Genomic DNA, 106,842 nt, shown 5'->3' on the forward strand with positions numbered 1-106,842 from the left:
TGGCCTTCCAGATGCTCCCGAGCTTCGACGAAAGCACAGATAAGTGGAAGCCGTACTTGATCAAAGTGGAGGCGTATTTCGAAGCAAATGGCATCGCTGAGTCAAGTAAGAAGAGAGCACTTCTTGTGGCTGCACTGAGCACGCAGACTATTCAGATCCTTGCCGGAAGGGTGGCTCCTCAGGCGCCGAACTCTTTGAGTTATGATGAAGTTATCAAAGCCCTGAATGAATACTATGACCCAAAACGGAATGAAATTTCGGAGAGCTACAAATTCTTCAGTCGTTGCCAACTGGAGGGAGAATCTATTCAGGCTTTCCTCGTCGAGATCCGCCGCATCGGAGACAACTGCAACTTCGGCAGTTGCCTTGACAGGATGATCCGAGATAGAATTGTCTGCGGTGTACGCTCAGATGCAGTACGGAAACAACTCCTGGCAAAGAAAGAGTTAAAACTAGACGAAGCCGAAGCGATAGCGATAGCTGCTGAAGCCGCGGAAAACGATGCGAAAAAAATTTCTCCAGAAGCAACACCACTACTGAAAATGCAAGCGCGACGCCGGCCAACACCGAGACAAAGCGCCGAAAATGCAGCGTGTCGGCAATGCGGCAGATGTGGAAGCTTGAAGCATGACGCTAACAGCTGCAGCTGGGCCAAATCGCGCTGTTATCACTGTGGTCAATGTGGACATCTCGCAACAATGTGTCCCAATCGCCGTGACAAGCTACTCGGGGCTGCTGCACTTGCGCCTCGTGGCCAAACATTAACAGTGCAAGAAACCACTTCGGAAGATTGCTATGAAAATGCTCATATCTGGACTTTGCTGTCGGCGCGAACGAAGTGTCTCGAGCCGCCACTTCGCCGCACATTCAATTGGGGCGGTGTAGAACTGGCAATGGAAGTAGACACAGGATCACCAGTATGCGTCATAGCGCGACAGGTTTTCGATAAGCATTGCAAACACTGGCCAAAATTGAAGCCTTCACATCTGAAACTTTCGTGCTACGCTGGAAGGCTGCCTGTGTTAGGCGAGCTTCAGCTAGTTGTTGCGCACCAAGGTGTGTCAGTTGAATGCACACTCATAGTGCTAGACTGCAACGGACCAAGCCTGTGCGGGCGAGACCTATTAACCCTGCTGGATAGAGCCGGAGTTCCGGTACTGCAAGTCAGTAGAGGTGAAGTGCCAGTGGTGGGAGAAGCCATCAGCCGCATCAATGCCTTACGGAGCAACTACGAGGATGTATTCTCGGAGGAATTGGGCCTGATTAAGGGACCCCCAGCCAGCTTGGTGCTGAGGGACGGTGCAGTTAGCAAGTTTTGCAAGGCAGGACCGCTTCCGTACGCGCTCCGCGACAAAGTGGCAAAAGAGTTGGATCGGCTAGTGTCGCTAGGCATAATATCTCCCATAAAACATTCGGACTGGGCGACCCCCATAGTACCAGTGCTTAAAAAAGATGGCACAGTGCGGATTTGCGGGGATTTTAAAGCCACCTTGAATCAGGTTTGTGCACTTGAGCAGTATCCCCTTCCGGTGATTGAAGACATGTTCGCGTCGTTAAGCGGTGGTGAAGTTTTTAGTACACTCGACCTGAAAGACGCCTACAACCAGGTGCCACTAGACGAAGCTTCACGCAAGCTGTGCGTGATTAATACGCACCAAGGGCTCTTCTGTTACAACAGGCTGCCGTTCGGCATTTCCTCTGCTCCTGCTATATTTCAAAGGAAGATGGACACCATTCTAGCGGGCCTTCCTGGAGTTCAGGCATACTTAGATGACGTGCTTGTGTCTGAAAAGGCGGGAGACAACGGAGCTCGGCTGAAAACTGTGTTGCAGCGATTTAGAGAGCACGGCGTAAAGCTGCGATACGACAAATGCAATTTCAGCCAGCCATCGGTTACTTATCTGGGACACCGTATCGATCGTCTCGGTCTTCACCCGACGAAAAAGAACGTGGAAGCTATCATGAAAGCACCGAGCCCTCGTAACGTGAGCGAGCTGCGTTCGTTCGTCGGAATGATAACATTTTATTCAAGGTTTCTGCCGAACATGTCAACCGTGTTGTCCCCGTTATACCAGTTACTGGAAAAGAATACGCGATGGCAGTGGAACCACCCCCAGGAAACAGCGTTCGTCAAGGCCAAACAGTGCCTCAAGGATGCCGAAGTGCTTGCCCATTTTGACCCGTTAAAGGAGCTGAAGCTAGAGTGCGACGCTTCGCCACACGGCATTGGCGCAGTTCTGTTTCACACAGTAGGCAGCGTCCACAGACCGATCGGATTCCGTTCAAGGACTCTAACTAAAGCCGAGCGGAATTACTCGCAACTGGAGCGTGAGGCGCTGGCACTAGTTTTTGGGGTCACCAGATTCCGAGACTATCTGTTGGGCCGTGAATTCACCTTGGTTACAGATCACCAGCCTCTCCTTGGATTGCTAAGACCCGACCGCCCGACACCCTCTATGGCTGCAGCCCGCATTCAGCGTTGGGCACTCTATCTCGGAGGATATCGGTACAAACTTCAGTACACTCCCGGAAGACAACTGCTGAACTCGGACGCTCTCAGCAGGCTTCCTCTGCAGTCGCCCGGTCCTAGTATGGAGCCCCAAGAGCCGCAAGAGTACGTTTTTTCTTTGGAAAGCCTGGACGAAGGCACCGTTACGACACGAGAACTGAAGGAACTCACAGCTGTCGACTCGACACTAGATCGCGTCAAATATTACGTGCTACACGGTTGGCCGAAAAGCTTTAAAGGCCTTGAGCCGTGCCTGGCGGTATTTTTTGACCGTCGACTTGAGTTGTCCCTGGCACATGGGTTAATTTATTGGGGACATCGAGTGGTTATACCTGCCGGTGCACGAAAACGATTGCTGCAGCTGCTGCATGAAACCCACCAAGGGTCTTCGCCGATGAAATCCATTGCGCGATCGTTGTTTTGGTGGCCAGGCCTTGACCGAGAGATTGAGGAAATGTCGGCGCAGTGCAAGAATTGCATCGACAATTTGCCCATGCCGCCAGCCGCTCCACCAGCAAGCTGGCCACAAACGTTTGAGAAGTGGTCGCGCATCCATGTGGATTTTGCCGGACCGATAGAAGGCAAGATGGTGCTTGTGCTAATCGATTCGCACACCAAGTGGATAGAAGCAATCCCTCTGAAGCACGCTACCACGACAGCTACAATCCACTGTTTGCGGGACATATTCAGCCGATTTGGCGTGCCAAGAACGATCGTTTCCGATAACGGAACACAATTCACTAGTCGTGAATTTGCAACATTTGTCGAGAACAACAACATATCCCACGTTAGGACCGCCCCCTTCCACCCGCAATCTAACGGGGCTGCCGAAAGAGCAGTCCGAACGGTGAAAGATGGTCTCCGGAAGTTGAGGCCTGGCAAATTGGAGCACAAACTTATGCGTCTACTGCTCAATTACAGAAGGACGCCCCAGAAGAGCGGCAAGTCGCCATCAGAGATGCTTCTAGGATACCAGATTAGATCGCGCCTGGATACGTGTTTCCCGAAGGATAGTGGAGACGCACCGTTGGACAGCCAGGAGTGGCTGCCCCAACTAAAGAGCCGTGTGCACGTTCGCAACTATGGGACAGGAGACAAATGGATACCAGGGCATGTGAAATCTACTTCTGGGACCAGAATGGTTACAGTAGAAACACCTGGAGCAATTGTCCGGCGGCACGTGGACCAGGTACAGGGGTAGTCAAAAAATCCCAGGCCGCTCCGAACAGCCGCGGAGCGGCTGCTCTCCGCTATCGGGGCGCTGTTATCGCACGCGTGTCTCGCCGCGCTCGGGTTGCGAGGGTATCCGTTGAGAGGAGGTGACGCTCCCTCTCTCTCTCGCTCTCCATGATAACAAAGCAGTGAAAAAGACAGTGAGGCGCGCGCCTTCACGCCTTCGCTGTTCGAGATTTCCGCACTCGGCTGCGGTGCAGCGCGTCGCGGAGCAGGCGACCATTTGCGCAAAGTGACGCGCGCTGGCGGCCGTATTTAAATGGACTTCGCCTGCTTCTCCCAACTTCTCGGCTTCCTGGCATACGATATAATGCATTTACCTTCACCTAAGCTCTGTTGCGATTGAAGATTTTATTCACATATATTTGACGCCAGCGAACATAATTGAATTTTCAGCACCAACTGCCATTTCCATCACAAGACAATTCCATCAGCACGCGGGTAGCACATCCTGGTTCATCATATTTCGTTCCCATCTTGGTTCTATTCTATAATTATAAGTGGTCACGGACGTTATACGTGTAAATACTGTTCAACAACATTTTTTTACCTCTGAAATGAATTGACGCTATGAACAGCTCGCCGGACGATGGCTGTGGATGGAGCATAGCTACACAGATTTCATGAGCAATTTAGTTCCACTACAGCTGAGCACGCAAGGCCAGATAGTGACGTCAACGGCGGAGACAGTCGGCTTATAGTACGAGCTCCACGACAGATACAGCGGGAGTCCGCCGTTGAAGAATAAAAAACTGGAAGTTTGTCAAAGAAACAGCTTATTTTCGTATATGATATTCGGCTAAACATATTAAATTCCTACCATTTCTGCGCTCCTGAATGAAACAGTGAGGACGCAGAAGCAAAAAAAGTTCCCTGACAGGGACACCGCGCGTATATAGTAGAGATGCGTACAAGTGCCCAGACGCGAAATGATTCGCTCTTTTTCCGAAGCCGAACGCAACATCTTTGAACGCAAAGTGGACAGCAGTCCGGCAAGCCAACCACAAACACATCCGAGTACAAGCACATAATCACAGATGCCGACTTTACGCCTATCCAGAGTTGACGAGTATATTGGCGCGTCTAAGAGCAGCGCGGTGCCTGAAATCGAAGGAACGGTGCAAGAATATCTGGCTGAATCTCTACAATTTTGATTGCCCATATATGACGGCATGTCGAGAAACCCACGCGTTGGGCGCTTATATTCTGACATTGTGACAAAATACTCATTCTCGCTACGAATTCGCGAGCGCCGAGGCAGGAGTGCAAGTGCCGGAAACGTAAACCTTTTAACTGGAGCATACTGCATAGCATTGCATGAAATACTCGCCAAAGCTTCAGCAACACGTGCTAACTCCCCAACACACGACCGACTCTACCTGCTTTACCTGCGCGAAAGCATTAAACCTACTCATTAATACAAGACTCGACATGGCGACATGGCAATAACGGAGCAATAAAAACCCTTGAGAATTTCAGGCAGAGAATGCGTCCTGAAATCGTATTCGAGTGTACTAAATTTCCAGAAGGTTGAACAAGAATGCTATAAATATAGCACGTCACAACTCAAAGTGAGTGCTCAGAGAGCCGCAACAGAGCTTAGGTGAAGGTAAATGCATTATATCGTATGCCAGGAAGCCGAGAAGTTGGGAGAAGCAGGCGAAGTCCATTTAAATACGGCCGCCAGCGCGTGTCACTTTGCGCAAATGGTCGCCTGCTCCGCGACGCGCTGCACCGCAGCCGAGTGCGGAAATCTCGAACAGCGAAGGCGTGAAGGCGCGCGCCTCACTGTCTTTTTCACTGCTTTGTTATCATGGAGAGCGAGAGAGAGAGGGAGCGTCACCTCCTCTCAGCGGATACCCTCGCAACCCGAGCGCGGCGAGACACGCGTGCGATAACAGCGCCCCGATAGCGGAGAGCAGCCGCTCCGCGGCTGTTCGGAGCGGCCTGGGATTTTTTGACTACCCCCTGTACGTCTTCGGCATGCAGGAAAGCAGCCACCCGACACTGCGGAAGAGGCACACCCCGACGGCGCTACAGAAACACAGTCACCCGACACTGCGGAAGACGCGCGCCCGGACGGCGATACATTCAGGCCAGAGGAATCTGCATCACAGCTCGATATGAGACTGGAAGGATCTACTTTGCCGCCTGCAGTTGGGGATCATCATGCTGACGGCGCATTCCCGGCACTTCCGTCATCCGGAGCAGTAGTGCCAAGCGAACCCGCTCAAGCCTTACGACGCTCGACGAGGACGAGGAAACCAGTTGACCGATTTTAGGAGGAAGAAGTGTTGTATCGGCCGCTGTGTCATTGTGCGGGCTACACACTGCGCAAGCGTGAAGTTTTCTTTGTAGAAGAATTTGTTGTTGGGCTAGTTGGTAGTTATTCATAATTAAATTCAAAGGCGCCAAACCATACGCACACACACACACAGGAGAAGAAAGACGAGACAGAGCGCCACTCACAACTGATTTAATGTGCAGAAAGACACGTACATATATGTCACTGTTGGCGCATGCGCAAGGAAGACATTCAGCTTCGTGAAGATAAGCAGCGATCAAAAAACGCTTTTTCAGCCTTATACAGGTTTATCGACGTTTCACTGACGCACAAGTTGCCCCTCTTTTCGATATGGAATGCTTCTATCAGTTCCCTGGCTTTTGTCACACTACTCTTTGCCAAAATCCGCACATCAGAAAAGCATGGTTCACAAGTGCGCGACGGGCAGGTTCTGATGTGCATGGGTAAATGTGTTCACAAGATGCGACAGAGTTTTGATAATCAATTGGTTAGGCTGGCTTCAGCTGGGTTCCCTGGTTCGGTCGTGACACAGGTTGCCGAGAGCCTCCTACGGAAGTTGAAGAAGGTAGTAGGAGTAGGGGAGGAGGTCCCTCGAGAAGAGGTGAGACCGGTGGCTGTGCCGTATGTGCACAAGTTGGCCCACAACCTGAAGAAGGTTGCGAGTAGGCATGGGGTGCCACTCGTTTTTACCGCCCCCCAAAAGCTCGGAAGCCTTTGCTCTCGAATAGCCAAAAGAAAAGAAAAAGTAAAAGAAAGTGGCTGCGGTACCAGGCATGGGCGACCGTTCACGAAATGTGCGGTAGGGGTTGTGTACGAAGTTCCCCTCTCCTGCGGCAGTTCCTACATCGGACAAACCGGGCGATGTGTCAATGAGCGGATCAGAGAACACCAAAGAAATGTAGAACAGAATAAAGATGGCCCCCATTTACCCATGCACATCAGAACCTGCCCGTCGCGTACTTGTGAACCATGCTTTTCTGATGTGCGGATTTTGGCAAAGAGTAGTGTGACAAAAGCCAGGGAACTGATAGAAGCATTCCATATCGAAAAGAGGGGCAACTTGTGCGTCAGTGAAACGTCGATAAACCTGTATAAGGCTGAAAAAGCGTTTTTTGATCGCTGCTTATCTTCACGAAGCTGAATGTCTTCCTTGCGCATGCGCCGACAGTGACATATATGTACGTGTCTTTCTGCACATTAAATCAGTTGTGAGTGGCGCTCTGTCTCGTCTTTCTTCTCCTGTGTGTGTGTGTGCGTATGGTTTGGCGCCTTTGAATTTAATTTTCTTTGTACCTCGCCATGTCCCCCCTTTCCATTTCCCCTCTCCCCTGCTATACTATATAATCACTCTCTGTTGCAATAAACGTTGGTTTTTCGCTTGTCTCGTTCCCAGGCGTGTACGCTCGTTCCGTTCCTGCTGTGGCCTATCGGCCGCGGCTATGTTACAGGTACATTATCTAGTCAGAGCCGCTGGTGGAAAAACTGAACTCCGAGCCATGGCAGACATAGTCGCGTTCTTGTCATCGTCGTCAATTGTGTCCCAAGTAGCATCATATCTAGGTTCCGTAGACAGCATTTGATAGTCCAGTTTTCTTAAAACTGTATTCCGCAATGCTGGGAGAGGCCATATATCGCCCTTATTCCCCCATATTCCCCCTTTGCATTGCTCCTAAGGCTTTCTTTACTTCCTCTTTCGTTACTGGCGGGATGTCCCATTGCTGTGCTCTACCGCCTCTCTCAGTAACATTCTGATTGCAATCGCTACTGCATAGATTTGTGTAGAACTCTTCGGCTACTTTAACTATCTTATCCATATTGCCTATGACATTGCCCTCTTTGTCTCTTAGCGCATGCATTCGGTTTTTACCTATGCTTAGTTTCCTCTTCACCGCTTTTAGGCCGCCTCCGTTCTTTACAGCATGCTCGATTCTTTCCATATTACGCTTCCTGATGTCGGCTACCTTGCGCTTGTTGATTACCATTGAAGCTCTGCCAGTTTTATTCTCTCTGTAGGGTTAGACGCTTTCATTCTTTTCGCGTTTGTTAGATTTTTCGTCTCCTGAGATAGCTTCACGGTATCCTGTCGAACCATCCTACTGCCTACTTCTACTGCGTATTCCATAATGGTAGCAGTCAGATAATCGTTCATTGTTTGAACATTAAGATCGTCTTCCTCAGTTAAAGCCGAATATCTGTTCTGCAGCGATATCCTGAATTCCTCTACTTTCTCTCTTACCGTTAATTCGTTAATGGGCTTCCGCTTCACTAGTTTCTTCCGTTCCCTTCTCAGGTCTAAGCTAATTTGAGACCGCACTAGTCTGTGGTCACTACAACGCACCTTTCCGAGGATTACATTCTGAACGACACCAGGGTGAGCGCATAGTATGAAGTTTATTTCATTTTAATCTCACCATTGGGGCTCTTCCACGTCCACTTCCTGTTCTCTCTTTTCTGGAAGAAGGTATTCGTGGCCCGTAAATTATTTCTATCTGCGAACTCTACTAATAACTCCCCTCTGCTATTCCTGGAGCCTAAGCCATAATTGCCTACCGCATGGTCTCCGGCCTGCTCCTTGCCTACCTTCGCTTTGAAGGCCCCCGTCAGTACAGTGTACTGTGATTTTACTTTGTTCATTGCCGATTCCACGTATTCATAGAAGCTTTCAACGAACTGGTCTTCACGGCTTGATGTAGGTGCGTAGGCCTGAACCACGTTCAGCTTGTATCTCTTATTAAACCTGGTTACGGTAGCTGCCACCCCCTCGTTAATACTATACAGGGTGTTTCACCTAAGACTTTCTACAATTTTTAAAAATAAGCTATTTGAATTAGATGCGCGCTTTTTCTGGCATAGCATTGTCAGTGGTGTAGTACATCATAATTCAACTAAGACGTGCTAACTAGCAGGCTTGTTAACCAATATTTAATAGTTAACTTTTAAACTATTACCGTTGGGCTCCTTAATTATTGAGAGGCATGTAGCCCACCGTAAGTAATGTCCATATCCGTTTTTAGAATTTCGAGAACGCGATTATCCTCGGCGCTGTGGCCCAACAAATTTTGGCTATTTCGACGAGTTAGGTTCACTGGAGAAGTTGCTTTGCCTGCAAGCTTCTCAAACCGCATGTATTTTGGCGCGATGTAGGCGAAATTTGTCCAGTCCATACCTGTCAGGTATGGACTGCGTCATAGAGAGCGCCGTACGTGCCGCTGCTCATTGTGAAGCCGCTGTAGGCGCTGGTTTTAAAGGGAGCCACAGAGAGTGCGGTGCAACGAGCCACCTACGATCACATCCTGTGGGACTGCAAAACAGAGCCACCTCCGGGTGATCTTACCGCTCCTTCTCTCGAGAGGTGCGAGACCGTGCTGGCTAGCTCACGCAAATTTTGGCGGTGGAGTGGGCTGACAAGGTCGTCGCGACCTCTTTCCAAGCTCTTTCCGGCGAATAAAGTGTTTTACAATCAATCAATGCAACGACGTTGGCATTGCAACGAAAGGCTGTGGCGGGTTGTACGAATCATGCTTGCCGTTTAGCTACAGTGCTGAAACATTCTGGGAGAGGCACTAAAATTGCTTGGCGGAAATATGAAATCAGAGGGTAAAGGTAGTTAGTAATAAGTTTTGCTACATTTCTTTGCGCTTCAGTCATGTTCAGTAATGAAAATGGGAGAATGAAATAATGAAGGCATGGTGAATGTTCCCGAGAAGGCATTTTTCGAAACTATCAGGTAGCAATAGCTTTCAAGTTGTAGCTCTGCTTTTACCAGGATAAGCTTGGCATCGTTACGACAACTAGACAAAGATTTTCTTCGTTCGTAACAGCCTACAGATACGATTGTTTTAAGAAGTGAAATCTCAACTCCATTCGCAAATGCTCGGCGCAGTAGCTGATGTCAAGCATTCCGGGCGTTCTGCCTGGTCCTGACTACAATTAGGAGCTTATAAAACGATGCAAAAGTAAAAAAAAAGGCGCTTGAAGAAAAGAAGGCAGATAAAACTGAAATCAAGTCCGCTTCAGCACGTGTTCAAGCGCAGTCACCGAAAAGGCCGAAGCACAAGGCAGCGTTTCTTCTACCGCTGTTGTCGCAGGAGAGGGTGAACAAACAGATGAGGGCGTACGAACTGGCACCTCAAGACGGGTGTTAGGTGTGTTTCATATCGTTCGCTGTTGTGTTCCGCTCGAGCGCGAGATGCTTTGTCCTCCTCGGGCGTACAAAGGTGGTAAAGTAAGGCCGTTAACTGTTTTGGATTGGTGGACGACTGCGGCCGTGTACCAACCCCCATGTTCGGAGGCATGCATCCACATAGAATACCCGGGTTTCGATCCATAGTGGCGGGCCAGGTCTTCCGCCCGCGCCAGGCGCCGGCCAGTATGGTCCTCACCGTTCATGTTTGCGGGAAGAGGGCGCACGTGGAGGGCGCATCTCCACTGGGATAGAATACGTACGCGCTCTTCCATGAGAGTGGTGTGTTGGATGTGTAGTCGGGCAAGGAGGCGGCGACCCGACGATGTCTTTGAGAGAAGTGTGTATTGGTTGGTCAAGTGGGCTTCCCGGAGCTCCCGAAAGGTGTTCACCATGCCCAGCCCCAGGAGGCGCTTGTTGGAGGTGTTCGCGTTGAGGTCCAGAGCCCGTTGTTGTGACTGGAGCATCTCAGCCTGCTGCCTCTGTTGCGCAGAGCTGAGCGAAGAACGTTAGTGGCGATGGCGAGTGAACGGACGTTCATATAGCGTACTTACAAGGCTATTTACATAATAGGAACAAGGGCAGAAAGCACAATGGGCTAGGGCTATGCCCTGCGGAGAGCGTCCCTGTGGCGTGATGGCACGTCTGCTACCCGTCTGCTGCTGCGTTGTTGCTGTTGTTGTTGCGACTGAGAGAAGGATGAAAAGGAAAGTGCACGGGCCTGCCGACTGGCTCAAGCCGAGCCACCACCGCTGCCACGTGCAGATAGAAGCGAGTTGAAAGATAAGAGGAAAGAGAAAAGCAAGACGTTTGTCGCAACCGCGTCTGCCGAAGCGGACGCTGCAGGCTGAAAAAGATAACCGGCCCTGCCCAGCCAATACCACCTAGAAAGACTTCGAAGTCTTTCTAGGAGGTATTGGCCCAGCCCGCTGCTGTGCCTGTTGTGCTGTTGTTGTTGCGACTGAAAGAAGAATGAAAAGGAAAGTGCACGGGCCTGCCAACTGGCTCCAGCCGAGCCACCACCTCTGCCACGTGCAGATAGAGGAGAGAGAAAAGATCAGAGAACAAAGAAAAAGGAAAGACGCGCGTCGCAGCAACAACCGCGTCGGACGCTGGTTGAAAAAACAGATAAGCGGCCGTACCGCGCTTCGTCAACACCCCCCCCTGCTGCGTCTCAGCGCGGCTCTGTTCTTATAGCCGCCGGTGACCGTTGCGGCAGCCAGCCGTACGAACGCTCCAATCAGGACACGCCACAGGACACCGTTCGGATTGGCTCGAGCCGACGCTAGTGTGAAGGAGGGGGAAGGGTGTGCGCCGGCGAGCCAGGACAGTGTCTAGGTGGCTTTGGCCAGGACCAACGTTGGCCAGGACAGCGGCTTTGGACAGGGTGACTCGTTGCGAGCCGTGTCATGGCGGCGAGTCTGGGCTTGCTTTGCGCGACGGTGGGCGCACGTACGGCTCTGGTTTCCAGAGAGGCCAGCGGAATGCGGACTCAGGCTAATAATTTTGCGGAGGATGACATCGAGCGCATCCTCGTCTTGCTTCCGCAGGTGAAGGTACGAAGTCGAATATAGAATTCCACTGGTTACAAATGCATGCGCCAGCCGCAAGGCGTCCTTATATCGTAATCCCCCGCGCTTGTAAGAAACCCGGCGGACCAAACGGCCCACCTGGTCCCCCACCTGAAGAAGTTTGGCCAATGCTGTTTCTGACCGTCAGTCTTGATGTATAAAAAGCCCCAGTGCCCGGACATCGATGTTTTCAGAGATTGGACCTGTCTCAAGAGACAGTGAAATTTTGGCTGTGCACTTTGGTGAGGGGCCAAAACTTCAATGTCTCTTAAGAGAGGTTCAATAGATAATGGCCTGTATATTCTGCATTGTTAGTGCACGTTAAAGAACCCCAGGTGGTCGAAACTTCCGGAGCCCTCCACTACGGCGTCCCTCATAGCCGGGGTCGCTTTGGCACGTTGAACCCCAATAAATTAATGAATAGATCTCCGTACAACAGCCAAAAATACTAAGGCCGCTAAATGTGACGTTTATTTCTTATAAAACTGCGTTATGTATGCCTACTCGTGTAACGCAGAGCCTGCTGTGGCTCTTTCCAGGATATCTAGAGCGGTCATTTAATCCTCGTCGAGACCCTTGCCGCCAACTATAAAATTTAGGGATGGAGGGGTATAACTAATCGTGGATGAAGTGTACACGGCAATTGGTGGCAGGTCGGCCACATAAATAAGATTCCTGGCAGTAGGGGAGAACTTTACTTGGTGTTCAACGTCTTCGTCAGAGCACGCGCTTCTGCAATTTTGTGGTCCGCAGGAACGTAGTTGTCCTAAGAAACATCTGGCAGTGGTTGCACTCTCTGCCATGCAAAGCCAAGTTGTACGACTCCGCTCCTTTTTTCACCCATCTGCGATGTTCCAACAAATGCTCATTGCTTCCCCCATAAGATAAGACAAGGGCCCTGTTTAATCACCCTGAACGAATTTGCAGGGAGTTGGTGGAGGCCTTTATGATCAGGAAGGAAGCAGACGAGTGTGTTGCTTCACCATCTATAAGTTTGGCAGATAAGGAGTTAGGCTTTCTTGGCAACTGTGTGCGGTCCAGGAGATAGGGGAGTGCCGTCTACTATGGAAGATAGTCTTCGAATTTCGTTAAAAAAGACGTCATGACTATAATGTGCATGAGCAGTATAGTTTTTTAGGTTTTAATCTTTGTTCTTCTGTTTTTTTTTTTGTGTTGTTCACTGTGTCTTGCGCCTTTATACAGGGTGTCCCAGCTAACTTGGACCAAGATTTATAAAAAGCTAAGCGTACTCTTCAGAACTGAAATCGCGTGGATGTTATTGAGGTTTATCTAAAGTTACAGTACCATTTTTTCCCTCCTCCTATTTGAATAATTAGTCGAGATAAATAAATTAACCTTTTAAATATAGCTTGAAACGTTCAGGCGTCAATAGGAAGGTTGTGGAGCTCCGCAAATATCGTCCAACTCAGGCACTTCCATCGAGATAGACCTAGCGTGGCCATTTTTATTCGGGAAAAACGAAAGCCCGCGGATTTTAAAATATACCACGTGACAGCGCGCTCTGTGCGCCCGGATGCGCCTAAAGTCACTGGAACTAGTGGCCGCATTTGTTTTTCCAGTCCCGGACTACTTGCTGGCAGGTCTCGGCTTCCGCTCGGACAGGAAAAGCGTCATGGTCACATGACCTACTTGCCATAGGCTGCTTTCGAACACGGCGCCAGAGTCGGGCTCCCCCTCGGTTACCGTACAAGGACGCTGTCATCTGCTAGCAGACGATGCAAGCCACGGCCACTACGACGCCGAAGCAACGCCTTGCGCTCGATCATGATACTGAGTCGATTTAAAGACTGTACTGTCAGCTTAGCGTAGGTGCATTACAGAACTCAGCTTCGGAGGTATGCTCGCCGCTACTGCTTGCGGCGAAGTTCGCACAAAGTAGCCCAACTCGTTGCGGAAAGGCGGATAGACGAAAGCCTCCGCAAAAATGTTGACAACAAGCTCTATAGCTGCTCCAGTATACGAGTGGTTCACCTGCGATGCTTTCAGGTAAGCGAACAGACAGCATGTGGCAAAACAAGCGAACAAGAACCTCTTGACGACACGAGCAAACAATACGCGCTCGCAGCTCCGAACGCGCGTCCGTGTGCGGTGGATTTCAAGAAAATAAACGAAGATGCAAGAACAAAAAGTCTTGCGATGGCTCAGAGAGGAGCTACGGAGCTCATGTGAAGGTTTAACGCATGATATCGACCTCCAGGGACACGAAAAGCACTCAAAATGCACACGGAGTCTAACTTAATATGGCTGCCAGCGCGGCGCGCAGCTATCGTCTGCTGCCTTCTCAGCAGCCCCAAGCAGCCCGCGGACTGCCATAGGCTAAAAACGAACGCGTTGCTATGGCGATGCAAGCAGGTGGGCGGAGCTTTCGGGCTGCCCGAGAAAAACAAATACCGGACTCGAGTCCGCAAGTAGTCCAGTGATTTTAGATGCGCCGCGATTACAGCGCTCTCATCGGTGCTTCGTTAGAAACATCACCCGCTTCGGGCATTTCGTGCTGCCCAAGACAGGGCTTCGCGATGTGCTTGGTTCCAAGATAAGCGCCAGTGGGTACGGGCGGCGGAAGAAAGCGCGGCTCCTGTTTTTCAGCGTAATTCCCACGACGTTATCAGGCTTGTTATATGCGTCTTTGCTTGTTGGGATCTTGCTCCCAAATTCAAACTGTCATCGTTCTTGTCATCGTTCTTCCGCAAGCATTCTGCTAACGTGAGTGTGCAGTTATTGCCCCCAAAAACGGGAGCCGCGCTTTCTTTCAACTCCCGCCCGAACCCTCTGGCGCTTATCTTGGAACCAAGCACATCGCGAAGCCCTGTCCCGGGCAGCACGAAAGGCCCGAAGCGGGTGATGTTTCTTATGGTGTCTTCGACTGGTCGCTCCCACGATCCGGTTCGGATTTGGCAACGTGAGAGCCGCTCTAGCTCCCAGCGCACAGCGAGACCGGTCAAGCCGAATGGTCAGCAAGTTTTCAGAGCGAAAGCGCAAGAAGGAGGGAAAGGACCTAACTTCCGGAATCGCCACACCGCAGTGACGCTGCCGCTGCGGCTGGTGTCAACGACAGCAATCACACAGTCTGCACCGCCCACGCCGCCGTCGCCGCTGAACCTGTATCGCTGCCCCAGCAGTTCGTCGTCTCCGGCTCGCGTCGAAAAAAAAAAATAAAAAATTAGTGTCCCGTTGTACCACTCTGGATATGCCGCGGCAGCCCCCAGATGTGACAGCAACACAGACGGCGTACCTAGCTTAATGATTCGTCTGCTTTTCGACATATCCCCTCACAGAGCCACACAGCAGGGACGTTTTAACTGCGTCTAATACCTAAAGCACCAAAACTCGCTTCTACGGATGCGTAAGAATGCCTCGCCAGACCGGTCGTGATGTGCCCTGGCTTCGCATCCGTCTCCGCGAAACGGCGGAAGTGGCTCTGTCACGTGAGCACATCTCGGGGCCGCTCCGACTTTTTTCTCGGAGCGCCTCAGAGCGCTCTGAGCTGGAGGCGGGCGCTCTGAAAGAACCAGCCGAATGTAGGCAGAGCGCTTGATTTCGACCAGCCGAACGTGCGGCTGCATCTCAGAGCGCTCTAGAGCGATCTGAAACGACCAGTCGAAGACACCATTACAAAGCACGGATGAAAGCGCTGTAATCGCGGCGCATCCGGGCGCACGGAGCGCTCTATCACGTGGTATTTTTTAAACTCCGCGGGCTTTAGTTTTTCCTGAATAAAAACGGCCACGCTAAGTCTATCTCGTTGGAAGTGCCTGGGTTGGTCGATATTTGTGGAGCTCCACAACCTTCCTATTGACGCCTGAACGTTTCAAGCTATATTTAAAAATTTAATTTATTTATCTCGACTAATTATTCAAATAGGAGAACCGAAAAAATGGTACTGTAACTTTAGATAAGTATCAACAACATCCACGCGATTTCAGTTCTGAAGAACGCTTAGTTTTTTTATAAACCTTGGTCCAAGTTAGCTGGGACACCCTGTATACTTGCCCGAGAATAAAATAACCAGTTGTTAGTCAGTGCTCGAGTCGTCTCTCGTCTTCCTTTTGTCCTGTTTACTGCGCTGCTTAAGCATGAACCCTTACCAACTAAGCTTTCCGTTCTCGTAAACAAATTTTTGCATTTTTTATTTTCTATATCGATGTGCCAGAAAAAAGTAACCAGCATAGCAAGGTTGATTGAAACCCATCTACGTTCTATTTTTTTTTGTCCTGAACCTGTTTGAACCGGTTCGATACGGTCCGAACTGGTTCGAATCGGAACAGAGCGTCCCTCTGGAGCCGAAACCCGAAACTGAACCCGAAAGGCGTGAACCCGAACCGAACCCGAAAAAATTGCGGTTCGACACCCTGGAATGAACACATAACACACATCACAACAAAAGGCCATGCAGAAACTGGCTTATCTGAGGAGATGTTTGCGAAAGTCAACACAAGAAATAAAACTTCTAGCGGATAAAACATATATCAGACCAATCCTTGAATGTTGCTCTATTGTATGGGATCCATATGAACCCAGCAAAAACATCAGAAAGTTGAAGAGCATCCAAAGAAAATCGGTATGATTTATATTCAGTTCCTATAGCTGGCGCACTTCCCCAAGCATACTTGCTAAACAGGCTGGTTTAGACCCATTACGAATCTGACGCCCTCGAGGTTGAAGTTCATTTATTTACTGTACCATGACAAACTAGGAGCAGACAAGAATAGGTACATTGAATCAGTCACTAGACGTGCAACGCCATCGCACCACTCAGAGAAATTAAAGGAATATTCTAGTAAAACTGATGGTTTTGAAAATTTGTATTTCCCACGAACGGTCCGAGATTGGAAATTTCTATCTCCAGACAGAGTGGAAAGTTGGTCGGCCGAGTCATTCCGCGGCGCGCTAAATAAAAACCATAGATATGTAAATCTTTTATTGGAAATAGATAAAGTGTTACCTGTTTAGTTTGTTTTTTGTTGTCATTTTCCCTGTCACAGCGATGGTCTACAAGTAGCACTCATGTGCCTCCATTTCTCCATTTTTGTATACGCAAACTACGAGGGGGTACCCAAAAGAAACCGGACTAAATTTTTTGGTCGACAAAACTTCCGTGGTACCGAGTTTTGCCACTAGGAACGCATAGAACGAGCATTCCAGAGTCAGTAAGCCGAGTGCTGTCGTTGAAGGAGGTCAGACTAGTTTAGGCAGAGTTTTAGAGTGACGACTGTTTTTTGTGAATGTCGTTTTTGCAATGGCTGATTTTCGTGAACAGCGTGCGTCGGTGAAATTCTGAGTTTTGCTGGGAAAAAGTTGAATGGAAACTCTTGAAATATTAAGAAAGACGTACAAGGACGATGCTATGGGGACAACTCAAAAGTTCCTGAATCGAATCCTGAATCAAAGCAACAATCATGCCAATGGAAAACTTGAAATTCACCTCGCCTCAAGAAAGCTCGTCAGGTGAAACCAAACCTCAAAACAATGCTGATTTGTTTTTTCGACGTGAGAGGAGTCGTCCGTTGAGAATTTGTTGCGCAGGGCCAGACACTTAGCCAGGCTTTCTACTTGGATGTTTTGAAAAGATTGGGCAACAGTGTGCGGTGGAAGCGGCCAGGTTTGTGGCGGTCGGGTGACTGGTTTTTCCATCATGGCAATGCCCCTGCTCACACAGCCCTGTCACTACGACAATTTTGGACCAAAAATGGCATGACCCCTATTCCTCAGCCCTCATACTCTCCCGACCTTGCCCCGTGCTACTTTCTTTGTTTCCTAGAATGAAAAAATAGGTGAATGAAAAGTGTTTCGCTGATGTTGCTGAGGTGAAGACAAAACGACGGAGGCACTGTCAAGCATCACAAAAGATGAATTTAAACAATGTTTTGAAAAATGGAATGAAAGATTCGACAAGCGTATCATTGCAAGTGGGGAATACTTTGAAGGAGATTGAAGGTCTGTGCTTAAAATGTGAACAATTAAGCTCAGACTAAAATAAGTCCGGTTTCTTTTGGGTACCCCCTCGTATGCTGAAAAATGTCTTTCAATGATTTTATGCTGTGTTATGTTTGATTGTATCTGTATTTCCCACTCCTACGTAAGGCCTCAAATGAAGGCTGGCAGTATATTCGAAATAAATAAATAAATAAATAAACAAGTGAGGGGGGTTACGATGTAAGCGGAGCGAACGGCCTCAGCCCACCTCTGCAAACGGCGAACAAAGCTGCCGTTTCAGCCGATTGCCGTTGGAAAAAGCGCCGCGCCACGGATGAAATGAAAGCTATAGACACAAGAAGGGCTAGAAAGGAAGAATCTGACAGACGCGTGGTGTAGGAGTAGGACAGAGCTATCACCCCAACGCCAGCACCGTACGACCATGCGCAAGCATGCATCGCAAGCAGTCCTATCATCTCACTGTATTGACGGACTCCAAACAAGCATGCAGAAACTACACAAGAGGCAGGATAGACAGCATTGCCAATCATATTCTACATACGACGAGAAGACACATAAACACTAAACATAGTATCGTGTGGGTTCCCGGACATGAGGGGATGAGGGGAAACGTGGCAGCAGACGAGTTAGCTCGAGGGTACGTCAACCGAGCAGACTCAACACTTTGCACCACGGGCACCTTGACCTTGTTACCCCCTGTACTCAGACGTACTAGATCATTACAGGGGTCAGCGGAAACGCTACCCAGCCCCAAACAAAAGGCTCACCAAAGAAGAGGCGTTAGACCGTCCCCTGCATAAACTACACGAACCGAATCGGTTAGGATCTGTGAACCGAATCTGCCCAACATTTTACGATTAGCCCCGCCCTTTCACAGAGGCCAAGATCCTCGGTCCGTGGCCACAACAAACGACTACCATCAAGGCTCACAAGGCACTGTTTTGTCTTTTCCGAGAGACTGCCTTGCTTGCTAGATTGTGACTTTGTCTCTCGTTCCTTTTCTCTTTAATCCCCTCATTCCCTTCCCCAGTGCAGGGTAGCCAACCGGAAACCTTTCTGGTTAACATCCCTGCCTTTCCCCTCTCTTAATCTCTCTCTCTCTCCCTACACAATGTGTAGAGAATGTCAGTGGTGTCAGGGTAAGCCTACGCTAGAGCATGTCACATGGACCTGCCCTAAGTCAGACTTAGAGCCTAGTATATAGACCACCCAGGCCAACCAGGACGAGGAAGCGCAACGATTTCTCGTACGCCGAGCCACGATGGCAGCAGGCGAGTGCGGCACCCTGGACCAAGGATCGACCACGGCGCCCAGTGACCCGTAAGGCTCAAGGAACTTAAATTTGTCATAAATAGTTTTTTCCATCCAACCATCTGGGTAGCGCGGCAGCGCGGCAGCTGATTGAAAGGAGGCGTACCGACGGCTCCCATTGCGAAGCGGCGTTGCAGCTGGCATTTTAAAAATAGAGGAGGCGCTGCCACTGCGATGGCGCCGTCTTTTCCTCGACCTTTGACGATCAACCAAAAAGGCTTGGAACCGTGCTATAGGCAATCAAGTCATCAGGGCTCACCCTGAAGCCAGAAATAGACAATTTCGCTTACCAGTAGCTGCTCTTTCTAGGCCACAACGTAACCGACAACGGACTACAACCGGACCCGCAGAAAACCGCTGCTACCGCCCAGTTTTCACAGCCGACCGACAAGAGAGCTGCGCGCCGATTTACTTTTCGCTCATCGCCGGACCCTTGACGCAGCTAACGAAGTCGGATATACTATATGTCATTCAAATGGGAAGGCTGCTGCTAGGAAGGCGCGCACTGCGCCTCTGCCTAGGTCTCCCTCAAACAGTTTCCACCACAGTTCTGTATACTGGAGGCTCATACTCCCGACCTTAACTCCCGTTTCCACCGTTTAGCTGTCAGCATTTCCTACTCTCTTTGCGCATCAGAAAAGGACGTATCTAGAAATTCCCATAAAAAAGTTGGGACTCACTTTGTCGGTCCCGCTTCTTCTCTCCTTCGTTGCTAGCGCCAGGTGTTTTGCATTGCATCAGGTTCGCGAACACCTCCACATTTACATTATAGCTACCAGCAGATTACTTTGCTAAATTTATCCAAAATTTCCGCATTTAAAAGATCTTTCAGTAATTTTCATGTATTCGGTTTGCTTTGGTTTGTTGGGGTTTAACGTCCCAAAGCGACTGAGGCTATGAGAGACGCCATAGTGAAGGGCTCCGGAAATTTCGACCACCTGGGGTTCGCCTTGTTGTGACCGTACTTCTAACCACGTGGGCCCGATCAAGCAGCAATCGTGAACAATCGACGAGGCCGACAACCTCGCGACGGCGGTGGTGAAGTGGGGTGCTTGGAATGTCAGCAGCAGGAATGTCAAGGGCCATTGTCAGCAGTAACCCCAGCGAAATTCCTTGAGCGGAAGCGGAGTGCAGGTGACTGGCAGCGGCGACGAAGGCAGGCGATGCCCAGGAGCTATTGTCCGAGCAACCACCGTGGATGCGGAGGCGACGTGGCGGCGCCGGTCACGCTGGCGGTTAATTGAAGACTTCTGTGTTCCCGACTCGACTCGTGTTCTGGACATTCCGCGGGGAAGCAAGTTCATTCACCTGCTGGAAGACTGCGGGAAATTCCTTTCCAGCCGGGCTGGATGAGTCAGCATCTCCCCTTTCCCATCGACCCAGCTGCGAGAGAGGGGAACATCCCGCACCTGCCGTGCCGTGGGAACATCCCCTTCGGTCCATCCGATTGGACAGTGCTCGTCGAACATTATTCCCCAGCCAGGGATCTGGGGAATCCGAACGATATTTAACTCGGCCGTGAGTGTGGCCGAGAGAAGCCTGCTAGCTCCAGTCGACTATGGTTGACGAAGACGTTCCCCTTCCACTGAGAGCCATTCTCAGTCCCGCTCTATGTAAATAATGTAAATAAGTGTATAAAGTTTTTTTCGTTACCTTTCCTCCGAACCCAGTCTCCCATACTCCTCGTCCCATCACCGGTCCCCGGCCATGCTACCCGGGTCGCAACAACTGGTTGGCAGCGGTGGAATCGTCTGCGTGGTGTCCGTGCTCCGGTTTTGGTGAGTGTACTGCCTTCTCTCCTTGATTATTGCCAGGCTTAGCATTTGTGCTGCTCTTCCTGGTAGTGTAAGTTGGTTGCAGTAGCCTGTTCGGATTGGAACCTTGCGCTGCACCATCCTTGAGAGACTTGCGATCACATTGTTACCGAGCATTTAAGGGCAGTCATGGACTGGCGAAAGCTGCGTAAGATGGACCTGATCTCCTTATGTGGGGAATTAGGGATTGATTGTGGGAATAATATGAAGAAATTGCAGGTTGTCAGTGCGATAGAGGCCCTCGGTTTTGAGGATGAGGAGATAGTGGAGCACTGGGAGGAACTGGAATTGGAGGAACAAAAGCGAAAAGAAGAGAAAAGAAAAGAAAAGAGGAATTGGAATTGCAGAAACGAAGAAGAAAAGAGGAAATGGAACTAGCGGAACGAAGAAGAAAAGAGGAGTTGGAATTAGCGGAACAAAAGAGGAAAAAAGAGGTGGAGCGAGAAATGAAGCAACTCGAGGTGAAGCTAGCTGAAGTTCGGGCAGAAGCAGCAAAAGCGGAGCGAGAAACGCGAAGGCTTCACAAATGGCGAAGGGCTCGAGATCGTTTGAGGACTTTTCAAAGAGGCGAGAGCTTCAGAACTTTCCTCGAGAATTTTGAGCGAGTCTGTACGGAAGAGGAGCTAGATCAGGGCGAATGGTCATTGATGTTGCTGGCTATCCTCCCTTGCGAGGTCAGTGCCGTATTAGCGCGACTGTCCGATGAGGATGCCCGCAACTACGACAAGGCGAAAAGTGCCCTCTTCCGATACTTCAGAATTCGTGTAGAGACCGAGTCAAAAGGCCGAAGTGATGGCAGCGGGCAGCGCTCCCATCAGTGCGTCAGCGACCAGCCAACGAGCCCCGCTTTGTCAGCTAAGCACAAAATAGTTGCTCAGAAGAGCAGTGACAGGGCAGGTTCAAGCCCAGGAAGAACTGCCAGTTCAGCACAAACTGCGACAGATGATTTAAGGGCAGAGGTTCCGCGCCAGATAGGCTGCAGGGAGGTTTTATGTCAACGAAATGACAAAACCAGAGAAGGTCCTCCGCCGGTGCACTTAGCAAACAGTGGCAGTCAGGAAGTGGAGGCGATAATCTGCGGCACAGAGCGTGGCTGCCTTGGGTCACCTGACAGCGGCGCTGAAGCGCCAGGCCACAGCACAGCGTTAGCGGAAAAGTGCGTTGCCACACATATCGCTATTGCAACCCAGATAGGTGTAGGCGCGGCGCCGAAATGTATCCCCCCAGAAAGCAGTCGCGCACTGAAAGCGACAGGTGAAAGATCGATTGTAAGCGAGGAATGCGCATCGGCGCTGCACCATAACAAAGGCACTGGCGATGATTTGTTTGAACACGCTGGCAACCAAGAATTGTGTCACAGGGCAATATCGAACCCTCAGAGCCATGCCGATTTGAAAGGGAAGGACGAGGCAGAGGCAGCTCAGGGTCAGATAGAATGCGAAAAATCTCATCTGAATACACCTGGTGAGACACCCGAGAAAGGTTCTTTGAAGGTAGATGACGACAGAGTCGCAGCGGCCCGCGACAGAACGCCAGACAGTAAAGCACCGAGCTCAGACAAAATCGCTGAGGCGTGCGAATTTTCAGAGAGGTCGTTACCTAGCACTGACAGTAGGGCTCAGGTGGTTTCCCTACGCGAGGAAAATTCCGCACGCGACGAGCCTCCGGGAATTGCTGTGTTGGCTTTTGACGCGCTGCGGCGAGGGCCGGCACCTTAACAAGTGACGGCACCGCAATACCAGAAAGCAGTCATGCGGTGAAAGCGACAGCTGAAAGATCGATTGTTAGCGAGGAATGCGCATCAGCGCTGCATCAAAAGAAAGGTCATCTCAAGGATGAGGGAACGACAGCCGCTCGCGACCGAACACCCGACAAAGAGCAGCTCAGTGTAAGTAATGTCGCAGCGGCTAGGTGCATACCGCAGGAGAGCGAACCATCGTGTTCAGCGGATATCACGGGAGCGAGCGGTTGTTCAGATGAGCCGTCGCTGACACTCTGAGCAAAGATCAAGTGGCTTTGCTGCGCAAGAAAAATGGCGGAAACGATGAGCCTTTGAGAATTGATGGCTCAACTAAGGCGAGAGCCGGCAGCTTAGCACTTGTTTGCAACACGAGAAATTTTGACCGAAAAAGAAAGTCAATCGGCGAAATTTCCGGAAAACGGCTACGCGTGAAGGCATGTAACGCGGGTGGCGTGCTGGGGAGAAGGGTGCAAGGCCGCCGCACAAAACAGCGCCACAGAAGACCCGCAAGTCGGAGGGGGCCGCAGCATGCAGGGCGTAAGCCACTTGCTCCATTGTTGGACCGCACCAAGGTTTGTCAGGAGACATGTGACACCTGCTCCTGGCTGAAGAAAGAAGCGCGCGGCCGCCAGACAAAAGGACGCCGTAGAGCGCGCGCGGGTCAGACAGAGACGAGACATGCAGGGAACCGGGAGACGGGGAAGCGCCTCTCTCGTGTAAAGCTTTTTCAGCGCTGCCCGGGCTTTGCATACCAGTCGCAAAGAGACGGAACTAATCAGCCCCGCAGCTTTTTGAAAACAGTAGCTGGTAGAACGGCAGCCCGACCACGCCGGGCGCGACTGAAGTAGGTGTATTCCAAGAATACATGCGTCTTGTATTTGATGTTTGTTTTTTTATTCATGTACGGCAGAAAAACGGACACGAAGTGTTGAGCTTTTATGCCTGTGCGGGATTTTGTACTTCGTGTTTTCTAGCCGTAATGATGTAGCTTAAAGACGCTTGTTGATTCTCTGCGTAAAAGAGTTTCTTTTTTTTTTTTGGTGTGACACCATTGGAGGTTTTGGAATGGATAGTTGCAGTGTGTGGATTTTGTGTGTTATGTATAGATTAGCGCTTGAGATTACGTGAGCAGTAGTGGAGCTCTACTATCTCTTCGTCTGATCTATCGGAGCCGTTGGTCTGTGAATCGCAACGGCAGCTGTAATTTCTCCAGAACAAAACCTGATTCAAAATTGAAACATGCGGTGCCAGTGAATCGCCCGCATAGGTCCCGTCCGCAGCTCACCCAACCAGACCGCCTGAGGGGGGGGAGCCAAAAAGGGGAGTAAATTGAGCAGCACAGCTTGAGGCCTTGTTCTTTGTTTTGCCTGGCACGGCTCGGGAGAAGGGTGGTGCTCTTGCCTTGCCGGGGTGGGGGCATTGTGCAGATTTGACCACTAATGCTCTACCTGAGACCCTTGGCCTGCAGACACCGACCCTTGGATCACCCAGGAAACAGAGGACCTGCCTGGCTGATGCGGCCTCTTCAGAGGACAGCGAGGAGCTGTAGCCCCTTTCGAGGCCTCTACCTGGCGGCGGACGAGCTGTTGTGACCGTACTTCTAACCACGTGGGCCCGATCAAGCAGCAATCGTGAACAATCGACGAGGCCGACAACCTCGCGACGGCGGTGGTGAAGTGGGGTGCTTGGAATGTCAGCAGCAGGAATGTCAAGGGCCATTGTCAGCAGTAACCCCAGCGAAATTCCTTGAGCGGAAGCGGAGTGCAGGTGACTGGCAGCGGCGACGAAGGCAGGCGATGCCCAGGAGCTATTGTCCGAGCAACCACCGTGGATGCGGAGGCGACGTGGCGGCGCCGGTCACGCTGGCGGAAGACTTCTGTGTTCCCGACTCGACTCGTGTTCTGGACATTCCGCGGGGAAGCAAGTTCATTCACCTGCTGGAAGACTGCAGGAAATTCCTTTCCAGCCGGGCTGGATGAGTCAGCATCTCCCCTTTCCCATCGACCCAGCTGCGAGAGAGGGGAACATCCCGCACCTGCCGTGCCGTGGGAACATCCCCTTCGGTCCATCCAATTGGACAGTGCTCGTCGAACATTATTCCCCAGCCAGGGATCTGGGGAATCCGAACGATATTTAACTCGGCCGTGAGTGTGGCCGAGAGAAGCCTGCTAGCTCGAGTCGACTACGGTTGACGAAGACTTTCCCCTTCCACTGAGAGCCATTCTCAGTCCCGCTCTATGTAAATAATGTAAATAAGTGTATAAAGCTTTTCGTTACCTTCCTCTAAACCCAGTCTCCCATACTCCTCGTCCAATCACCGGTCCCCGGCCATGCTACCCGGGTCGCAACAGCCTCTAGAATTTCGCCTTCAAGAAATTAAGCCGCCGCGGCCGGGATCGAACCCGCGTCTTTCGGGTCAGCAGCCGAGCGCCGTAACCACTGTGCCACCGCGGCGGGTTCATGTATTCAATTCTGTGATCTTCTCTCCCGTTTGTATTTTTTGTTTTCTAATTTCCACTTTAATTACTCTGATTTATTACCCAAAGCCAAACCATTACATTGGCACCATCTTCTTTTGGTTCTCAGATTTCTTTACGTGCGCATAAAAGAAATCTGAGTATGAACCAACTAGCCCCACAACGCATATTACTGGATTACCTTTCTTCTACAGTGGGCCCTTTTTTGAGTGTTTCGCCACATCCTTCCCAAGTTGCGCTCCGTCCTGTCTACCTTGTCTTCTTGTGTCGTCTTTCTGTGCGCATAAAATAAATCTGAGTATGAACCAACTAGCCCCACAACGCATATTACTGGATTCTTTTGGTTCTTCTCCCTGAACCCTGGCCTGTCTCCCGTCGGGGGTATGTGCCATGTCACTAAGGCAACAACAACAACACGAGTTCGTGCCAATCCCACATCGTAACCCTTCTTGGTGGCAGCGGTGGGATCATGCTGCTCACCCGCTATAAGAGCCAAGCACCCGATGCGGCGGACGACCGGAGTCCACCACCAGCCGATGGCGCCGACAACGCAGCGGCCGGTGCCGCTAGGCCTAGGCGCTCGGTCCTCCCCAGCAGCTGGACGTCGGTGCTGAGCGCCTCCTCTCTCAGCGGCCGGACGCATGCGAGGCCCGACTGCCTGCCCAGGTTGGGGAGGTGGAAGCTCTAGCTCCGGCACGACGTCCGTCGCCTAGTGGCAGCCGACCTGAACACAGTAGGCCAGGTGCCTTTGGGCATCACCACTGCCGCTGTCTCCGACTATTCTATCATTGGGCCCGTGGTAGCAACCGCCATTGGTGTGCTCGGCGCGGGTACGTCCTCGCAGCAATGCTCGTTGCAAGCCCATCTGACGGTATGGACAGTGGCGCAGTACGTGTCCGGCTTCGCCGCAGTGGAAGCACAGAGGTAGATTGTTCGGCGTACGCCACACGTGTGCTTTGCGAACGGGCGGTCGAGTGTCGGGCGCATCAGCCGGAGCTGGATGTCGGGGTGCAGGACGTGTTACAAGACGCTCTTGTAGATGGCGCCAGCAGCTGTACCGGCAACGCACCCTCCGCTTCCTCCGCTGTCGGAGAAGCAGCCAGCCACCCCCGCAGGCGATGCGCCGAGCCGCCGAGCGCACGGGCCCGACGGCCAGCGTCCTCCTCACCCTCTTATATACAAGTGGCAGACGACTCGGATTCCACGGCGTCCCCACTTGAACAGCTACGCAGCAGACCCAGCCATGTATTCCTCCTAATCAGACCTATGTAGCCCAGACTGTAATAAACTTTCAATAATCCCCATCTAAAAGAAGTCCTCAGTTAATTGAGTCATCCTAGAATAGACAGGCACGAAACATGGTGTCATAGGTGTAAAATTAACGCCAACGCCTCAACATGGAGAAGATTCCACCACCTGCGAAATTCGAAACCATTGGCAACGCAGCGGAACAATGGAGAGCCTTCAAGCAGAGCTTCACGCTGTACCTCAAAGCAACCAACACAGCGAAAGCACCGTCCAACCGGCAAGTAGCACTTCTTTTGACCGTCGGAGGCTCCACGCTTCTTGACATATATAACACTTTGGACTTCGGGAAACCAACAGGAGCAAGACCACACCCAGAATTTGACTACACGCATGTGATAAGCCTTCTCGATGCGCATTTCTTACCGAAGCATAACGAACTGTACTCGCGATACGTCTTCCGCTCACGAATGCAGCAACAGGAAGAGCAGTTCGATGACTTTCTGACCGACCTGAAATTGAAAGCGCGCGACTGCGGGTTCGGGAACGAACAAGACAAATTGATCCGCGACCAGATCGTCTGTGGAATTTACGACGAGAGAGCGCGAGCGGACATTCTAAAGCTCGATGACCCAACCCTCGAGAGAGTTGTCAAAGTGTGTCTTGCTCATGAGGCTACAAAACAGCAAATGAAAGCATTTAAAGAGGGATCAGCTGCAAGCAACAGCGAAGTTCACACTGTGAAAAAGCAGCACCGTCGCAACTATGCCAGTAAAAGTCTAAAAGAAGAAAGGAAACCTCCGTTGATGGCGAATCTTCCGAAATGCAAGTACTGCGGAAGGAGCCACGAACGCAAAAGAACAGCCTGCCCAGCTTGGAAACAAGTGTGCGTTAAGTGCAGAAAGCGAAACCACTTCGCAGCAGTGTGCAAAGGCAGCAGGGCAGTGGCTAGTCTGGAGGTCCATAGCGACGAAGGGGACATTTTGGCAGTTAAGAGCGAAAAGCCCAGCTCAATCTACACGCTCTTGGAAGTGAACGGAAACAAAGTAAAGTTTCAAGTAGACAGTGGAGCGGCAGTTGATGTGATTACAGCCGAAAACGTCCAGCCACAGCAGCTGAGAGCGAGCGCAACGACACTGCGGACATGGAACGGAAGCAAAGTTTACTCCAAAGGCAAAGCCCAGCTTGAGGTCACTGCCAAAAATGGAAAGCATGTCCTGGAATTCGTAGTTGTTGCTGATGAGCTCACACCTCTCATTGGAAGGAAGACAGCAGAAACCATGGGTCTCATAACAATCGATTGTGATCTGGTAGCTACAGTTAACGCTCCAGAGGAAGACTTCACAAAGCGCATAGTGGAAAAATTCCCAGACGTCTTTGGAGAAGCACTAGGGACGCTTCCGGGAACAGTACATCTGGTAACAAAACAGGATGCAGTCCAGAAAGCGATAACAAGCTGCAGAGTGCCTGTCAGCATAAAACCACAGCTTGAAGAAACCTTGCAAAGCATGGAGAGAAGAGGAGTAATCAAAAGTGTCACTGAGCCAACCGAGTGGGTGAGCCGAATGGTCGTGGCGGTGAAGAAAAATGGCGACATGAGAGTGTGCATTGACCCACAAGCGCTAAATGAAGCGTTAGAACGAGAGCGCCACACATTGCCCATTCTCGACGACGTCTTGCCAGAGCTTGCAAAAGCCAAGATCTTTTCAAAACTAGACCTACGAGAAGGGTACTGGCAATGCTGCCTCGATGAAGAGTCAAGTCTAAAGACCACATTTAAAACGCCCAACGGCCGATATCGATGGCTGCGCCTACCATTTGGGTTAGCGGTCAGCAGTGAAATATTTCAGAAGAGACTGCAAATGGCACTTGAAGGACTAAACGGAGTTCTGTGCATAGCAGACGACATCCTCGTCTATGGAGTTGGAGAAACTGAAAAGGATGCTCTTGAAGATCACGACAGAAAGCTCGAAAACCTAATGCAGAGATGCAGACAGACTGGAATACGTCTGAACAAGTACAAGACGCAACTTCGCATGAGCACAACAGTCTTCATGGGACACGTGCTGACAAAAGAAGGACTGAAAGTGGATCCAGAGAAAACAAAGGCAATTCAAGAAATGCCTCGACCAACTGATGTCCAAGGCGTACAGCGGTTTTGCGGAATGATCAATTACCTGTCCAGATTCCTGCCCGGAATTTCACGAGTGTTAGAACCATTGAGGAAGCTCACAGTGAAAGACACACCGTGGCACTGGGGAGAAGAACAAGAACAAGCGTTCCAGAAGGCAAAAGATGCAGTGGCAAGAGCTCCTATTCTAGCATACTTCGACACGCGAAAGCCAGTTGAAATACAATGTGACGCCAGCGACCTCGGACTTGGAGCAGCTCTCATCCAAGAAGGAAAACCTGTATCTTTCGCCAGCAGAGCACTAACACCGACAGAAAGTCGCTATGCCCAGATCGAGAAGAAAATGCTAGCGATCGTATTTGCATTGCAGAAATTCCATCAGTACACCTTCGGAACAGCTACAACGATCATCAGTGATCACAAACCTCTTCAGTCCATCATGAAAAAAAGACTCGATCAAGTGCCAAGACGACTGCAAGGTATGATACTGCAAACGCAAAGGTATAACATCAACATCGAGCACAGACCAGGGAAAGAACTACTTCTAGCTGACACGATGTCGAGGGCATTCCTTCCCAACCGCGACAGTGAAAGTGAACTAGAATTAGCATCAACGTTGTGAACTACCTGCCAGTGCGCAAGGAAACCCTGGAAAAAATCCGCAAAGCGACGGAGAAAGATGACTTCCTGCAAAAGCTTAAGTCAATCATATTGTCAGGATGGCCACAAGAAAAGCACCAAGTGCCGCGAGACATGCGTGTCTACTACCCATTCAGAGATGAACTCACAGTGGAGGAGGACCTCATCTACAAGGGATTACGACTGCTCATCCCATTGTCTCTGCGCCGTGAGATCAAAGAGAAACTTCACGCATCGCACATGGGAATTGAGAGCTGTCTTCGGCGTGCACGCGAGTATTCTGGCCCAGGATGAACACAGAACTGAAGGATTATACATCGCAAGGTGCGAAGTGTGTCAGAAGCATGCGCATTCCCAACAACGAGAGACACTCATCCCTCATCCGGAACCGAGTTATCCGTGGGAAAGAGTCGGATGCGACATCTTCGAGTATAAGGGGAAAAACTTTCTCGTTACAGTCGACTATCTCAGCAACTTTCGGGAAGTAGATCAGCTGAAGACGACAACATTCAACCCAAGTGATCCTAAAGTTGAAAGCTCACTTTGCTAGATACGGGATTCCAAGAATTCTGGTGAGCGACAACGGACCCCAGTTTGCGAGCGAGGAGTTCGAGAGGTTTGCTAAAAGCTGGAACTTCGAACACAAAACGTCAAGTCCAGGTTATCCACGTTCGAATGGAATGGCCGAATCAGCGGTAAAAACGGCAAAAATGCTATTGAAAAAAGCGGAAGAAAGCAAGTCAGAACCGCAATTGGCATTCCTAGATTTTCGAAATACACCCCTGCAAGGATTAAACGCCAGCCCGGCACAACTGCTCATGGGTCGCCGCACCAGAACGACACTGCCGACCACAGCAAAGCTGCTTGAACCCGAAACGATAAACGTGACCGGCATCCAGGCAGGCAAGAAGACAACGAACTATCTTTTATCATGACAAACATGCCAAGGACCTGCCAACACTGAAAGAAGGACAAGATGTGACTGTCCGACCGATTAGAAACGGACCATGGTCTAAAGGAACCGTGACAAAAAGAGTTGATGACAGATCATATGAAGTCAACGTGGGAGACAGCGTTCTGAGAAGGAACCGCGTGTTTATAAGAAGCCCACCAAAGAGTGCAACCAGCAACAAGGAACAAGAACAGAGAGAGCTTGAGTCCGAAGAAGGAAATGCTGAAACGGGAGACAACCAAACCAATGACACTGAACAGCAACAAACCCAGCAGCGCCCTGATGTGACTCGCACGCCGGCACGACCTCAAAGAACAAGAATGCTCCCAAAGCGACTTCACGATTACCTGGTTGGATGACAGCAAGCTACAAAAAAATTACCGACGATTACGTTACTTCCTAATGTGAAATTTGAGCGCAGCAAATAAGCTGTTTCACCTTTTCGATAGATTGAGGCAAAGAAATCGAGCAACACATGTATGCGCTATCACAGAATTTTTTTTTTAGCAGACAGAGGACTTCCATCGGTCGTCTCGCTCATGGCTCAGAAAGAACTGGCAGATAATTTCGCAGTGGCGAACGGCAGCGGCAATTTCGGCTCGGGCGGTGCACATATACAGATCCGCCGCCACCGATCTGGCTCTCTGATTGCCACCACACAGGGGTTGCATTGGAGGAGGAGCGAAGAAAGGAATTAAGTTCGAGCCGGCGCTTTGACAACCGGAGACTCGCAGGAAGAGGGGGGAGGGGGGCGGCGTGTACACCCAGCGGCAAACGATGGGGGCAGAAGCGCGCGCAGCAAGCGGACAACACGATAAAGGGAGGAGGGAAGAGATAGCAGCGACTGACTGATGCCGCTGACGCCGATAGTGAGTCAACCCCAGCTGCGGATGAAAGGGGGGCGGAGCTGGTTACGAGGCTGACGCCGACGCGAAACCCAGGAACGGACGCCAAAGAGCTGCGCTCTAAAAAGGGAGGATGTTACAAGACGCTCTTGTAGATGGCGCCAGCTGTACCGGCAACGCACCCTCCGCTTCCTCCGCTGTCGGAGAAGCAGCCAGCCACCCCCGCAGGCGATGCGCCGAGCCGCCGAGCGCACGGGCCCGACGGCCACCGTCCTCCTCACCCTCTTATATACAAGTGGCAGACGACTCGGATTCCACGGCGTCCCCACTTGAACAGCTACGCAGCAGACCCAGCCATGTATTCCTCCTAATCAGACCTATGTAGCCCAGACTGTAATAAACTTTCAATAATCCCCATCTAAAAGAAGTCCTCAGTTAATTGAGTCATCCTAGAATAGACAGGCACGAAACAGGACGGACGAGAGGAGCGGGCCTGTAGGGTGCCGGCGGTGCTGGCGCAGGGGCACGCAACACGTCGCTGTAGGACATGACGTGCGGCGCAGGCGGCTGGGGGGATGGCATTGATGGCACTGCTTGCCGGAGCTCTTCACGTATAACATCCGAGATGCCTCCAAAACGCGGGTGTTGCTCGAGAAAGGGCAGCTTTTGCAGTTCTTCACGTACGATGCTTCGGACACGCTCGCGAAGGGCGCCACTCTCGTTGCCGTTCATCGGCAAGCGGAAGTCCGCAGCAGTGATGTTCGCAGAGCGATCAAATTGTACGAATCGCTGTTGTAGGGCACGCTCCATGCTTGTCGCCTCCTTAAAATCAGTCACAGTACATGGAGGGTCACGTAGAAGGCCGACGAAGATATGTTCTTTAACGCCACGCATAAGATGGCGCACGTGCCTTCTTTGCGTCCAACATGGACGGATCCGCGCGGTTGAAAAGCCGAGTCATTTCTTCTACGAACATGGCGACGCTCTCATTGGGCCGCTGCGCTCGGGACTGCAGAGCAAGTTCAGCCATCTCTTTTCTTGCGTCGTTACCGAATGTGCTGAGCAGCTTTTGCCGGCAATCTTGCCACGTGGTGATGGTAGTCTCGTGGTTTTCGAATCACATCTTGGCGGCGTCTTCAAGTGAAAAATAAATGTTCCGCAACTTTCGTTCCTCGTCCCACACATTAAACGCAGCGATCCGGTCGTAGTTGGTCAACCAGTCCTCAACATCCTCAAATTTGTCGCCATCCATGGAACGGCGTGGGCATACGCGGAGCATGGAAGAACAGCGGCTGGGCACTCACTGGAAGGTGAATGGGCTGGCTTGCCTCTGTAGTCGTCATGGTTCGCGGTAAGGAAAGAAGGGGACCACACTCGGGGGCTAAGCCTCTCAAGCGGCGGCTGGCCTTGTGCACAGGTGTGTCCACGGTGTGTAGCGGGGCTTCGGAGGCACCCAAAAGCTCTTCGGACATGGGATGTACCCAGCTCCACCAAAATGTCACAGAAGCAGGTATACGCAGGGTTATATTTGCCACAACGTCCAAGCGCCAGCGGAAACGGCCCGGCCGGCGAACCGACTAGCGAGCGAGCTCTCGGGCGAAGAAGAACGCCACGGCCGGACTCGAGGGGGGCGAGCGCGCCCCCCTCGAGACCGGCCGTGAGAGCGCGTGCCAGCCTCCTGAGCGTGACTACTAGGCGGCGCCAGTCATGCGTTGCGGCAATATACACCGGGTCGGGAGACGTGTTGTCTCTCAAGCGCCCGAGCCCGCGTTTGTCGTATGCTTTCGTGCGTGTCAGCGTCCATGTTACGGGGGAACGGAGACCCAGAGCATATGGCGCCACAGTTCTGGGATACGCTCCGCCTCCTCTGCAGTGCAGTCGTGTCGGATGTGGATACGGTTGAGCAGGCAGCACCCGGAGGCCGTCTGCATAGCCGCGAGTAAGGGTTCACGAGATGGACCTCGCGCGATTTCTGGTAGGAGTTGAGCTCAACTCCTACCAGAAATCGCGCGAGGCACCAGTCCCCAACGCCTTGATATTAGCGTAAGAGGTAGCCGGGAGATCTAGGGTCCTTTCGGATGGTGGCGTCTATTCGCTCGCCTTCTTGCTTAGTAGTGCGAAGGTATGGCCCGGCGTAGAGTATCCGGCTAGTAACGAAGGCATGGACGAGTCGAAGCATATCCCTGCCCCGCAGACCATACTGGTTGTTGGAAACGAAGTGGATAATACGCCCTACCTGTTCGCCCACTTTCTTGACTTGCGCAATAGTCGATTCCGGTCTGAGTTCGCGGTGAATGAACAGGCCCAGAATCCAGAGCTCCTCCACCTCTCTAATAGGACCTCCTGACAGAGATTTGTGTATTGCTGTCCTATCCTTTGGGTTCGCTCTGACATGCAGAAGCTCTGATTCAGCTGGGGCACATTGGGGGCCACAGTCGATAGAATACGCATCAACTATGGAACCGGCCTGCTGAAGGCGGGCGAGGTGCATCATAGCTATGTTCAGAAGGATGATAACACCACTCCCTGAGGTGTACCCCGTGTTAAAATCACGTGTAAGGGCCATACTCCTCGTCCTCAATCCGCCTGGCACTTAGGAAATCTCTTACTTGTATGCCCTAGACCACGCAATCGGTTACTCAAGTTGGCAGGATCCTACCGTATTTAACATTGTTGAAAGCCCCCTTTAATCAAGGGCAAGGATAGATTGTGTGCATAGTTGTGGGTTGTATATATGTGCAGCTGGAGGACGTTCTGTGCAGACGAAACCCGAACGTATGGTAACTGTAAAGAAGCTGGCCCTCCAAGTATGGGGAGAGGCGATCCCATACCATCGTCCCCATAACCTCGCCCCCACACGAGGTCAGTGGTATGGGCCCCAGGTTGTCCATCACGGCCTTCCCTCACAGCCTTCCCGGTCCTATCCCAGAGCCGTACCCCGGCACGTTTTAGCTGAGGCCGCCCTAAGGCCATGCAACTCAAAAGGCGTCTCGAGTTATTAGGCTTACCAGAGTATGTGTACTCGGGCCCAGTCGGGTCCTCCATATGACAGAGATATCTGTCGCACAGAGTCTCCGCAAATTGCGCCGTCTTACCTCGGTACCCGTGCATGAGCCCACTGGAGATGCGTTTGCCTCTCGTTTGAGAAGGGTCGATGAGACTACGAAAGAGATGCTATGTCCCCTTCGAGCTCATCTAAGAGCTGCGGCGTCGCAGCATGCTATCCAATTTGAATCAGAGAGCTGGGCAGCATGCGCTGCAGCCTGCTAGATCTACGAGTCGGGCTATGCGGGCATGTAGTTTGAGATTGTCTCCTGCTTTTTCCGCCATTTATAAAGTTAAGCTGGGCATGCCTCCCACAAATGCAGGTGAGTGTCCACTGCAGGGATTTCTTTGGTGGGCTGTAGTGTATTGACGCGTGATTTCTGAATGTTGTGTATATGTGGTTAGGTGGTTAGCCCACTCTGCGTAGCCGCCAGAAAAAAGCATGAGAGGAAGAGCGTGATTTCGGAGTTTGCGCCAATCGGTCAGCTTGGCCTGACCCCATTTTTGCGCGCTGCCTTTGGCACGAGTGTAACCCGGAGAAGGCAGTGATCGCTATCTAGAGAATCGCCCAAGTTCTCCCAGGCAGCATCTCTAGCATTTTTAACGAGAGAAAGGTCGGACCCGTGTCACGGGTTACCGAGTTCTCCGATAGGGTAGGATACGCCGCGGGTCCGTGAGCAACTTGAGGTTAAGTTTGGTGACGCGAGCTTTGGTTGGCGCCGAAGTTATAAGTAATCAGGCCAACCTGCCCACCACTGCACTCTCCCTCAGTTTGGAGGGGGAGGAGCAACAATCTTCTCCATCCCGCGTGCGAAAGATGAGATTCGACTGTGGGCCACGCCTAATTAGCCGTGGACCGCAGGCTTGAGGCGTACACAAGTTCCTTAACAAACCCTTTAATTGGGCAAGGAATAACAACAAGCCCAACAAAGTAGCGTACGCGTGACATTAAGAGAAGGCGGAAGATGACCCAAGATATGGCTTGAGGTTTTTTTCTTTGCTTACATAGAAGGTCTGAGGAAGAAAGCCCGGCTGGAAGCTTTTTAGCAAGGAAACTTACCATGCTATTGTCTTTGTGACCAGGTGCATTCATCACTTACTGAATGCGAAGGAGTTCCGCTTCATGCTCACACGCAAAATGACGAGTGACTGTTTGGCTTCTTGCGCCAAAGTTCCGGTACCAACGACATCCTTGATGTGAAACGCACAATATCCGGACTTCAAAAAATGCAAAAGACTGGCATCATTGCTGTCTCCGACCATAGCAACGTTCAGAGTTCGACATCATGCATTCGTCGCAAGGCAGCTGCTTTGAACTCAACAGAGCCCCACCATGCCTGCCACTGGTAACAAGTTTCTCAAGGCAGTGAACGACTTAAAGAATCACTGCACAACATCGACACTGCGCATAACAGACCCGGACGAAGCCAGTGTCGCTACGGTTGGAGATTTAATTGTGAGTGAAAACACTGCTTGCTCGAACTGCCTTGCACTACTGCAGGGTCAGAAAGGCACCACACCTCTCCTTGGCCTTAGTGCCCACCAAGATCGAGGCTTGCTCTTTTGCCCAAGCCAGGAGCTTGCAAAACTGCTGATTGGTCTTCGGAAGCTTGTAAACGACATGTTTCCCCAAAGAAAATTTCACAAAGCCTCTGGAGGTTTGCTCCGAAAGAAATGCGGCAGCGGTCATGAAACTCAATGTTCTCAGCTGCGGCAACCCAGACAGTGACCACCCCTCCCATGCTACAGGCACCACGAACTCCAGGCTTCCAGACGTCAGGCCCAAGTTCGTTACCTTTGCAGACAGTACTGCAACGATACGACAGTGGTATATGTGTACATGGCCTCCTACCCACTACCTTGGAAATACGCTTCCGGGGCGGTCGATCCTTGTCTCTGTACCTTGCTCCATCCTTTGAGGCACCTGACCCAGCTGCGGCGGAGGGTTATTACCACGGCACGCACCATCAAAGCAAAAGACAAACCAATGCCGCTCCCACATCATCACCGACTTGCAGGTTGGCGTCAGGCTTTCACCAACGGCAGTGTCCCCAAACTTGCCCTCCGCAATTTTGGCACCACACTCCACCAAGATCCTGTCACCATCTGGGCCCCCACACAGGAACTAGAAGGCAACATCAAGGTTGACACCCTTGCTAGTGATTACACCAACCGAGCAGGGGCTCACAGCTCAGACATGCACCCCCATTCGACCCACTACTCTAAGCGTCTTGAGACCGCACAGAATTAATCGATGCATCTAACCCCTCCTCACAAACATTTTTGTTCGCCAGATGCCTACACGCTCTGCCGGATCCACACTCACAGTTTCCCAAACCTCTACCATCTACACCACCTCCACCTAAAACTATATATGAATGCATGCCCATAGTGCAGCCCCACCCCTACCTCTGCCTATACCACATGTATACGCGCCCATGAAACACGCCATCTAAAGCCGCCCAATGCGTCCTTGGGGCAGTAGGAGGTGCCTCGATTGATGCAGCTTATGAGCGCATGATTCAAAATGGCGGACATGTCACCATCTTGGAAAGGAAGCTGGAACGAGACATCCTAGGAGGTGCGGCTGACCAGTGTCACCTAGGAAAAACAAGAGGCGCTCATCTCCACAGCATCAGCCAGAGCCATTGGTACCTTGGACCGGACTCCAGCTGCTTTGCTTCAACCACCTTCTTCCATCTCAGAAAATGTTTATTCCTTCCTTAGAATTCCCATGTTGAAAAAAAACTGACTGTCCGTCCGAGACATGAAGCCTTGGTTGGCAGGTGGCAAAGTGGAGAAAAATCGTCCTCTCCAGCTATCGGAGGTGAGGGAGAGGGAAGACAAAGAGATGGTGGGAGGCGACAGCTGGCGGAGAGAGGAGGGGGGGTACGGGGTGTCACATTGTGATTGATGGATTGGATCAGGAGGGTGGAGCGGGATACAGTGTTGCCCGCAGTAATTGTACTGGATCACACCACCTGCTTGCACGGTCCGAACCCGTCTGCTGCAGTAGCTGCTCCGTCTGTGGGTACACTAACGATAAAGCATGGTCTGCTGCAGCAATCACACTGATCATCTATATATTTATTAAATACATGGACCGTACGTGCAGCTTCGCACCTGGTAACGTCAGAGAGCTCCAGCTCATGTTAGGCCATGACAATGCAAGAAGAAAATGCGCTACTGCGACAGTTAAGCAACAAGTTTACTTCACTTTTCTTTGGCATGGTGTCTGTTGGAGTTAAAGACAACATCCTTGAAATGTGCCATATACATTGTTGCATCCCTGCCAGCCTTTATTTGAGTTGGAAGGGACGTAGAGTGAGGTGAAAGCTGTGGCAACATTAAACACCAGGTCCATGAGCTTCAGGACTGCAGACCGAGTGACAACTGCATGTGTAAGGCCTTGCACATGTAGTATGCAGCTGAATTACTGGCTGCTGCCAAGTTGTTATGCCTTCAACTCTTGTGTACAGTCTGCAAAAGTCTGCAACAAAGCACAATGAATCCAAAAATGACTCACATTAATTTGCTATTAGCTTGCGCAGCAAGAGCTGAAGAGTTTCAACACATAAAATGCCACCAGTAGAGTCCTGCTGGTTCTAATAATTGGTGCACATTTTTAGCGTGAAAGCACAATCCAGAGATTCAGCACCTTTCAGAATCGTATCTTGTATGTGCACCTTGGAGCATAGAAAAAAAAAAGCAGAAAAAAAATCGCAACATCCACGACTGGCAGTTCAACCCGCGGTGGCACGAACAGATCAGCTTCAAAGGCCCCTGCGTGAGACCACGAGGAGGCTATCTGTTTCTTCGCCGAACACACCTCGTGTTAAACTGCAGCACTCTCTCTCGTGCTCCGCACTGCAAAGCATCGTCCAACTTCCATCAGCAGCGCACTTCCTTTTATCAAAACCAGCGCCATGTTTAGACTCCACTGATTTTGAGGAAAGAAGGTCAGTGACACGTCAATCACGCTTTGAAGTATGTGGCAGCGGTGTCCACCTGCAAAAATCCGTGGTTTCACACAATATTTTCTGCTTAACAATATTAAACCGCCAGTCATTTTTGCACACTAACACTTGCTTTCAAGACCACACATCTGGGGTGATTAAGCCGCGTTAAAAATGTTCACAATCTTGTTTCATTGACTGCCAGAAGGCTAGCTGTTACTGCTGCCAACTTTTAGCATTACAGTTGCACAACCTATATAGCAGTCTGAGAAGTGGAGGTGGCTCACAAAGGACGGCCTCGCTAAATGATTTTTTGTCGTCAAAACTGACTTGGCAATAACAAGCATGCACCACAAAACTAACCAGCTGTGAAGTGATGAAAACACTAGCTATATTCTGTCTAGTGTGCTGTAATTAAAAGGGCTTAAGAGAAGTCAGCTGATCAAAGATAGCCAAGCAATCAAGATGGTCGTTCTGGGCTCTGAAAAACATTTCTTATGGTCATCACATTCTCAGTAAAGTGATGTCAAGCAAGGCATATCACAGTGCGCTCATGCTTGAAGTATATCCGAGTTTTCCACACACTGTGCATACAAACCAGCATTACCATGTCGCACGGCACTACCCCAGGTTCGGTGCATGGTAGGAAAGGAATTCCGAACGGTGCCATCAATAAGCTTTTTAACTGAAGGATATCCCACCAGAAAGCTGCGGTATGGCAATCAAGAAAGATGTGTCCGATAGCAGTTTCTTGTGGCCTATTTCGTGGTCAGTGGCAGCTGTGCGTACTGCTCCAGCCAGTGGCGCAGCTGGGGTTCCACGTGCTCAACCCAGAAGATGTTTGAACGGATCCGCTCCAGGGCTTGGTCCAGGGCCAGCCGACCCGACTGTAGCTCCACCTGGCCAAAGAACTGCTTCACCTGCAGGCACACACACCAGGGCAGGGCCTGTGTCACTGCTGAAGTACCTCGATGCCAGTCACTGAGAAGCAAGCCTGCCCCCAATTAATGTTAGGAGCATCCCTTTCGAAACGGGGTGGTGCTGGGTGCCACCATGCTTGGCACTTTTTTCTTTATATTTTTGTCTAAGAAATCTGTCAGACTTAAGGGGGGACACCGGTCTTGAAAAGAAAATTTTATTAATTTAGTCATAGTTTTGAAATTTTCAGGGCACATGTATTTTTGTGCGCTGATTATAGTCATGTCATTTAATTTCATGTAAAACAGTTCCTTGAGCACTTATGCACTTTTTATGCAAGTATTTTGCGGAGAGTTTTGAAGAAAATTTGCTGCGGGAAACTCGCTGAAATGTATGCCATTGGGTTCTCTTGATACCAAGGAATGCAATAAGGGTAAAATTATCATCCTGGCTGTCATAGAACTTGAGTAATAGGGTACTGAAGCTGCCACTTCAGAAACAGGAATACACACTTTTATTCTCATTTCTGAAGCGACAACTTCAAAACCTATAACTTAAGTTTTATGATAGGCAGGAAGACAATTTCACCTTTATTGTATTCCTTGGTGTCAAGAGAACCCAATGGCATACATTTCAGCGAGTTTCCCGCAGCAAATTTTCTTCAAAACTCTCCGCAAAATACTTGCATAAAAAGTGCATAAGTGCTCAAGGAATTGTTTTACATGAAATGAAATGACATATCTAGAATCGGCACACAAAAATACATATTCCCTGAAGATTTCGTAACTGTTACTTCCAGTGTCCCCCCTTAAAGGTACTATCCTGAGCAAAACATCATCTTTGAGTCGTTCAGCATCGCTAAGATCACACACTTACAAGTCAATTCTTTATCAGCGGGTGTTGATGGCAGTAACGCTAAAATCGCCACAAACACCAAAAACCTTTGTAGTATCATGTTATTTCTCATTTTCAGTAGTCGCTTTCTTTTTTCTATCTAGCACACATCTGGCTGATTGGAAATGTCATTCTAGTGTTCAAGAAACATAGCTAATCTCCACCACTTAACTATATGCCAATTTTATTAACCAGCGTTCATCGGCTGAAACATGTTCCATCGGTTCAAACTTGTTCAAGATGTTTAACGCAGGCAAAACAGAAAGGTAAAGAACTGCAGAGACAACTTGTTGAGTAGATCTTGAAGTATCGAGAGAATGTTTTCTGAAGCTAGGTGTCTGTCTTCAGAAAGAGCAGTGGCAAAATATGCGACAAGAGCATCATACTGCTCAAGGAAATGGTCTACTGCCGCAAGTAAGGACTTGTTCAAGATGTTTAATGCAGACAAGACAAAGTAAAGAACTGAAAGAGTAACAGTGTACGCCAGCCACTCTTTGTCAAAGGCAGAAGCTATCCCATGACACAACAGGAGGGCCTTGCAACAGTGTGGGCTACGTCTAAATTTTGCATTCACTTGTACGGCAGGCATTTCAAAGTTGTGACTGCCAATCACGCACTAAGCTGGCTCGCCAACTTGGACCCGTCTGGCTGCCTCAAAGATAGATTCATATTACCATCATTAATCTCTTTTTTCACAAGAGGAGGCGCCTTCTAGAGAGCCTGAAACTTCGTCTGCTACACAGAAAGCTGGTTGAGAGCACATGCACGTGAATGCCACAGTGTCCCAAAATTTGGTGCACATTTCAAAAGCTGGCACAGCGCGCAAGCAACCTTGCCAGCATGCACCACAGAGAATTCTGGAACATCACAGAAAAGAACCCTAGAGAGCACGCAACCTTGTGCATGTTGCTACCCTCTCCACTTTGTTTGCTGGCACGGTGTGGTGTGAAAGGAATCATGTCCACGCACGCCGTCAATTATTCGAGAAGTTCGGAGAAAATATTACTCATTGCTGACAGACAGCGAGTAGCCTCGAGCGAGCTAAGTGATGCCCTTTCCACTCCGCTTGCGTGCCGGCGGGTCGGAAAGAAGAGACTCGAATTTTCTGGGAACCAGTCTCCACCGGCCTGACCAACACCGACATGCGCCCGGCACAAGGATGAGAGTGCAAATCTACAGTCAGTTAATACTGTGTGCATGTGAGCACATGCCCTGGCGCAAAGAAACGAAGAGACATGGCACGTGCCTATATATGAAGGACGCTCAGCGCTGTCAGTCAGCCCATGCCACTGTTTCAGGTTCGAAGAAGCGTGCCCGCACCACTTGCCTAGCCACAGACCAGCGAGGCAGCACATATGCCTGTCTTTAGGATGGCCCGTTGGATCCTCTGGTCGTCAGACTGTCACAGTGTGTGGTGAACAAATTTATTTTCGTTCACCTCTCTCTCGTGTGTTAGTGCACTTTAGGTGCAATATATCTCTCTTGTACTGTAGCCGCTTTCTAGTGCTACTTTGCGTGAGTTGCTTAGTAATCTTAATCTTTTTGCATGTGTTTGTATGACCGAGTGATTAGAAAATCCTCTATTATGTCTCTTTGCTGTACAAAGTTTATTTTGTTTGTGAACCTTTGGCTCCAACCCATTCTCTGGCTTGCGACTGGGGAAAGCTGGGCACCAAACGACACCCCCCACCCCAGTCACTTGGTAGCAGGTTTCTGGCTCTGGCTGAGCTTGCCACGCTAAGTCGAGGCATCTCCTTTAGGACTGAGACCCCTACCCCCACACACTCCAAAGGGTACGTGTCTGGGAGTGCATGCACAAGTGCACCAAGGTGACACGCAGGCACAACCCGTTTCCACGAGGTGGCAACCCAGGTAGCGCCAAAACATTATAAAATTTTACGTTTTGTTTTGGCTAAATTTTATTACAAAGTCCTTAATATCATTTTTCCTAGCATTTCTTAATTAAAGGGGACACGACATGGTCTACCAACAAACTGTGCTGTTACGTTGCAGCTACTAGCCACGACGTTATTCTGCGTACTTAAAAAAGGAGTAGGGTTCTACACAAGCACTTGAGCTATAAATTGTAATTTGAAGTTATCGGCTCTAAGCCCCTCCCACTGGTGGCGACGGCCAGCCTGACTGACGTCATAAAGCGCCATCGCCTGCTGTGAAACTGCCGGTTTGTGCGGAGCAGAGCGCACACCTACCTGAGCGTGGCCATGGCCCATTGTGGTGAAGTCGCCAAGACTGGGCAGAAGCTATACAGAAAAGCTATACTTCTTGATTGTGCCTCTGCCGTTAGGTCACCCTATCATCAATGCGGTATAAAACTACTTGGGTCCGTTCAAGAAAAAGAAATCAGATTTATTTATCGCCGTTATGACCACAATTTCTTGCCCTCAACACATGCCACCATCTTATTGCTTCCCTCTCTTGCTGACAGGCGCATGCATGACGAATTTGTCAATCAACTACAAAATCATATGTGATAGAGTTTTATTCTCTTTGCTTTCCTTTGCACACTTCTCGCTACTTGTGATCATTGTGTGTATGCGCCCACTCTCATAATGTCTTGTTCTGCGAGACAGCAGTGTATGTAAATAAATAAATAATAATAAACAAATCCCTCCAACAGCCCACCAAGCCTTAACAACAACGACTCATTCTCCTATGCTCATTATGCGCAGTCCAGGCGCGCTGTACCACTGTATGAAAAGCACCGATAAAAAATAAAAAAAGTGAAATACACCGCAAAATATGGGATTTCCCTGACATCCACTGCATAAAGATGTGTTCACAGCTTAAAACAAAGTGATTCCTTGTGTTGTTGAGAGTTTTTCATCATTTAGCAGCGTTGTCAGAGTCCGGTCCTGAGCTATGTATTATATTAGAGCATTTGAAGCCTTCATGCGAGGAATGCACGTGATTTTTGTTTTGCTATGCAGTGTTTTCTGTCCTTTAAAGTTACATACGGCGGTCGCACAGATGCTGCTGTGCAGAAGAGAAAAAAGCAAAAGGTTCTGCACATGTGCTCTTGTGCGTCATAGTGAACTGGTCCATTGAAACACAGGGGCTTTTCAAACATCAATTCATGATGCGCTCTCCTGTGCAGTAACATAGGCAAAGGGGATCACATTATGCACAAAGTTCTTGTTTGCCTGAGTGCATTATTTGCCGACAACTGTGTAATCTACCGCCTTATTACCAGCAGAACTGACTCTGACACCCTCCAAACTGATCTAACCCAAATCGAAACTTGGTGCAAGCATTGGCTAATGTCCCTTAATATTACTAAAACATGCATGATTTCTTTTCATCGCAGGCAATCCCATATTCCTTCAAAATATGTTCTTTTCGGTTCTGAAGTATCATCTGTTCTTTCCTGTAAGTATCTTGGCATCACCTTAACTCATACCCTAACATGGTCTTCGCATATCACGAACATCGCTAACGACGCTAACCGCACCCTTGGCTTCCTACGTCGAAATCTTCATTTTACTACCCCTTCTATCAAATTATTAGCTTATAAAACATTTGTCCGACCTAAACTAGAATTCGCATCAGCAGTATCGGATCCTCATCAATCTAACCTTTCTATAATCCTTGAAAAAGTTCAAAACCGCGCTATCCGTTTTATTTATTGCGACTACTCTTACTATACTAGCGTGTCCTCTTTAAAATCCAGAGCATCCTTGCCTAACCTTGAAACTAGAAGAAAAATATCTCGACTATGCCTATTCCACAAGTTCTATCATTCACCTTTAGGATCATCTATCATATCAACAGCTCATCGTCCTTCTAGCCGCAACAACCACATCAAGGCCATATACCCACCCGCTGCAAGAACTACATCTCATTTCCGTTCTTTTTTTGTCATATCATCTCGGGACTGGAACGATCTGCCGCCGGAAGCCATACTCATCGTCAACTGCATCGACTTCAAGAAAACGATTGAGGCCATCCTTATGTAATCAGTAATCTTTATGTATCCTGTAATCTTTATGTATCCTGATCTTTATGTACTCTGTAATCTTTATATTATATAAACTGCATGTAATCCACCCATCCCTCATGTAATGCCCCACAACCGGGGCCTTTGAGGTAATAAATAAATAAATAAATAAATAGTGAGCTTGCTGTGTCTTGCGATGTGTAGATAGATTTACCTTCTCAGCTCCGCAAAATACGGCGAAAATGCCTTTGCTGTATTGCAGCATGCATGAATAAGATGGCTCATTTAGCTGGACGTCAAGCAAATTAAAATGGTGCCCACACAACACAAAAAAGAAGCAAAGCGACAAGCTGCATCAGCGGCTCGGGTGCTCTTCATCTCTGAGAAGTGCATTCAAATGGACTGACTGACCCATTCCAACAAGGCTGTTCAAGTGAGTGGTGCTGAGTCGCTACTGGAACATTTCGATGCAAATATACCTGGTCGGGAGGTGAATTAAAGAGAAAAAAAGTGATACTCTAACCAAAGTCTCACGGGAGAATGGACTTTTTGGTGCCAACTCAGCATCTTCTTCAAGGCGTCGAGTTGTCGCCAGTTTTCCTATGAGACTTTGGTGGGAGCATCACAGTTTTTTTCTATCCTTGGTTCCTACTGTGGGAATGCTTTTGTGCTTCTTCGTAGTCATACTCTTCGTAGTCATACCTCTTGGTAGTCATACTCTGTGTGAAAGCTCGGCAGCAGGGCTGAGAGGATGCTGTCCAGGGAAAACGTGGTCTCCTTGAAGCTGCAGTGAAACGGAGGAAACGCTCTCGTGAGAGAGATGCCCCCCCCTGCAGTGCTGAGGAGGAGGCTGCTCACAGGCCATAGATGGCGTCCCAGTGGCTCTTGAGGAAGTGCCAGGTGAGCAGGTGGCCCGCACTGTTGGCAGCCACCACGCCAAGGACGGTGTGCGTGTCCTGGGCACGCACCTTGTCGGGATCCAGCGAGAACTGCAGGTACCTGCAGCACAGCCACACAGAGGGCCCCCCCTTCTAACCCCACTCTGCTAGGAACATTGGCACCCTCTCGAAAAAGATGTCTGCCCACTGCAGGGATGGTCCGAGTTGCAAAGCGCACACTCACTTTCATTTCCATCAGGAACAAGCTTTGGCAGCGCCTCTGCTGCCCTTCTTGCAACAAAGCTATACAGTTTTGTGCACCTTTATCATGAAGGCTTTTTAAAATTTGCTCACCTAAGCTGCTGCCGCAGCGCACACAGCTTGGCTACTACAGTGACTTTCGTCTTACATTAAGTTTGACAACAGTACTTACGTGATACATCCCCGCATGATATAAACCAGTAACACTCTGTGCCAAGGCTGAGGAACTGAAAGTTGTTAATGCCAGGTTTTTGCCGAAGGGCAGAGGTGGTGCCATCTGTTGTCTGCAGATGAAAAAGCCACAGTGCGGAAGGTGCCAAGCCAAGTGTTACAAGGTGAATAGGTTCTTTAACAGTGCCACCGCTGCCCTTCGGCGGCAGCGCTGGCAGCTTTCAGTTCGTTGACATCACCGCAGATGATTACAGGTTCGCATCATGCACAGCTGAAACAGGTCAGACTTTGTCAGACTTAATATGAGACAAAAGTTAGCGCAATACACGAGATCTGTGCGCAGTTTTCAGCATAAATGAGCCAGCGGTTGAGGCGGGAACATATTTTGAAGTCTTCACGACAAAGATGCACAATAGTGCACCTAAATGCAGTTTGCAAACTCTCCTGTGGCTGCCAACAACTAACGGGCCTGCTGTGCAGCAACTCGCGCTACGTTAGCTCTGCACAGTGAGCGAATGTTTCACAAAATCAAAGGTACACACCTGACGTGCACCAGTACACAAATGTGGAATACTCAAGCTCTGATACAATAGAACACCCACTGGAGTAGCTGCCAGCGGCTGATGGAGGCCCCCAGGGCCTGGAGCAGCAGGGCCTTCTCGGCTGGCACCTGGGATGAGAGGTAGCGCTGCCAGCAGTACTGCCACTCCCGCCGGCCGCCCCGCCGCACCCCTGCTCGGTACACCACATCCTTCAGGTTGGCACCCACCACCCTGCAGCAGCAGCAAAGGGTGGCGCGAAGAAGTAAGGCAGGGCCACCCTGTGCTTGTCACATGCCACAATCGCAGAGCAGATTCTCCACATAGGTTTTAAAGGTAGCCATATTGGAAGCACTGTTTGTAAGGTAGCCCTATTGGCACCACTGTTTGTTTATGCTCGAGGCTGCACGTTGTTGGGACTGGGGCATCCCACTGCTGCCACCACTGTTGGGACTGGGCCTCCGAGCCGAGAAACGGTCGAGGCGGCGGTGAGTCAAAGGACTTTTATGTACAGTATGTACAAGGGCTTTTACATGATACAAGGGCCAAGAGCACCATGGGCTAGCTCAAAGAAGAAGGGCGGCCCCGGCGGCGAGTGCAGCTCCGGCGTGATGGCTCTTCTGCTGCCCGTCTGCTGCGCGGGTTCAGCGCGGCTCCGTTTTTATAGCCGCCGGAGTCCGTTGCGGCAGCCAGCAGTTTGAATCCTCCAATCAGGTCATGGCACTGGCCACCGTTCAAATTAGACGAATGGTCGAGAGGCGCCCGGCCGTTGAAGGCTTGCAGTCTGGAACGGGCGACCGGCGAAGCGTCGTAGGAGTTCAAACCGACGGTGAGGAGGGGGAGGAGGAAGGGTCTGCGCCGGCGAGGCGGGATGATTCACACTGCAAGCCGCGACATGTCCGATGAGAGTCTGGGCTTGCTTTGCGCGATGGCGAGCGCACAACACTGGTTTCCAGAGAGGCCAGCGGAATGTGGGCGCCAGCACAACAACGTACACAGCTGAAACTAGGTTCATCTCGAACAATCCCAGCCACATGCAGCTGCTATTTGAGATTGTGGTAGTTGGAACACCTAGGCAAAGCGGTTTTATTTCTGATAAATACCCTTTATTACTGATGCCTTGTTGTCTGAGATTACTCGAATAGGACTGCATGAGAGATCCTGCGTGACCTCGAAAACCTAACAATCAAGCTTTTGGATTAGTAGTTGATGGTTCAGCATTCAAAGGCTTTTGTAAAAGCTATGAAAATGCCGATAACTAATTCATGTTGATCGAGGTGTTTTAATATGTATTCTTTCTGATCTAACAGCGCAAGCTCTGTAGAGCGATGCTTGCGAAAACCATACTGTGAGTCAGTTATTATGTGTGGTTTTGTCTCAACCTTAGCAAAGCGTCCGTGGATTAGTTTTTCAAGTGGTTTACAAAATACCGGTAGCACAGAGATGGGTCTATAGTTGCCGAGGTCATTTTTGTCACCTTTTTTATATGTGCCAGAGACACGCGCAATCTGCATTTATAGATAAGATCTGAACATTATAACATTTAGAATGTTAATGTTGTTTTATAGCTATGACATGAACATTAAAATAACACTGAATATATAACAGTGGCAAAACGTTTAGAGTTAATAGCTAACATTCCCATGCAATTAAGCAGACGAGGAAAGGGGAATGAGGGGCTCGTTATAAATATGAGAGAAGCCAACAGCCACAGAAACCAAGGGGTACAGGGGATTTTTAATTTATTTATTTATTTTGTGGTGTTGATCAATTTTTACTACTGCATAAGTCATCGCTTAAAGCTAATTGATTAGAAAAGCAGAAGAAAAAACAACTGCATAAGATAATGTTTGGCGTAATAAGAAAGTGGTGAGTACTCATTAGCTTCCACCCAAGTGCAGCCATGAGCTACAAAGGAAAGCTATACAGCTTCATCAGAAGCTTCCACATGGGTTGCTTTTGATGTCTTATCTCTAAAGTCCATTGTCAGCTTTAAGTTGAGCGCGGACAAAAGCAGTAGCGAATCTGTTCGACAACCACCAAGCGTACTTGTTGCTATCACGGTGCCAAGTTTTTCTCTTCCTTATGGGCGCAAATCAATCCCATAAAGAGTTTCTTTTGGAAGCCATTTCGCTGTCTTCCTGACTGCTATACTGTCATCACCACTGCGTGACAACATTCTCAGCTTTACAAAGCTGCCTGCATGTCAGAGTGGTGTGGCATTTGGCATGGAAAATGGGATGACAGACATTTACGAGTGCCTGAAATGACATTTTAGCACCAGCCAGCTGAACATACCACACTAGCGTCACATGGCTGTGATGGCAGGCATGGCTGAGATGCAGATAACAGACAAGAAAGCCGGCGCTGAGATAAAACTATTTATTTCGGCAAACTTGTGCCCACAAAAGAAAGTTGTTCAGCAGCGAGGAAGCCAAAACATGCACTCAGCAACTGTGGGGATCTGAATTCCCATTGCTCACGGGCACGCACAATTTAACAGGGACAGTGAACTTCCGAGGTGGGGCCCTTAAAACACATAAACATCCATCTCAAACACTGCAGAAACAGCTGCGTGTGATGACGACCATTAGGCTACAGGGTATCAGTAAAATCAAACTTAAATTTCTCCAAACATTTTACTCTAGATATGCGTGCTTAATCGAAAAAGATAGTAATTTCTTTCTACTAGAGCTTCACAAAGTTAGGTGCTACACTGCATGCTCACACACTTGCACACCAGGCTTGCAGTCAAGGAAAAATGGTAAACAAACACACACACTTGCATTTTACACAATTTTTAAGAATAGGCTTTTTGAGTTACAAGAGCGTTTTATTCAGCATAGCTTTGTCAGCTTTTTAACTATTACTGTTAAGCTCCTTAAATATATAGAGGCATATAGCCCGCCGTAAGTATTATCCATATAAGGTTTTAGAATTTCGAAAACATGTTTACCCTTGTCGCTGTGGCCCAACAAATTTTGCTACATCGCACTAAAATACATGCGTTTTTGAGAAGCTTGCAGGCAAAGCAACGTCTCTAATGCATGTAACTTGGCGAAATAAAAAAAATTGTTGGGCCACAATGCTGAGGGTAGCCACATTTTCAAAATTCTAAAAACTGATATGGATATTACTTAGGGTTAGCTATATGCCTCTCAATAATTGTCTCTCAAGCTATATGCCTCTCAATGGCTGCATGCCAGAGGCGATATAGAAGGAACCTGGAAAAACAAGTGCTTCACTGCAATACAGTATTTCTAGGGGTTGGACGTTTTGGCTCCTACTACGACCGCATAAGAGCCTCCTGTCTCCTGGCGATGTCATGCTCTGCCACCTGCCAAAGGTGGCTCACAGAGGAGCCAGCTGTAAGGTACCATGGTTGCCAGGTGGCAGAGCAACTTGTAGGAAGGATAAGGCCGAAATGTGGCTCACATATGAAGAGAAAATCGCAACTGGTCTAACGGTCTAACTGGTTTAAGGAACAATTTCCCAGTTGATTCCAGTTGGATACCAGTTGGATGCAACTGGAATTCAGCTGGGAGCCAACTGGAAACAACTGGAATCAACTGGGAAATTGTTCCTTAAACCACTTTGACCAGTTACGATTTTCGCCTGGGGGAGGTTCTGATGCAGACAGAGGAATACGCCACCTCATGGTGGTTGGAGTGGAAATGACAAACTTCTTAAGCTACTGCACTGTCACAGCTAATGGTGATCAGGCGCCCTCCTAGTGTTTTTTTTTTAACATTTGTTTTGAACACATTTATCAAAGCAACGTCAAAGAGTCAACTACATTACTGAAGGATAAAGTCACGCGAAAGCTAACCCTAATGACAAAACAGCCCAAGCTTCCTGTAGTCGTAATGCCACACTGGCTGGTGCTGGAGCAGTTCTGAAATTTGCTCTTGATTTACTGTGTGCGCTGAGGACTATCCTGCCCCTTTATTGCCCTTAGGCATTTGAAAGTTAATGAAATTCATTATTTAATTTTGCTGTAATGATCTTTTCTTCACTAAATCTCCCAGTTTTCTACATTTCTCAACTGAAGAGACCATCAGTGGTGAAATCCTGAAAGTTCATAATCATTACATTTATCCCATGTTTTCGATGCCTCGCTTCACAGGGTTATTAACCTGTCTTAGCAATATGTTTACAACTGCATTCATTACTCCTTATTCTTGGTTTGGTCCTGATTTTCCATTTACACTTTTTGACTAATTGTTTGTGCAGAAGTTGTTTGAGTATTGTTATTCTTCAACTTCATTTGTTCCACCATGGTGGCTCAGTGGTTATGGCGCTTAGCTGCTGACCCGAAAGACGCGGGTTCGATCCCAGCCGCGGCGGCTGAATTTCGATGAAGGCGAAATTCTAGAGGCCCGTATACCGGGCGATGTCAGTGCATGTTAAAGAACCCCAGGTGGTCAAAATTTCTGGAGCCCTTCACTACGGTGTCCTTCATAGCTTGAGTCGCTTTGGGATGTTAAACGCCATAAACCATAAGCCATCTATTTCATTTGTATTTCTGACTTTCTTATCCTCGAGCATTTTCTAATCTTTATTTAAATCCTGTGTTTACACAGTCCCGCCTCTTCACCCTCCACTCCTCTGTGGGGCCTGCGTACCAGGCCTGTGTTCTCCCCCCCCCCCCCCCCTCACCTCTCCTGGCCGTTCATCCAGAGACGGAAGAGGCGGCTGGCCTCCTGCAGCACCTGCTCGTCTTCCAGCTCGAAGGCAGCATTCAGGGCTTCAGCTCGCAGCTTCCTGCAGCAAGGGGGGGATGGGCAGAACATGTGCGCTTTCTACTGCTTGGGCAATACGAAGAAAAGTCACCCGTCTAGAACTGCTTCGTAATTACATGTCTGCAAATCTCAAGGCAGATCTTCCTGATTGTGTGAAACTGGCGAGCACTAGGAGAACATGACATGTACATGAGCAGTCATTAGCACCAATTTTCGCATGAACTAATGGGTTCAAGCACAGTTTTTTCCTGAATACTGTCGCAGAGTGGAATAGTCTTCCTTCGGGTCTACGCAAATCTAAGTATTTTGAGAAGGAGCTGGAGAATTTATTGTACGGCTCCTAGTGTCGTTGTTTGATGAGTCTGGATTTGTGTCCTGTTTATTGACTTGCGGTGTTGTAGCTGATGCTTTTATAGGTTTTTTTTTTAGTTGTATGCCCCTCCTGCTTGGGCCAACTTTGGCTTGCTGTATACTAAAATAAAATAAATAAGCTAAGAGGGACCCCGGGCATGAAGCAGACAGATCATCTTAAAGGAGCATACACTCCGAACCTTTACTCGCATGTTTTCTTTTTTTGTGATGATGTGCAAGGCCTTAGCTTACATGGGTCACCGTGTGGTACAGAAGAACCCCGCTACAGTAAACTCGGACATAGTAAAAACTCGGATCAGTGAGGTGAAATTGCAGTCCAATTCTGCCTTCCATTGACGACTGTAGATTTTTTTTTCATTCATAGTAAACAATTTTTTTACAAGAAACACCTGTAGTAAAGGGCATCCGGCCGCAGCGACATACTTCCCGCAGAATGATGACATCGCGGTACGCGCGAGGTCGAGGATCGCGAGGCCAATGTTCAAAAACAGTAAAGCGGCGTTTTTTTTTTTTTTTTAAGATGGCTTCACCATCTAGCTCAGGAGCGCAAGAAGAAGCTAACTTTTCAAAAATCTTGGGGCCGTGAGGCAAAGCGCGCGGCGCGCACGAAAAAACAACAAAAAAAAAAGTAAAGCTGGCTGTGATTGAAGATAGAAGGTGGTACAGTTCACTGATAAAGTCAAGCTAGTAAAAGTGCAGCGATGAGCAAAGAAGGGAAGAAAAGGCCAAATGCTTGCAGCATGGCAGCGGTGAGACTCTGCATGGGCGGTTTTGCAGCACTTGACTATGTCTGGAAATTAAATATGCCTGTCTGGTTAGGTTTGATGACTTATAATAAACTCTGACACGCTTCCAACCAAGAAATTTTTTAATTTAAAACACGACGTTGTGAAGCCGGCTTGGCTCCTTCTTAAAGGGTGACTAGGGGCAGTAGCTATAGGGTATTTAAGTATGCATGGAGGGAAGTGGGATGGCTCCCCTCCTGTTGCCTCTTAAATGACACTGAGCCTGCAAGAGGTGACACCGTGTTTGTGCAAAGCTTTGGTTTTTACATGGAATCAAACTGGCATTATATTCGTAGTTACGTTGTATTCATTCAAAAGTAGTACTTCCACAAAAAGTAAACAAAATCGAAAACGTGGTAACATAAAGTGTGACAACTGAAAATAAATAATGACATAAACAGTCAATAAGAGCAGGATGGGCGGAAAGTATTTTTGAGTGTTTCTTTATAAGCCAACGCTTTGTATGTATGCAGTAGGTAGCCAGACAGCAAGAGATAGCTGTTGCATAGCGGCAAGGGTAAGTCATTGTTATGGCGCTCGGTTACTGACCTGAAAGACGCAGGTTCGACCCCGGCCACGGCGGTCCAATTTCGATGGAGGCGAAATTCTCGAGACCCGTGTATTGTGCGATGTCAGTGCACGTTAAAGAACCCCTGGAGGTCAAAATTCCTGGAGCCCTTCACTACGGCGTTCCTCATAGCCTGAGTCGCTTTGGGACGTTAAACCCCTCGCGATCCTCACCTTGTCTGCATGGCGCAAGGATTCCAATCACCTACGACAACCTACTTCGAAGAGGTCCGAAGTACAGCTTAGCACCCCCATTCGCTAGCCATGAGCTGATAGACATAGTACGGCACATCGCAGACAAACACCTTCACAAGAGAGGACTAGGTGCATTTCAGAGGGCGCTGACTGCCTTCTTCGGGCACAGCTAGACAAAAACGGAAAAGAAAAGAACAATAATGTATTGCTTCCCATCGTCAATTACTTCCAGGCTGAAGGCTTAACTATTGCCTTACCATGGGGAAAGTGACCACTTTCTGAAGGTTTCAATACATTTTTTTCTGTAAAAACTATTGCATTCAATATTTATTGCAATACCCAAAAACAGAGCTGAGAAAAGGTGCTTTCTATTCATATAAGTTTAAAAAACAAATTGCGTGTAGCAGCAAGAAATTTTATTTGCTAAAAACGAGATTTTAGGAACAAAACTTGTAAAGACACGCTTGTATTTAGAAAGAAAAAAATATTTAAAATTTTCTGAAATATGCAAAATGTGTGTTACTCCTTTGGCCACTCTGTGCAAAAAAAAATTAATTTCTATCTTGAATCATCTTCACTGCCTTGCAACACCTTCAGGCTCGTTGTCGCACAGGACATCGATTAAATCACTCGCAGACGAAACGGAGTCCTGAGATTGGCTATGTTTTAAAGTGCGTGGCATGCATGTGGAGGCTGCCAAGTGACTTTGATGGTACCGCACCTTCAGAGTGCGTTCAAGAAATGCCATTTTGCAGGGGGAAACAAACTATATCGAAAACAAAACTTCAGTTCTCCGGCTACAAGCCATATGCGCATCATGGCTGCAAGCAACGCAGAAGGCTGCAAAGTCAAGCGGCGAAGGCATCACCAGAGGGCAACATGGCGGGCAATAAGCGCAGGTCCACATCTTCATTTCTTCGCAGCACGTTAGAAAGTGCCCCCTTGCGGGACAAAAGAAAACGACATCGGAAACAAAACTTTGGTTCCTGGCCTACAAACTACATCTGCAGCGTGGTCATTAGCAACGCAGAAGGTTCTGAAATCGGGGCACGAAATGATTGTTAACGGGCTAACGATGCTCAATGGGTGCGGTAGGGAAAGAGTTAATGTTACTGCAGTCTGACAAGCAAAGGAGCTTTGTCGTTTTGCTAAATGATGCCTTTAATGAAGAAGCGTTGGCTGCTGCAAAGAAGACCTTCACCAAATCCAAGACAAGGCCAACAAGAGCAAAAGCAGGGATTGCGAGCCTTCTCCGCCAGTTGAACTTCAAGAATCTTGAAAGAAGCAGTCAGTGCATGTAAAGGCAACAAGCTCAGTGTGTTCTTTAAAGCCAAAACACACAAAGCTGGCTTCCCCTGAGGACTATCATTATGGAGCACGGAACGTGGAAAAAGGTCGTCAGAGAATTTTTAAAGAGCAAACTTTCCAGTCTTGAACCATGTGACCCATTCGCAGTAAAAAGTTCTCCGGATCTGACTTCTTCACTGCAGCAAGGTACCCTAGAAACAATTTCAGGCAGCTCTGTTGACATCGAGAAGCTTTACTGCTCGGTGCCCCATGGTGAACTATTTCAGGTGGTGCGGGACCTCATCGAAGAATCCAGTGCGGTTCCAAAACATATGTGGATGGGGCTTTTTTTGGAACTTCTCAAGGCCTACCTTTCTGCGACAATGATTGACTTGAATGGTGACATGTATGTGCAGAAGAAAGGACTTTGCATAGGTTGTAGTGTAGCGCCAATTTTAACCCACATCTACCTGGCCTGTTTTGACAACATGCTAAAAGGAAGATTGGACAAGAACCATGTAACAAAGGTTTTCAGGTATGTTAATGGCTTTTTGGTATTTTTAAATGTTTCACCGAATGAAAATCTACAGGTTGTAGCTGATAACATTTTGGCTGGTTTTAGGTCATGCCAAGGAAATGTTCACAACACTTTTTGCCGCTTTGCTAGAACGGCCCACTAGATTGATCAATGACACAACGGGAGGCCAGCGGTTGCTGAGCAGTTTTGTGCACAAGCTGTACGAAGTGCATTCTCTGCACTGCACCGTCTCATCAGACACTACAGCAGAGAAACTTCTGCTCTGAACTCACTTCGAAATTCGAAGCTTTGCTGCGCCTTTTGCCGCTTTGCTAGAACGCTCACCTAGACTGAACAATGACACAACGGGAAGCCGGCAGTCGCTGAGCAGTTTTGTGCATAAGCTGTACGAAGCGTGTCTTTTTTGTTGGTAGAGTCTGTATTACGGCCACATGCGCTCCATTTAAACGAAATAACAGTTAATTTTCCCAGACAGAAGCAACAATTCGCAAAGTCTATCCCAGAATTTTCCAGACTATTCAAATTCCTGGTTTTCCCAACTGGTAGAAACCCTTCTGACTCTAGTGCTGTACTTTTATCTTAAAGGGAGGATGAAATGGTTTTTTGACAATTCGAGGTTATTCGAGAATTCGAATCTACGAAGCTTCTTGGTAATGCGTGCAAAGTAGTTTTGCGCTAGCATTTAAAATGGCGACGCAATCACCGACTGAAACCACGACGATTTTCAGGCTTCTCCTCACGTTAAACCTGGAAAGCGCATAAAAACAACGGACAACAGAAAGAGACAGACACACGAGTGCTTGTGCGCGTAAGCGCTCGTGTGTCTGTCTCTTTCTGTTGTCCGTTGTTTTTATGCGCTTTCCAGGTTTAACATGTCTAACCAACTCGCCCAAACGCAGCCATTATTATTCTTCTCCTCACTGCGTTAGAGAAGTGCGGGGAAACTCGTGGTGACGTCATAACTGACTACATTTCAGATGTCCACTGCCTTCGTCTACATGCTGCCATGCGTCTTCCGATGCCGCCAAGCAATGCTTCATGAGCTTCATCTTCAACAGCATTCTTTTTCATCCTTGAAACAACCTCTTCTTTGCTGGAAACTTAGCGCCGCCGTACGTGACGTCATCACTGGGGCCTCTGCCTGTCGCTGTGCACTGCAGAGAAGCCTGAACGCCTATGCCCCTTTAGTCGGCCATTACATCACCTTTCAAATCCTAGCGCAAAAATATTTCCCATCCTTTACCTGCAAGTTTCAAGCATTCGGCTCGGCTAAAATCATCGAATTCCAAAAACTCTTCCGTTGCCCTTTAAAGATATTCCATAGCATAACCCCGCTTGCCTGTTGAGTTGCACTTGGAGTGGGCCAGGCTCTATCAAGCTCCACTTACACGGACTTTAACCCTCCTTTCTTCTTTGGGTGTCTCAGCTGACCACCTTGTGGCTGGTCCTTGTAATGAACGCATGCAAAGCTGCTTAGCACCAACCTCCACCAGAGAGAGCGCACAATGGAAGCTCTCCTCAATAACACCCTCCGTGAGGCAACACTCATCACACCAGTGGGCAGGAAACTGACCGGTCCAGGTGAGAGCCCGTGTCCTCCCATCCCAGGTCGGCCAGCACCGGACGAAGCAGCGACAGCACATGCTCCTGCAGAGGGACAATGCAGGGCAATGCCCCCCCACTACGGCTGGCCTAAGTTTCGCACATCACCACGAGACTAAAGTGCAAAAGTTCTAAAACACCAAACTCACCAAACTAGGCTAACACACGGTTAAAACATTCCGCGAGAGCCGTCACGGGTCACAAATGGCAACTTGCAAAGTTTTTAAAGCCAGCTTAACCACAAAAATTCTTTCCAACAAAAAAACTCTCGTTCACGAACTTGTTTCTGTTCCCTGCTCTCCATACAAAAGGAGTTAGTGCAAGGAGAAATACGCAACTCTCATCCATCGTATTCTTTTACGGCGAAATCTGCTACAGCTTTGGTTTAGATATATTGCTCTGCATTCTACCCTCAAATCTAGGGCATGAATCGTAAGGTGTTGAACTGAATATGAGGTATTTTTATTTAATGTATTTAAATTAAATTAAATGTCCCCCACTTGCCACAGTTGGCAGGTGGAGGAAAAGTGGAGAAAAGGTGCGAGAGGGAAGAGAGAGAGGGTGGGGTTAACGTAAATGACTAAAACAAAGCTATAAAAGAGCCACAGCAGTGGCTCAGTGGCTATGGTGCTCGGCTTCTCACCCGAAAGACACGGGTTCGACCCCAGCTGCGGCGATGGCATTTCGATGGACGCGATATGCTAGAGGCCCATGTGCTATTTGATGTCACTGCACGTTAAAGAACCCTAGGTGGTCGAAATTATCCAGAGCCTCTACGGCGTCCCTCACTGAGTCGCTTTGAGACATTAAACTCCATAAAACGAAACCTAGCCAAAGTTATAACGGCTCATGTTGATTAATGCCCCGAGCTGTGTGAATATTTTTTTTTTTTTTTCGAAAAGAAGAGCAGTTGCCGTTCAAAAAAAAAATTTTAGACTTTGAAGCTTTTGTTTTCAGTTTCTTTCAAAGATTCTACACTTCAAATTTGAAACATAAATTCAAATTTGCTTGCCTTGTGATGCAGATATTGTATTTATTTAAAAAGCACTTAAATTGTTTTAGTCAGCTTTCCACGTATTCTCTTTGCTGAGCTTGTAATATGCATTTTTTTCGTTTTGTGCCTGCCTGTATTTCTGTATTTATGCTGAGGTATGTTCCCACCAGCTATGACCTTGTATCAATACCGCAGTATTCATAAATAAAAACAAATTTAAATTAGAATATATATCTGAATTGTAGAAGTGCTCCCTATTTTTAATTTCAATTCAAATATAATTACTAGTTTGAATTTAAAGATCACTTTTAAAATTTGGATTTTAAATATTTAAAAAATTTTAATTTTAAACTTAGATTTGTACACAAAATTTAAATCTATACTTTCAATTTCTAAAAATTTGTCAGGCAAGTAGCCAAAGGAACACTCTGATTCATCCATGGTTCAGGGAAGCTCCGACTAACGGGCCTCGCCATTAAACACGAGGTACAAGGCAGTCTTGTTACAAGCCGGCCTGCGAGCAGACACCGGGGACCACAGTGACGAGCTGCAGTGAAGCATGCTGGATGAGTGACGGCATTATGGCCAAGTTTTTACATTTGGCGACACCATGCTTGACACGTGGAGAAGCTAACGCACAGAATGGAGGCAATGGCAGATCGTGAACTCGCTAGGGTGTGGCCACCAGTGGGGGTGAGGGTGTTACGATGTGTGCCAGTGAATTCCCAGTACACAAAACAACTGGAACTAATTGGGTTCCGAAGTGGTTCTAATTAGACCAACTGAGTTTCGAAAAGGCTCCAGTTGGAATGGTGTTTCGTTTTGGTTTCATTTGGTTTATAGGATTTAAAGTCCCAAAGCAACTCAGGCTATGAGGGACGTCGTAGTGAAGGGCTTCGGAAATTTCGACCACCTGGGGTTCTTTAACATGCACTGGCATCGCACAGTACACAGGCCTCTAGAATTTCGCCTCCATCGAAATTCAACCGCTGCGGCCGGGATCGAACCCTCGTCTTTCGGGTCAGCAGCTGAGCACCATAACCACTGAGGCACCACGGCGGCGGAATGGTGTTTCGATTGCCTAAATGCATCTCTCAAAGCACTATAGAACACGGACACAAGAACACACGCAAGACAGGACATGCTGGTCTGGAATGGCCTTCCAAGACTGGAATGGCCTTCCCCATGACGTTGATGCCATCGCCTGCCAATCAAATTTTGTTAACAATTTAAATATGCACTTCGTAAATATCATGTGGACAATCATATTCAATGTATATTTGTACTCCCACCCCTTATGTAATACACCCAAAGTGGGGTCTTTAAGGTAATAAAGTGAAGTGAAGTAATCTGTCCAAGAAAAACCATGAACCAAGAAGTCAAGACCGAGACCCTCATTCTTAAAACAAGAGCTATCATCAGCTTAACCTACTAGACTGTATTCATCACCTGCATTATAACTGCAGTCTAAATTAAATGAAATGCTGTTTAATTTCGTGTAAGGGCCGCACCCTGTTTTGGACTAGACAACATAGAAACAAAATATGGTTGCACATTTTTTTTAATCTTGTATGGGCCACACCTTCAAAACTTCCACCCTAAGTTAAAAAACAAAATGCGCCCCTTGTTCACACAGTAAGTGCACTCGATGGGCAAGTGCCACTGGTGCCCGCATGCGTGTCTCATAAATGCGGTATAGAAGTGGGAGCAGAGATGTGTTCTTTAGACGTACACACTGAGGGTATGCTATTAGTGTCTGACCATGTAATGGTTCTTGTATGTGACATATGTGTATCTGTCAGCCTTGATTTCCACAGAAGCATGTGATTTTTCATAGTTTCAATTCCCCCGTAAAATGGTTGATCTTTCATGCGAGTGGCCTCTTTGTCATGCAAATGCGGTGATCTATTGTTATATTCAGTGCCGTACCTGGAGCGAGCTATGGAAAGAAAAATGATAGGTGTAACGTTACGAGATTGGAAGCAGGCGGAGTAGGTGAGAGAACGAATGCGGGTTAATGACATCCTAGTCGAAATCAAGAGAAAGAAGTGGGCTTGGGCAGGGCATGTAATGCGAAGGCAAGATAACCGCTGGTCCTTAAGGGTAACGGAGTGGATTCCAAGAGAAGGCAAGCGTAACAGGGGGGCGGCAGAAAGTTAGGTGGGCGGATGAGATTAAGAAGTTTGCGGGAGTAAGGCGGCCGCAACTGGCGAAGGACAGGGTTAATTGGGGTGACATGGGAGACATGGCCTCTGCCCTGCAGTGGGTGCAGTCAGGCTGATAATGATGATGATGATGATGTACCTGGAGGGTGGGCAGCCAGCTGGCATCGCTGCCCATGCGCTGCAGGTGAAGCAGGTGGGGCAGGGCGGTCGCCCAGGGCGCAAAGTCCCGCTCCCTGTGCAGGTACCCGGCCAGGTCCAGGGCCACGGACAGGTTCAGTTCCCCGGCCTTGGCCAGGGTGAAGGCGTCGTCCAGCAGGCTGGCCCGGTCAGCTGCCGACAGGGCTCGGTGGTCGCCGTGCAGCTGTGCCCTCAGGGCTGCCCAGTTAGACGCATCGTAGTTGACACGGTAGAAGCCCGTCTGGTTCACGTTGGCCTTGATCCAGGCGGGCGCAGGTCCACCCAGGGGCACATCCACTGCCATCATCATCATCACCATCATCAGCCTGACTACGCCCACTGCAGGGCAAAGGCCTCTCCCATGTCTCTCCAATTAACCCTGTCCTTCGCCAGTTGCGGCCACCGTATTCCTGCAAACTTATTAATCTCATCCGCCCACCTAACTTTCTGCCGCCCCCTGCTACGCTTGCCTTCTCTTGGAATCCACTCCATTACCCTTAAGGACCAGCGGTTATCTTGCCTTCGTATTGCATGCCCTGCCCAAGCCCACTTCTACCTCTTGACTTCAACAAGGATGTCACTAACCCGCGTTTGTTCTCTCACCCACTCTGTCCGCTTCCGATCTCTAACGTTACACCTACCATTTTTCTTTCCATAGCTCTCTGCGTTGTCCTTAACTTAAGCTGAGCCCTCTTTGGTAGCCTCTACTGCCACCACGCAATATTAAGTCATGCCAAGTTTCAGGGTGGATGTACAGGTAGCTCCAGTGTGAAAGGGAACATGTTATCCTTTCAGGCGCTAGTAATTCATTTTGCCCGCAAAAAATCTGAGAATCAAACCAGCTCAGTGCATACATTGTCAAAAACCAACCATCCAGTTGTGTTTGAGTGTGCTTTAAATGAAATTACGTCAGTCATTGCCTGTGGTGATGCCCGTCTTTATCTGGCCGACTATGCATGTTCAGACACTCTGCTTGTCCCATTGTCAGCTTCAGTACATGATGCCTAGCACGATTTTGCGTATCTGAAGCATCACTAATTCAACACCCGTTAATTTGGAAATATGGATAATTCAAACTAGAAGTGTGGCTCTGGCCGACACCCATGTAAATCTATGGTGCCGAACACTCGTTAATTCGGACATGGGCGGGCTCACACTGGCTAAATTGAGATGACGAGATCACGTCCGCATGGTGCCAGTTTTTTTTTTTTCCAAAAATGTGCCGAATTTCGTGACACCCGATTGCCGAAATTTAGCTCAGTCGCAGAGTTTCGGTCTCGCTTTTCTTAACTATACCCTATTCCCATCAGGCATGTGCATCAGCCAGTTGCGCGCCATTCCGGACGCTGCTTGGTGCCTTTTATCTGTTTCCTGTTCCAACGCCTAGGATTATTTCCCTCGCTTGCATCCATGTGCTTCTCCCATTGCACAGAAGTCGGAAGCCACGAAAACAGACGCAGGACAAGAAATAGGAGGCACGCACATAATACTGCTTTCGCTGGTTCTACCTTCTGTGCATTATGAACCACTAGCCGAGCAATTTACAGTCTCGAGCTTGTTCTATGCTTCAGTACACTGACATGCACCGTTCACAGTCTGTGCAGTGAAACACCCTCAAAACGCAGTGGGGCCACCTGTGAATAGGCACTACCGCTACTGCACCGCACTGTGAAAAGGGCCACGGAGGCCTTTGCGGGTCTGGAGAAATTATTCGACATTCCCAACATTGTGCACAATGTAATGCACTTGATGAAATCGTGAAAAAACATTGCTGCTACTTGGTTTTTATCTCAAATGTAGACAACCATTGTCATTAGATAAAATTGCTGCAATGAAAACGTTGCACGCAGTTTTTTTTAATGCCATTCAATAAATCGAACTTTCAGATAATTCGAAGATTATTTTCTGGTCCCTTGAAGACCAAATTAATGAGATTTTACTGCAATCGTTTTGTACACACTGATATAGTATTGTGCCACCCTTGTTGTGTTGTCTTGTTTAGATTTACTTTGGCCCTCGGTCAGTTTCATTAGTGCACACTCACTCTAATGCAAGGCTAGTTTCTGTGCAAGCAATATGAAAAATATTGTTCTTTCATTGCTTTTGGTGGTTGTGGTAAGCGCAACACACTTTCTATTTTACACGATGTCCTACCTGTTGAGTGTTTTTTTTTTCTTTCAATGTAATGCCCACTCCTACCTACCCTCATCAAATAAATGATATAAATAAAATTCAACCAGTAATTACTCCAGAAGTATGTATTGATGAAAAACACATTTTTCCTTTTGTTGCAAATAGTTTTCATCTGGATGAGTAATGCCCGTGAGAGCTTTTCAACTTTACTGCGGAAGTAATGAGAGAATGCATTCCTGTGTGCAGACTGACAGGAGCAACTTGCACACTGGTGCACTGTAGTCCTCTGCATGGTTTTCTTATTCTTAAAGGAAGCTGTTATATAGCATCACGCAGGAATGACACAACAAGAAGGAAGGATTTATTCAGGCAGCTCCTTTTATAGCCCGCCGGTGAGGTGACGTTGTGATCACGTGGTCATGACAAGGTTTGCCGACGACGCATCAGAAGCCACAAATGCTCAGAAGGGAGAATGAGTCTTGAAAAGCTACTGCTCGGAAAGCGCCAAACATCAGCTTGGTCTGCCAGATGGCATGATGATAATAATGAGATAAAGAAGTCTACAAACGTGCCCAGATCCCACTCTGGAAAGAATTCACAAATTGATCCCAATTAAAGAAAATTCTTAGAAAGGCCTACTTTGGTTTTCTGGTTAGACCATGCTTTGAAAACTGCAAATTTTTAGTAGGGAAACAGATAAATCTGCCTAAAAGAAGCAATCAACTGAATTCACCACACAACCTTGGCGCAGAAGGAGAGCTCTATAAATGCCTCCTCTGTCCCATGTTACATCATTAGTTTTTCTGGACCGGCAAGTGTAGTGAAAAAAAACAAACTGAGAAAAACAAACTCAAAGATTCGGGACAGAGGAGCTTCATTTTATAAACCAATATTGTCTAAATGATCTTAAAAATCTTCTCCAGAAAAAAGCCTTTTAATCCATTTTGTTTCAAAATTTGCTGCTCCGAACTCATTGCATATTCTCTGCAGCAGTGCTCACATGAATTGAAAAGTGTGCAAGCTATGCTTACAGTGAGGATATATCCTCTCCCCCAACCACTTCCTGTCAAACTTGTAAGCACACTTTGCAAGGCTCATGGACAGTTTTTACAAGACCATGTAAACCACCAGCATTTCAAAAACCTTGTTTTCTTTTTCTACTCCACAGGCCGAAATGAAACTTTGCGGACAGGTTCTTGAACAGTTGAAGAACCAACTCCAACCAAAATTAATTTAAAAGTACTCTATTGTGCTCAAAAACCATTAATATCAGCCCAAGAACTTCCTTTTCAATAGCCTCATGAGCTAGTTGATCGGAACCTGGCACATAAACACAGGCAACAGAAGGGATTCAGACAGACTGCCGCATCCCAAGCATTCTACCGCAAACACTCTGAAGCAAACACTGCAACCAGCATTCAACACAAAAAACAGAAAGCTCAACTACCATAAAAACCAACGTGTAATAAAGGCCCATATATAAAACGACATGTAGTTTAGGGGCAGCAAAAGACAGCAAATAAACCAGACGGATACACTTTGCAATGGCGATGAAGCTAAACATCCTGAAGAAAATGTGTACGTGCACACACAATTGATCGTAAGTAAGCATCCTGGACTTGTAGCTGGTGGTACGCGTGAACATACGGCCATCAAGCAAGACCCTCCAGCATGAACAACTGCAATCCTAAAAAGAGTGGTGCGCGAATATTGAAATTTTCAAATACAGATCGAATATGAACATGAAGAAAAAAAATGGCTCTGAACATCTAATTAAATATCAAATATCTGTTCAGTACAGAGAAAAGATTTCATAAAAGGATCAACAGGCAAATGTTGTTGCCCTGATTTTTTTTTTCAGAACAGTGTATGATCTTTGTAAATGAAATAAAACTTGAATGGATCAGCACCATATCAAAAAAGAACATTATATGCATGACATGTGTTGTATCGCCAACTGGCGGACGCAGCCAGCCAAGTAACCACGATGCCAGTAGCTGAACGAAGAAGACCCTTTCATTTCATAGATTAGTCGCAGCAATATATACACAGTCAGGGCCACCCGTGGCGCCCTCCAGGACAGGTTAATATAACTATAACAAATTGTATACTGTTTGATTAGACATCACAATAGTACGCAACCTGCAATGCCAACATTCAAAATGAGTAAAAAATCAGATCTATGATTGACATATGACTGGCAACTAAAAAATAATGTGATGGCTAGCGAAATGCACCTCATTAATATGGGTTTCAAGGGACTGGAAGAAAGAGACAAAGGTCGTTTGATAAAATGTCATGCGCACCCCAAAAAAATTCCAAAAATAAGAGAATGCAGTGAAGCTTTTAAGGAGACTGAATAGACCATGACAAGTGCGCAGTCAGAGCGTGCTAGAAGAACAATGCGGACATAAGCGAGGGGAATGCACAATGGCGTTACAAACGGCGAGACTGGTTTTAAAATGAAAAACAAAATGTCCAGCGGTGTGCGAGTCGGCGTTCGAAAGCACCCCGCAGCTGGAATCGAGCGACCGGTGAAAGCGCGGGTTGACAGCTACCGTTGCCGCGAGCTAACTGAAACTATGCGGCCATGCTCCTTTTTGGCCCTGTGACAGGGCCCTCCAATCATTGTCATGCCTGCTGTTATGCGCATTTAAGAGGTATTACAATGCACCATGCAATAGATGGGGTTTTTACATGTCTGCTCGGCCCGTTGTGACACCTTGACTCGCCCCATTGAGAGCCTCATGCAAAATTCCTTCAAGTGGGCTTTCCCGCATATCACAGTTCACCAAAACAAGGGGGCAAAGCACATCCCTAGTAAGAAGACACCTCTCTCCAGACACTGCCACAGCCACAACTTTAACATAACAGCCAGAAGTTTTTCTCTGACTGCACCATGCCTGCAGTGAGAGCCACCTTCTGGCCAGAGAAAGAGGATCAGCTAGCACCTTGCAAACACTACCAAATGCATCCACAGGAGCAGGCTGCTTGCAGCTGGAACATCACTTAAAGAAAACACCAAAAAACATGAAGAGGTGGAGAATAAATTGACAGGGTGTTACCTTGGTTAAGGCTATTATAGTGCAAAAGCATTCCCAAATCGCCTACGTCAAATTTTGTCAATGGCCTGGGCCAAATTTGGACGTCGCCGTCGTGTTGGGCACGTTCAATTATGGTTGGACATCAAATTTGGTCCAAATCTGCCAAGCTCAAATTTTGGGGGTGGGCCAAGTCTTTGGGGTGCCTCAGGCCAAATTTGGAGGTCATCATCATGTTGGGTGCAGTCACTTATGGCTAGACATTGAGTTTTGTCTAAATATGCCAAGATCAAATTTCGGGGGTGGGTAAGCCAAATTTTGGCGGTGACCAGAGGTCAAGGTCAAAGATAAATGCCACCATGGTGGAGCAGGGTGCTCATGGTGGACCTTGTAGACACTGAGGATAACTCTGTAAAATCCTTGCTCTTAGTAAAAATTCTTGTTCTAGTTAAACTCTCTCACTACGTTGGTGTTTGTCTGGTAGTAAAATAACCATGTTGCCAAGAAAACTGGATTTACTAGATATGAAACAAACCTCCAAACCTCCCAATCTAAAATCGTAAGAGTAAGACTGAAAAGGACTCTGTGATCCCTGTTTGGAAGGGGATGGCAGGGATCCACACACAAGACACCGTTTTGCTTGCGAGGACAGCCAATGAAGGTGGCACCTGCATTTCATTTTTTTTACCTTTTCTAGCATATAACGGCTGCACTTCTGGTGTAACTAGTGTCTTTGTCGGGGCAGAAGGGTAATCTATCGATAGAAGCCAACATCAACTTGCCCTCAGTATTCTTTTCATGCTCCCCAGATGAAAAGGGAGACTCAGCAGACCTTCGTTAGGGGCACCCAATCCAGTTGGAAAAGCACTTTTCCAGCTTAATTTCCAGCTGGAAGTACAAGAAAATCCAGCAAGAGCTGCTCCAGCCAAAGCTAACTGGAAGTGTAAGTTTTCCATGTGCAAGCATCCGCAAGTGCGCTTTTCCGCATAACAATGTTGCCCCTAACAAAATGGCCGACTTCGCTATAAAGGAACTACATGGGCTTCAAGACAGGCGCTAAAGGTGTGGATGGAATGTAAGAAACGTATTTTGGAAGAATCAAACAAAAAAACCAGTATTTCTTGCTTTGTTTCAGCTGGAAACGCATGGTCCGCCATCTTGTTGGGGGCAACATTGTTATGCGGGAAAGCGAACTTGCGGAGGAGGAGGAGGATATAGAAGAGGAAAGGCAGGGAGGTTAACCGAAATAATAATCGGTTTGCTACCCTACACGGGGAGAAGGGGGTGAGGGGATAAAAAACTTGCGGAATTTTGAATATCCCCTATTGCTCCAGCTGGACACGATTTCTGGTTCAATAACCCACCTGGACACAGATGCCAATCCAGCTGGAAACACTTACTGCACACCAGCAGGGCAGGCTAAGGAGCACAAAATATGGTGCAACAGCAGTAGACCACACCCCCCCCCCTCCCCTGCATGCTTGCTGCTGATTTGCCTATGCTCAGCATTTGTGTACGTAGTGTTTGTATGTGAAAGGGTGCGTGCAAGTGTCTCAGCCAGTGTGCAACGTGCGTGTGCAACTGTACCTCAGTTTCATTAGAACAAAAGTAAGGGGAAATAGCATTGCGCTAAGCCATGAGCAGCACGCACATTTAAAGCTGGAGAATAAAATAACTTGTTACGTCACGTATTTCAGTAAACTGAAGTTTGTCACGCTGTACTCTGGCTAACTGGCAGATGTACCAAACAAAGGAATAATAACAGAGGTACCTGTAATCTAAAATCCCAAGTGTTATGGTTGAAAATGAAGAGTCTTCGGTTCTCAGTGACTGTGCGCCGCTAAGATCAGTTTGCCTGCTCAATGCGTGTCTTTCCAGTCAGTTTAAAGGGACACTGAGGAGAAATTGAAGTTGGCTTGTATCGACAGAATACCAGCTCCTGATTACAAAAACGCCACTCATACTGACAACAAAGCTCTTGTAACGTAGAAAAGAGCAAGAACCAAAATACAGGTATCGCCGCCACAGGACAAACTCGCAAGTACAAGCGTCGTGACGTCATAGGACAAAACACTGTTGCTAGAACCAATGGTTCTAGCAACACTAGGACACGAGAAGCCGCGAATCACTGAGGCGCAGCCAATGCATGCGCAAATCTCCTTGACGTCGCCAGATGGCACCACGTACCTGGCAGCTACGCGCGCGCCTGCAGCATCGGGACCAATCAGCGCCTGCTCACCGGCGATAGGCGGGCTCCCGGTATTCGCTAACGGTAACAAGGTACACAGTATGCTAAAGGTGTCTATTTGCGAGAACTTCGTTGACAACTTCAAGAGCGGGATCCATCGTAACGCTGGCAAAACGCCAGTGCAAACGTAAACGAAGCGACGGCCGCAATAGCCAAAAGATGCCTTCGACGTGCGGTCGGCGTAGCTTTCTTTTCGGCTGCCGTTAGGCCGCACTGCTGGCCGCCAGAAATCACGGAGTCTGCGTTACGTCATGTTTCACGTCATGTTTTACGTCACTTAGTCCTGCGTCGTCATAAGAGTATCCCAAGTTTGAATCAGAGTGGCGGGAAAAACTTTTTCAACTTCAAATCCAAATTTTTTAGAAATAAATGCATCTTTTGCTGCCGGCCAAGTGGCAACAAAGCCATGAAATGCCGAACTATCGGATTTTGCTTTAAAAAAATATTATTAGAGCTCTCCTCACTATCCCTTTAAACACCACCCTTGCTGCAATGCCTACAAAGGTGAGGCCTGCAACCGGTAAGAAAACGCATGCATAAGTAAGCAAGAGAAGAGTGCTCACAGTCTGTGCGGTTCATCCACAGCAGGCGTTGCCGACCATCATCGGTGATGAAGGTGAGCGGCACATGCCAGCGTGCCACATCAGTCACCAGGTCGGCGGGGAGCAGCTGGAAGCGACGCTGGGTGGCGTGCAGCTGGCCGTCCGCACTGACTGAGAGCCGCACCAGGGGGAATCCCTTCTGGCGTGTCCACGTCTCCATGACCTCTGACACGCCCACCTGCCCAGAGGTCACCTGTTGCACGAGGCAGAGGTGAACCAGACTCTCGCTGAACCAAGCTTACTGCAGGAGCCACTTCTCCAAGGAGCCCCAAAAAACAGAAACAAAAGGGTAAATTGTGGGGGTTTAAAGTCCCAAAGCAAAAGTTAGGCTACGATGCTACAATGGAGGGTGCACAGCAATGGGACATCCCGCCAATAATGAAAGAGGAAGTAAAGAAAGCCTTAGGAGCAATGCAAAAAAAGGAAAGCAGTTTTTGAGGATCAGACAACAGCAGATCTCTTGAAGGACAGAGGGGAGATTGTGCAAGGAAAACTAGACACCCTGTATACGCAATGCCTTATGACCTCGAGAGTACCAGAAGCCTGGAAGAACAATAACATTATCTTAATTCATAACAAAGAAGACCTGAAGGACTTGAAAAATTACAGACTGGTCAGCTTACTGCCTGTTGCCTGCAAGGCATTGGCTAAGGCAACCACTAATTAAGTCAGGACAATCTTACACTTCGATAGACCGAATGATCAGGCAGGCTTTCGTAAAAGATACTCGACGAAGTAGACCATATTCACACAATCAATTAGGTGATAGAAAAATGCTCAGTGTACAACCAACCCTTGTATATAGCCTTCACTGATTACGAGAAAGAATTTGCCTCAGTGGAAATTTCAGCTGTTATTAAGGCACTGCGGGATCAGGGTGTAGAAGAGTGTTATGTAAAAATACTGGAAGATATCTATGACGACTGCACAGCTATCATATACTTCATAAAATCAGCAATAAAATTCGAAAGGGTGTCAGGCAGGGAGACGCAATCTCACCAATGGTATTCGCCACCTTTTTACAGGTGTTCCAAAGCCAGAATTGGGAGCAGCTGGTGATAAGAGTTAATGTGGAATACTTCAGTAATCTGCAACTTGCTGATGACATTGCCTTGCTAAGCCACTCAGGAAATGAACTACAAAATGTGATCAATGAGTTAGACAGGCACAGCAAAAAATGCCGGTCTAAAAATTAACATGCAGAACATCAAAGTAATGGTCAAGAGTCTCACAAGAGGACAGCAGTTCACAATTGGTAGTGAGGAGCTGGAAATCCCAAAAACCTTCTCCAAAAACAGCCAAGAAGTGTCTTTAAGTGTTTCTGTGACCCTAAGCCATGAAAAAGTGACTGCTTGTGCAACCTCAGTGCCGGCTTCCTCAAGAGTGATTTTTGGCTCGACTTCCCTTCTTGTAGAAAGCATAGCATGACAATGGCTTCACATCTTTTCATGGAGTTTGTTGCATTATGTTCCTCAAAAAATCAGGATGACAAAAAGATTTGGAGAATGTCACGTCATGAACTATTCCTCTGGCCAAAATTCTGCAGGCTCCTACCATGTATTGTTGCCACGTTAGGCTTTCAGCAAGTTTGGTACAGCAATGAAGCACATAGAAATTTATAATGTGAAAACTAGTGAAAATATATGAATTAAATTTTGTATTTAATCTTTTAGTGGACTTTAAAAAAAAAAAACACTGAATTTCATCGCTGTGTGTCAAAAAAATTAAAAAGTTGACGTCCACCCCTTGTCCCTTCTTAATGAGTAAGCTCACAGCAAAGATGAATCGACATGTTGTAACAAGGTACCCATGTGGGCTAGTAGGTGTACATCAGACATAACTTCACCAGCGAAAGTATGAGACACCAGGAAAACAAGAACACAGGACAATGCTGGAAACACAGGGCAACGCTGGACAATGCCAGCGCTGTCCTGCGTTCTTCTTCTCCTGGTGTCTCGTACTTTCACTGGTGAAGTTATGTCTAATCCACATGTAATAGCTGCCCCTATATTTTAGCTGTGTTTGATTGACTTATGCTGCATTAATTACATATTAATTGCAAAAGTTGGTACTAGAACAAGTTAAACACGCAAATGCCCGTGCACACCCCAGTTCACATGAGCCAACTTGCAAGCATGTCACTTATCTCTGAGGCACGCACATTTGTGAAGGTGTCCCAGAGATCGGCGGTGTCCGCGCTCTGGTAGCGGTACGCGTTCAGGTACTGCGTCAGACCTCGCCGCAGCTGCTCCTGGCCCAGGAAGCCCTCCAGCATGGCCACCAGGGCTGCCCCCTGCAGGCACACATCGCCCCTACTGGTCCACAAACACCTAGCAAGGTGTACACAGAAAAACCGCGCTCTTCCAGCTGCACCTTGACTCACCGGTGGGCTCACGCTGTTAGTAGCATCATTTGAAATAAGGAAAAAAAAACAAACACATGCGCGAGCAATCCATCTGTGACGCTGCTCAAAAAAGAATTAGAATTTCTATCAAAATGATTAGATTCGGCGCAAGACGATGTTCGCTTGTGTCACACATGTTATGTTTGCTAATCATTTTGTGCCTAGTGCTCTCTTCACTGTACTTTATCTTTTTTTTTTTGTCGTTGATGAGAGCAAAGCACATACTATTCGTTGACGAGGGTTTCAATAAAATCAGTTGTTAGTTGGCGCCCTGTGGTGTGTTTTCTACGTCTTGTCCCTGACTGCTGAGCTGAAGCATTTCTTGAAGTATGGATCACCAACTGGCCTACAAAACAACCCTCCTGAGTGAAGGGAGGTGTGGAACCTACAGCAAAGAGCCGTGCCCAACCTGGCCGGAGGGAGCAACGGTGTGTGTGCCACAGGTCTGCATAGGGCAGCTCCACAGCACACTCCACATGCGGGCAACAAAAGCAATGGGGAGCGCATCAAGGGGGATGCCTTCTTCTGGACCCAGGAGATGGCTTTAGCTGTGTGTAAGCATGGACACTGGGTGCCAGTGATGTCCTTAGCTTTGAAATCCAACACCTCTGAAATCACAGCTTTGAAATCCTTAAAAAAACGGCCAAAAAATTGATTTTTTTTCTTACAACTGTTGTATCCGTTTGAATGCCTCAATTCTTTACGCTGTCCCGAAGTTTCATTGCTGAAATCGACCAAGAAGCACTCTAAAAAATTGTTTCACGAACCATGGCGACTGTGCATTATGGGGAAACAACCCGAGCAATGGGTGTTTTCCTCCATGACAGCTTTCTGCCTAGATACACACCTTGCGGAGCACAGATATCTTCTTAAATGTTTTATCTATTTTGAGCCTGAGCATAGTGCAGGTAAAGATACTCTTTGTTTTTCGAATTTGCTAATTTTAAAATCCTTGAACGAAGTTCACTCCTTTCTCTAGATATGTTAACGAACACTGCATCGCAAAAATTCAAGGACCAAAGTTCCTGCTTTGCGGAAAAAAAAAATTTCTCAGAAACTCTTCACCTGTAGCATGCCAGTAGGGACACAATAAACGTTGAACTAGCTTCTAATACATTTTCTTAAGTCTGCAGCCATTTCACAAGATTCAGAGGAAAAATATATGTTCGAAAACAGTTTTGCAGAGCTACAATGCTGAAATTTTGTGAGTGTGGTCATAAAATCATCTCTCATGTGCTCAAATGTTTCATGTAAACACAACAAGAAACAAGAATTTTCTTGCGATTGCATTGCAATCGCAAGAAAAATGATAGGTGTAACGTTAAGAGATCGGAAGAGGGTGGAGTGGGTGAGGGAACAAACGCAGGTTAATGACATCCTAGTGGAAATCAAGAGGAAGAAATGGGCTTGGGCAGGGCACGTAATGCGAAGGCAAGATAACCGCTGGTCCTTAAGGGTAACGGAGTGGACTCCAAGTGGAGGAAAGCGTAGCAGGGGGTGGCAGAAAGTTAGCTGGGTGGATGAGATTAAGAAGTGTGCGGGGATACGGTGGCTGCAGCTGGCAAAGGACAGGGTTGATTGGAGGGACATGGGGGAGGCCTTTGCCCTGCAGTGGGCGTAAACAGGATGATGATGATGATGATGCATTGCACGTCTCGTTCATGAGAAGAGCTGGCGTTCATCCGTCACGAAAAAGTGGGAGGCTCCGCAGTGACGGGGAGCAGACACCCACCTGCCCAATAATGGGTTGTGGGCAACCTGTGTAGGTAGCTATGAAATTAATTCAAATAAATTTAATGCAACTGCCACCAGCGCACCATGGCACTACACATGAGTCTCACCAGTGGCTGTGCTTGAAACAGCCGGGTGTGCTCCAGTAGTGGTAGACTACAGATGACCTGTGTATCTATGCAAGAGGGATCTCCAATGCTATAGCAGTGTACTGCTAGCATGGGCGTCCGGAGGGGGGGGCAAGGGGGGGCGGCTGCACCCCCCTGGAAAATCACTCACTCGTACCGTGAGTGATGGCCGCACGCCAGGGGCGGTGGTGCGCTCAGCCAAAAGGGTAAAAGCAGCCCCGCTTCGACGCTTGGTCACATCTGCGAAATGCCGCGTCCGGGCGCGCGTCGTTCCGCCGTTTTCAAACCACGCCACCGCCAGCTCTGCTGAAGGACGACCTGTTGCAGACATGCAGCGGCACCGGCGAGCATGTGTTTCGAGATGGGTGTCTGTTTCTTTGATCTCTAGAGAGATAGCGACACGGAGGCAGACAGTGCACAGGGCACAGGTCGCTCGCTATAATCATGATACGTTCGTACGCCGGCCACCGATGAATTCTTGAGGGGGGAAGGACAAATCAGCCGTGTCCACCCCCGCTTTGTCGGGCTGCTCAGGGGCAAGCGGGCGACGAGTTGGCGCCGCCGCCGCGCGCTGTCTCCTCCGATCCACGGGAGAGCTCGGTGCGGTAGAAGCGCCGCTTTCAGAACCTTCGGCAAAGGGGATTAGCTGCTTTTGTTCACGGCGACGCAGTCTCCAGAGGCGCCCCCACACCAGCGTTCCTTGCGTCTTCTCCGAAAACCAGCGCCTTTGGTCAACGCAGCCCGATGGCGCCTGCCTGGCTCGCCTGTCACCTCTGGCTGGGCCTCAAATCACAACAGCGCCCATGTACTGTGCGTGTCAGTGCATGGTAAAGAGACCCAGGTGGTCGACATTATCCGAAACTCTGTACTACTCCGTCCCTCATAGCCTGAGTCGTTTTGGGGCTCTGAACCCCATAAAAGCACAAAAACAAATTTTCCGGCCGAATTAGTTGCGGGTGTCCCTTCCCCTCGGAAGTCGCGCGGCGTTCCTTACACCCCAAAAGTGCGCATTCGTGGATATTGTGGCAAGTAAGCCCTTGCACGTGTGCGCGCCTCTGTGTTTGTGCTTCGGTGTTTTTAGTGGCGGGTTGTCAACGAAGGTGAGAACAACCAAGACAGCGGACGAGAAAACGACGAGCGGCGAGCAGTGTGTGTGCGGTTGCTCGACTGTGCGGATGCGCGAGCAAGATGGAGCGAGGTGTATGAAGCTGCGAGCGTGCATTTATCTTGTAAATAAGTTTTCGTTGTATATATAGTCATCTTTTGTTTTCAACGTACTCGTTCAACCATTTTTCCAATCAATATATATGATGACTGTGCACTGAGAGCGTGTAATGAAGCACAGAAATGAATTTATCACCCGTGTAACTACGCAATTCGCCCAGAAAAATCCGAGGCGCCTACAGTTGCTGTTCAAGGAAGACTGACTGAGTGACTGTAGTTGCGTGTTTGTGAACATATTGCGCTGTGTGCTGGTCATCAATTCGGGTGAGTCGAGAACCCGTATGCAGTAAGACTGAGCACTTCGAGTATTGATAGTATCTTTTTGCATTTTTATTAATTTTAATTGTTTCTTTGTTGATAAACTCCAATGTATCTCTACAATCCGCGCTTTAATTTGCTGCTTGTAATTTTCTTTCATGTGTGTATTTTACTTATTTTTTATTTATATATAAATAAATAAATTTACTCCGCAAATAGTGCCTTTTCGCTACGAATATACCCCCCCCCCCCCCCCCCTCCGGCGCCAACAACCAATGGGCCCCCCCCTGCAAAAAATTCTGCGGACGCCCTTGACTGCTAGGCGTGGGTAAAGCATTTGTTATCATCAAAATTGATTCTATGGCTCTTCCTGGCTATGCTGGAGTCTGTCTGGCAAGAAAAGATGCATTTATTACAGAGGAAAGTCTATTTATAAATATTCCCACCACTCAAGACGCCTTCACGAAAAATGACTGTGATCACTGTTCTGAAGTTAAGGGTAGTCTAGCCTAGCCTCTGGCGCTCACAACGAAAAAACTGCTTCAATAAACCACAGTATACTTGTGAAACTAACTGCGGATTACAACACCTGTATTTTGTTGCTAATAAAAAGATCCGTTTTTGGTGAAAGTACAGTCTTTTTTGTAGTTAGGTTGCAGTCACCTTTCGAAGCAAGCCTCAGTGTCCCTTCAAACTGAAAGCTGTGGCCATGGCCATGATAACTATTATTAAATGCACAGATAGTTGAAATCAAGAGGGAGAAATGGGCTTCGGCAGGGCATGTAATGCCAAGGCAAGGTAACCATCATCATCATCATCATCATCATGATCAGCCTGACTATGCCCACCGCAGGGCAAAGGCCTCTCCCATGTCTCTCCAATTAAACCTGTCCTTCGCCAGTTGCAGCCAACGTAGTCCCGCAAATTTCTTAATCTAAACCGCCCACCTAACATTTTGGCCGACCCCTGCTACATTTGCCTTCTCTTGGAATCCACTCCGTTACCCTTAAGGACCAGCGGTTATCTTGCCTTCGCATTACATGCCCTGCCCAGGCCCTTTTCTTTCTCTTGATTTCAACTAGGATGTCATTAACCTGCGTTTGTTCCCTCACCCACTCCGCCCTCTTCCGATCTCTTAATGTTACACCCAACATTTTTCTTTCCACAGCTCGCCCCGTTGTCCTTAACTTAAGCTGAACCCTCTTTGTTAGCCTCCACGTTTCTACCCCATAGATGAGTTGACAATTGTCACCATTGCGCTGCAAAGGGGGTGCTACTAATTGTCTGTCTATCTGTGGGACTATACCATTAAGAGAATGGAATCATGCTGCAGGAGGTGCCTGGTGAAGGCTGTTCAAGAAGGTTGCGTCTACAGTAGCAAGACCATAAGGAACGACCAGAGAGCATGCCTTGTTGTAGGAGATGGAGTCAAAGAGGGCGTCAATGTCGGCTGGATCGCGCACGCTGGCCGACACCGGGTGGCTGGTGTCCAGGGCGTCCAGCTCCAGGGCGGGCTGTGTCGTCGAGTAGGGGAACAGCTCGGTGGGCCGCCACTCAGGGCGCAGCCCCTGCAGGCAGCGCCCCTCCAGGAAGGTGGCCAGCCCCTCGTTGAGCCACAGGTCGTCCCACCAGCGCATGGTCACCAGGTTGCCAAACCACTGGTGGGCCATCTCATGCGCCACTGTCGAGGCCACCCGCTCCTGGCTGCGCACGGGCGTCACCGCCTCGTCGTACAGCAGCGAGCTCATGCGGAAGGTGATGAGCCCCCAGTTCTCCATGGCACCCGGCCCAAAGTCCGGCACGCCCACCAGGTCTGTGGGGATCCATCAGTTTGCAGTGTAACACCCTAGCGGTGACACAACACAAAAGCTCCACACGCATGGCTCCCACCCCACCTGCTCTTACCTAACTGTCCTGCACCTAGTGGCCTCCAGTGTTTATTGTTGCAACTGCAAGGTATAGCAATGCACTCTCAAGGCAATGCCTGCGGCTAGATCTGTTGTAGCAGACACATTCACTGCAAATAAGTTGGGAAAACCCATTTCTTTCCCTAATAAAACACCACATCTAAAACAGTCACTGAAATAGTGGAATTCTCCGTGTGTGATTGTGGTCCTTTATGAGCAAGGTAATTAAACATATGGGGCAAATGTGCACTACGAGGATTACTTGTGCTCAGCGATGAGACGGACAGTGATAAGAATAAGCATGACTTACGCTAAAAGCTTGTGCGCTTGTCTTTGTTGGAAATGTTTTTTGCAGTACTATGTCACTACAGGGGGCTGTCTTCAATAAAATAAAGTGCTTTGTTTGCGCAGCAGAGTTTGTGTTGTGAAATAATCATAAATAAATTTCTGCAGTGCATGCTTGGCACACTGAAAATTTTGGTCCTCTGCTAATCTCAAACAGTGTTTGTCTCAAAATTCTTCTGCCTCTCTTATATGTGCTTACCAAGTTAAATAACTAAGGGTTCACTGTATTAGATGCCCACTAAGGGCATCAAACGTTGAAACGAACAAAACAACTTCGTGCAATAAAACTGCTTTTCTTGAGGCCAAAGGACCTGTGTGAAGCGAGAGGCCCGGAGGTAAAAAAATAAGCTCACCCAGCTTGGCCATGGGGTAGGGGATGCTGAAGAAGTCGTTGAAGAACTGCAGCGAGCTCTTCATCATGTCCAGAGCAAAGCCTCCTTGGGCACGCTGCTCCTCTGGCACAAGCACCCGCAGCTGCATTGGACACGGGCTCCATTAAGCGATGCCCCCACGAGTCACCAGTGGCAGGGACACAGAGTGGAGAAAAAGGCCCTCTGCCAGCAAATGAAGCCTTTGTTTTTTTTTTCTCACTTCTGCCACTGTGCAAGCGTACTATACAGGGTGTGTCCAGAAAGTAATGCGATTTTACCCGTAGAAAAAAAATTTATTCAAGTTATCAATTCAAACGTTTCAAATTCTTCGAATTAGTCCCCTTTGGCATCTACACATTTTTGCCAGCGACTCTGCCATGCACTGTACGCATCCTGGAAGGTGTCGACAGGAAACCTCATTTAGAGCCTTTGTCATGGCGGCTTGAATTGCTTTGATGTTGCCAAAACGGACTCCTTTCAGAGCACACTTGATTCTCGGGAAGAGGAAAAAGTCTGCCAGAGCCAGGTCAGGACTATAGGGGGGCTGGGGCAGCATCTCCAAGTTGTGCTTGGCCAGGAACTTCCGTACGCGCAGAGAAGTATGGCTGCAAGCATTGTCGGGGTACAACTGCCAGGTATCGGCAATCTCCTGTCGCACTTGGAGGACCCTTTTTCTCAACCTCTCAAGCACATCCATGTAGTACACAGCGTTGATTGTCTGCCCTTGGGGTACAAATTCTTTGTAAACCACACTCTTGGCGACAAAAAAAGACAATTGGCACATTTTTCACCTTCGACTTGCTCATTCTTGCGTTTCTTGGGGACTCTGAGGTGTGCCATTCGGAACTTTGGGACTTCATCTCAGGGTCATACTCAAATAGCCACGTTTCATCGTCAGTAATGGCAAAAATAAGGTTCAATTTGCATGCGCTCTAAAAAATCACTCGGGATCACCACTCGGTTGCTCTTGTGGTCGGCAGTAAACAAGTCGGGAACCAGCTTGGTGCACACTTTTCGCAAGTTCAAATTGTCACTTACAATGGGAGAGCAGGAAATTAATTTATAGAAATACTAGATAGTAATCAGCACAGGGTGGGCATAGCCTAATGCGAATATTGAATAACTTACAATATTTGGTCAAACAGTGAAGTATTCGACATTCGATTCAATCTGAATGTTTTGTATTCACCTCAATCTTAAGGGGGGACATGGGTCTTAAAACATTTTTTTTATTTACGGACCAAATGCAATGAAACTGCACAGACTTATTCAGTTTTTTCTGCTGATTTCAAATATGCAATTTGTTTATTTCTAGGCCAATTAGTTCCTGAGATAATATATATCATGCCATTGTTTGCTGAAACAATAGAAAAAAAATGGGCCACCAGAAATTTAATTTTAATATGTGAGTAGATACTACAATGTGTGAGGAATGCAACGCTGGAAGCAGTTTTCTGTTTTTTGTCCGTGTGGACAAATGGGCTTAAAGTTAGTTTCATGTGTGTCATGTGTTTTCTGGCATTGTATGTCTGGTTAACTCACTTGAAAACTAACTGTTAAGCCCATTTGACCACATCGACAAAAAACTGAAAACTGCTTCCAGCGTTGCATTCCTCACACATTGTAGTATCTACCCACATATTAAAATTAAATTTCTGGTGGCCCATTTTTTTTCTATTGTTTCAGCAGACAATGGCATGATATATAGTAATATCTCAGGAACTAATTGGCCTAGAAATAAACACATTGCATATTTGAAATCAGCAGAAAAAACTGAATAAGTCTGTGCAGTTTCATTGCATTTGGTCCGTAAATAAAAAAAATGTTCTAAGACCCATGTCCTCCCTTAAGGTATCCATCTCAAGTGAATAATGCTTCTGGAATGTTTGCTTTGCATGGTTTTGATGAGTAATTTTTCCTGCAGGGTGGGCAGCTAAAGGCAATAGCTGTGCAACGACACAATCACTCTTAGGGCCAGCAGTGAGAGGCAGCAATCAGAGGCAAGGTTTTACAATGCTAGCAGTGCCCGCAGTGGCCCAAGGTCATGCACCCAACACGGCGCCCCGCACAAACAGCGGTCATGGGAGTGTGATTAGGAGAAATGCCACTTACAGGAGCGCGATGCACTGTTTGGTATTTTGAATGTACCTGTGAACACAAGTTCAATCAATGTAAACAACAGTGCTGTACTTTTGCATGAGATTTTCAAGGGGATATGTTCTGACTATTCGATATTAACAAGCATTTGATATATCCAGGTTCGGTATATTGGACTGACTGTATACATGCAAAAATTTCTGCTACTAAACGCACTTGAAGGTAAGCACTGTGTGCGTCTTCTGTGCCCTTTTGTAAGGCAAAGGAAAGAAAGCTTTCTGTTTTCGCAAACAGGGTGTACTATACGAGGGGGTACCCAAAAGAAACCGGACTAACTTTTTTGGTCGGCGAAGCTTCTATGGTACCGCGTTTTGCCACTGGGGCGCATAGAACGAACATTCCAGAGTCAGTAAGCCGAGTGCCGTCGTTGAAGGAGGTCAGACTAGTTTAGGCAGAGTTTTAGAGTGACGACTATTTTGTGTGAACATCGTTTTTGCAATGGCTGATTTTCGTGAACAGCGTGCGCCGGTGAAATTCTGATTTTTGCTCAGAAAAAGTTTAATGGAAACTCTTGAAATATTAACAAAGACGCACAAGGAAGATGCTATGGGGAAAACTCAAGTGTTCCTGAATCGAATCCTGAATCAAAGCAACAATCATGCTGATGGAAAACTTCAAATTCACCTCGCCTCAAGAAAGCTCGTCAGGTGAAACCAAACCTCAAAACAATGCTGATTTGTTTTTTCGACGTGAGAGGAGTCGTCCATTGAGAATTTGTTCCGCAGGGTCAGACAGTTAGCCAGGCTTTCTACTTGGATGTTTTGAAAAGATTGGGCAAGAGTGTGCGGTGGAAGCGGCCAGATTTGTGGCGGTCGGGTGACTGGTTTTTCCATCATGGCAATGCCCCTGCTCACACAGCCCTGTCTCTACGACAATTTTGGACCAAAAATGGCATGACCCCTATTCCTGAACCCTCATACTCTCCCGACCTTGCCCCGTGCTACTTTTTTTGTTTCCTAGAATGAAAAAAATAGGTGAATGGAAAGCGTTTCGCTGATGTTGCTAAGGTGAAGAAAAAAACGACGGAGGCACTGTCAAGCATCACAAAAGATAAATTTAAAAAATGTTTTGAAAAATGGAATGAAAGATTCGACAAGCGTATCATTGCAAGTGGGGAATACTTTGAAGGAGATTGAAGGTCTGTGCTTAAAATGTGAACAAATAAGTTCAAACAAAAATAAGTCCGGTTTCTTTTGGGTACCCCCTCGTACATAGGTGGCCAGAAACCTTTCCAGGCAGACACATAGTGCATGGAAACAGATGCAGTGTTGAATGAACCACGTGGGTGTTTTTCACCACATCTCAAAGTGCGCATGCTTTGCCATGGCTCACAGTGTACCATGTGCTCCTTCTGTCACATTTTGTTCACATACTGTGGCTCCCATAACAAAGATGCACCTTTGTCCAATGCATTTTTTTCACTTAGAGACTACACTTTCAACTTCCTTCACATATCCCTCTATTCTGTTGACCACCAGCCTGTTCTTGTAGTGCTTTCTTTTACTGTTGAACTTAGACCCCTTTTTTTCCACTCCTAGCTGTTATAGCCCTGACAGCATTACAAATTCTTAGGTGATCCTCGGTGGATCACTTGAATGCGTTAGCAGCTAAATGTTTGTTATGTCCCGGATACAAACATGAAGGTTCATAATATCGGAGGCGCATGCTTACACATGAAAGTTTGTTATGGCTGAGGTTAACACACGTAAACTCGTTATATTCGAGGTAGCGTACTTAGGTTTGGTGTATCTGAGGTTGATACCCCTGTCGCACGAGCAAGTTAAGTCCTTTAAGATAATTCTTCTTTTTATAAAGGAGTTGCGGGAGGTGTCACACGGAAAAGTTAAAGGACGTTTCACTAAAGTGAGCTTTTTACTAAGGGTGATCTCCTACAGCGAGCTAACGAAGCACTCCTCTGCCCATTGAGCAACACAATATTTCTCACGGTGAGCATCAGTATATGGCTGGGGTATTTTACAAAATGTTCCATTACAATAAATTCTAATTTGGTGGCTGTTACCAGTTGTCGAGTCATTTTGCATTTTGTGATGGCCATATACTCTCTACAGAGCTACCTCGATCCCCTCCGTGAGGTGTCATTTTTGCACATGCATGACAGGTGCAACATTCTGCGAACTAGACACCGGCATGATCTTGCTGACTACGCATGCGGACAGTCAGAAAGGATGAAATCTGGCAAGGTGCCACTGCAGACACGGGCGAACACTGCGCACAAATAAAACAAAACAAGCGAAGCGGTCTAGGGAGGCAGGCGCCGATGGATGTGAACACAGTTACCCTTAGTCAAAGAGCATTGTTTTGTAAACTGCGCTATTCAGTTGCCACCCAAGTTTACCATAAATATATTGTGTGCAAAAATAATTAACACGAAAATAAAAATGCTAACTGCACTTAAAAACTTTGTGTCAAGGTCTTTTCTTTGAGTCAAGGTCGTTTTCTCTTCGCTACAAATAAAAAGTTCAGTCCAAAAAAAAAGAACACAGCATCTAATTAATCGTCCCAATTGTTTATAGCTGAAATCAAATGTACCCAGTAAGACAAACAATGAGGCCCACAGGTGCCGTAGGTTTGGTGAACTGGCTCTGTCTGTTGAAACTGGATTATCCACATGTTTTCATGGTCCCCGCTGAACAGTACAAATGGTTCCTTACAATCATGCTTGCGACTCATACTCAATGGTGAACAGGCATCCAAAGCAGCTGCTTGTCATATAAAGGATAGAGTTCATTTTTCCAATTGACGATCAACTCTAGGACGTGTAACTTATTTATTAATTTATTTATTACCTGCATCGCCTCTTTCAGGCATTACAACAGGGGGGACATTTTCGTAACAAAATTCACATCGAAATTACATGCGCAAAACGTGGTTAAAAGCATCATTTGCTAGTACTGAAACAGCATTTGGTGGCAAAGCATTCCAGTCTCTAATCGTACGTGCAAAAAAAAAAAAGAATAACGCAAGACATCACTTCTAAAAGAAAGTTCACAAACTTTCAGAGAGTGGTCACGCCTTTTCGATATATAAGATGGAGGTTTTATGAATTGATCTCTACTTATTCCAGTTTTACAGTAGTAAATATTATGAAAAAATTTTAACCTCAAATCTTTCCTGCGCTTACCGTACTTACTCGGATGTAAGGCAAGTTTCTTTTATCGATAATTGAAATGAGAAGTCCCCCCTTGTGTTCAATTTTGAATGAATTATTATTTTTTTCCTGCTGCATGCTGAGAGAAGAGGCCATGTGTTATAACTGTGGTCAAGCTACATTCAGGTGAATAGGGTAAATGAACAGGAGAAGCGAGTGCAGCAAGTGAAGGAGTGAATCTCTGTTGAATCTTTTGTTACGGCCGTGTCACCTTATCTATGATGCAGCAAGTACTTCTTTACAACGCTTCTTGCTTTGCCGTCCGCCTTTCAAAGTGTATTCCTTCTTTCTTTTATTGTGTGTTTTTTGATTGCGCACATTCCTTCGTGGTTGACTGTCAATAGCACATTTACTTTCTTTGCCGCTGTTAAACTCAACTTAGCAATTGTTCAAGAACAATGTATCCACTGCTGCTTTGACTGCCAAGAGGCAGTTGGCGGTATTTGATAAATAAAATAAAAATATATAAGTGCGCACCTGCACCAGTCCCAGCTGGCTGGTCAGGGCACTGTAGTCGCAGATGACGAAGGCGAGCAGGTAGGTGCTCATGCGCAGGGAGCGTTCGAAGTGGCTCGCCACCAGGTCCCCGCCTCCGTACGGGCGGAGGTCTCGGCGGCGCGTGTTGGCGAAGGCCGTGTAGCCCGGGTCATGCACCAGGGTGACGTCGAAGGTCGCCTTCAGGGCAGGCTCATCCAGGCAGGGAAACGCTCGCCGGGCTGACGTGGGCTCAAACTGGGTGGCTGCCAAGCGCCGCGTCTCATTAGCCCCAGTCACGTATGAGCTCAAGTAGAGCCCCACCAGGTCCCGGTCCAGGCTGCTGGAGAATTCCACAGACAGGTTCACCTGGCTGCTGCCTGGCAAGGGGCCGCTCAGAGACACATACACCTGCATGGCGACAGGCACTTTGTGAGCTGCCTTTTCTGCTAGGGTACCTGGAATTGTCAAGCCGGAAGCAAGAACCGTTCCAGCTGAAAACAATTTCCAGTCCCATAAAAATCCAAAAGTAAAAGGAATTGTTAGTACTGGCATTAATGTGACGGTCCCCGGCCAAGGTGTGTCGTCCTCTTCGTCGTATTATCAAAAAGCGCCGGAGCAGCCGAGTGTGACTAGAGCTAGCACCAATTTTCTGCATTACGAGTTGAGTAGTCTTCACTCAATCTTTTTCATCTGGGATACCCCAGTGGACACAAAGAAAGGCACGGAAGTGACACAGACAAGCACTGACTCACTGCTGACTTATTAGAGCATTAGCTCTTTTTAGCTCGTTCCTCAGTTTTGTGCCATTGTCACTGTCGGTGTTGGCGCCACTGTCTGCAGTGCACATTGTAAGGTTCAGGACAATGAAGATGAAGCGCCAGCCGTGCTCCTTCATCACTGCTGATCGCCCGTGCACGAGACTCCTGCTTGGGCTGTCCGCACCCATTGGTGGTTCCTGCCCAGCCTGCTGTAGCTGCTCCACATATGGCTACATAGTTGGTATCTAATCAAACAATTAGATCAGGGGTTCTCAAGTTTTCTTGCCCCAAGGAACCCCAACGGCCTTCAACATGTGCCAAGGAACCCCCTCTCACAATCGGTTGACACAAGCGTCACAGCTGGTCAATATTGCTAGTGAACTGACCATATATGTGCTTTTTCTTGTTTCATTCACTTTTTCAAGTACGTGTTTACAAGTTGCACACTTTTTTAAATCGTCCTAAAAAAACTCTCCAAAGGCCATAACGCGCAATATACACTGTATATTGCCACCTATACATAGACCTCTCATCCCGCATCCCTCACTGCCAACAAAGAAGTTGACTTCTCAAATTAAAACACATACCCCCTCCTGCCCCACCCCATGTTACGTAGCTCCCTGCAGGATGGCGTGATGGGGTGTACGCAACTCAGAGCAATAAATGTGCAAAGATAAAATCGCATGCCAGCAGCCAGAGTCAAATGGAGATAACAGGTGACAAAACGGCGCCCTCATGTGTGGCCCGGCCGACCGAACAGCAAACGGTTCAGTAGTTTCGGATTCCGGTGCATGTGCGCAACTGTTCGTCCGAGAAAGTGACTGCCAACGACCGCCAGCACAAGCGAGCCAGGTGAGCAGCGCACAGTTCGTTTCCCAGACATTTGCACTTTTTCGCAGGGGCACATGACTACACGGCTGCCCGCATAGTCGCAGGCCACGGGCAGTCGCGTGAACACGCAGAGCCGTTACTGGCTCAATGTCTTAGCGTGCTTCCAAGGTCTGTGGTGCAGATGGCACAGATGCTGGCGGCAATAAACTGAGGAAGAGCTAGCGCTCAGAACTGAGTTTTAACAAACCAGGTACTGTGACTGCTTCTCACGCACCTGCCAGTAGTGTAGCAGGAACGGAGAGAGGCTATTGTGGGCTCTCACGGAACCCACAAAAGCAGCCCGTGGAAACCAGTTTGAGAACTCCTGACTTAGACAAAGGTGAAAGAAGCAACAGAGATGAGCTTTAAAAAAAAAGTTATGTACAGGAGTCACATAACTGCATGAAAAATGAACATCGACTGTGCTCTACGCAAGACAGTGAAGCTTTTGTCTGGTCCTATGAATCCCCTGTATAAATTTGTTTTTCTTAATAAAATCTCACAAGACGGTCATGAGTGTGTAACGCAAATGTATGAGTGTTAGCCGAGGTGTGAGAGCCAATAATTTTTATAATGTTCTGGCCTAAGCTACTACTGGCTCCCTTTAAATGCTTGAGTGTATATATTATAACAGGCGTAGCCTCGTGCAGCATGCCCCTTCTGTACAGACTCCCCAGCTTTCTTATCACATACACACTGCCCAAGGCTGGCCACACCACGCATCCAGCCATGCATGCACCAAGTTCACAGAGAGAGCCACAGCCGCCGATGCCTTCATCAAAGAATTAAGCATGCCATGCGGTTGCCAGCACAGAGCACCCTGACACGATGCCAAGGCCCGTGCTGCAGACAGCATCGACTCTAATGATGATGGAACTGAGGAAAAATCTAAGCAGGGCTAAGTCACTAAAAACGTGTCTATTTGAAGAGGCGATTTGCTGAAGGTGAGGAAACCACAAGCACACAATCATCGCACTATGCATGCACATGCTTGAGACCGTTTGGGAGCTGTAATTGATCAGAGCTGTTGGTAATTATGCAATAGATAATGCAGCAGTCAGCAAACAGTAGTACTTTACAAGCTAGCTGTTTCGGTACGTCGTTCCTATAGATTCAGAATAAGATGGTAGGTAGTATTCCATAGATTCGGAATAAAATGGCAGCTAGCACAGAGCCCTGGGGGATGCCTGATGTTAGGGGGACAGGACTTCATCTGTGGCCATTAATAAGAACAATCTGAGAGTGATTAGTGAGCGATTAGTGAGGAGATCTTCGATGCATAATAAAACATCAGGATGCAATTTTAGTATGGCCAGTTTTAGCAGTAAACACCTGTGGGATACTTTGCCAAAGGTTTTGCAGCGTCTGGAAAAATAGCATCAGTCTGTGAATTTAGGTCGAGGTTACAATGCACACCATGAAGGAAGATGACCAGCAGTGTTTCGCATGACAAACCTAGGCAGAACACATACTGTGGGGGATGAAAGAACTTGTTACTGTCAAGAAAGTTCATGATTCAAGAATAGATGACGTGTTCTACGATTTTGCAAGGTATATTGGTTAATGAGATCAGACAGTAATTTAGTGGGATTTCTTTGTTGCCTAATTTACAAATGGGAACAACTTTCCCCACTTTCCGGTCGTCCAGTATGTACCCTATAGAAAGGGACTGTGGAACAATAAAAACAAAGTACACTGCGGAAATATTGTTTGTATTGCAGAATATTTCAGCACGAAAGGTGAGCATGAAAAAGAGTATTTGGTGTGAATTACAGTTAGGTATGCTCATTCCGCTGCATATTATTTTTCCCATGCACAAGCATTGTTTCTCTTTAGTTCTACAGCATGGAAAAAGTGTTTTTCCTTGTTGTCTAGTATTTCTAATGTTTTATTATACCACAGCTTCTGGCAGTTAGAGTGGAAACGTACTTTTGGGCTGTAATATTTTTTAGCTAGTTCATTGACCTTGTTTTTAAAAAGTGACTAATTATCCTGCACTGATCAATTCGGAAAAGGCATCCTCCACACTTCCAGTGCGAAAGACAGGACAAGAGAAGACGACAGAATACAACGCTGTGAAAACTAATGATGACAAAAAGAAAAGAAAGGTTGCTATCGCGCCTTATCTGCACCAGGTTTCACACAACCTAAGGAGAACTGGAAGCGTGCGGGGCATGTGGGAAGCATTGTTTTTTCGGCACCCAAGCGACCGTCTAGACTAGTTCGGAATGCGAATTTCTCGAACAGCAAACCTCAAGGATGCTTGAAGGGGCACGCTAAACGTTTCGTCGCCTCCCTGGAAGGTGTGGTTTATTGCTTGCTAGTGTCCTATGGGAATAAGTACATCCTTAATCAAAGATTAAAAGAACACGAATACAACGTCTCACGTATTGCCATCACAAGGCACGTGGCAAAGCACTGCACAGACTGCAAGAAAGATAAAAGTGATGATGAAGGTAATCATTGCGAGCCCCTACATCAGGACTGCATTGCGATAGGAACAAACCGTGATGCTTTGGCGAGAGAAATCATCGAAGCACTGATGATAACACGGCTTCACGAGGAATGTATTAGCGCGCCTTCAGTAGCTTTGTCAGGGAAAGAAAGAGCCTACCTTGAATGTGAACGTTGACACATGCCAGTTGCTTTTTGAAGGTAGATGTTTCGTACACATGAGCTGTATATTCTCCTTTCCAATTCTGGCCACCAGTGGAGTACTTGCACTAACTGGTTTGCTAATAAAGGCTTCAGTTGCGAGTCTGCACTGTGTTCTGTCATCCTCTCTTTGTCCTGTCTTTCGTGCTGTAACTATGGAAGACCGTCACCAACTCACCCAACAGCTTTCTTTATTGAAAAGACATCTTATTGGCTCAATTTATGATGAATGGTTTCATCATAAATTCACAGGTGGTGTCATGTGCGGTAGTGTCATCCCAGAGCATGCACAAAAGGAGCGCCACGCATGTGTGTATGTGTGTGCGTTCGTGAAAGTGGCTTAGTAAGCAGTGGAAGCTCCATTACAGCATGGCGGTTTGAAATGACGAAAAAGTCGGCAGGCTGGTGACAGACAGACGACCAGCAAGAAGGGAGTCGCTGGACACAGGAAGCACAACCTCCGAAGAGACATCAGATCCTTCAGCAACCACCCCCAGCACAGCCAGCCCATGTATAAAGTGGGGAACTCTGAACAGTGAATGCCGGCCAATTTTGCAATTCCCACTTAAAATCCTTGGACCCAGATCTGAAGCTCCGGCTTCCATCAGGCCTACCACGACGAGAAGAAACTTTGCTGTGTTGCCTCTGGCTTGGTGTAGCTTTCACCAACCAATACTCATTCTTAATCGGTATGGCTGATAGCCCTGCATGTGCTATCTGCGGGCATGACGAGACTATAACCCACATTCTTTGTGACTGCCCTGCCTACACCACCGAAAGGCAGTCTCTCAGCCGTGCGCTAGAGCGCCTAGATCCACGCCCACAGACGGAAATGAAGATTCTCGGCCACTGGCCGCGGCGACCGTCGGCGGTGAAGGCCTGCAAGGCACTGCTCCGCTTCTTGAGAACTTCTGGCCTGCACGACAGGCTGTGACTTCAACGAACAGTGACGTTTTAGAGTGACTTCAATTTTCTGTTACTCTCCTTTCTCTTTCTTTTTTTTTTATCCCCTCACCCCCTTCCCCCCGTGTAGGGTAGCAAACCGATCATTATTCAGGTTAATCTCCCTGCCTTTCCTCTTCTACATCCTCCTCCTCCTGAACAGCAACATGTTTCCAAAAACCTGTAGAGCCCATTGGCTCCTTGGTGCGAAAGAAGCGTCTGCTGAGGCGGCGGAAACCAAGAGCTTGCTGGGAAAAGAATGGAGAGAGCGACCACGAAGCCGCTGATGGGGAGGACCCGGCTCAAAAGATCAAGGGAAGAAAGGGCTCAGGAGGATGCGGCCAGAGGTGGAGACAGAGGAAAACGTTTTGGGACACCGTGCAGAGAGGCTGCACCCTGACACCAAAGTTGTGTCACTGCACTTGTAAATAACTGTAAATAAAATCAGCACTGTGCAATCTTAAATCTTCAATGTGGTCTTGCTGATTCGGAAGGAGAAGAAAGAGAGAAAGGAGGAAGAGAACCTGCCTTCAGTGTGCCAAGTACGAATCAATGATTACTTGTTCTAAGCTTGCATGGGCCACTGCTAGTGGGGGTACTCCTTCTGACTGTGGCTCCATCTACAGCGACCATCTGTTTGTTTACTACTCATACTGTGGCAAGTCCGTTCACTGAACTTAGAGCATCCACATACTATATGCCCTCTTGATGGGTTTAGGCTTTCTGAATGGCCATGGCTCTGGCCTTTTGACATTCATCGTAATATGCATGGTTCGGGGAAGTCGACCCTGTCCTTGGCTGCGTTTAAATGGGATGCAGAGACCTTAAAGGACTCATCTTTCTATTTTGTGATGGCGAGTCTAATAGTTTTGGCCAGTAAATGAGCGTCAACTAGTTCATTAATTGTGCTGTGGACACCTTGAATATATCTTATGCTAGTGAAATACAAGAATTCTTTGAAATTAGACAGTGCTTTATTCATTACAAGTCCTTTATTACTAGCTGGTAAATTGGTAAATTGGCTTTTGAGGAAAGGAAATGGCACAGTATCTGTCTCGCATATGGTGCTGTAAGGGAAGGGAGGAAGGTGGGAGTGGAAGATGAGAGAGAGAAAGAGGAAATATTTGTTTTGAATCAAACAAAGTAAAAAGCAGCACATGAACACCAGTACTTTCCTGTATTCCACTAGGAGTGTTGACAGAGCCCCTGCCTCTTGCAAGTGTGAAAAAGGGGATGGTAGCCCCGCAGGCTTTGCTCATTTGCATAGAAAACCCCACCGTAAATTTCAAGCAGGACGCTACCAGCACCTTCCCGATTACAGTCTTTCATATGGTGGAGCACCAGAGGCCATGTACAGTCTTTGTCAAAAGTAACCAAGCTGCATGGTTTGCTTCTCATTCGTATAGTAGAGCCCTCACAGCTTCCCTAAAGGTCAAAAAGTTCTTCACAGGTGAGAACAGGGGTTCTCCTTACCATACTGAGATTTAGAGCTGACATAATAGCTTTACTATATGACTGAGAAGCAAACCGTGCAGCCTGGTCACTTTTGACGAAGACTGTACAGGATGACCCCTCCCCTCCACCTGGATTGGAAGTTGCAGGCAGCGGTGTGAGTTTGCCCACCTGGTCGTGGCGGAGCAGGTGCTCCCAGTGCACCACACGCACACCCCGTGCACCATGCAGGGTGACCTGGGAGAGGCTCAGGTTCTTGGCGTGCAGCACCAGAAAATGGGAGGCACGCTGCAGCCGCAGGCTGATGTTCACTTGGCCTCGGCTGGTTGCCAGGGTCAGGTTTGGCTGCAGCAGCAGCTCATAGTGGACGGGCAATGCAAAGTCCGGCAGCCGCACATGCGGCCACGGCTCTTTCTCGGCCTTGCCAGTGGGGGGGCGGGCCGACGTGCTTGGCGGCTCCCCCCCTGGCCGGGCAACTGGTGGCGGGCAGCGTGCCGAGGGGCGGGCCAGGGCAGCAACCAGTGCCACCAGCACCAGCACGACCAGGGTCCCCGACACCAGCAGCAGCGCCCGGTGTCGAGGGCAGCTGGTGTACGTGCGGCCCAGTACCTTGTTGTCTGTGCGGGCAATTCGTTTGCATGCCACCAGTCACAACGCAAGCCGGATGCATGCCTAATACGCCGCACACATACCACTAAGTGATATCACACTATGGACATAAAGACAAAAGAAACGGATTTTAAAAATATGGCTTTTGAGGTAGCAAGGTACCTTCTGCACCATAACACCAGAAAAAAGATTAACCACAAAACAGATTAATTAACTACTACAGTCAAGCTGCAGAATTTCAGGTGGGCGGATGAGATTAGAAAGTTTGCTGGGATACGGTGGTCGCATCTGTCAAAGGACAGGGTTAATTGGAGAGACATGGGAGAGGCCTTTGCCCTGCAGTGGGCGTAGTCAGGCTGATGATGATGATGATGACAGTCAAGGCCAGATATTTGAGATTATTCATTACATCGAGCACACAGATTATCCCCTTGAAAATCCTGTTAAAGATACAGAGAAGTCTGCCAATATATCAAAGTAAAATCTGGCTGCCCCGTTATTCGATACATTGAACAGTGTATCGCTCCCCTGAAAACCATGCGCTTCTCCCAATGGTGCCTTCAATTATTTTTCCTACACAGGGACCAGGGGTGGAGATTAGTGGTGGAGTTGCGCGGAGAAGGGGAGGGGGTAGAGGGAAATCGGGTAGGCCTCTGTGGCATATTACTTTCACAAAAATTTAATAAACAAACAAAATGCTGTGGGTCCCAAGCCATAGGTGTGCCCAGGGTTCTCCATTATTCATTAGGAGAAGCCTATTTTTACTATAGCGTACCCCCCCACTTGCCCCTACTATCAAAACGCAGCGCAATGATAAGGAATAGTTATGAAACATTTACTTCAATGTGATTAAATTTCAAAATATACAAAATAGTACTGAGCAGCAGTTTTATTTTTTTTTGTTTCACACACTTGCCAAAAAGTCATAATTTTGGTTCGCTGTATACTACAGGAAATAATGTAAAGTATTTACTTTCATATCAACATCGGCAGAGGAAGGCAATCCCTGCGCCGCTGAGGCATCAATGTAACAACACATTTCCAAACAAATTTCCATTCGCTCTAAACTACAGCTAAAATACATATGTACGACACATCTGTCCTATGTTCACTGAAAAAAGAACCTGGAAAGGCTGTTTCAAAGTGACCCGGCAAGTAAACAGTTCTTGGAACACATTATGACGGGTCCTCAGCCACCAGTATCGTCAAAGAACCTGAATGGCCATAATGCTGCACTATGGCCATATTGACAGGACAGGTCCGGCAGAGTACTAAAAGTATGCACACTCCTATGCCCAAAGCGAAGGGGGGAGTAACACGAGCTGCACTATTGTGAAACGTATTCCTCGCCAGAGCCTGGATTTGAACGATGCACACAGTAGATTCTTCTGTGCCACTGCAAAATCTTAGGTAGTAGGTGGCTCGCCTATCCTTGACTTCGTGACTTGTGGAAACAATTGGGCTCGGGGCACCTTCACACAGCGCTATAGAAATCTGAAAGTGTGTCACGAGATGAAGGGGGGGGTGTGCTTGAGGGTGGCTTTCGGTCTCTTGTACTCATTTGCTGCTCCACATCACTCTCATGCGGTCAAGCCAGCTTAACTAAACCCAACCAGCGGCTCTCGCCTGGCGTATGTCGCTCATTTCGGTGCTGAAGGCATAGCGGAAACAGCTAGCTGTATCTTAATTTTATTTAATAATTACTCTGTTTATATAGTACAGGTAACAGGATATGATAGGATATCCCCAGTCCCAATTAAAGCACCATCCATTGCAAAACAGGCTTAGCGAGCACTGCACTGCTAACACTCCCAAGCACGCCGGTGGGCGGCACGTCGCTGCAAGAAACTCCTCACTAGCGTGGGTGCAATGCATGCTTGCTTCTAGGTTGCAGCATTATATATTGCCAATTCTTATATATTGAATTATCTAACCATTTCGCGATCCCTTTAGACTTCAATAACTGGGATTCAACTTAGGTAACTTAATTGCAGTTAGGTGCCAGGTTGCAATTAGAGATTTCCAGCTGGGCCTAGCGATAGTCATTGCATTTACCGTATTTTCCGGTGTATAAGACGTACCCCTGTATAAGACGCAGATGCCATATATGCAGGCTGTCATTGAAAAAGTTGCTATATAAGACGCACCCGTGTATAAGACGCACCCCAATTTAGCCAGTTAGGCTAGTGAGGCTTAATTAAACACGCTTGCATGACCATCACGAAATTCACCATACCGGTGAGAAATTCTTCAGCAAACGCTAGGTGATCGAAAAAGGCAACACTCACGCCATACCCGCCCACGTTTTAGAAAAAAGAAAAAACGAAAGAGCTCTCCCATATGTCCATAACAACATTTTATTTCTGCTTAAAACCTTCAATGTCTTCATCTTCAAATGTGCTATCAAAAAGTTCGCCCATTTCTGGAGGCAACGCGGCTGACACATTCTCTTCTCACTACATACACAGAGCAAAGAAAGTTGCAAAGGGTGGCTAAAAAAGAACGCCGGCTTGTCTTGGCTTGTCCTGACAATGGCGAGAAGCGTGTTTGTCGCCATCTTTTGGCATTTCACATTACTTTTGCTTGAGGCCTCCGAAACGGTGCGTGTTTGTGATGCAGGAAGTCGTCATCCCCGTCGTTTCCTGATAAAGTTCATTTTAAAAAAGTGGCTCATGGCGGTCCACGAATTGAAGTATTAGCTGTGTAACAACCGTGTCATTAGTAGTGATATTTTTTTGGTGAAAAAAACTTGAACAAGAGCGTGAGTAATTTCTGAACTCGCAAAAAAAGGAAAAATTAGCGTATAAGACGCACCCTTGTATAGGACGCACCAACAAGATTTTTGAAAAAAAGCCGCGTCTTATACACCGGAAAATACGGTATTAGATTTTGGTGCTGTGGCCCAACAAATTTTGCTCACCGCGGACTCCTTTAAAAAAACGTGTCTCGGCCTCGCGCGCTGCAATGTCCAACGGTGAACGCACATCGCTCTGTGGAGCGCACACGTGACTTCCTCTGTCCTGCCCATGCTGCGTTGCTTGTCGCCGCAAACTGGAAAGCGAAGGTCATGAAGGTCACGTGACACGTGCACCACAGAGTGACATTCATCAGTGGGCGTTGTAGTGCATGAGGCCGAGACATACATTTTTTGAAAGGAGCATGCGATGAGCAAAATTTGTTGAGCCACAGCGCCGAGGGTATTGACGTCTTAGAAATCCTAAAAACTGATGTGGCTATTAATAATGGTCAGCTGCAAACCTCTAATTAGAACGGCAATAGTGCAAAAGTCAGCTAGCAGAAATTAGTTCACCATCTTTTTTCAGGTGTACACGTGCACTTGTACTACTACGTCGCAGAAGGCATCCTTATACCTCAAAACTTTGAATGCAGAAAAAACAGTGTGCACGAAAATAACCGTAGTGGTCTCCAGCTATCTGACTAGTGGTGCCCTCTGGGCTGAACCCTGGACGTGGCTTGCTGTTGGAAATAAAGAGACTTGGAGTTTGTTCCCATGCAGGTATGGTCACTCTCTTGCTCTCGGCGGCATGACCACTTACGGATGCCCACACGACATGGTGTCAGAAGTGACAGCAATTTAAGAAAGTGCAATCTTCAACCATATCAATGACCATTCGTGGCAGGAAAATGATTTTCAAAGCAATATTTTTTCTCAGCTCCTCACTGCACTGAAGCTAATGAGTATAAGTATCGCAGTGTCACTACAGCAAATAACGTATAGTCAGATACAACTTAAGTCTGCAGCGAAGCTCCGCACATATTCAGCCTCCATGCACAGAATTCTTCCATGACGAAAAAGTAGTCCACTGCCTAAACGTTTCTTGTTAAGTAAACAAGAAGCTTATGAAAAAGAAAAAAAAAATTATGAGCTCTAGAACTTTGATACATGGATTGCTTGATATAGTCAAACATTCAAAAGCTTATTTTGTTTACAGTTGCAACTGGCCAGTGGAGTAATACAGGATGCCGTGGACCCCGGCCCAGTGTTAGCAACTGCTGTTTTTATAATTTGTATCCTACTATAAACTGGAATAAACATGATTTCAAACATGCGCTCATAACCCTTTCGTAAGCTATGCTATCTTAGACATAAGCTAAAACTAGCATTGCCTGAACTTCGAGAATTAACTTACTGCTCAATAATAAGGACAACACTAGATAATGCATGCATCATCGGGGACCCCTATACTAAACGTAGCATTGAAACATTAGAAATGATGCAACGCAAAGCCATCTGCTTTATTTTTTCAAAGTATTGTTTAATTGACTCACCAGCTAACCCCATGAGAAGTCAAAGGATTCAGACCTTACAACTGCACCGAAAGATAGAGAGATTAAAACTATTTTTCTTGATTAAGAATCCATAAGCTGCCCATGAGTCCAGGCTCTTTACAATACCCCAACAAGAAATCATCATGCGCAATCATTAAAACCTTACAGAGCTAGAATTCATGCATTTACTCATCTTTCCCTCGGACTACAGATGATTGGAACAAGTTCTTCAAAGACTTTTTATTTCTTTCAAACCAAGAAAGAGGAAGCTCAGCTTCCTTGTACAGTTTGCAGTACAGGGCAGCGGGGAAAAAAATTAAACATGTTACAAAGCAAACGAAAATTCAATGTATTACAGAGAAAAACAAAGAGAAGGGAGCTCGCACATTCCATAAAACATGATCACAGCAGAGAAACAAAATAGGACATAAAACCAAGACTACTCAGTAGTAGTATTAATGATCAGACACACGCAAAAAAAAGGGTTGTATTTGAAGGTATGCTAAGTGTGTCAGAACATCAGTGAACGAAATTTTCATGAATAAACATGTCATTTTGCATCAAGTGTTGTTTGGTTATTGAATTATAACGTTTGAGAGAAACCCTAAAATCAAGACACCCGAAAAATTATTTAGGGCGGTAGGTGCTTGACAGTTCATTTTCTGTTTCCCATAGTTGGTACGAGTGGACTAGTTTTCTGTGTGTTCGGAAGTGATACTGTGATGAGAAATTGTCTGGGATGGTATTGTACAGCCGGTTTTTGTAGATGTGTTGGAACAAAGATAAAAAAATACCTGATCTGCTTTAAGCAAACTGTGTTTGAAAAAGAGAGCTAGGTGCTGTAGCCAAATATTGAGGATGACCGTAATACCCTTCACTTGCTCGTAACGCTTTCTTTTGTACAAGTATCAATTTGTTGTAATTGCTTTTAGTCGTAGTGCCCCCAGACAAGACTACAATAAGACAATTTGGAATAAAAAAGTGCATAGTACATAGATAACTACAACCTTTCAGGCAGGAGATGGGTGATACTATAAAGACAACCAAATGTTTTAGATAGGCCAGATATAAGATTACTAACGTGAATATACCAAGGAACAGTTTCGGAGAACCAGCCACCAAAGAATTTGAAACAGCTGACTATCAATTATTCTACTTCTGTAATGAATATCAACTACGTAGCGTTCAACAATATTGATGGGCCTAAATATAATGTAGGTAGTTTTATTCAGGTTTACGGTCAGACGGTTTGCCTTCAACCACATATGTAATCTAGTTAAGTAAATATTGGTCATACTTTCTAGGGCAAGCAGTGAAGGGGCAGTGAAAAAGAGGTTCGTGTCATCTGCGTACATTACATGATCAGGTGAATCTAATATTTGGGACATGTCATTAATGTAAACAAATAATAATAATGGCCCTAATATGGAACTTTGCGGAACACCTTGGGTTATAGCTAGCCTGTCGGAACAATTCTCATTTATTCAAACATATTGTAAGTGGTTTTCTAAGTAACTAGTGAGCACATCTAGGGTTATTGCGTGCACACCGTGGCCATGTAACTTATGGAGGAGAATAGTATGCTGTACGCAGTCAAATGCCTTGCGAAAATCAAGAAACAATCCCAAGGTGTACTTTTGGTCCTCAGTATTATTGATGATTTTGTCTTTGATTTTTAGCAGTGCTTGTTTGGTGGACCTGTTCTCTAAGAATCCGTACTGTGTAGAAGCTATAACGTTATGTTTGTCGAAAAAGTTTTGCAATCTGCTGTTAATCGCACCCTCAAATACTTTTGATAATACAGGTAATACTGAAATAGGCCTACAATTGGAGATTTCATTCCTGTCACCGTCTTTATACATTGGACACACACGAGCAATCTTTAAGTCATCTGGGTACACTCCCATTTCAAACATAAAATTTGTAATGTGAGCCAACATGCCAGATATAGATGAGGAGATGTACTTTTACAGCACAGCTGCTATGTGGTCATACCCAGCCGATACGTTATTCCTAATGGTTTTGATTAATGATTCTACTTCATTTGGAGTTGGGGCAAACACTACAGAATTAGGTAATGGTGCAATGGGGATCAGGTAGTCACTGCTAAGTTTGGGTTTATCAGTTGCTGGAATGCCTACTGTCACGAAAAACTCGTTCATAGCTTTAGCCAAGCTGGAACCGCTCAGTGTACCTTCTGAAGTTAAAATTTAATTCAATTCGCGAACAGAGTTTTTATTCAATAGATTATTTATTTCTTTCCAGGCTTTTCCCTGATCATTTTGGATTTTCGAGAACCTCTCAATATAGTGGTTAGTCTTGGCGGCTTTAAGATCGGTAAGTGTATTTCTAAACTTTTTACTCTTTTAGTAGAGCTACGTCACGGCTCTAAATAAAAGTATGGTACATGTTATTCCGCATCCGAATGCGCTGGTAGTGATTTTGTCATCCAGGGCTTTTTATACTTTTTTCGATTAAACTTCGATTAAACCAACCTTCTCAACAGCGCTAATTCTTTTGATGATGCCTTTGGTTAAAATGGCATTTCCAGCTGGAAAAGTGCATTTCCACCTGAATATGGAACCTCCATTTTCATCTGGATCCAAAGTGTCCAATTTTACAGCAGTTTCATAGAAATACAGTAGAACATTTTTACCATGAATTTTTGAAACAGCGGTTCATTTTTATGTACCCCCGATGCTGAAAACCACGAGCAGCATTTCCCCATCGCACAACATTACCCAGCAGACGTGAGGATCCAAAACCTAATATGGCCCCAGTCGCAAGACAGTAATCAGAGTTTTAACAAACCACAGTATTTTCTCGTGCTTTCACACAAAACGTCGCCACATACTGATGCACAGCTGTCTGGCGCAAGTTTACAGTCCAACGCCCTGTAACTTCAATGGCGTGGTGGACTGTAAACCTTTACAACAGACGGTACATACTGTCGGTAACAGTATCAGTGGACTGTAACCACAACCACAATCAATAGATGGAAAATACTATGGTGCCATCTAGTAACAACAACTTAAAGCACTTCATTGATGATGATGATGATAACGTAGGATACAGCGTAAAAAAGCAGCAGTTAGTAACACTGGGCCGCAGTCCGCGGCGTCCTGTGTTACTCCGCTGGCCAATCGCAACAGTAAATGAAATAGAGAAACGGTAAACGAAATGGCAGTAAAATGGCTTTTTAATGTTTAATCGTATCAAAACTCTAAAGCTCAGATTTCTTTCTTAAATTTATTGTTTAGGAAGCAGCGGACTACTTTTTCGTCGTGGAGGAATTCTGTGCGCTGTGGGAGAATATGGGCGGAGCTTCACTGCAGACAAGTTGTTTCCGACTCAGCGCACAAGCAAGCGAAGCAAACTTACTGAAACAAAAAAGTCACTGCACACTGAAAGTAGTAGCTTGCAGCAGGCAGTATTTGATTCATTTTTGCAAGCAGTGCTCATGCTGCGCAAAGTACACAGGAGTTCAGAATTATTTACTGGGTTTGGTAATTAATTCCCGTTGCGGATAGCTTGGGTCGGACATTCGAGAAATAATTTAAAAAGACAGCATGCTCCAATGCACAAAGTCGTGGTCGGGCAAGTGCACAATGAGTCCAACAGCAGTGAGGCAACCCTCACCGGTGAGGAATGCGACGTAGTCGACGTCTCCCTCCTTCATCGTTGCCCGCGCTTAGTGATGCGGATGGAGGATGATGCCGCGCGCAGCAGCTCACACGCTGGTCCCGATAGCGCCGCGACTATCGGTCCGGCATGATGTAAAAGTGCGCGCGCAGCGATCTTGCAGCCCTCAGGGCGGAGTGAGATAACCCAACTATCTTATGTATCTGTTTACAATCTTATTTGCGGGCAGCGCGCGAAGTGATCTTCCAGCTGAAGATCCGGCATGAAGATTGAAGAGCCAATGCAATGATGAATCACGTGGTTTTTAAATTCTTTGAACGGCAGAAAAAGTAAATGATGTAATTAAAATATTCGTTTTTTTCTTTTCTAAATGCTTTATTAGCGAGGCACGCTCCTGACTGTTAAAAGGTTGAAATCAAATCAAAATTACACGTTTTGTGACGTCAGTAACATGGCGTCGGGCGATGCTGGATGTGATCAGCTGTTGGGATTGGAAACGAAAAATGAGTCGGAAGACGATGAGAATTACATACTGGTGGACATTTGCGCCAACCTGGTTAACAAGAAGTTCAGCAGGGATCTGGAGAGCGTGATCCAACGCGCCGCGGATGCTGGCGTCAAGAAGATGGTCGTGCTGGGCACGTCGGCGCACACCACCAAGGAGGCCCTGCGGCTGACGAGGATGCACCCGGGCACAGTGTACTGCACCGCGGGCATCCACCCGCACGACGCCAAGTCCTGGGACGACGACACGCTCGAGGTGCTGCGCAGCGTCGCCTCCAGTCCCGAGTGCGTCGGCATCGGCGAGTGCGGCCTCGACTTCAGCAAGAACTTCTCCTCCCCGGAGTGCCAGGTCGAGGTGCTGGAGAAACAGGTACTGCTGCTGCTGCTGTGCTGATGCTGTCCGCGCACGCTCGGAGTGCGCAGTTCCGTTGAGGCTACGGAGGATGTGTGCTTGTGCCATGTTGTGGAGCCCCAACAAGCTGAGGCCTGCATGCTACTTGGTCACCAGCAGCAGCACAGCGTGAGGGAAGCACTCTGCACGGGTCAACAAGCAGGGCAGCACCTTTTGTCCTTGTTCTTGAGCATGCTTCGGCAGTTGTTCAGCAGTGAACTGTTATCAAGAGCGAGAGGTTTGTTTATTATTTATTCAAAGCACCTTACAGGGCCCAAAAGGGCGTGGAGTAAGGAGGACAAACAACGATATAAGAGGAACGAGCAGAAAAATACGAGGTGAAAAGGAAAACTATTGCACAGGGCACAACTTGAAAGCAAAAGCGTACTACATAGGTGCAAGGTACAGGCGTGAGCAAAAGTGGAGAGAGCACGGAAATGGTGTCAGAGCTGCTTGTAGCACTATCTGATGCCGTGTGCCTGTTGCCAAGATGTATGCTGTGTGCTGTGTTAATGTTTTGGCCTTTTTCATGCATTTCTGTTGAACACTGCTTTTTTGTCAGAGAAGGCGCCAGGAACTGCTCTTTGTTTTCAGGCAGGCTGGCTGGGCAAGCCTGCCTTGAATTGCTGAATCTATCGCAGCACAACTTGGCGCCAAGGTTCTTCATGCTGTCTGAAGCAACGGATAGCTTCCACTCTTGGGGGGTCATTCCAATGTGACGACACTGCAGACTGACAGCTATATTGGCTACTTTCTTGTGTGCCAAGCTCTGTGTATTGTACCAGTCAATGAAGGACAATGGGCTGTTGAGCTCACCATGTAAGATGCTCCATAGCGTGAAATTTTTCACTACACTAACTTTTCACGAATTATGCGCACAGAACCACGTGCAGAACCTGCGTGCAAAGTTGTGCCGTGGTAGCGACTTGCGATGGAGATTTACTGATAAAACAGCGTGCCATACAGCCTGCTACCACACAAACAAAGAGCAGTTCTTTGCAGCCTTTCTTCTGAAAAAGCCATGCCCGACGAAAATGCCTCTGCAAACCGGCCAGCGTATTAGGGAGGTTGCCACTGTGCATATGTCAACAACAGGCATGCGTGATCAGATAGTACTGACTAGCAGGTCACATCTCCACTTTTGCTCAAGCCTTTGCGTAATGTTCTAACAAAAGAAGTAGCGTGAATGCAACCCAAATGGCAGGTACAAAGCTAAAAAAAGACATCATCATCAACAGCAGCAGCAGTCTGACCACGCCCACTGTAGGGCGAAGGCCTCTCCCATGTCTCGCCAATTAACCCTGTCCTTCGCCAGTTGCGGCCACTGTATTCCCGCAAAGTTCTTAATCTCATCCGCCCACCGAACTTTCTGCCGCCCCCTGCTACGTTTGCCTTCTCTTGGAATCCGCTCCGTTACCCTTAAGGACCAGCGATTATCTTGGCTTTGCATTCTGTGCCCTGACGAAGTCCATTTCTTCCTCTTCATTTCGACTAGGATTTAGCCCCACCGTTCTGCTCTGCCTGTCTAACTCATTGATCATGCTTTGCAGTTCATATCCTGAGTGGCTTAGCAAGGCAATGCTATCATGTCATCAGCGAATCGCTATTCCCAATTCAAGCCTCGGAACACCTCCTGTAAACAGGCAGTGAATAGCATTGGCGAGATCGTGTCTCCCTGCCTGACATCTTTCCTTATTGGAATTTTATTGCTGACTTTATGAAGGACTATGGTAGCTGTGCTGTGTTATATATATCTTCCAATATTTGCGCATTACACTCTTCTACACCCTCATTCCGCAATGCCTGCATAACTGCTGAGGTTTCCACTGAGCCAAATGCATTCTTGTAATTAAGGAAGGCTATATATAACCAGCGCTATGTGTGTGTGTCTCTATCTTTCAGTCCGTGTCTTTTAAGGGCAGGTATATTTCGCTATATATAGGGGTCGGTTATATTCTGCACATTTCGCTATCACCTGATTGATGGTGTGAATATAGTGCAAGCCTTTACTCCCCCCGCTTGTGTGTGATATATACACGGCGGTTTATGAAGACATTAAAGTGTTGCAAGTTAGCGCCTGTCCTGTCGTTTTTTTCTCGTACTTTGTGCCGTGTTGTTGCGCTTTAATTCTAGCCAATATATGGTCTATTGTGGAGTATCCTTTACAAAAGCCTGCCTGATCATTTGGTTGATTGAAGTCTAAGGTTGTTCTGATACTATTAGCGATTACCTTAGTAAATACCCTGTAGGCATTGGACAGTAGCGAGGCGAGTTCCGATTCATGCCGACTTCACTATAACCGGGCTAGTACTAATACCTTACGTATCTTTACAAAGGAAAAAAACGGATCTTTTCTTTGTAAATGTTTTCTTTCTTTGTAAAGATACGTAAGGTATTAGTACACAGTCTAGCCCGGTTGTAGCGACGTCGGCAGGAATCGGAACTCGCCTCGCTATATCCACTATATTTCATTATATCTGGACTATGCAGATTTGTTGAAGGAAGGAGGGGAGATTGCGCGAGAAAAACTAGTCGCCCTGTATACGCAATGCCTTGTGACCTCGAGCGTAACAGAAGCTTGGAAGAATGCTAACATTATCATAATTCATAAAGGACTTGAAAAATTGCAGACCGATCAGCTTACTGTCCATTGCCTACGGGGTATGTACTAAGGTAATCGCTAATAGTATCAGAACAACCTTAGACTTTAGTCAACCAAATGATCCGGCAGGTTTTCGTAAACCACAATAGACCATATTCACACTATCAATCAGGTGATAGCGAAATGTGCAGAATGTAACTGATCCCTATATATAGGTACGGAGAGTTGAGCTAGTTGGTGCATGGCAGGATTGAACAGCGCACACAGGATGACGACACAGAGAAGAAGCGACAAGACACGAGCTCTGACACCAGCACTCGCGTCTTGTCGCTTCTTCTCTGTGTCCTCGTCCTGCGTGCACTGTTCAATCCTATCCTATATATAGCCTTCATTGATTACAAGAATGCATTTAACGCAGTGGAAACCTCAGCAGTCATGCAGGCATTGCGGAATCAGGGTGTAGAAGAGTGTTATGCGCAAATATTGGAAGATATCTATAACACAGCACAGCTACCGTAGTCCTTCATAAAGTCAGCAATAAAATTCCAATAAGGAAAGATGTCAGGCAGGGAGACACGATCTCGCCAATGCTATTCACTGCCTGTTTACAGGAGGTGTTCCGAGGCTTGAATTGGGAACAGCGATTCGCTGATGACATGATAGCATTGCCTTGCTAAGCCACTCAGGACATGAACTGCAAAGCATGATCAATGAGTTAGACAGGCAGAGCAGAATGGTGGGGCTAAATCCTAGTCGAAATGAAGAGGAATAAATGGGCTTGGTCAGGGCGTGTAATGCGAAGGCAAGGCAACAGCTGGTCCTTAATGGTAACGGAGTGGATTCCAAGAGAAGGCAAGCGTAACAGGGGACTGCAGAAAGTTAGGTGGGTGGATGAGATTAAGAAGTTTGCGGGATAGACAGGGCTAACTGGAGAGATATGGGAGAGGCCTTTGTCCTGCAGTGGGTGTAGTCAGGCTGATAATGATGATATGCTATTATCATATTGGTAAGGAAAATTTTTTTGTCTGTCACATGTGGATGCACCCAAGTTTTCATAAGTGCAATGTAGTTGTGATGAGTGTCATCTAAGAAGGGACACATTTGTCACGCTTATGGAGCAGGCTTCAGATATTGATAAACATTAATGGTAATTGTGGACTGGTGCCAGATGGCCTGAGTAGTGCCTCAATGTATTTGCTCTTGTCTATATCGTAGATAGGACAACAGAGTTTGTCGCGCTGTCATAGATGTTTGTCAGTGTACACAGTTTATCAGTTATCAGGCACCAGTTTTCTTATCCTGCTGTTTTGCGAACTCGAGTAGTTTTTGCCTTGCTTGTTTGGCTGGAAAAGAAAAGTCCCTTGGAATAGAATAATTCGAGCCTTTCAGCTTGTGGCCAATGCAAGAATTCGCTGTTTATCTTTAAAAAAGTATTATATTTGCGATGATGGGTCTGTACTTGTTGATGGTGACCTTCCCCACCTGATGGTCATGTTCAAACTGGGATTCTGTTACCCTAGCTGTTCGGAGCAGATGGTGATTATTTTCTGCTCTGGACCATCCCACTTTTCTTTCTCATATCACCCCCAAGTCCTAAGAACAGCAGGTTCGAGCATTACATTTCGCTGTAACTTCGTGTAGTTCTACAGTTTACAGACTGGCCTCCTCTTGTGAAGACTAGCTGTTGTGAATATATTGGTCTTAAGCAGAAACCCGTCAAAAATGCATTATTTCTTTGAGAATATTTCAGGCAGTAAGGGTGCTTGTTTTCTCTGTCCCCTCCCTGTCTTCCACCACTCTCTCTTAAGGGGGGAGCCTGGTCTTGAAAAGAAAATTTTGTTAATCTAGCCATAGTTATGAAATTTTCCGGGTGCATGTATTTTTGTGCACTGATTCTAGACATGTCATTTAATTTCATGTAAAACAATTTGTGCAATTTTTATGCAGTATTTTGCAAAGAGTTCTGAAGAAAATTTGCTGCGAGAAACTTGCTGAAATGTATGCCATTAGGTTCTCCCGACACCAAGGAATACAATAAGGGTAAAATTATCATCCTGGCTGTCATAGAACTTGTTATAGGGTACTGAAGCTGCCACTTCAAAAACAGGAATTCACACTATTCTCATTTCTGAAGCGTCAACTTCAAAACCCTACAACTTAAGTTCTATGATAGGCAGGAAGACAATTTTACCCTTATTGCATTTCTTGGTGTCGAGAGAACCCAATGGCATACATTTCAGCAAGTTTCCCACAAAAAACTTTTTTCAACGTTCTTCACAAAATACATGCATAAAGATTACATAAGTGCTCAAGGAATTGTTTTACATGAAATTAAATGACATGTTTAGAATCAGCACACAAAATACATATTCCCTCAAGGTTTCTTAACTGTGACCTCATGAATAAAATTTTTTCTTCAAGACCAGGCTCCCCCCTTATACTGATGTTATCACGTCAAAATGGCAGTTTCAGCCTGCCTGGCTTGAACATGTGGATTATGGCGGGTGGGATTGAGCGATCTACATAGACTAAAGTGCATGTTGTGTAGGAATGTGATCGATGTGGTGACAATGGGTGAGAAGTTTGAACCATATCTCCATGCAGAAGCAGCTATGGCATTGAAAATTTCATGCATGCTGGCACAGAATGCCTGCAGGTGATTGGGAGGACACAGTGAAAAGTCAGCAGGCAAATCAGAAAAGGAAGGCACTTGAGCTGTACCCAAGAAGTCTTAAAAAAAAAAGTTACAAAACCACAGAAAATGCTCAGATTTCAGTGGGAGTCGGCAAATAGTCTCTTTGAGGATGCCGAAATTAAGATTGGCTTAACTTTCCTTGTCAAGGCTAGCAGCTTTCGCCAAAAGGCGAGGGAAAACGGTGCGGAGTGGGAAATTGGAGCTGTGCGATCCAAAAAAGATTTGTTGCCCTCCTTTATTATTCTCCTTTAATTTCGGGCGAAATATTGTGTGCAAATCCTGGGCGCATATTTGTTCTTAGGGTCTCAAGTCACTTACTCACGAGAAATGAGCGTGACTGCAGATTCGCATCTTCTGTGATGTTTGCAAATCAGCACCAGTGGCTGGCAGCAGACGTATTGCCAATCATTAAGCCAAGGGCTGCAAAGTTGCAAAGCCGAACCTCACAGATGTGCAGTGCTGAATCAAAGTGGCATGTGCGTAGATATGGCTAGATGTGATTTTGACTGCTAATTTTTGCTCTGCAACACGTCCATCTTTCTTCCCTAGTTGCCCATGAGTGCATTTCATTACACGGAAACCCCTTACCGTTTTCCTTGCATGAGCATCGTTTTTTCATTTGCAGTGTGGGTGAAACTGTGCATGCCAGGATGAAGGACCACACAGATGAGTGCTGACTCACAGCTGATTTCTTTACAAAGAGCGCAAATTGATACAAATTTTTCTTTACAGATAGTACCTCAGTGATTATGATTTGTACTTTTATTATGCAATGAAGTCTGTCGGCCAGTGATGCCACCGGTCACATCGTGTTATGCCACAAGAGAGCCACCAACGGCTGCGCTGCAAGAATCCGTCCTTCATCTTGCTCCTCCCCTGGCTTGCAGATAGCCCTGGCATATGAGCTGCAGAAGCCGCTGGTGCTGCGTGAGCGCGCTGCCTTCGACACCATGGCGGAGGTGCTGTCGCGGCACGCGGGCCGTCTGCCGGCGCACGTGGTCCTCCACTGCTTCGCGGGCAGTGCCGAGCAGGCGTCCACGTACGTGGAGCGCGGCTGCTACCTGGGCGTGGGTGGACACCTGTGGAAGGAGCCCGAGGTGCTGCGGGGTCTGCCGGCCGACCGGCTGCTGCTCGAGAGCGACAGCCCCTTCCTGTGGCCCAACGCGCGCGCGCTGCCGGCCACCCTGCGCTCCGCGCTGAGGCCTCGCGCCCTGCGGCTCCTCGAGCGCTACTGCTCCTTCCAGCGGAACGAGCCGTGCTGCCTGCCCGCCGTGCTGCAGCTGACGGCGGCCGTGCTGCAGCTGGGTGCCCAGGACCTGGCGCTGCGCACCACCTACACGGCGCTCAGCATCTTTGGCCTGGACTGATCTGTGATGCTCTGTGTGTGTGTTGTCAAGTGCCTTAGCCTCGTGTCGAGGGAAACGTCCTCTCTATACTGTGGTTCACGCTTGCCGTGTGGTCTGCCTGCAAAAGCACATCACTTGGTTTTGCTTCTTGCAGCCTCAGGGAGGATTTGGGCGATAACACAGAACACTGTAAGGCGACATGCCAGACGCTGCAAGTGACGGTCAAGGCAGCCAGTTGTTGGACCCTCCAATTCACTGGGGATGCAGACAGAGCGAGGGTGAATAGGTGTGCCAGCTTTGGCAGTGCTGCATGGCAAGTGTGAGACAGAGTATATAGGCTTGCTCTGCCTTGAGCCTCTCGTGTGTTGCCACTCAACAAGTGCCTGTCCAGGTGGGCCTGAGGCTCATACTGCGCCTTATTTATATCGCAAGACCAGATTATAAGATGAAATAGCTGCATATCTGCTAGGTCTGTTCAGAAAGCATAGACTTCTATGTTTTCATTGCTCACCAAATTGGCAGCCTACCCCTAAAATGGTTAATCCCAATTGGCAGCTCATGCTTGCAATCCAGCGTTTCTACCAGCTGCAAGACCTTCCTTTGGAATGGCCATCTCCAGCTGTCTGAATTGTTGGAGAGTTGTGCACAAATAAATATGGGATGTTTGAGGGGTCTGAAGACCTGCATGGTGTCATACTTATTGAAAAGCCCCGTGCATAACGCAGGGAGAGCGCTTCCGGTTTCCTGCAAGAAATTGCCTTTTCGTTAGTCTTCATGACCGCACTCACCCAGTTCTCTGTTGAAAGGATGGGCGATATTATTGGACTCACAGTAGTTGCAGATGAGCTTCTGGACATTATTGTGAGTTAAACCAAAAAGTGGATAGAATATGCTGCAAAAGGAGCTGTTCTTGCACCCAGAAAGGGTGTGCCGCTTTGACCCCAAAATATTATTGTGCAGCTGTATACTCCGTTTCATACATACCAGGCAACGCTGCGGAGGGTGCTGAAGTAGTGCGTCCACGAAATTATATTACTCCGCCACGGATCATTCGTTCCTCTCGAAACTCCGGTCATTGTTTGGACGAATACAAAGAGCGGTATAAAACGATGTAGTAGCATTGAAAATCACAGTCGAAGCTATGAGGTGCTCAGTGTTCGGGCTCTCTGGCCATAATTTTCACGGAGTGTGAACTACTTCTTGGGCGCGGATTAAGTAGAAGCGATTCGCCCAACCAACCGCGTATCATACCACCACGTGTACTCTTTGCTTCTCGAAATCTCTACGAGTCACAAGACGAAAATGTGGCAAGAGGTAAAACATAGTCCAGGAGGTGCCAGTCACAGCACTTAAGATTTGTCGCTATGAAATATGTTTGTGTTAGCTTTGGTTGTATGGCGGACTACTTTTTGCGTGCGGACTTAGCCTGCGCGGACAGGCGCGCTAGCTTTGGCAGCGTTGCCTGCTACGTCTTCAGCTTTGCCTGTGGAGTGCATCTTTTGAAATACCAAAGTGCTTTGCGGCACCACGGACAATATCTCCACTTCTTGACGCTCTCCAGCGTTTTTTTTTAAAATTTTTTTTCTTTGAACCAACTGGCAATACTTGTTCTTCCCTTGCATTTTCAGAGCATCCTAAAGAGCAAGAATGCACACCCAGAGCTTAAGCGCCAGCAACAAAGCCATTATTGTTACTTTACTTTAAAGCCATGGAGTGTACATGGTTTGCCCCATGTGTAGCCTGCTACTAAAATAATTTTATCGTTACAACAGGCGGAAAAAATACTCCAAAACTTCGCATAAATAAAGAAGGATAACCAATTGCAATAAATAAATACTTACATGATTCCAGAACATTCAGAAAGTTGGCTTGCACAGTACCACAAAATGTAACATACAGAAATCCGTGCCTTTTTTGAGCGCTTTCTTGTTCACCGAGGCTCACTTCTGAATTTTTTGTTTTCGTCCAGAGGAACCAATCGCGTCAATCTTTAACACAGTTGCAGTGGACATGCGACGGTGCATGTAGGCTTAATAACAAAACGTTACAACTTTGTGTAAAAGTTAGAGGGCGCCAAGTGCCAAAGTGTCGCGTTTTGCCCTGCTCTCCCTTAGCATGAAAAAATAAAGGGAGGCACGTCACTCCACACTTGCTTTGTGCCCCAAGCAGGCGAAAATCTTTCCCAGCCCAAATGGTTTATGGAACAATTTTTGAGCTGGTTAAGATTTTCACCTAGTGGTCCAAGGCATGAGAAAGTGACAGCCTGTCGCCAGCAGTATACATGCTCGTGACAGATGCATGCACCTGCAGTCAAAGCAGTTATTATTTTGCACTTACCGTAAGGAACGCACTACTATTTTGGTTGTGCATTAAGGCAGCTTAAACAAGAGCACCAGCTTTGGCAGTGTTGTACCTGATGTATGAAACGAAGGAAGATGAGGTGCCAACTGAGCTACAAGTTCTGGAAATGTGAAAGGATACTTTCTGGACAGACCTGCTGGGACAGCCAGTGAAAAAAGTTGGCCAGTGCAGCTACAGGATTAATGAAAAAAAAAGATGCAAAAAGAAGAGAAGCCTTGAAGTGATGCGTTTAGCGCATGAGGGTGGGGTTGCCCGTTACACAGTGTCCATCACTGTTCAGTGGAGCCCCGGCACCTCTGCTGTGGATTGCTGTATGTCCATCTACAATGAGCCAGGCTTCCACAGAGTACTGCAAGACAATCTGCATCTACCCTTTTTGACAGTTGAAAATATTGGCAGCATTTGCATTTGTATGCCCATGCGGTTTTTCTAGCCCCACTGCTATGTCTAAATAAACTGTCTCGACCGAAATGATGGGACCCCAGGAATTCAGTGCAACTCCCTGAAATGTAGTATGTACTGTGTAAGCATACATACACCTTTAGCCTTTGGTAGGTATGAGGAAGCAACTGTAAATG

At 47.5% G+C, this 106,842-nt stretch overlaps 2 protein-coding genes across 3 annotated transcripts; one reads left to right on the forward strand and one right to left on the reverse strand.

Moving 5' to 3' along the window:
- Positions 1–34,403: 34,403 nt before the first annotated feature.
- LOC149338339 (glutamyl aminopeptidase-like) lies at positions 34,404–96,732 on the reverse strand. 2 transcript variants are annotated; one of them, XR_016283436.1, is made up of 15 exons: positions 96,363–96,732; positions 87,996–88,441; positions 81,148–81,555; positions 75,327–75,447; positions 74,131–74,534; positions 69,138–69,269; positions 66,938–67,169; positions 58,915–59,249; positions 55,588–55,661; positions 50,188–50,292; positions 45,592–45,762; positions 44,538–44,678; positions 44,382–44,463; positions 38,614–38,832; positions 34,404–37,446 (listed from the first exon to the last, which is right to left on the reverse strand). XR_016283436.1 is itself a non-coding variant. In XM_089547616.1 (14 exons), exons 1-14 carry the CDS (start codon positions 96,400–96,402, stop codon positions 38,671–38,673), a joined length of 2,853 nt encoding a protein of 950 aa, XP_089403742.1. In that variant the 5' UTR covers positions 96,403–96,731; the 3' UTR covers positions 38,577–38,670. The 2 variants fall into 2 exon arrangements, 1 of the variants encoding a protein (XP_089403742.1); XM_089547616.1 differs by lacking the exon at positions 34,404–37,446 and having other exon boundaries at positions 38,577–38,832; positions 96,363–96,731.
- A 59-nt stretch (positions 96,733–96,791) lies between these two features.
- LOC149338340 (uncharacterized) lies at positions 96,792–104,581 on the forward strand. Its single transcript, XM_089547617.1, has 2 exons — positions 96,792–97,239; positions 103,445–104,581. Exons 1-2 carry the CDS (start codon positions 96,817–96,819, stop codon positions 103,922–103,924), a joined length of 903 nt encoding a protein of 300 aa, XP_089403743.1. The 5' UTR covers positions 96,792–96,816; the 3' UTR covers positions 103,925–104,581.
- Positions 104,582–106,842: the final 2,261 nt, after the last annotated feature.

Source organism: Amblyomma mixtum, chromosome 6 (assembly GCF_055824585.1).
Source record: "Amblyomma mixtum isolate Tamu chromosome 6, ASM5582458v1, whole genome shotgun sequence".
Taxonomy (NCBI): domain Eukaryota; kingdom Metazoa; phylum Arthropoda; class Arachnida; order Ixodida; family Ixodidae; genus Amblyomma; species Amblyomma mixtum.

Coding starts and splice junctions, on each gene's coding strand:
- LOC149338340 (XM_089547617.1), top strand. CDS start 96,817: ATGGCGTCGGGCGATGCTGGATGTGATCAGCTGTTGGGATTGGAAACG. Junction 97,240..103,444: donor TCGAGGTGCTGGAGAAACAG/GTACTGCTGCTG, acceptor CCTGGCTTGCAG/ATAGCCCTGGCATATGAGCT.
- LOC149338339 (XM_089547616.1), bottom strand. CDS start 96,402: ATGAAGGAGGGAGACGTCGACTACGTCGCATTCCTCACCG. Junction 88,442..96,362: donor CTACGTCGCATTCCTCACCG/GTGAGGGTTGCC, acceptor TTGCCCGCACAG/ACAACAAGGTACTGGGCCGC. Junction 81,556..87,995: donor ACCTGCTCCGCCACGACCAG/GTGGGCAAACTC, acceptor GTCGCCATGCAG/GTGTATGTGTCTCTGAGCGG.